The sequence below is a fragment of the Bidens hawaiensis genome, unplaced genomic scaffold (genome assembly GCF_021521415.1).
Source record: "Bidens hawaiensis isolate Kalapana, Puna unplaced genomic scaffold, B.hawaiensis_p1.1 tig00000780_1, whole genome shotgun sequence".
In the NCBI taxonomy this organism is placed as follows: domain Eukaryota; kingdom Viridiplantae; phylum Streptophyta; class Magnoliopsida; order Asterales; family Asteraceae; genus Bidens; species Bidens hawaiensis.
In genome coordinates, this window is record NW_027491045.1 from 179,594 (window position 1) to 323,772 (window position 144,179).

The window sequence follows — 144,179 nt, forward strand, 5'->3', positions numbered from 1 at the left end:
TGTGTCGAAAATCAGGGCAGCTGGAGGTCAAACGTCTACTGAAGTTGAAGAAGACAGGTTATTTTTCTATAAGTTCAATTATATCCATATTTCTTTTGATAGCTCGTCGTTTCTTTACTTTTTTATGTGAAAGCAGTATGAAGACCTTCTACAAAAATCCCTGGAGTCCTATGGTAAACCGATAAGTCAGACTCCAGCAAGTCGCATGAAGACTTTGACCGTATCTCTTGATATGTAGCTCTCCCAAAAGTAAAGGATGCTGGCAAAACACACAAGAGGTCCGGTAAACTTAATCAAAGTCTGCATGCGACTTGCTGGAGTCTGACTTATCAGTTTACCATAGGACTCTAGGGATTCTTTGTAGAAGGTCTTCATACTGGACCTTCACATAAAAAAGTAAAGAAACGACGAGCTATTAAAAGAAATTTGGATATAATTGAACTTTTAGAAAAATAACCTGGTTATTGCAACTTCAGTAGACGTTTGACCTCCGGCTGCCCGGATTTTCGACACACACCATCGTATCAGTTTCAATGTCATTAGCACCAGCCTATACAACCAAACGATCAATATTCTGAAGAATCTCCCAACAATCGTATCATGTTCCATATCCATGGCATCGTTCTACACCACCAAAGGACCCATGTTTCCGACAAAACGATGCAGGTCCTCATCAACCACCTTAGATAATGGTCCCCAAGAATCATATCAGATTCCATAAAACTCGCAAGTTCCTACAGAAGCAAACACATCCGGAATTATTTTTCAACGGGTTCACCTTTTTTAAGGGGTCGTATTTCTCACAAGTAAACTTTAAAACTTTCGGGTCCTTTGGTTGATCAAGTTGCTCCGCCAAGATATTATTTTATTAAGACCGATATCTTGGAATTTATTGTTTTGTAAAATCTCGTTAAAATATTTCCTTTACGTACATATATACATATATATTTATACGTATATATATATATGTATTATAAGTGTACTTTAAATATTAGTAAATCATTGTTATTTTATTTTAACCAGAGGCCATTATTGGAGTTCCTTGTCGTTGAACATCTTTATAATTCCGCTTATATTAATTTTATATATAAAAGTATATCTATATTATATATATGTATTATCCTTTAAGCAACAATTATAGCAAGCGTATTTTAAACGTGTTAACTATATTTATAAAACTAGATGTTCGTTAAAGATTCTATGCTATATATTGTATTGTATTCAATTATTTAATATATTACAAGTTATGTTTAATTATCTACACATTATTATAATTATTTATCATTTATTTAGATATTATTATTATATCCTATATCCTAATTGTTTAAATTACTTAATTATTTAATTACTTATATATATTTTAATTAGAGTAATTAATGGTGTTTTTATAATTAACAGATCTAATGATCCTAACAATAACCACAAAGATCAATCGTTCAATCTATAATATTCTAATCACAATCATAACTCAAACTCCATCGAAATCTTAATTTATTAAATCATGTTATATCTCTTATAGTAAATCTAATATTATATTATTTAATTAGGAATCCTTGACGGTATATCCCGAAAGGTTCATCTCTCTCTCATCGTCACTTATTTCGTTCATCCGATTAGTTGAGTAATCACACCCCTATTTTACTTGTTTTCAAATGTTTTGGGGACACTTGCGTACCATTTATCAAACTATTTACCTTATTATTTCTTAAACGCAAACTGTGATCTTTGTGTTGTGTATTAGTTGAATGACTGTCTGTTACTTGCTATTTGCTTATTTGCGTACTTGAATCGCATTCGAAGAGGTCCAACATAATCCCATTATAGTATGATCATACGACCGTCGCAGTGGCCGGAGCCCGATCGCATTGGCAATGGTTTTACCGACACTCATTACTTGCTTAACTATTTCATTGTTTATACTCACAGATAACAATTTTGCCTATTTTTATTTATTCATTTATATCATTATATATTACAATTTTTGTTTGTGTCAAAACTGGTGAATCTACTCACTCAACATTTGTCGTTGACAAATACTTCCTCCGTCCCATTTTAAGTGTCTTAGTTTTATTTTTCAAGTCTTTCTTGATTAACTTTGACCGACAATATTTTTGTTTGTATTATATAATACTTGATGTAAAATATATGAATGGATTAAGTTTTAAATGTATTATACATTGATATAATTTTCATCAAGTATTATATGACACGGACAAATATATTTAAGGTCAAGTTTGCAAAAGAAAGACTTGAAAAGTCAAACCATGACACTTAAAATGGGACGGAGGGAGTATATATTTTGTACGCATTTGCAGGTTATAGATTAGATTGCTTATCGAACTGAAGCTCACGTAGAGATGACTTTAGGATAATAAACATATACAAGAATAGTTGGTTTTGTATTTGTAATTTTCTTTATTTTTGTTGTATTTAAATGTTGTTTGATAATAAATAAATTAATTAGATATTGTCGCTTTATAATTTCATGATAGTACCTTGAGAGCTGTGGCATTCAGCTCACTCCCCGGCATTTTTGTCGTAGGTTTGGGTGTGACAACTAGAAGGTGAAACATTCTCCAATCCATTCAAAATCTCTTCACCGCAAAACAACAATATATTTATTTATTTATTTAGTTATTTTTATTTTTAAATAATTGTAATTGAAATTGTGCAACTTACATAGATAAATCCTCTTAGTATAATGGAGACTGTCTAACAGCAGGTATCGGTTTTGCGGTTTTCCATAGTTCTAGCCATAAATTACCCAAAATCATGAAATTCCACGTCAGCAATCAACGTTATTTTCTGAAAAAAATCGTAGTAAAAAAATTTACCATCCTTCTGCATACGTGTACTCAGGTGTGTAACACTCGTTATTTTTCAATTTTTGTTGTACCCGACCCGCACTATAATTCGGGTCTTGGATGATTTAATAAAAGTTTATTTACTTATTGTTTGTTAGTATCGTTACGATTCGTTATGTACGTTAAAAATCAAGTTATAGCAATTATAAACAAATATATAAATTGCAGCAGGTCCAGTTGGAGTTGGTTCTGGTTCAGCTTGTTTAACCCGGATTGCAGCAGCTGGTTCGTTTCACAGCTGGTTCAGCTCGTTTATGCACTCGTTTAGCCAGTTTGGGTCATTTTATCTTCAAATCTCTATCCAATTCGAACTAGGATTCAAATATAATAATTCTGGACATTCTTTCATCTTTATCTATTTAAAACACGTTTAAAAACATCGTTTATCTTAAGATATATCAGCAAATTGATTTGAATATACGACCTTATCAATCCTCGTTTAACTCGTCATGGTTAGGCTATATATACACTTCAAAAACGCAATTAAAGAGAGAAAATGTGTTGACTATAGACCCATTTGTTCACACACGTTGAAGCATAATTACATACCAATTAAGTTAAAACACTCATATATATATATATATATATATACATATATATAGGGAGATGATCATGAGAGAACTCCATTTTATGGAGAGAACTAGAGAATTAATAATGAAATATTTTTAATTTAATTAAAAAAAATATTTTTAAAATTTTTTTCTTTCATCCTTCTTATTTGTTGTTATTTTTCACCACAAAAAAAATATAAAAATGAAAAAAAATAAAAATAAAATAAAAAAAATTAACGTTGTAATGTATATATGCAATACATCGACTTTTTTATAATGCATATGTGCAATAGTGTGTATTTTGGTATTTGAAATAGTGTTGAATAGCATATATATAGTTGTTTGTATTGTATATTTGCAATAGTGTTATATTATATACAAAAATTAAAAAAAAATCGATATAGTGCATATGTGCATTAGTGTTGTATTACATATATGCAGTAATGTGTTTTGCATACAATTATTACTGTAGTGTTTGCATATATTCGATAGTGTGTATTAAATAATGTATTTGTGTTGTATTATATGCAACAAAACACTATTTTATATAAAAAAATACACATTAATGCACATACGCATTACATCGACGATTTTTATTATTTTTTATTTTTTTTATTCTTTTTAGGAACAATATCATCTTATTAGAAGAGGAAAGAAAAACAATTATAAAATATTTTTTTAAAAATAGTTAAAAATAAATTTTTACTAGTTCTCTAGTTCTCTCTTTAAAAGGAGTTCTCTCCAGATCTCACCCATATATATATATATATGTATATATATATATATATATATAGGTATTGGATCATTTCAGAAGTTTTTTTACAGCGAGAAGTGAATGTGTAACTCCATTAATCCCTAATTTCACTCCATTTCTTATGTGTAGGTGCGTTGTGTATGTGCATATGTATGTGTGTAGGTACGTATGTTTGTATATGTGTACGTATGTTTGTATATGTGTAATGTTTGTATATGTGTATATATGCTTGTATGTGTGTAGGTACATATGTTTGAATGTGGCTCGGTACATTTATATGTTTGTAGGTAAGTTTGAATGTGTAATTAAGACATAAATACAATCAACCTACATATATGTGTGTAACATCATATAAAAGGGAGTGAAATTAGAGATTAATGGAGTTATACCTTCACTTCTCGTTGTAATATCACTTCTCGCAAAATCCATCCCGTATATATATATATACATATATATATATATGGGATGGATCATGCGAGAAATAATATTATAGCGAGAAGTGCGAGAAATAGATCTTAACCATTGATATGGAGTAATCAACGGTGGAAAACAGAAAATGGCACTTTTGTAATTTTCCTATATTCTAATCTCCTCATTTATTAGAGGTGTTCAAAAAAACCGGTTATAGAACCGGTTTGGTCGGTTTAACCGAAAACCGGTTAATAGAAAAACCGGTTATTAAAAAACCGGTTAGACCGGTTATTGAACCGCCGGTTAGTACTTCGGTTACTCATTCGTGGACAAAAACCGGTTATTGAACCGGTTAGTAAAAAAACCGGTTAAATTTAAAAACCGGTTATTAAAAAACCGGTTAACCTAAAAACCGGTTAACCGGTTAACGGTCAAAAACCGGTCGGTTAACCGGTTTTTAGGTTAACCGGTTTTTGACCGTTATAAAACGGCCATATGACCGTTTGGGTCCTTTTTTGCCCGTTTTTTCTTGATTTCTAGCCGTTTTTTTTAACATTTTACCCCCACAAACAACTATATATAGTTTAGGTTGGGTAGGTTAGCAAACACTCGAGTATACAACTCTACTAGCTTTAAACGTTTATTTCATACGCGATTATTTTGTTATCTCACACTCAATTATACCACATTACCACTCCATACGCTCTTATTTCGTAGTCGTTTATTTCATACTCGTACTGTAACATCCCGAAATTTCCAAGTAATATTAATTATATTACTTAATAATAGAGAGAAAGTTTACCCGGGTTATCAGGAAATAAATAATAGAATAGGAGTTGGTATGGGTCGGGCTAGTGTTGGGTAATGGATGTGGGTTGTGGACTTGGATTAATTAAGATGGGTTAAATGAGAATGGGCCTTAGGTCCATGGGATCTCAGGGATATAAATACCCTAACACCCCAAAATATCTTCATTCTATCTTTATCCAAGCACACTCCACACACACATACACTAACTTCGCCGGAACCGGGCCGAGCCAAGGGAAGAATCGGACTGATCCGAGAGTGAGAGAGGGCGATTAGTTGCGTTAACAAGTTAAAGGAGATCCAAACAAGCCCAAAAAGGTATGATTCTTGATCTTTGAAGTTTAAAGATCCAAGCTTTTTAGTGTTTAAGTGACCGAAAATGGTCGGAAAGCGTAGTGGGTGATATTGAACCATAGCGGGGGTGTTAAAATCGCTCGAAATGTTGATCAGAAACCGAAACAGCGGACATCTGGGCAACTTCGCCTTCAAGCGATGAACTTCGCCTGCAAGCTAAGTTCGCCTGATGACAAGTTCGCCTGAGGTTTAAGTTCGCCTGATGACAAGTTCGCCTGAGGTTTAAGTTCGCCTGATGACAAGTTCGCCTGAGGTTTAACTTCGCCTAAAGCTAAGTTCGCCTAAGGTTTAACTTCGCCTAAAGCTAAGTTCGCCTGAGGTTTAACTTCGCCTAAAGCTAAGTTCGCCTGAGGTTTAACTTCGCCTGATGACAAGTTCGCCTGAGGTTTAACTTCGCCTAAAGCCAAGTTCGTTTAGAAAATAAATTAAAAACCTAATGAAAAATGTGTTAAGACAGTTAATGGAAATTAAAAACCTAACTTCGACCCCAGCCAGGGGCTCTGCCCCTTGGACCCTGCTAGGGGCTGCCGCCCCTAGACCCCGCTGCCAGGGGCGCTGCCCCCGGACCCCCGTTCGTTGTGGGTCATATAAAGATAGAAATACATTATGAGAAGTGATAGTTAATTGATACGTGTAACTTGTTCAGTCAGCCGAGCTCAGTTAAAGAAGGGATTTACAGCTATCGGAAAAAGAAGCAGAGTTCAGGTGAGTTTCTAGCCCCATTTATGTGTTACGTTTCGGGGCTGTGTGCATACTCAATATGTTTGTTAATACACTTATCCTAAGAGATAAGTGTATGCCTTATATGGATAATGTGAAATATATGAATGATTGCTTGATGGTACGTGAACGATCTTCGGATATTGCACGTACTGTCTGGTTGTAGAGCTAAGAATAAGGTAAGTATGTTATGTATGTTTATGTGTATGAACATGATAGAGGTAATAGAAGAAAGAAATGATAACGTATGGTTGTATGGTTGCGAAAAGGGAACCGAGCCCTAATAATACTCGAGGAAAGAGGGTACCGAGCCCTAATAATACTCGAGGAAAGAGGGTACCGAGCCCTAATAATACTCGAGGAATGTAGAGCGTAATGCTCTTTATAACGTAAGATATGAAAGTAAGTTAATACAAAAGAAAGTAAGAAAGTATGGAAGTAAGAAAGTATGAATGAAAGGACATAATTTTATGTGTATGTCGTGTATGGTATATGTGATAGATACGATGGATTGCTTGACGGTACGTGAACGATCTTCGGATATTGCACGTATCGTCGAGGGAAGTGATTAGCTCCTTACATGGATAATAAATAACAACTTATAGATAGTGTTCCTTCAATGGAAGGTATAGTGTTCCTTCAATGGAAAGTATAGTGTTCCTTCAATGGAAAGTATAGGGTTCCTTCTATGGAAAGTATAGTGTTCCTTCAATGGATAGTAAAGTGTTCCTTCTATGGAAAGTATACAGAGTGTTCTTCCTATGGAAATTATATATAGTATGGTAATGGTAAGGTTCTTTTAATAGATATTACGTGATGATCCTCCCATGGATATTTATACGAGGTTAAGGTAGAAATGTGTGTCTTCGGATACGTTAAGAAATATATGAGAATAAAATTGTATGTTGCCTGATTAACTAGAACTCACTCAGCGTAGCTGACTTTTAGTATGCACGCAGGTGAGCTGATTATAGAGTTAGCATGAGGATGACACACGGCATGGATTGAACGGCTGGCATCTGAAGAAAGAAGTAAAGATGTTTTAAATATAAAGTTTTGTGTTATGGTATCAAAGAAAAGATTTAATGTTTTGTAACAAATGATTGATGTTTTATATTCCGCGAAAAGTTTTAATAAACTCTGATTTGAAGAACTGTGTTTATGAGTAAATCCGACGCTAAAGTAGGGTCACCGGGTTCGGGGCCTTACACGTACTCGTTTATTTCATACTCGATTATACGCTCTTATTATCATGGCCTCCCAAAGTGCTGCTTCATCCGTCAACATGGGTGCCTCGAACACAGACATAACGGTCGTTCGGATCATCCCCACGAAACGAAACCAAGATGTGTGGCAACATTTCGACCTATGCGAACTGTCTAACGGTCGCCAAAAAGCTCGATGGAAGCACTGTTTGAAGTTCTATGCCAAAGATGCAAACTCCACTTTAAAAGCGCATATACAACAGCGCTTTTGCAAGGCCTTGAAGGACGAAGCGGGAAGTAGTTCGCAGCCGGAGATGACGAATCAAGGAGGGGTGTTTACGTACGACGTTGAAGCGGTACGTCAACAGTTTTCAAATTTTGTGATTCAACAAACACTTCCTTTCAACCACTTCGACAACCCTCAATTCACGGAGATGATGCAAAACTATGTTCAACCACGCTACCAACACGTAAGTCGTTCGACCCTTAGAAGAGATTGTCTTAAAGCATGGAAAAACGCTAAATCCGAACTAATTTCATACTTTTCAAACTTACAAACTGGTGTAAACTTAACAACGGATGTTTGGTCGGTACCTCATGGTTCGCCCGACTCATACATTTGTGTGACGGCTCATTGGGTTGACCCCGAGTCGTGGCAAATGATGAAACGAACCGTTGCGTTTCAATTGTTTGATTACCCGCACACGGGTAGAAATATTTTTCAAATCTTGGATAAAGTCATTCGACAATACAAAATTGAAGATAAAATCTTTTCAATTTCGTTTGATAACGCGTCCAACAATACGGCCGTGGTTGGCCATTTAAAATTAAAGTATAAACCTATTTGTGATGGAGCGTTAAGAGCTCCATCAAACATGTATGATGTCTACCTTACAAAATACGGGTCGTCTTCCCAAATTCATGACTCGTTAAGAGCTGTTGCCCAATCCCAATCCCAAACCGACCTTGAAATGGGGATATACTACATGATTTGGGAAGACGCCGGTAAACGTCAAAGGGTAAACACCCCAAGCAGTGAACTTGGAAGGTATGGTGGTACCAACTTTGTGAAACACATGACTCCGGATGAATTTAGAAGTCTTGATTTGCTGGCTTGGTGGAGAGGTAAGGAGGATGAGTTTCCGATCCTCGCCGCCATGGCCAAAGATTTACTAACGGTCCAAGCTTCCACGGTAGCTTCGGAGTCTGCTTTTTCTGTTTCTGGCAGGGTTATATCGATTAGGAGGACTCGACTCACTGCACCAGCTATAGAGATGTCGATTTGCTACAAGGATTACTTGGACTCTTTAGATAGGGCACAACATCAACGCTCACTCGAGGGGGAAATGGAGTATGAAGCGGGCTTGTATGAAGACGAGGTCAATGAAGGACACACTCAACCAATGACCGATGAAGAAGCCGCGTACGACGATTACCTAAGAAATAGCTCGGGATCGGGTAGCGAAGAAAATTAGTTAAAGAAACAGCAAACATGGAGGCAAATCATGAGTAAGAAACAGCAAGTTGTTCATGTAATCGTGTCTAAGCATTCTTTTTCCTAATATGTGCTCTTATTTACTTGTTGATTTGGATTTTTCTAATTTAGTTAAAGAAACAGCAAACATGGAGGCAAATCATGGGAACAACAGGAGCATCTGCTAGTTCACGATTTAATGTTTGTATTTTTGAGTTAAATCATGAACAACAGTTCTTGGCAGAGATTTCTTCAGTGTTAATGATTTAATGTTTGTATTTTTGAGTTACGAATATGCGATAACGATTTAATGTTTGTATTTTTAATGTAAAAACTATAAATGAAAGTTATGTGTTTTTAATCTTTGGTTTGTTGAAAACACATTCACCAACACACACTCATACTCATCTTCCAAGCAAAGAACCCTAACAACGAAAGCAAAGAATGGCTTCGGTCAGTCCATTTTGCCTTGTAGTTACCGGTTTGCCTTGTAGTTACCGGTTTGTTTATACTGTGAAAAAATAATGGTCTTCATTAAGTACAAAATATAAAAAACAAATATTCGTATTTGAAACCGCGAAATTTAAAAAAAAAAAAAAAAAAAAACCCGGTTAATAAAAAAAACCGGTTTATTAACCGGTTCTAACCGGTTTCTAAACCGGTCCTAACCGGTTAGACCGGTTATTTGACAGAAAATAACCGGTTATTAACCGGTCCGGTTATTAACGAACCGGTTTTTTTCCGGGCAAAAAAAAACCGGTCTGGTTAATAACCGAACCGGTTTTTTTAAAAAAACCGGTTTGTTCACCTCTATCATTTATAATAAAAGGGGTAGAAAAGTCATCTCTATGTAGGACTAAATAAGAAACGTACAGAGATTCCCCATTTTATTCCTTATGAGATTCCTCATTTATGTCATAACCAGCAATCATACAACCCGTGGAATTTAACTTGCTTTCCTTTTATTTTCTTTTTCTTCAAGTGTAGCTGTGTAGGTGTTGAAAATATGCCTATATTTCTTTTTTAATGTATAAGTTATTATAATATAAAAGTGTATGCAAGAGTTTTTTTAATTGATTTCTTTTGTTGTATGATGTGTTGGATTTTTACAACGTAAGTTATGTTTTGTGTTGAACGAATTCTCTTTTTGTTAATTGTGTAAGCTATGTTCATTAGGAATACATTACCTAAATAATCCTACACACAATAAAATTTATACATACACAATTTATAATACTACCTACACAATATATATATCCTACACATGCTAAAATTTACATATACATGATCGAAGTACCATCTACAAAGTATATATATATATATATATATATATATATATATATATATGAACCTACACATGCTAAAATTTACACATACATAATTCGAAATACCACCTACACAATACATATATGAATCTACACATGATAAAATTTATACATACAAAATTTGAAATATCACCTTCAGTACATAAATGATCCTAGATACAATAAAATGTACCTATACACAATTCGAAATACTACATACACAATACATATATGAACCTACACATGATAAAATTTACACATACACAATTCGAAATATCCCTACTCAACCAACATACATGAATCTAAATTTGTATTTGGTAATTTGTGTGTGATGTATTTAATTAACATGCACCAAATTTCTTTCCTTGGTTGGCGAAACAATTTTTTTATAATTAAAGTATCTAGTATGATTGAACTTACAACCCATGTACATATTGCGTATGGTTATAATGTGCATTGTTAGTATTTAACATGTTGTGAATTTTAATGGAGAACCGAATGGAATGACCTACACTAAATTTTATTATATGTGAAAGTTCTAGTCGAATTTGGCAAATAGAAAGATAGGAAAGATAGAAATTAATAATATGCTGCACATTTGGTTAACGAGTGTTAGTCGGTGTAGCTATTTTAACCCGAAATGACCATAATATTGTTTCATGTATTAGGAACGGTGTAGCTATTTTAACCCGAAATGACCATAATATTGTTTCATGTATTAGGAAGTAACATGTCAAAATTAATGAATAAAAATAAATAAATATAAGTAAATAAATAAATAAAGGTTAAACAAGAGAGCAAGTAAAAAGAAGTATATAAATCAAACGCTCATCTTATTTTAATATGTTTGTAAAATGTCATATTATGCTAGTGTAATATCATTAAATTATTAAGAATACTTTTGAAATAAAACCCCCGTTGAATGGTTTAAATACCAAAAATAAAACGTTGTCATTTTAGAAACACTTTAGATGAATAAAAAGTTGAAATTAAAAAGTTGTCAATTCACGTTGAAATCGTCACAAATGAAATTGAACTTAATATATCAAACAAAATCAAGTGAATATAATTTGTAACATTAAAAGTTATATTTACTGAAATTGATCTTAATTTAAACCTAATTGTTGTAACTTGATTTAGGGAAAATGAATCAAATACTTGAACTTGAGATATTCGACCATCTATTTTTCAAAGTAGAACTTAATTAAACTGGGAAATCAACTACAATCAATTGAAGAAAGACATAGTATATACAAAAGAATTAAAAAATATTTGAAACTCCCAAAAATTAATAGTTACCTAATAAAAGATTAAGCTAGATTACCAATATGTTCTTATACATAAATTAAAGTTAAATAAAAAAGAAAAATTATGATTGGTTATAATGACTTCTCGCACTAAAAACACTTCTGAAATGAACCTAATCCTATATATATATATATATATATATATATATATATATATATATATATATATAGCCATATAGGCTAAAGTACTTCGTCCTTTAAAACACAAGAAGCCAAGGAAAACAATGATTTGTTTTTCACAGCCAATTAATCAAACTTTAATAAATCCAAATAATACATAAATCACTAATTTAAATATTATATAATTTATATAATCAAACTTATACAAATAATAAATCAACTGTAACATCCTAATTTCGGTTTAATAATAATATAAATTTCATCTATTTTATAATGGGTCGTTATCGGTTTAGAGAAATAGAATACGAGTTGGGCTAGTGTTGGGTAAGTGGGTTTAGGTTATGGACTTGGGTTATGGAAGAAAGAAGGGAAAGACCATGGGCTTAAGCCCATGATCCCTAAATATATAAACCATTAATCACCATTAATCCTCATTCTACACATATCCCTTACACCACCCAAAACACACACTTAAGAACTCTCTAGTTTTCTCTTCTCTCTAGCCGAAATCAAGAAGGAAACCGAACACCGACCCGAGGTAATACTAGTATGATGATTTATTAGCTTAAACCGATATATATAATCACGAAATGACGAGCCGACACCGTTAAACCGTTTAAGTCACGAGATCCGGGTGGAATCGGGTGTAAACCGAACCTATGATGAGCTTAGGGGTCACCCTAGCTCAGATCTGGATCGAACAGGACGACAAACGGTGAAAAACGAGCTAAAATACGTTTTTCCGGTGAGTTCGCGTTTTTCCGGCAATGACGGCGCCGGAAAGGTGGCGCCGAAAAAGTGGTACGAGGTTAAGGAATGTCAGGGAATGTTCTGACATTCCCTAACCTAACCCTAGTTCGCTAGGGGGGGGGGGATTAACGAATCAAAGGTGATTCGTTAAGTTGGTTCGCTGAGGAAAGAATAACGAACTAGAGATGATTCGCTAAGCATGAGATAATGAACAAGCTTCTGATTCGTGAAAGTCAGTTCGCTAAAAGAGATAACGAATTAGAAGGTCCAATTCGCTACCTGGACTGGTTCGCCTTATGAACTGATTCGTTATAAGGTCCAGTCTGCTGAATAACCAGTTCGTTAAAGGGTTCAATTCGCTACATGGACCAGTTCGTTATGATAATCCAATTCGCTAAGATAAGTCAATTCGCTAAAGACTGAATAGCGAACTAGAAAGTTTAATAAAATGCTAGAATGGTCCTTGGACTTAGAATGAATTAATTACAAATCAGCCCTTGAACTTTGAGTTATCAAAATAAATAATAATTCAAAATCGTAATGGAAAATGTGTTACAATCCTAATGAAAAATGTGTTAAAACAGTTAATGAAAATAAAATTTTTCCAAGCTGCCCTGGCAGCTCGACCCCAGCCAGGGGCTCTGCCCCTTGGACCCTGCTAGGGGCGACCCCGCTGCCAGGGGCGCTGACCCCGGACCCCCGTTCGTTAAGGGTAATAAGTAAGACTAGAAAGACGATATAAGTAGTGATAGTTAATTGATACGTGTAATTATTATACAGTTAGCCGTGCCCAACTGAAGAAAGGAATTACGATAAACGGTGAACATAACCGCATTCAGGTGAGTTTCTAGCCCCATTCATTGTTATGTTTTCGGGGCTATGTGCATACTCGATGTGATTGTTAATACATCTATCCTAAGTGATAAATGTATGCTTTATGTGATTATGTGAACGGTAGGAAATGATTGCTTGTCGGTACGTGAACGATCTTCGGATATTGCACGTACTGTCAAGCCATAATGTTATGTATCAGATATGAAAAATATGTATAATGTTATGTATGAGACATGAAAGATATGTATGTATGTTATGAATGAAGGTAAGAGATAGAAGGGTGGGAAAAGGGACTGAGCCCTAATAATACTCAAGGCAGAAAAGGGACTGAGCCCTAATAATACTCAAGGCAGAAAAGAGACTGAGCCCTAATAATACTCAAGGCAGACAAGGGACTGAGCCCTAACAATACTCAAGGCAGAAAAAGGGACAGGACCCTAATAATATTCGAGGCAGAATAGAACAATGTAAAGTAGAAATTAAGATAAAGTATGAAGACAAGAATATACATCCTATGTATGAAGTAATGAATGTATGGTATGTGGTATGATTAACTAGAACTCACTCAGCGTAGCTGACTTTTAGTATGCACGCAGGCTAATAGGCTGAGGCAACTCACTTGATGAGGACACATGGCAGAAGAATAAGAGTCTGGCATCTGAAGACCTAAAGACGTTTTAGTTTTTATATTTGAATGGAAAGAATATGTTTTATTATGACAAGTTATGGATTTATATGTAATGTTTTATGAATGTTTTAATGTTCCGCGAATGTTTTAATTAACTCTGATATTTAGAACTGCGTTTATGAGTAAATCCAACACCAAAGTAGGGCTACTGTTAACGGGGCCTTACATCAACCAACCGTTTGTTAAACTGTAACATCTCAGATTTTTCGTATTTGTATTCGTTTAAGTTTAAACCGATTCGGGAACGCAATTCGGATCTTTCGAACTATTTAAAACTTGTATTTATTGGCATTTAATTTGGTTTAAATTATTTTATAATTTCATAATTTTCATTTTTGCCAAATAGTTCTTAAAAACCCTTAAAATCAGTTAAAACGGCTAAAAATCGCATTTATAAAAGTACAGAGACTATTTTTACCCAAATCTCAAAACTTATGCCCCAAAATAAGTTATATAATATTATAACATGTCCATTTTCTTACCTTAAATGTTAAAAACAAATTTTTATTATTAATTGGTTTGGTTTTGTTATTAATTGATCATTTTGTTTCCTAATTCGTTTTTAGCATGCAAATCACTTATTTTAGGCATAAATCGGGTGAATTAAGCTCTAAGAAAACTAATACAACTAAAATACATGTCCATGTACATAAACCCTTGATCAAGAACGAAATTACAGCTTATAACATTGATTTAATCATTAAAGACCCATTCGGTTCTTAAACGAGTAAGTTACCATATTTATATCGATTTAGTGTATCCTATATAAACATATAATTATTTCTCTACCGCAAATCATCCCTAAACCCTAAAAAACTACTCTCAGCCGTCACCCTCCTCTGACCCTCTTCAAGCTCTTCGATTTTTGCTTATTGGTTGAAGATACGTTCATAACCGGTTGACTTTGCATACGTATGGACCTTTGACTCCTCGTTTCCGTTGAGTATTTCACTCCCCTCTTTTACTTATTTTAAACCGTTTTGGGGACATATGCGTTCGTATATATTTTTATATTATATAGTACTCAACCACAACTCTTTATCCTTGTGTGTTTATCAGTTTGCCTAACTTGCTATTTGCTTACTTGCGTTGTTTGAATGCTACTTGCTTATTTCGGCAACCGATGTCCATTTTTATGACACGGTTTAGTCCTTGCTTGGTAACCAATGTCCATTTATATGGATTGGTTGAGCCCTTTCTTTATTGTTGATTTCTTTATGGTTTGCTTTCTTTATAGTTGTTTGATTGTTATGTGCTATGGCTTATCTGTATATCTCACAGGAACAGTTTGCACTTTTACTTATTATTATATAGTGTCTCAAATCTGGTGTTATACTCACTCATGTAACAGCCCAGCTACCACCACATCATAATATTGTCCGCTTTGGCCGGGACGTACCACCAAAGCCTCACGGATTTGTTTTTGGTTGCCCAGGTGGTCACCCATCCTCATACTTCTCCCACCTGAGCACGCTTAACTGTGGAATTCTCCTCTAATCCACTACCATTAAGCGCCCAAAATGCGTTATGATGGGGAAAGGTATCCACCTCATTATAAAGAAGGCTTAGTTCTCCTTCCCAACCGATGTGGGATGTCACAATCCACCCCCCTTAGGGTCCAGCGTCCTCGCTGGCACCACCGGTCCGGCCCTGGCTCTGATACCATCTGTAAGGCCCCGTTACCGGTAGCCCTACTTTGGTGTTGGATTTACTCATAAACGCAGTTCAAATATCAGAGTTAATTAAAACTTTACGCGGAATATAAAACTTTCATAAAACATTTCATCACAATCCAAAACTTGTCTTAACAAACGAGTTGTCTTTCAAAAACTAAGTAATTAAAACATAACACGTCTTGATCCTTCTGATGTCGGTCTCTTATTCAACGCCACATATCCCCTCAAGCGAGCTGCCTCATCCTACTCACCTGCGTGCATACTAAAAGTCAGCTACGCTGAGTGAGTTCTAGTTAATCACATAACATACAATACGTACACTCACCTTCCATTATGCATCCGAAGACACATAATAATTACATCACTATTCTACTTTCATTACATAACTTTATACATACATACATACATACTTTATTACTTTCATACTATATATTTACTGTCCATTCTATCTTAGATATTATTAGGGTCTGATCCCTTCCTTTTCTATCTCAGATATTATTAGGGTCTGATCCCTCTTTCTTTTGTCTATCTCAGATATTATTTAGGGTCTGATCCCTTTCTTGTCTATCTCAGATATTATTAGGGTCTGATCCCTTTTTACTTCTCTATCTCAGATATTATAAGGGTCTGATCCCGTCTTCTCTATCTCAGATATTATTAGGGTCTGATCCCTCTTTCTTCTTCTTTGTTCATACTATCTTTACATACTCATAAGTATACTTTCTTTAATCATTCATACATACTCATATATATACTTTCTTTAATCATTCATACATACTCATATATTGTACATATATCTATCATACACATTCATCTATCATAAACATACCTCCCTTGTTAGCATGTGCAATATCCGAAGATCGTTCACATACCGACAAGCTTTATCTCACATTTAAGATATACATACATAACATATAAACCATATAAAGCATACACTTATCACTTAGGATAAGTGTATTAACGTTCACATCGAGTATGCACACAGCCCCGAAAACATAACAAGGAAATGGGGCTAGAAACTCACCTGAATCCTGTTACGTTCTCCGTTAATTGTAATCCCCTTCTTTAGTTGAGCACGGCTAACTGTTAAATATATACTTGTTAATTAACCGTCTAGCTAATTAATGTGGGCTTCCTAAGTTGGGCTTGTTATTTATTTTAAATAGCCACAGGGGCTTAAGTTGGTGGGCTGAGTTAAGTCAGGCCCAACAACCCTTTACAGTTTATAGGTTCAGCTAGTTCAGTCCCAAGCCCAAAATGGGTGGCCGAAAACTCCAAAGCAAAAAACCATGGTGGCCGAGATCCTTGGTTTGACTGAAAACACATCCCTTTGACCGAAAACACTTTTTAACCAAAACACATTCTGACCGAGAACACATTCTGGCCGAAAACTCCACTTGGCTAAAAACCATCTTGACCGAAAACCTCATAGTTGGCCATGGATTCTCAAACTTTGGCCGAGAACCCTCGGGTTCAATGTTTTCAGTTCATATCTATATCCTAATCATTTTCACACTCACTGTTAATCGTTTATGATTTATACGATGAACCTAACCACCTTTCATTATCATTTCAGCCGTTAGTCCCTCATTTCTTTACCATGACTACAAGGTCTAACCCGTTTTAGACATAAAGCTCGAACCTTTGGGCATAAAACATGCATTAAGCTAAATCTAGGTTTTTGTTGATGAACCGTATATAACTTGAATTCTTACGTCCATTTTAGTCATCAAGTTGCCAACTTTATGTTCTACCTAGACCCACTCTAGCCTATGTTCAAGTTTCATGGCTATCCGTTCATAAAAACATAAGCTTTAGGATCAAGAACATACCTTTAATCGATTTTTAGGGTACGGCTAGCTTAGATATGAGATTTGATCTTCTATTTAGCTTGATATACGATCTCGGTCTTGTTATCTTGCTTGTATGATTGAAGATCCTAGGTTATGAGGCTTGTTTGTGTATGATGATGGTGGCCGGCGGCTAAGGTAGGGTGTTTAGGCTTAAGTGTGTGTTTTTAAGGTGTAGGGAGAATAAGATGGAAACATGGATGGAAATGGAAAGGATTAGGGTTTAAGGGGTATTTATACTCCCTTAAGCCCATGGACCTAAGGCCCATCTTTCCTTTTTAGTCCATGGTTAATCCATCTAATTAACCCACTTATCTTACCATCCTTTATTATTTTATTTACTATCCAAGTAAACTTTTCCATTAAATGAAATAATATAAAATATTATTATTTGAAACGGGATGTTATAACTCAACATTGTGTTGACAAAACCTACTGTATTTTTAACGCGTATGCAGGTTATCGTGTGATGTGATTCTCAAGCTTGTATTTGAAGAAAACTTAGGTTGCATGCTAGAGAAGAAGATACAAGAATTATAATATTTGATTTTGTTTCATTTGATTAAATTTAATTTATGTACTTTGGTTAATTTTGATGTAAATGATTATTTAATTAAATATAATAGATATTGCCACATTTAATATTGCATGATAGTACCTTGAGAGCTGTGACAATCAGTTCACGCTCCGGCATTTCCGCCGTAGGTTGGGGTGTGACAGATTGGTATCAGAGCCGAAGACTTAAGATAGGTCGTTAGTGGTGCCATAGTAACATGCTTAGGAGCCCCATACGTGCTTATCTGTTTACCTTTATGTGTTCAAATTTGATTGTTTACAGCTTTCTTAGATAATTATTTAGTTACTGTCTATTGTATTATTATGAGCACACACACACAAACTCCGAGACTATGTTTCAACATTCAAATAAAACTTTCCAAAAGTTAGATTGCTTTTATTTATGGGAAATTTCTTAAGAATTCCCACCTGTTGATTTTGCTCGTTCACCTTAGGGCTAGGTTATGTGGCATGTCCCTTTCACAAATGAAAAGGGGAGAGAAACTGTGAGTTGGGCACTGACAAAACGGTTCCAAAAACCAAAGGTAAAACGCTATTCCTTACATGGGTGATAACCTGACCACAGTCTTCGACCCTATGGACCCGAGCGAGACCCATAAATGCCATATGACCGACACCCTAAGCTGTCAACCGTAACCATGATAGTGGTTGCATTGCTTATAATAATTTTAAATCGGATTCACGGTGGTTCGTGGCTTAAAATCGGTAACCTTCCGATTATGGTTTTACGATATTTTAAGTGGTTAGTCAATAATCCCGCCTATCCATTTCTTGACTTTTTTTTGTATTTTTGTTGGAGTAATCAACGTGGTGATTCACAAGATGCTCCGACTACCCATATTTAATTCGATAATTCGTTGATTAGTTGGGTCAGTTAAATGTCATGTACACGCTCATGGACTGAACAACTCAGTTGTTTATTACACGTTATTCGAATTGGGCCATCAAAATGCCATGGAATGCTCATGGGAGGCCAGTTCACAAACTTTATGTTGTTTTGTTTAGTTGGGCCATTCAAATTGCCATGAAAAGCTCATGGGAGGTCAACTAGTTTGATATGCTTTGTTATTTTATTTTTAGAAAATCTTATAAAAACATTATTACTCAAATGCTTTAAACTCATACATATTATTTTAATTCTTGACTCGTCCTCGAGTCTTCACTAGTAATAATTCATAAACATACATATACATATACATACGCATCCCCGTAATTTCATATCAACTCATTCCTACAACTCACATGTCATCTTACACATTTCCATTATTGGACCTCATAGAATGCCTTTCTTTTGGTGCATTTTGTGACCGTCGCTATGCAATTCTGACCAGCGGAGACGAAGTGGTGAAGTTAGGACAACTTCGCCTACAGGCCCAAGCCCGCGAAGTTGGTTTATCTATATATATGTGTGTCATGTTTAGGGTTGTTAATCTAGAAAAAGATAGAGTATTATTTTTGTGTTCAGTTATATCGTTTAGAGAGAGTAAGAGAGAGGGCGAGTCTAGTGGGCAGACCCGAGGTAGAGCTCACCTCGGGTCGGTCGTCATTTGTTTTCCGTGTTCGGGTAATGTGTAATGATTATTATATAAAGGATCTGCAGATTCGTTTTGTCCCATTCGTGTATTAGTTTGTGTTTAATCGTGTTCCCAAAACCATAAACGAGTCTATGAGGATTCCACACTCCTAGACCTCGTGCGAATCTCGTATCGATCAGCGACGCCCCGGGGGGACCTACAAGTGGTATCAAAGCCTTAGGCTCTTATGCTATGGTTCGAGATCTGCGTTTTGGTGTTTTTGGCACGTTTCAGATCGATTTTTGGTCAGAATAGCCGTCAACGGCGAAATTGTCGCTAAAATTTTAGGGTTTTGGCGAAGTTGACTTTTTGGCGTAGTTGACGTTTTGGCGAAGTTGACTTTTTGGCGAGTTGACCTTTTGGCGTAGTTGACTTTTTGGCGAATTTGACTTTTTGGTGAAGTTGAATTTTTGGCAAAGTTGAAAAAAAAATAATAAAATCAAAAAAAAATTTGTTTGGAGTTTTCGTCCAAATGGTCAGGTTTACACGATTATTGTGAGACCGAAAATGTTGTTCCAACAAAGAGAGACAATTGGTATCTCTTGGTCTTACGTGTGAAAAAATACGGGTCAACTATGGATATGTAGTTGAAGTAGCGAATGGGATATTGATTGAAACTGAATATTGACACATATTTGGTTATTTGGGTGTTTTTGGGCAAAGAAATAATTGTTGTTCGAGGTTGACCAACTGAAGAAAGTCAAATTTTGTTCGGGTTTTTGTCATTACTGGATCACGGTAAAAGCATATTATTTATGTTAAGGCGTTCGAGAATTGGATCCTGAAAACGTGGGATACGAGCATCCGGGATGCTTATTTATTAAGGTGAAAATTTTTGAACAAGTTGGATTTAATCGGGAATTAAATTGTTTAAGCTCTCAACCTGAAAATGTTGGATATGAGTATCTGGGATACTTATTTATTAGGGGTGAGCTACGTAAATGAATTCATTCTCGGAAATAATAAGAAAGTCATTTGATCGTTATCCCTTGTAATTGAAGATGTTTCGGTTTTATCGGGAAATCCGTTATATATTTATGGTCATGTGTGTTAGATTCTGTCAAGGTGGTTTTGTGATGAAACTGATCACTTGTTGTTGAGTAGTTGAAGATTGAACCTTATTTTACTAGCCAAATGTTTGAGATGATCGATTAGGCACCGGGATGTAGGTCAAAGATCTCGATCATATAGTTCGGAGGAGCTTACACCAAAGGGGAGATCTTATGGAAGGTAGATTTGTGAAGCTACAACACAGTTTCAGACACTGCTGGTTGAAGACAGTATTGATGTTGCATGTATATGTGAAGTTAAGTTTGAAGATCACAGTGCAATCGAGTCCTACCAGAAGAAGAACACAGAAGATCATCAGTTTAGGGGGAGTCTGTTGGTGCATGTATTGTAATAGATGATCTTTAGTGTTTGATAGAATTGAGAGCAACGGTCGAGGGGGAGTCTGTTGGTGCATTTTGTGACCGTCGCTATGCAATTCTGACCAGCGGAGACGAAGTGGTGAAGTTAGAACAACTTCACCATAGGCGAAGTTAGAACAACTTCGTCATTGGCGAAGTTAGGACAACTTCGCCTACAGGCCCAAGCCCAAGCCCGCGAAGTTGGTTTATCTATATATATGTGTGTAATGTTTAGGGTTGTTAATATAGAAAAAGAGAGAGTATTTTTGAATTCAGTTAAATCGTTTAGAGAGAGTAAGAGAGAGGGCGAATCTAGTGGGCAGACCCGAGGTAGAGCTCACCTCGGGTCGGCCGTCATTTGTTTTTCGTGTTCGGTATGTAATGTGTAATGATTATTATATAAAGGATCTGCAGATTCGTTTTATCCCATTCGTGTATTTTTTTGTGTTTAATCGTGTTCTTCGTCTCCAACACCATAAACGAGTCTAGGAGGATTCCGCACTCATAGACCTCGTGCGGATCTCGTATCGATCAGCGACGCCCCGGGGGACCTACACTTTCTTAAGAATCATCGTCGTAATCAACGTCGTTCATTTGTTTTTCGTGATTTCCATTCAACTACTAGAATCACCAAGGAGTGCTGCTGTAAGCTATTAACTGACCAACCGCCAACCTCGACAAAACTAAAATACACCGAACAAGAAAACTTATACTAACTCTTATCCGTTAAAATACTATTTAAATTATATTATCTTAATTATATTCATATCCTCGAACTATAAATTTCTAAGTACATTTAAATCCTTATACTCAACGTTAAACTAAAAATATTTTATTATCTCTTGTTTTCCTTAATATCATGATGGTTTTCACAATTTAATTTCCACTTTATAAATCTTTATTATTAAAATTATTGTATATTTTATTATTATTTAAAATTTTAAAAAAATTATTGTATATTTATAAATCTTTATTATCAAATACCAATTCTTTATTATTAAAATATTTTAAAATTGAATTATTGTATATTTTATTATTATTAAACTAAATTATGAATTCTCTAAATTTAATTTCCATTTTTAAATTAAAAATTTTCATTAACTAATTTAACTTTATGTATTAAAATGACTTTTTGATTGAACCTTCATCGTAAACATTTCAAGTCCCTACTTTGATTTTTTTTGAAAACTTTGAACGTTTTAAATGATAAATTCGTAGTTGTTAGAATAGTCATGGTGATTCATGCATTTCTAGCCTTGCATTTATCTTATTTTATTATATGCTTCACTTTAATTTAGAATTTGTTACTTACTTAAATTTCCATTATTGATAATTCAAATTATTTACTTCTTAACATTTATAATGATTTTTATGAAAAAGGAAAAAAAACCCACGAATTCCCAATCTAATCTAATTTAATTACCTACCTTATATTTTATATAATTTTAAAGGTTTAATTAGAATAGGACTATCTCGGTGATTTGGGAGTATCCGCTTCTCAATTTAATCTAATAAGGATTTATTCAAATACGTATATTTTCGCATTTTCATTAATAATTAAATTATTAAACTACTAATTCTTATAATATTTTAGAATATCTTAATCGAATTAATCTCATCCCAAATTCACAATTTGAAAACATATAAACTTTACATTAACTTCCCTTTAATCTCATAAGTTCTTCAACTAACTAAACTCGACCCACCAAAATCCTTGTTTAAATTTATACCCTCGAACTTAAGAATTGTTATGAATTAAAATTTTGCGCATATCAACTCATGAATCAAGTTCCTTTATCCAACACGGTTAACTTCATATTACTCTTAGCTTATTCTCGATCATCATAATTAATTTCAAACGTCTGCTTTAAGATCTCCACTTCACTCTCCAAAATTTGTAACTTTCCTAACCAAAAGATATAAAAGAAATCTCATGGTTTTATTAATCAAATTCGAACGTTAAATAAGTATCTCTAGAATTTGTATTTAAAGTTGTACTTTTAAAAGCAAAAGAAATTTTAAAAATTACACGGTTTTATCAATTCAACTTGAACATGTATTAATTAACTTTTAAAGTATATTTAACAATTATTATCAAAACAATTGTTTTCTCTTAAAATTTTATTTTCAATGTTTATAACCCACATGATGCATGGAATGGATTATGCGGACCATCTGGCGATAAGAGTAATTATGGATGCATACATAATTATCCAAGTCTTCGCATGAAAATCATAATACGTACAATTATGAGTCATGATTTAGAACCTAAGATGGCTTGGGTAACGGTACAAATGATGAGATGATAAGGACATGGTGGATACGCCACTAGTACATCCTATATATAAGTGCCCTTATCGGATTGTTATTTGAAGCGTTGCTTCGGTTATTGGAAGTTCTATGTTATGATATTTTCCTTAAAAGTTTAATTTATTTCAAAACGATGATGTTTAAGTTTTCCTTAATTTCGGGACGAAATTCCCTAAAGTAGGGGAGACTGTAACATCTCGGATTTTTCGTATTTGTATTCGTTTAAGTTTAAACCGATTCGGGAACGTAATTCGGGAACGTATTTGTTGGAATTTAACTTGGTTTAAATTATTTTATAATTTCATAATTTTCATTTATGCCAAATAGTTCTTAAAAACCCTTAAAATCAGTTAAAACGGCTAAAAATCGCATTTATAAAAGTACAGGGACGATTTTTGACCCAAATCTCAAAACTTGTGCCCCAAGATAAGTTATATAATATTATAACATGTCCATTTTCTTACCTTAAATATTAAAAACGAATTTTTATTATTAATTGGTTCGATTTTGTTATTAATTGATCATTTTGTTTCCTAATTCGTTTTTTAGCATGCAAATCACTTATTTTAGGCATAAATTGGGTGAATTAAGCTCTAAGAAAACTAATACAATTAAAATACATGTCCATGTACATAAACCCTTGATCAAGAACGAAATTTGAAGCTTATAACATTGATTTAATCATTAAAGACCCATTCGGTTCTTAAACGAGTAAGTTACCATATTTAGATCGATTTATTGTATCATATATAAACATATCATTATTTCTCTACCACAAATCATCCCTAAACCCTAAAACACTACTCTCAGCCGTCACCCTCCTCTGACCCTCTTCAAACTCTTTGGTTTTTGCTTATTGGTTGAAGATACGTTCATAACCGGTTGACTTTGCATACGTATGGACCTTTGACTCATCGTTTTTGTTGATTATTTCACTTTCCGGGTAAGTTGTAAACATAGAAATCATTCATATATATTCCCTAGTCAATAACCTTCAATAAATTTTGGTGGTTGAAGGGTTTTGACTGGTCAAATCGTTTAAAACTCGTTAAAGAACAAAATAATCAACTAGTTTGACTTAACGTTTTCTCATACTTCTGGTTGGATTCAACGTTCGGTCCAGAAGACTTTTATTCTCATAACTAACTTTTAAGGCTACTAACCAATACCCGACTTCCGACTTGCTGTTCGGATTCTGGTCAGTACTAGCTCGCTTAAACGTTTATTTCGACATAACTAGAGTTCTACTCATCCGTTTGGATTGATTCCAGTGGCATTAAGTTTGTTTTTATTTATAGTTGCATATCACAAAGTTTCAGGTTCTGATAAGTTATCTCGTTTGACGCGTATTGGACGACTCGCTTATCCGTTTACTCGTTTATTCTTAATTATACTCGCTTGCCTTTAATCTAAGGTGAGTATTTCACTCCCCTCTTTTACTTATTTTAAACCGTTTTGGGGACATATGCGTTCGTATATATTTTTATATTATATAGTACTCAACCGCAACTGTTTATCCTTGTGTGTTTATCAGTTTGCCTAACTTCCTATTTGCTTACTTGCGTTGTTTGAATGCTACTTGCTTATTTCGGCAACCGATGTCCATTTTTATGGCACGGTTTAGTCCTTGCTTGGTAACCAATGTCCATTTATATGGATTGGTTGAGCCTTTTCTTTATAGTTGATTTCTTTATGGTTTCTTTCTTTATGGTTTGCTTTCTTTATAGTTGTTGATTGTTATGTGCGCTTATCTGTATATCTCACAGGAATAGTTTGCACTTTTACTTATTATTATATAGTGTCTCAAATCTGGTGTTATACTCACCCAACATTGTGTTGACAAAACCTATTGTATTTTTAACGTGTATGCAGGTTATCGTGTGATGTGATTCTCAAGCTTGTATTTGAAGAAAACTTAGGTTGCATGCTAGAAAAGAAGATACAAAAATTAGAATATTTGATTTTGTTTCATTTGATTAAATTTAATTTATGTACTTTGGTTAATTTTGATGTAAATGATTATTTAATTAAATCTAATAGATATTGCCACCTTTAATATTGCATGATAGTACCTTGAGAGCTGTGACAATCAGTTCACGCCCCGACATTTCCGCCATAGGTTGGGGTGTGACTAAACAAATCAATGTATATTCTAAATAACGTTTCTTTGCTGAATTTATCATTATTAATAATTTTTGAATCAAGAATAATCAATTGTTATTCTAGGAGTAAAACTCCTACACGTGATTCGCTTGGACGTTTTAACTCTTTTAAACTATTTGTAAATGATGAAAAATCTAAGGGATCAAAGTTGAAAGTGAGAAAAATGTTTTGCTGGTTTCGAACGTGAGAAAAACTCCACCTGTTAAATTTGTTAAAGATAAAAAGCGTAGGGGTTAATAGTAACAATGATGATACATATTTGGTTAATGTGTAAACAATAAAATGTATATATGGATAAATACATGATCCGTGTTTTTGAATAATTCAGTCCCATGGGCGTTAAAGGGTAAAAAAAATATTGGAAAAGACTTACCAGATATGAAATTTAGTAAAAAAAAAGAAGAAGGTAAAAAAGAAAAAAAAGTATATTTTACTTTGTTGTATTTTTGGCATTAGATTATAGATAGAGTCAAAAATAATTTAAATTGCCATGTTGGAGAGTGGGGGGACACATGTGTTGACTTGCTTCAACTTTTTAAACAGTGGCGAAGTTTGGACTGAGGCACGGGGGTGGGGGCGAGCTCAAAATGTATGCAAAACGAGGGGGGCGGGGGCTTAAATTTTCGGCCCCAAAAAATACTAAACTTACACTACATATAAAAATTTCGGCCGAAAACAAATAAATTTACACTACTACGCACAAAAACAGGGGGCAGGGGCCACCGGGCCTCTATGAAGCTTCGTCAATGTTTATAAAAGGAATGAGAGAGAGAAAGTGTACTATATAAAAGGAATGAAAGAGAGAAAATGTAAATTGAGTACAAACAATTTTGACTAGGCCCATGCAGTTTTGACTAGGCCTAAAATGACATGTTTTGACTTGAACATGTTTTATCTCTAAAGGGTCAAACTAGAACTATTATCTTAAAGTGAAACAAGTTAAATGGGTCGAAAGTTGCCGAAATTTTATTGAAACGTATATTATTAGATATATCGATATGTTTCGAGAAATTGTGGAGGTAGTTGCTAAGGTGGTAAGTTGTTTGGTGGTGCAACAACCGAAGGGTTCTTTTGTGGTGGGCCTATACTTATATCACACATCAAATAATCTACTAACACATGGCACCATATATCAATAAGAGTTCTCAAAATCAAAGAATGTCATCTTGTGGGTCTTAATTGGAAAGACATTTAAGCTAGAGAAGTAAAGATGAAACATATGTATAAAAACCATAGACAAAGATAAATAGTATTTCTTACTCACAAACAAAATCCTCTATTTAATATATTATTATTTACAAAAGTTTTAAAAGTATGAGTAAAGTTTGAAACGTTGTGAATTAGAATGACGAAAAGGGTAAATAGCGTAATTTTATAAACAAAAGGTAAACGATGACGCGGTTTGGATGATGTGTATGCTTGTGCATTACCAAAAAATAAGCACGTGTAATGGCATAAACAGAATATTATAAAACAATGTACGTTAAAAGTTATAAAAGAGAAACAAGAAATAGGTAAGTGTTAGTGGTCCAAATGGCATAACATGATTGTGTAAAAAAGAAAAGGATAAAAATTTGAAACATGGGAGTGTAAGTTGTAAATTTAAAAGGGGTTTTATTGTAATTTAGAAATGCATGATTTAGGGATTAGTATAAAGTCTTTTTAACCGGATAGCGGTCACCATAAAACGTCTCTTTGTATATATAGATAGAATTGAGAAAAATTCAGTCAAGAAATGCCAATACGACAACTCGAATCAGAACCAGGCTGGTTTCCAGACAGGCATAAGTGTATATTGTGAGATTCCTTCAAATAAAAAGGCAAGAATTCAATTACGTAACATGTTTGAGCCTTGAGGGATATTCTAAGAAGATTTTAGCAACATTAGTTCAACAAAGAAGGTTTATAAACTTGCCTCGAAGAACACTGGAGGACTAAAAAAACTCATGAAAACTAGAGCAACGCAGTGATTCGCCACACAGCCCGTAAATCTAGGTTTTTTTTATTCACACAATCCATTTTAGATAATAACGAGTCAAAACTCAATAATCACTAGCCATGCCATATTTTTAACCAATGCAATGCACTTACATTTATTTCTCATATTTGTAATCAATGCAATTTTATAACATATCATATCCTTCCATTATTAACATCACATATCAAATTTATGCCAAGATGATCACACTATTATTATAACTAGGGGGGTTCATCGGGTCAACCCGATCGAGTTACGGGTTAATCGGTTCGGGTTGGTTGGGTTTTCCTTAAAAAAATATCTAACCCGCAACCCGACCCTATTAAGGTTTGGGTTAGTCGGGTTCGGGTTATTCGGGTCAGGTTAGTCGGGTTAATCAGGTTAACCATGTTATTTTATAATTTTAAGTTTTTTTTGTGTTTATAACTTGTAGGTTGCAAAATTTCTCATTCCACACAATTTTTAATTTCTTTTACAAGTAACTATCTTATAAATACATTTATAGGCATGTAAATGAAACGAACGGACATGAACACATGCATGTCTGTGTTTTTTTCATTTAACGTTTAACGAGCACGGACACTTAATCGAACATATATTTGTGTTTATGTTCGTTAGTTAAAAATTTCCAATTAATATGTAAATGAACATGAACGAACGTAAACAAACTTAAATGAATGATTGATGTATATAAAAATATACATCTTTTTAGCATCAAATAATCTCTAAAAACTGCAACTTTTATCATATGATATAGTTAAAATAACTAATTATCATGTTAAAATGTATTTTCAGGTGAATCTAAGCCTCAAACGAAGAAACGAATGAAAAAACAAAGAAAAATCAAAGAAAACGGCAAAACATGGGGCTGTGCTTCAGGAAACATGGGGCTGTGCTTTCAAAAAACATGGGGCTGTGCTTTTGGAAACACGGGGCTGTGCTTTTGGAAAACACGGGGCTGTGCTTTTGGAAGCACGGGGTTGTGCTTCTGGTCACTTTTCAGAAAAGACAAAAAAATCCACAAGAAAAGACAAAATAGTGAACAGCTGGACACAGGGCTGTGCTTACCTCTCAGAAACGACAAAAAGAATTAGCACATGTCACTAAAAAGCACGTGGGCGTGTCTCAGGAAGCACGGGGGCGTGCTTACCTCTCAGAAACGACAAAAAGAATTAGCACATGTCACTAAAAAGCACGGGGCGTGCCTCAGGAAGCACGGGGTCGTGCCTACCTTCCAGAAACGACAAAAAGAATCTGGCACATGTCATAAAAATGCACGGGGGCGTGCCCATCAAGCATGCGGCCGTGCCTCACCATCCAGATTGCCTATAAATAGTGGCTCATGTTGCACTCATTTGGTGTGCCTTGAAAAGAATTCTATATGGTTCCCTCTTATAAAAACATACACTAACACTCATATTGAAGATCTAGTGAAGAGTTTGAAGGCTTGGAGGTCATCACCATCAACCATCATCATCAACCATCATCACCATCATTAAGAAGGAAGATTCATCTACATTTGGTTAGATTGTTCTAAGTTTAATCATGTATTTGTTACCATCATTCATCTTAATGTTATCATCATGAGCTAAACTCCTTTTACCATCTAAAATCTATGAAGAAGCTTTGTTTTACTTGATAATTAATCAAGACATGTGGTGTAGTCTAGTAAAGTACATGGTTATATTACAATTATCTTTTGATGAGAAATGTTTCACCATCTTAAATCACTAATTCAAAGTTGGTGGTTGTCAATTCTATTGGCAATCGTTCATGATCAATTCATGTTCTTGAAAGATAGAAATACTTTGATATATTAACGAAACATGGATCCTTATGATGTATTTTTCTAAGTCTTGGTAATCCGAAAATAGCTTTGCTTAGGATATCATTTTAGTTAAAGAAATCATATGTTAACGGAATGTGTAATTATAACCTACATAAATCAACCAAGGGGAGGTTGTGTGACTAAACTACAACCACCCGAAGTTGTTAGAATTGGTATTTGAGAAATCAGATTCAATCCTAATCTTTCTACTTTACGAAACTACTTGCCAACTTAAATTGACATCATTGAGGTGGTGTGATATTAGGAAAGGGTGGACTTTAAAATGCGCATGTTACCTCCTTAGTGCCAAAGATGCTCACTTAAGGTTTAAGGAGCTATCTATCATATATTGCTACGACAAGTTTATCACATGTCTACATATTAATTATCATTGCTAAAATGGAGTGGATTCTTTATCTTAGATGGTAACCTTCGCATAATTGAACAACTCGTTTAGAATTTCTTATCTTGGTCACCTATATATTATATATAAGTATTTACATTTTATAAAAAGTTCAAAACTTAACCCCAAAATGACTAAAACCTCCGATTAAAGTAAAACAACGATTTATTATTAGAAACATTTGTGTCCACGGATCGATACTTGGTTCTTATCAATACTATTCTACATATACGATAGGTACACTTACCTATTTTGTGTGTGTTTAGGCTTTGTAGAAATCACTTTTATAAATTTAAAACACGATCTTGTGCAAAAGCTAAATATCCAATCTATCATATTTATACAAGCCACGCACGCACGCATCAATGATCATAAACGAAAGTTCACGAACATAGATTAACGAGTGAAACATGTGTTCATGTTCGTTTGTTTAATTAAATGAACGCAACATATATGAACTTTCCGCCGATCGGTTTATGAACAAACAAAATAATTAACTCCTCTATAAAACTTACATATTGCCTTTAGAGTGCTTATTTCGCCTTTTAATCAATGAATTTAAAGTTAAGTGTCACCACTAATCGGGTTATTCGGATTAACCCGAAACCCGACTTTTTTCCAAAAATGAACCTGAAACCCGACCCTATTAACAATTCGGGTTATTTGGATTAACCCGAATAACCTGATTAATACTTTTTGACCCTATTAAGCCGACCTGAATTTGCTTATTTGGGTTGGGGTTCGGGTTCGAGTCGGGTTTATCAGGTTCGGGTATTTTGGACACCCCTAATTATAACAGCAAACTTTAACGCAGTTTTGATGATGTGTACATTTATGATATGATCGCTTGTGAATTATCAATTAACAACTCGTTTTAGAACAAATAGTTAAAAATAAGCATGTGTAATGGAATAATCGGAATTTTATAAAACAATGTATTTTAAAAGTTATAAATGAAAAACAAAAAATAAATAAATGTTAGTGGTAGTGGTATAAAATGATTGGTTAAAAAGAAAAAAAAAGATAAAAATTTAAACCCTAGTGTGTATTTTGTAAGTTTGGAGGGAGTTTTATTGTTATTTAGAAATGTTCACTTTGAACACATTGTGAATTAGAATAACGAAAGGGTAAACGACGATGTTTCAAAAAGTAAAGGTAAACGATGACGCGGTTTTGATGACGTGTATGCTTGTGTGTTACCTATAAATAAGCACGTGTAATGGCATAATGGGATTTTTATAAAACAATGTATGTTAAAAGTTATAAAAGAGAAACAAGGAATAAGTAAGTGTTAGTGGTCCAAATGGCATTACATTATTGGGTAAAAAAGAAACGGATACAAATTTGAAACCTAGGTTTGTAAGTTGTGAGTTTAAAAGAGGTTTTGTTGTAATTTAGTAAAGACATGCTTTAGGGATTACTATATAACGTCTTTTAACAGGGCAATGGTCACCACAAAACGCCCCTACGTATATAGATATAATTGAGAATAATACAGTCAATAAACGCCAATACCACAACTCGAATCAAGACCGGACTGAAACCAGGCGAGCATAAGTGTAAGAAGAATTTAGCGACATTAGTTCAACAAAGAACATTTATAAACTTTCCTCGAAGAACACTACTGAACCTAAAATAACTCATGAAAACTAGAGCAACGTAGTGATTTGCCACACCGCCCGTAAATCTAGTTTTTTGTTCACACAATCCATTTGTAAATAATAACGAGTGAAAACTTAGCCATCGCCTGCAATGCCATATTTTTAACTAATGCAATGCACATACATTTATTTCTCATATTTGTAATCAATGCAAGTTTACAACATATCATATCCATCCATTATTAATAGCACATATCAAACCTATGCCAAGACGATCACACTATATTATACTAGTAAACTATGACACAGTTTTGATAATGTGTACGTTTGTGATCTGATCGTTTGTGCGTTACCAATTAACAACTTGTAAGGCCCCGTTACCGGTGCCCTACATTTGGTGTTGGATTTACTCATAAACACAGTTCTAAATATCAGAGTTAATTAAAATTTTCGCGGAATATAAAACTTCAACCAAATATATATTACACAACCTTCAAATTTTGTCTTAAAAAACATTCATCATTATTTAAACATAAAACATAGTCTTTAAAAACATCATAACATTTCTTTGAGATGCCAGTATCTTCAATTCCATGCCATGTGTCCTCATCAAGCGAGCTGCCCCATTCTACTCACCTCCGTGCATACTAAAATTCAGCTACACTGAGTGAGTTCTAGTTAATCATGCGCCATTCAATACATACACTTACCTTCAATCATGCATCTGAAGATACATAATGATTACTTTACTAATTTACTTTCATTTCGTACTTTCATACATACGTACATACTTTATTACTTTCATACGATATATTTACTGTCATTTCTATCTCAAATATTATTAGGGTCTGATCCATCTTTCCTTTATCTATCTCATATATTATTAGGGTCTGATCTCTCTTTACTTCTATATCTCAGATACTATTAGGGTCTAATCCGTTTCTTCTCTATCTCAGATATTATTAGGGTCTGATCCCCTTACTTCTTCATCTTCGTACATTCTGTCTTTACACACCCGTAATATACATATACATTCTTTACTCATTCATACATATTCATATGTTGTACATATATCTATCGTACACATACATCTATTATATACATAACTCCCTTGTCAATACGTGCAATATCCGAAGATCGTTCACGTACCGACAAGCTTTCGATCACATTCAAGATATACATAATCAACATATATATCATACATAGCATACACTTACCATTTAAGGTAAGTGTATTAACTATCACATCGAGTATGCACACAGCCGCGAAAACATAACAAGGAAGTGGGGCTAGAAACTCACAAAAATGCGGTTACGTTCACCATTAATGATAATCCCTTTCCTTAGCTGTGCACGACTAACTGTATAAAAATTACACGTATCAATTTTTATCACTACCATATCGTCTTTCTAGTTTAATTATTACCCTTAACGAATAGGGGTCCGGGGGCAGCGCCCCTTGCAGCAGAGTTCTATGGGCGGCAGCCCCTAGCGGGGTCCAAGGGGCAGAGCCCCTGGCTGTGGTTAACTCATTTTTCATTAGGATTTTGAATTATTTTCTAATTCGTTAACTCATTCGCTATAACAAATTAAGCCTGATTCGCTAACTAATTCGTTACTTTCATAATCGGTTCGTCATCTGATCATCATCTGATTCGTCATTCCAATTGGGTGAACTGATTCGTTGTTTGGACATAACGAATTGGTGAACTGATTCATTATCTTGCCTTAACGAATTGGTTAGTTGATTCGTACCTTACACCAATCTTATCCAGACTTTGACTCAGGGTCAAAGTCAAAATCGCCAAGAACGCCAATTGGTCAATGTTTCTTAGATCTGCAATTAAACCTTCGTTTCTTAACGAAACATCACAATTTTGGTATCAATGGATTCAGAATTACAACGCCTACAAACCCTAATCGTCCATTCATCCAAATATTCACGTTTATGAGGTACAATTTATGCATCTTTTCTACAGGTTCTTTTAGGTTAACAATTAACCTATCAAATGGTAATCAATTTCAGTAGCTTTGTTTCGTTAGATTCGTTTTCACAAGACTCAACATATCTATGATTTGTAAGCGATTCCGAACCTATATGAACAAGTTCTCGATATAAATATACCTTAAACGAGCCGAACTATGAACACGGTTAAGCCTTGATGTTGTTTTGGCCCGTCACGACGTTCCAGCACCAACAAGCTCGGGTTTTCGCCTTCGGATCTTGGTCAGGTTTGTGTGTGTTTTCCAAGGTGTAGGCTATGGTGTAGAGATTGATAAAAATGGAAAGGTTTAGGGTTTAAGGGGTATTTGTACTCCCTTAAGCCCATGGACCAAAGGCCCATTCCATTTCTTATTTCATATTCTAAAGTCCAAGCCCACCTTCTTTTAGTTTATTTATTTAAACCGATACACGACACATTATAAAATAAATGAAATTTATTTTATTAATTCTTATCAAAAGTAGGATGTTACAAGTCTTCCCTCCTTAAAGAGGTTTCGTCCCCGAAAGCTGACTATTACATAAACAAATTTGGGTAAAACTTGCGCATCTCATCCTCAACTTCCCAAGTAGCATCTGAACCCTTGCGATGCTTCCATATCACCTTCACTATAGGTATAATGTCACACCCCGCCAAAACAGAAGCACGGGCGAGTGACGTCATGTATACCGTAAGCATATGATTATCGCCAACATTTATGTATTAGGATACCAATAGTATTAAAAATCGTTTACAAATCATAATATATTTTCAAACAAAGTTCGTTGAAAACAATTAGGAGATTTCTCGTATACGACCCTAAAAATCGATAGGGTTATACAAGCAAAATCTTCCAAAATGGTATCCTAATTATGCATTGAGGTCCCGTATTCATGATTCCTTATATGCGTTGTTAATTCCCTGAAAAACATACGTTTAAAAAGTCAACACAATGGTTGGTGAGTTCCACAAGTTTTGAGTCTCTATATGAAATCATGTTATTCATAAATCATTGAATCAGTTCGCAAACTAGTATACGATAACATATTGAAACAAATACGATTATCCTCCGTAGACTAGCTAAATCTACGAATTAATATGACGAACCCTGAGCCTATAACCAAACCACGACTTATATCCTTTTGCCCTGTTCAAATCTCACTGATGGAATATACGCACCCTGTTTCGATGCAATATCGGAGGTTAGCGCGACTAACCTAACAGTAGGGGGAAATGTCAACGTCAATAGTTCTATTCGTATATTCATGTGGCTAACTCCATTAGCTAATGGTTTTAGTATACAAGCGAGGGACTTATAGCATTACATAGTTCAACTCATGTTCGCATAAGGATTGTGTGTCTTGTTTCTAATTATCGTATATAAAAGCAGTTGTGTATGTTTTCCACCCCCGAATAAATAAAGCAGTAAAACAGTAAAAAGGAGGTAGTGAAACTCACCTCGTGAGTTCATTGGTTGTTTCGCTAGCAATTTCATATTAATCACAGTTCCGCTGCCTTCACACGTCCTAAACGTGTAAGGTCAATTAGTTCGTTATCGACTCGCAAGTCGGTTTATGCTAGTCGCTTTCACCCAACTAGTAGTTTAGTTAACTCTTATGTCAGTTGCTTTCGCAAACCAGACGTTTCGTTTGTTTATGTCGGTTGCTTTCACCAACCGAACGTTTCACATGTTTGTGTCGGTTGCTTTCACCAACAGAACGTTTCGTTTATTTGTGTCGGTTGCTTTCAGCAACCGAACGTTTTGCTTATTTCGTAAGTAGCTTTTCATATTAAAGTTTTTGGGACGACCCGTTGGGTGATAAGATTTATACTCAAAATAAGTATTTATACGTCTATATAAATATTAAGATTATACATTATTTTAGCATATGTCTAGTATCATTCATGAAGGTTCGTATAATCGCCATAAAGAAACAACATGACCGATTTGGTCACTTATATATATATATATACACATATATATTTATTGAAATTAGATATTTATTTTAGTAGAACATATTCCTTTAAAACGGCCTAAATTTTCATAAAAATTTACTTTTAACTATACTTTCATTTATAGTCCTCCAAACAGGCATTTATGATCGTCGTAACATGGAATACTTTTCCTAATATATATACACACACAACATTTGTTATTTCACCATCAAAAGTTATATTTTTCAAATAATCAAAGTTCTTAAACCACTAAATGTCTTTTAACCCACTCTCTTAGCAATGTTTGAATCACATTTAACACCTATTTAAAAGATTTATTTATAACCCTTTTAAATCTTTAACGGAATCTCACATTTGTTAAGTTTAAGCATATACTTTAGTATCATTAAATATGTTAATGTGTATCTAGATCTTTTTGGGTGTTAGAGCTAGTATAAACATAACTTTATAAAAAAATTAAAGATGGTTTAGAGATGAGTTCTGGCTCACTTAGTTCTAGGATTTTGAGTAGGGATGAATGATACAAAAAGGCTTGTGCTAGCTCCACTTCACGATGCAAGTTCCAAATCCCTGCTTTAGCTTTAGCTTGGAGACCAGTAACGAGCTCGGTGTGTTCCGTCCATGGAAGAGCTAGCATACTAATATTACTTGAAAGACATGTATAAAATATATTTTAGTGTCATGCTCAAAGAAAATAACTCGTGACATGCTTCCCTTGTATTTTGATTATTTATCAATGTTTCGTGTATTCTACGTCTGTAGTATTTCATGAAATATGTTGCTAAAATAATAATAAACACTCGAATAATCCATTCATTATTTTGTTGTTGTTTATATTATAAAAAAATATATATTCTTACGTATAATATAGAATTTGAACCTTATAGGTTCGTTAAATACGGTGGACTCTTTTAAACAAGTTATCACCAACACTCACACTTATTGGATAAAATCCAAAAGTTCGAGTAATTTAAAAAATTACTTAGGTACAATTTATCGTGCACGTGAGCTTATGTTAGACTCGTTGCGATTAAACTTATATTAATCTAATCGTGCGTGAATTAACCTTAAGAAATTATAATTAAGCATTGTACGGAAAAAGAGCTGTTTAACGGAGTGTCACATATAACCTTGTGACGAAGTTGCTTCTCCTTGCGGTCAACTATCTCTATCGGTTGCTCAATGTAGTTTAGTCGTTCATCAACCTCGATGCCCATCAATGGCACATGAGACGTGTCATCAGCTAGACACTTCCTCAGATGAGAAACATGGATGGTTGAATGAATCCCTTCTAACTCATCGGGTAAATCCAGCTTATAAGCTACTTCACCCACACGATCTATAATCTTAAACGGTCCAATGTACCTCTGACTCAACTTTCCCCTCTTTCTAAAACGGATTATCCCTTTCCAAGGCGAGACCTTGAGCATCACATTGTCACCATCGCTAAACTCAATCGGTCGTCGCCACTTATCAGCATAAGACTTTTGTCTGTCTTGAGCAGCTTTCATTCTTCCTTTAATCTGATCGAACTTTGAAGATGTTTCTTGAACCACTTCTAAAATTCCCATCTCTTTCTGACCAATCTCTCCCCAACATACCGGGGTTCTACATCGTCTACCATAAATCATCTCAAAAGGTGACATACCAATACTCGAATGGTAGCTGTTGTTATAGGAGAACTCTGCTAGATGCAGATGATCATCCCAACTTCCTCCAAAGTCTAAGACACAAGCACGTAGCATATCCTCAAGGGTTTGGATCGTCCTATCAGACTGTCCATCGGTTTGAGGATGATACGTCGTACTGATGTTCAATCACGTTCCCATAGCTTCATGGAACTTCTTCCAGAACCTCGAAGTAAACCAAGTATCTCTATCGAACACGATCGATAATGGTACTCCATGCTTAGATACAACCTCTTTTATGAACAGGCTTGCTAACATTTCTGACGAGATAGCCTCTCGTATAGGCAGAAAGTGAGCACTTTTGGTTAAACAGTCCACAATCACCCAGATGGTATCATGATGCTTAGCTGTACGAGGTAGCTTAGTTATGAAATCCATAGTGATGTGTTTCCATTTCCATTCAGGTATCTCAACCGGTTGAATCTTCCCATAAGGCTTCTGGTGCTCTGCTTTAACTTGTAAACAAGTGAAGCACTTACTGGCATAACCTACTACATCATTCTTCATTCCCGGCCACCAATAGTCTCTTTTCAAATCTTGATACATCTTAGTAGCTCCTGGATGAATCGAATGGTAGTTGTTGTTATAGGAGAACTCTGCTAGATGCAGATGATCATCCCAACTTCCTCCAAAGTCTAAAACACAAGCACGTAGCATATCCTCAAGGGTTTGGATCGTCCTTTCAGACTGTCCATCGGTTTGAGGATGATACGTCGTACTGATGTTCAATCTCGTTCCCATAGCTTCATGGAACTTCTTCCAGAACCTCGAAGTAAACCAAGTATCTCTATCGGACACGATCGATAATGGTACTCCATGCTTAGATACAGCCTCTTTTATGAACAGGCTTGCTAACGTTTCTGACGAGATAGCCTCTCGTATAGGAAAAAAGTGAGCACTTTTGGTTAAACGGTCCACAATCACGCAGATGGTATCATGATGCTTAGCTGTACGAGGTAGCTTAGTTATGAAATCCATAGTGATTCTCAAGCGGTTGCATCTTCCCATAAGGCTTCTGGTGCTCTACTTTGACTTGTAAACAAGTGAAGCACTTACTAACATAACCTACTACATCATTCTTCATTCCCGGCCACCAATAGTCTCTTTTCAAATCTTGATACATCTTAGTAGCTCCTGGATGAATCGAATATCTTGACTTATGAGCTTCATCTAAGATTCGACCTCTGAGATCTCCATGGCATGGAATCCACATACGGTCAAACCTAGTCTTAACACCATGAGTGTTTTCCATCAACTCGTCTTACTGATCGAAAATCCTTTATTTCTTCACTAGCCCTTCATCTACCAGCACCTCTGACTGTACTTTTATGATTTCTTCGAAAAGACTTGAGTTCATAATCAACTGGTATGACTTCATTGTTTCAATGAGTTCATCATTCTTACGACTTAGCACGTCGACGACCACATTAGCTTTTCCAGGATAGTACTTAATGTCGTAATCGTAATCCTTAATCAACTCCAACCATCTCCTCTGTCTCATGTTCAATTCCTTCTGCTCGAAGAAGTACTTTAAACTGTTATGATCTGTGTAAATGGTACACTTAGTACCATACAGATAATGTCTCCATATCTTGAGAGCATGCACTAAACCTGCTAGCTCTAAATCATACGTCGGATAAGTACTCTCATGGACTTTCAACTGTCTAGACGCGTAAGTTATCACATTTCCTCGTTGCATCAACACGCAACCTAACCCGCGATGCGAAGCATCAGTACAAAACAACCAAATCCTCGTCACCATCTGGTAAAGCAAGGATTGGAGCTTGCGTGAGTTTCTTCTTTAACTCCTGAAAAGCCTCTTCTTGAAACTTACCCCAACTGAATACTATCGACTTTCAGGTCATGCCGGTCAACGGTGCGGCTATCTTGGAGAAACCTTCGATGAATCTCCTATAGTAGCCAGCTAACCCTAGGAATCTTCGTATATCAGTCCGATTCTGTGGAGTCTACCAATTCGTTATTGCCTCAATCTTAGCTGGGTCCACGTTAATCCCTTCAGGATTGATCACGTAACCTAGAAATTGCACTTCTCGCAACCAGAACGCGCATTTCAAAAACTTAGCGTACAACTTCTCTTTCTTCAGAACTTCCAATACTTCCCTCAGATGCCCGGCATGATCAGACTCACTCTTTGAATAAATCAATATATCGTCGATGAAAACAATAACTGACTTATCAACATTGGACGACACACCCTATTCATCATGTCCATAAATGCTGCAAGAGCATTTGTTAGACCAAATGACATCACGAGGAACTTGTGGTGTTCGTACCGCGTCCGAAACGTTGTCTTAGGGATGTCTGTCTCTTTCACATTCAGCTGATGATAGTGTGATTTGAGATCTATTCGTGAGAAACAACTTGAACCTTGCAGTTGGTCAAACAGATCATCAATCCTTGGCAAATGATATCTATTCTTTACCGTAAGCTTGTTCAACTCGCGATAGTCTATGCACATTCTCATACTTCCATCCTTCTTCACGAATAACACTGGTGCGCCCCACGGGGAAATACTTGGTCTAATAAAATCTTTGTCGAGGAGTTCTTGCAGTTGGGACATCAATTCTTTCATATTAAATGGCGCTAGACGGTAAGGCGCTTTCGCAACGGGCTGGGCTCCTGGTACTAAATATATCTGGAATTCTATCTCTCGCTCTGGTGGCAACCCCGAAAGATCCTCAGGGGATACTTCTGGGTAGTTGCGCACAATAGGAACATCCTTCATTTCTTTCGTCTCGGCCGTAGCGTTAACAACATACGCCAGGTAGGCACCACACCCTCGCCTTAACAAACCCTCGGCTTTTATCATCAAAATGACATTAAGCCCAGAATTTTCCTTATCACCATAAACCGTCACCTCACTGCCATCCAAGGACTTTAACCTTATTATCCTACTCTTACACACTATCTGAGCTTCGTACTCAGACAGCGAATCCATCCCCAAAACCACATCGAACCCTCCTACGGTCATAACATACAAGTTAACAGGGAACTCATGTCCCTCTAATTCCATCTTACAGTCCTTAACCATTCTCATTATTTTAACCGAGGTGTCACTAGAGGTTTCTACTATGAAAGTTTCAGACACTCAGCAACATTTCATTTTAGCCACTTTACTAAATGGCATAGCTACGAAACTTTTGTTCGCGCCTGAATCGAATAATACTGAAACAGAAATACCATTCACTAAAAACGTACATGTCACGACATCCGGAATCTGTTTAGCCTGTTCCTGAGTCAGCATGCAGGCTCTAGTCCTTGGCCTAGCTTGATCAGCATCTTTTTCCACTACCTCCAGCTCCCCCATCAGTACACTCCTTGACAAAATGGTCCGGCTTACCGCACTTGTAACATGCTGGTTTTGCAGTACAGCCGGGAGCATAATGCTCCACCTTTTCATACATATAACAGGCATTCGATCCCAGCCTGCATTCCCCACCATGAGCCTTACCACACTTATAACAAACATCCGATCCTTTACTCCACTTACACTCACCCCCATGCATCTTTTCACACGTCTTGCACGATCTCTTCTCCCACACTTTCTGCTTTTTATCTTTGGAGTTCCATAACTGAGTACTGGGTCGCTTAGCATGATTGACCCGCTTCTTATCCTTCTTCTCTTCTTCTACCACCACATCATCCACAACCAGGTCTTCATAAACCATCTCTGCGAGTTCGACAGCAAAGTCAAAAGTAGCAGGTTTATTCGCCCTGAATAACGTGCGGACCTTCTGTGGAAATCCCTGTATGTAGCACTTGATTCTCTTAGCCTCAGTGCTAACCATATCGGGTACCAACCTATACATTCGATTGAACTCTGTGGTGTACTCACGATGTGTCATCGTCCCAGCTTTCAAGTTCAGGAACTTCATCTCCGCCCCCTCAACCTCGGCGTCAGCACAGAATTTCTTCATAACCAGTTCTTTCAGATCCTCCCACCTCATAGCCTTGATTTACTCTTGACTCTTCCTCTGCTCAATCGATTCCCACCAACACATCTCCTCATCACCAAACGATTGGATGGCATAACCAACAGCTTGATCGGGACAGCACTCGCTAATGCGGATAATCTTGTCCATAGTGGTTATCCATTTGAGAGTACCTATTGCGTTTCCCAAACCAGTCAGCTTCGGCGGTCGCATCCCTTGAAGGACTTATATTTGCACCCACCTCGGCCTCTTTTCCTGTCATTGACTTTCACAGACTTAACCCGACTCGAGGTCTCCCTCTCTCCTTCCTCATCTCTCCTACCCTCACCACCCGCCCCTTCAGCAGTTCTTTCACGGCTTCCAACAGACCCTCCAGGAGTGATGTTTTTCACAGCAGTGGCTACAGCTTGAACAATAGCTACTTGAATTGCGGGATCCAGTTGAACCCCTTCGTTGTTGTTCGGGTTTCTTCCAGCAGAGCTTCCTTCATCTCCGGTGTTGGAATCTGTTCCTACCGAGGGTCGTTGGACAGTACGCGGCCTGCCACGACGTCCGGTGCGACCTCCAGCTCCAGAAATTTAGCCAGCTCCAGCCATCGTATTCTAAAAAGGAAAACACAAACGTCATCACTCAAGGAACTATTTAGTACAAGGATGGTAAGGCTAACAGGTTATAACATTTGCCAGTTGTGATTAGCTTATCACATTACTTTCCGTGTCCTATACACTTCCCCTTATGAGTCTATTTGTGTTGGTTCTACTTTAAACAGACAATCAACCAAACAATCAATTAATCATATCCCTAACGTTCACATATCTTTTCTTTAGCAATTAAGCTAACATTAACATACATATTTAACAATACACTTTACCGTTACTGAGCTTGCTCGAGTGACACATAGCTATCTTGAACTAGCACTTTCTTTCTTTTCTTACTTAAACCCCATTCTCTGTCCGAGTCTAAACATGTAGGATGTCTAAATCTCTCGAACTTTCTCTGATACCAACTTGTAAGGCCCCGTTACCGGTGCCCTACATTTGGTGTTGGATTTACTAATAAACACAGTTTTAATTCACACCATTCTACCCAGCTCTTTAACCACCTACCCCCGCCATCAAAAATGTCCTTTTTAGTCATTTTACATTAATTAGTTAAACCAAGCACTTTTTTGGAAACTCCTTATTGAAAACCCATAATACATTTTTACCTTATCACAAAAAGACCTTTTTCCCTTAAATAAGAAATCCCAAACACACCTTAAATATAAACATGAGTTGTTAATAACAAAATTGATAATATAAACCCTAGAAATTGATTTGATCCTATCTGTTGAAATCGATCAAATTAATCATATGGTTTATGTAGAATAAGGCATCTCGATTAAAATCAAGTGATTAATAACCTGTAACCCAATCAAAACGATGCTCAATTGCGTCAAAAAGCCATCGGCCATGAGAGGAATCAATAACACGATCAAACGGCGAAGATATTATAATTAAGTTGTAAGGTTATGACGGCGAGATCTTAGAGAGGGTGTCAACCAGTTTAATTGAATTGTAAAGGCTGCTATATAGGGTTTTAATGATTAGGGTTTATCCGCTCGTTTATATAGTAAATTGATATCGTTTTTTGATCTTGTTTCTTAATTATAATAGTCGGTATGTCCGAAAATAGAAGGATGAATCATAAGCACGATCTAATTCCAAGTTTACATCGAAGATTATGGTGCAAGATACGTAAACGGGTATACGGGTTACGGGTTTGGATCATGATTATGGATTTGGGTTTGGTTAAATGGGTTAAAAGATTATATAATATAATAATATAGCAGATTTTACAAATAATCCCCTGGACTATTTAAGTGGAAACAAAATAGGGTTAAAATTTAGTTTTAAGTCAAAAATATACATTTTTCAAAGTTGTTTTAGTAATTAACTAAATAATGATATTAAAATAATAATGACTCAATAAACGTGTTATTTTACGGATAAAATTTCCCGAACGTAAAAGCGGGTCGGTTTATGATTAACAAATATTAATTTAGAAAAGTCCGAGTTGTTACAGTCTCACCTACTTTAGGGGATTTCGTCCCGAAATTAAAGAATTCTATAACAAACCATTAAATTTTGAGGAAAGGAAGATTTTAAAATAAAACTTAAAATTTATCATGACACAAAACTTTGAATTGTTAAAACAACGCTTCAAATGAAAATCCAATAAGGACACTTATATATAGAATGTACCAATGGTGTATCTACCATGTCCTTATCATCTTTACATTTGTACCGTTATCCCTACTACTTTCAATTCTATTTATGACACGCAATTTTACGCATCATGATTTCCATGCGAGGACTTCGATAATTATGTTTCGGACAATAATTATTTTCATCGTCGGATGGCCCACATGATTCGTCCTATCGTGTGGATTTACAGGACATTTAAAGAATGTGATTTTGAGAAAACAAAAGTTTTAATGAGTTTTAATCATAACACTAGAAAATCATCAATGTATAAAGCAACTTCAAAAGTCGTAGTGGTTTTTAAATAAGTAAAAAAAAATTCTAAGACAACTTTTAAACGTATAAGTATATAGGTATTTAAGGTTGAAAAGAGATAACTTATTATTAGTTGAGGTGAAAGAGTAGTGATAAATGAAGGTAAGGAGATAAGATAAAAATAGGCTTCAAAAGAACTTTTATTCATAAGGTTATATACGTGAAATATAAACAATTCATTGAAATAATTCAATGTCATAAAAGGCGTTACAATCATAATTAAGAAAAGACAAGATAAAATTAAGATAAGCAAGGAAACGGAAAAAGCCTTTGGGGTCCTAGAGTAGCTTAAATGACGTGACTTGAAGCACCATGAGGAGTTGCATACATTGGAGTTGGAGTAGTTGAGGTAGATTGGTTTGGGCTTGCTTGGAAAACTGGAGCTTGAACGGTTTGCAAGAGAGTTGTTTGGTGGAAATATGTCTGATAAACTCGAGCTTGTGGTGGCGAGGTTTGGTAGTGTTGGGTTAAGTAAGGTTGACCTTGATTGATGGGAGGAGCTTGAGGGACATGAGGTTGGTGGGTTTGAGCCTGGTAAGCATGGGTCATGTAGTATGGTGTAGTCATAGATTGGGCTTGATGAGCTTGGGTAAGTTGAAGGCACGCATTACGGAGATGACTTGGGTCCTTACAATAGTAGTAACCTTGAGAGTTGTGACAATCAGTCCACGCCCCGACATTTCCGCCGTAAGTTGAGGTGTGACAACATGTTTAAGGGATCTTCTAGGAAGATTTTATCAACATCAGTTCAACAAAGAACATTTCTAAAATTGCCTATAAGAACACCCGGTGAGCCTAAAATAACTCGTTAAAACTAGACATTCGCATCGATTCCCAATGTTGGAGCAACACAGTGATTTGCCACTCGTAAATCTAGTTTTTTTATTCAAACAATCCATTTGTAAATTATGAGTCGGAATTATTGTCATACCATATTTGTAACCGATGCGATGCACATATAGTATTTCCCATATTTGTAATCAATGCTAGTTTACAACATATATATCCATTCTTAACAACACATATCAAACCTATGCCAAAGTCTATTATTATACTATACTAGTAAAAATGACCCATTGTATTAGGTTCCATTATCATCAACTTGTAAACATCATTCGTCTTGAAATAGATCCTCCACCCTTAGGGGCGAGGTCGTATACAATGATTTCATCACTGGATCAGACAATGAACATGACAGGCAACCGGTTCGACCGGACGAACAACTTTTGTCTCATAAATGGCGGCCAAGGTTGGAAAAAAATGTTAAAATAAATAAAAAATATTTTTTCACCTAGCTTCAAACCAACCGGATCTTTTACGAAAGAGCGAGCTATATGAACCGGACCGACCTATTAAAAAACATAGGTCGTATACGAATCCGTTAGTCCGTTAGGGGAACACGGGGTAGGCGGGTAGGGCAGTGCGGGTTTAAAATAGCTGTTGTATTTAAGTAAAAAAGAGTTGTATTTAAGTAAAAAGATTACGCAGAAGCCACTCAAGATTATTATCAGAGCCAGGTTTCGATCCTGGGACCTGTGGGTTATGGGCCCACCACGCTTCCGCTGCGCCACTCTGATTTGTTGATACCATCTCTTCTATATTTTATTAATACTTTGATTCTACAGATTACAAAGATCTACCTGCATAAACCAACCCACTTGGAATCATTATTATCATTGAATCAATCAGAAGATGAGAAGACGACCAGGAATCGGTGGTTTACAGACTGCTGCGGCTGCTAGGGTTGGGTTCAATTTCAATTATTTATGCACTATTATTATTATATTATATTATATTATATTAGATGAATGAATGATTGTTATGTATATGTATATGTCTTGTGGTTCAGGATCAATATCGGTTACTGGGAGAAAATGTAGCCAAATTACGAACCGATCTTATGAAAGAACAACTCTCCACCTTTCGGTCCCAATTAGAAGACTTTGCTCGAAAACACAAGGTATTGTTTATTAATTCATTCATTCTATTGAATTCATGAACATGAGCTATAATAATATTGTTAAATTTTGGTTTTTTAAATGATTCAGCTGTGAAAAACATTGGCCTTAATTAGGTTAGTTTTATACAAGTAGGCCTGTAAACGAATCAAACTAGCAAGTTCGTTTATGTTTGTTCATTTATGTTTAATCGTTTTTGTTCATTTAAATTTAAGCGCTTATATTTATATAAATATAAACATAAATATTGAAAATAATAAAATTCATTGTGATAATCCACTAGTGTTTGTATTTGTCAAGGAATATGGCCTGTCACGTTTATGTTTGTTTAGTCTTTTATGTTCGTTTACGTTTTCGTGAACTGTTGGTTTAGGTTTTAAACGGACGCGCTATGAACGAACAAAATCAAACACAAGGTGTTCATTCTGTTGTCTAGTTAATTAATTTCCCCTGATTTGATGAACATGAGCTGTAATTTTCTTAAAATTTGGTTGAATTATACGAGCAGGGCTGTAAACGAACGTTTATGCTCGTTTTATTTAATAATAACTTGGTTTTGAAAAGCTAAAATGTGCAAAAATGACGGGTCCAAAACCAAAGCACACTGATTTCTGTAAGGTTTTTAGCATCCCCTACTCAACATTTAGCTATACATTAATAAGCTTTATATAGGATTTAGTACATAAATTTCCATTTTTATATATATAAAACCTAAAAGGCATTTGGTACAACATTTTGAAGCATAAAAATGACCCACCCGTGCACAAAAGGCACGCGCCTCAGAGCGCTTTTTTTGTCTAAACATTACGCTTCACCTGCGCTTTTGGGACGTTAGTCGCCTTGTGTAAGCAAAAGAGATAAGGCAATCATCTTGTGTCGCTTCGCTAGGCTTAAAGCACGCGCACGCTTTTTAAAACCAAGTTTAATAAACAAACAAACATGAACTTTGTTCATTTAATTAAATGAATGAACATGAGCACACATTTTGTTCGTTCATTTTTGTTTGTTTAAATGTTAATAAATACTTAAGTAGTTATATTTGTTGAAAAAAAAAAAACCATGATCATCCACTAGAGTTTGTATTCGTCAAGGAATATGGTCCATCAAGTTAAAAATTTTTTCATTTATCTGCGGTCAATTATGTTCATTTGTGTCCGTTTATGTTCGTGAACTGTTCGTTTAGGTTTTAAAAGAACAAACATGAACGAACAATAACAAAGCGGTTTTCTTAATGAACGAACATGAACAAAAGAAATTGCTTGATTATGTGTTCATGTTCATGTTCATATTCATGACTTCATGCCTGGTTGAAGTTAAATGAACAAACACGAAACCCCCCCCCCTCCCCGGTTCTGTGTACAGGTCTAAATACTAGCAGATTGTTCATAGTGGAAAGAAAACTTAACAACAATTGTGAATTTTCTAATTGTTAACAGTCAATTATCTTAACTGCAGAATGACATCCGCAAGAATCCTGCTTTTAGATCACAGTTTCACGAGATGTGTGCAAAAGTAGGAGTAGATCCACTAGCATCAAATAAAGGGTTCTGGGCCGAGCTTTTAGGGATTGGCGATTTCTATTATGAACTCGGTACGTAATTGTTTCTGCCTCTGATGATCTGCTTTAACATGTGATCATTAACATTTAGGGTTTGGAGATTTATGTTATGGACTTTGGATTTTCAGGGGTGCAAATTGTTGACATATGCTTGGCTACTAGACCGATTAATGGTGGTTTGATTAATTTAGAGGAACTTTGTAAGATGCTAAGTCAGAGAAGAAAAGGTGCTCGTGAAGCAGTATCTGAAGACGATTGCTTGCGTGCAATTAGTAAATTAAAGGTGCTGTCTTTGTGCTCTAAACAAATCATTAGAATGGTGTTGATCAACCTTGTCTTTTCTCAAATGTTGTAATAAAATGAGCATGATTGTTCAGGTTTTAGGTAGTGGTTTTGAAGTGATTACTGTTGGAAAAAGAAAGCTTGTTCGGTCTGTCCCGACTGAACTGAAGAAAGATCACAATGAAATTCTAGAGCTTGCCCAGGTTAACTTTATTCATTGATCAATGCTAAAAACTTATATTAAGAAAAATCTTTGCTGACAAAGTATGTAACTTTATGTTTTTTAGGCTCAAGGTTTTGTGACAGTTGAAGAAGTAGAAAGACGACTATCGTGGTCCACTGGTCGTGCAACTGATGCTCTTGAAACTTTATTAGATGTGAGAACTTATTTTCATTTTTTATCTTTTTATTTTTATTTCACGGCCTAACCAATGGTTTGTTTATGTGTACAGGAGGGTCTTGCAATGATAGACGATGGTCACAGAGATGGCAAAAGGCGTTATTGGTTCCCTTGTGTGTCGTCTGTCTCTTCCTTTGTGGCATCTGAGACTCTTTGACTTTCTTCTGGTCAACTGTGTAATTTACGAATATTCAGTGTACACTAAACAATTGATGAACTTTATGTTGTACGTTTGCTATTCCTTTGAGAAAAGAAAAACCATAAGATATACGGATCACTGACAGTTGAGCATGACGAGTCTAGGGTCACAAACTGTTGCTTATCAACACACATCGCTCATAACACGTTGATATGTATGCTGTTAGAATGCCTTTATCCTCTTGGTGTCTTGTTGTCTCGTATTGATCTATTGCAGTTCATTTTTTCAGCCATAATCAGATTTTACAACATGGGTACAAAACGAAAACAATCAGGTTTTGGGGTTGTCTTACCCAACTTGTTTAATAAATAGGCCATGCTTGAGTAAACATGTTTAACTCGTTTAATTAAGGCTGACCTGCCATATTAAACCTATCTATTCCACCCACCAAACCATTAACATGTTTCCAACCTGATTACAACGTATTTACATCCCATGAACCCGTTTAATCCGCTAATAACTTGTCTACAAAAGCGGCACTAGTGTTGTGTAACACTTGATAAAAAAGTGTTTTATGTGTTACGTAGTATCTATAGTACGGAGTATCTGATACTTGTTTATTGTGTTATAGTATTCAATACTCAAGTTAATACTAATTCATTGATAAAATTTATAGTGACACTAGTAAAAGAAATATTTCTGGGAACGAACTCTGGCCGAATATGAAGTGCATAGATACAGGTTAGGCATTGGAAGACAATTTTGAATCCACTTTGTCTACGAATAAGAAAGCTATAGGTAATGCAACTATGAACCTCATGAAATGTTCGACCCTGGCTCAGGATTAACGTTGGCGGCATGTTTAATACATGCAACATCTGCAACTAACGTGGACGAGAAGTGTTGTTTTCAGTGGACTCCCACTGCAAGAGAAATTGGTGTTATACATCAAGCAACTAACAACTTTTTAACTACCTTACCACCCAAGATTGCTGACTTTTTAAGAGGATTAGTTGGAGGCCAAAAGTTATTTGTTTGTGACCATGTTGATTTGTACATCATATATGCTATATTATTGGACGCATACCAAGTATATAGGGTGTGAGTTCAACTGACCTAATAGTCTTTTATTTTCTACATGTAGAGTATTGTATGATTTTTCAATTGACTTTCGAGATTTTAGTGCGTTGACCTCCGGAAGATCAATCTATACATACGACCTTTGAAAAACAAAGTGAAAGGCAAAAAGTGAGCGTGTCGAATTCGATTAAGCACTTCAGTTATTTGTTTTAAATGATTACTGAATCGTTACATTTCATTATCACCTCAACAACCTTACTATATATCATGGTTTTACTGGTTGCAACAAGTTATTATTTATATGATCCGAACCAAACTTAAAATACATCAAGTAAAGAGGCATCCAATCACTCGAAAAAATACCAACATGTTCAAAAAAAAAATCTTTGGTCGACTATTTATTGGTAGCACATGGTACAACATTAATGGTATATTCTTGGGTAGTAAAACGTTTGTTTCATAAGTAGGCCATTCATTTGTGTTTGTTAACAATGTGACAGTGACATTTATATTGATATCCGTGCACACTTCCGTTACCAAGTAATTTGAGTCATCGTTCTTTTTTTGTCTTTCTCGTATTTTGGTTACAAATTTACAAAAACCACCCAAACGTATAGATGATATTATGCCTTTGCCCCTAGCTCAATAAAACAGTAGTTTTGTTACTAGGTTGCCCTTCGTTTAATGGACACTAATACACTATTAAGTTTGGTTACAAGTTTACCAAATGACACAAATCTTTGGATGAAGTAAAACATTAACTTTGTACAAGATTATTTTTATAACTAATTTTGAGAAACCAGATTCGCTGGTAGATAAGATCTAGATTCTGTTCAAACCATCTAAAATGAACGTTTTACATTGTAGATGACTTAAAATGTATAGCCTTTGTTTAAGACCCTTTGTAAGTTTAAGGGGCAGTTTGGCCTAGCTTTTGCTTTTTGACTTACGCTTATACTCTTACACAAATAAGCTTCTTTATATAAGACCTTAAACTTATATAAGCTAAGACGTTGTATTGAGAAACCGAATTTATAAAATCATACAAAAATAACATAATATATAAATAAACTACTATTTAATTATGCTTTTAAAAAGTACTCAAGTAATCCTTTTAACTTATATAACAAATCATGTATTACATTATAAATTAAACGATGGTGTCTCTACCTAACAACATTTGATATAGTACCTTCAACTTAAGATAGCTTTAGTATTTTGATTTACACAATGTAACTTAGAAAAGGTTATGAAAGTAACTAAAACAATCCAATTATTATAATTATATAATGTGTTTTAGACCTTGAAAAATGAATCCTTTGATTGGAATCTCAATGCATTAATGACTAAACTCACACACCTAACTCCTCGTGTCACCAAATCTTTGCCATGTGATAGAGATGACAATATATTTAAGGAAAAATCCCTAATATGTCCGATTTATCACAAGAAAGCAAGAAGGTGTCCATTTGATAAAAAAAAAAAAAAAAAAAAAAAAAAAAAAAAAATCTTTGAATGTCCATCTCGAATATGTTAGTTTTGACTGTTAAAAAGATCTAAGTGGTGCTATTCTCAACCTATTGTAAGAAGTTATGTGTCAATCTTGTCAGATATCACAAAAGTTTTATCGAACCTCACTAGTTTTGTTGTCAAAAATCACCACATTTCGATGAAACTCACAAAAATTTCACCCCACCTCAAGAAATATTTTGTTGGACCTCACAAAATTTTTGTCGAACCTATCAAAAAAAATTCAGACCTCACAAATTCTTGCCAGTCTTACAGTTTTTTTACAGGCTTGTTTATAAATGGTTAGTAATATCGTTGACATCCCGACATCATTTGATATATATAAAAGACCTAAATACCCTTATTTTATACCATTCCTTGAGAAACAACACAAATTAATTAAACAATACTACTATGTAAGATAATTTGCCTTTTTGTTCTTGATCGATATTTTGATTGCGGTAAGCCATTAGACCTACCAATCACCGACCCCTGAAATGGATTTCAACTCATTATTAGTTTGACGCTCTGGATATTCACATCCATGATTTTTCTAGGAAAAAACCCTAGGAATATCTCATGACCACCGTACCAGAATCCTAATGATAATTCACACCCTTTAATTTAGACAAAAACAAACAATCATGAAATTTATTAAACAATCCAATTATCAATTTTATAATGTATTTTAGACCTTGGAAAAACCAAAACCTTGAATCAAAATCTAAACGCATTAAAGACTATAAAGGTCCACACCTAACCCCTTATGCACCTAACTAGAGGGTAGATATATAAACCGGTTAACTGAACTGATCTGAAAATTGAATCGAAATTGGTTTAAAACTAATTATGTAAAAACCCATTTGGAACTGAATGAACCCGTAGATTCACAACCAGTTTGTAATTTACTCTACCAATATCGATCGAAACCCGAACCAAAACTGATTGTAACCTGGTCAAAAAAACGGTTTAAACTCAAAATAAAAGTGTCCATTTGATCAAAAATAAAATCCTTGAATGTCCATCTCAAAATTTGTTAGTTTTGACTGTTAAAAAAGTCAAGTGGCGCTATTCTCAACCTATTATAAGAAGTTATGTGTCAATCTTGTCAGCCATCACAAAGTTTCATCGAACCTCACTAATTTTTCGGTCACAAGTCACCAAAATTTCGTTGGAACTCACAAAAATTTCACCACACCTCAAAAAATATTTCGTTGGACCTCACAAAAATTTTGTTAGACTTCACAAAATTTTTGTTGAACTTGCCAAAATTTTCTTCAGACCTCACAAATTTTTGTCAGGTTTTACAGTTTTTTTACATGAGACTTGTTTATAATAGGCTAATAATATCGTCGCCATCATTTGATATATATGAAAAACCTAAATACCCTTATTTTGTATCATTCCTTGAGAAACAACACACATTAATTAAACAATACTTCTATGTAAGATAATTTTGTTATTTTGTTCTTTGTCGACATTTTGACTATGTGGTAAGCCATTAGACCTACCAATCACCGACCCCTGAAAAGGGAATTTCAACCAATTATTTGTTTGACGCTCTAGATATTCAAATCCATGACTTTTCTAAGAAGAAATCCTAGGAAAACCTCATAACCATCGTACCAAAGCCCTAATGATAATTAACACCCTTTAATTTAGAAAAAAACAAACAATCATGAAACTTATTAAACAATCCAATTATTATTAATTTTATATTTTTATAATGTGTGTTAGACCTTGAATCAAAATCTAAACGCATTAAAGACTATAAAGATCCACACCTAACCCCTTGTGCACCTAACTACTCTAGATAGATTAACCGGTTAACCAAACTGATATGAAAATTGAATCGAAACCGAACTGGTTTGAAACCAATTATGTAAAAACCTGTTTGGAACTGAATAAACCCGTAGATTCACAACCGGTTTGTAATTTTCTCCACCAAAATCGGTTAACCGAACCGAAACTGATCGTAACATGGTCAAGAAACCGGTTTTAACTCGAAACAGAACCGATCTAAACCGGTTTCAACCCAAACCGGTTTTGAGTTTTAAATCGGCTTTACACCTAAATTCAACCATGTAACAAAATAACAATACATTGAAACCTCAGGGGTTTTCCAGTAATAACCCAAAACATAGAACTAACAAACACAGAAGCCTCCTGATACAAACAAAGACCAAACCAAAGTACCAAACCAATCCTTAATCACTTCGACAACACACAAACTGCATCTACAAATCACGTCAATGGCTTCTTCAATCTCAATCTTTACCTTCAAACCCCTAATCATCATAACCATCATATTAATTTATACTTACAGTCCAAAAGCACTTGCTTTTAAGCCACTAATTCGACCAACTGATATCCTCCCACTTTTGCCACGCCAAGTCTCTTGGCCGATCCTCAACTCGCTCCGTGGCGCCGCTGATCTCCTCCCGAGCTTTGTCGGCGCCGCGGCGGTTGCGAATAATTCAGGTTTGCATTGGAAAGGGTCTTGTTTTTATGAGAATAGCGCGTGGTTGGAGTTGCATAATAAAAGTGGGACTCAATTTGGTGGTGGTACTCTTCATATTAAGGTTTGGATAAATTAGTGTTTACCTTAATTGTATTTGATCAAGTTCGGTAACCAGAATCGATGAACGCATAAACGAATTTAGATCATAAGCTCGATTGCTAGACTAGAATACAAAAACCATATCGTATTCGAATACCAATTAGTAAAAACAAATTTAAATAATAATTAATAGATATATTTCTTGTTGTTCAAGTCATTGGCTTGACTTGTTCACCGGCAAGTAAATTTATTCCATGTAAACCAAGCTATGGGCTCAACTTGATAAACGAGACACCAACACATCATAGGTTTGATGAGTCGACGGCCCAACGGAAATCACGTCCAATGTTTGACATGTTGGATAAATAGTTTCTGATATTGGTGTATATATGTTCTTTCAAACTAGGTTCTAGATGGAGGGTATTTTGAGAAAAAATAAATACTTTGATAGAAGTTATTAGAGGGTGATTTAGAGATTTGACATAGATACTTAATTTAGTGGTTTAGAAGGGTGAATAAATAGACATTTTTGTTTAATTTATTGGCTAGGAAAACATCTAAGATTGGGTTTAACTTGGTACTTAGGCGTGTGACCAGTGGCGAAGCTTGGACATAAACGTCGAGGGGGCCGGACTTAATATGTATAAAAAAATTCATAAATTAGAGTGGGGTGGGCTTAAAATTTTGGTCGGAAACGGGTAAATTTACACTATGTATAAAATTTTCGGTCGAAAAAGGATAAATTTACACTACCGAGTGAAAAAACGGAGGGGTCGTGCTCAAAATTTCGGTCGGAAACGGGTAAATTTGCACTATGTATACAAATTTTCGGCCGGAAAAAGATAAATTTACACTACCGAGCAATAAAACGGAGGGGGCCGGTCTCAAAATTTCGGTCAGAAACGGGTAAATTTGCACTTAATATAAAAATTTTCGACCGTAAAATGATAAATTTACACTGTCGAGCGAAAAACGGAGGGGGCCGGGGCCACCCCTGGCCCTAACCATGCTACGCCCCTGCGTGTGACTGAAGGTAATTAAGATAGGGATAGCGGCGCAGCTTGTTGCTCGCTCGCCTTTTGTTTCGCTGTAATCACTACTTTTTAGTTTAATAGCTTTAAAAAAGACTGGGAAATAAAGGTTAAAACAAAGGTTTTCTTAAAAATAAATAATAAAAAATTATACTACATATTTGCATTTATCATATGCTTGAGGGAGAAGAATACCTAGGAGATACATAGATGTAATTAGGGATATGTATGTCAGGGCTAAAACAAGCCTCCGAATGCTGGTTGGGGATACATACTTTTTTCATGTAGAGGTGGGTCTTCACCAAGGATCCACGCTGAGCCCGTTTCTTTTTGTGGTAGTCTTGGATGAGTTGCCCAAATCGATGTGATGGCTATTCTGTAGTGCATGCTTTTCGCTGATGATATTGTGTTTGGAATGAAGAGCAAACAAGGCTGAATGATAGACTAGAGGAGTAGCGAGCAACATTTGATTGCAAAGGTTTATAGAAAAGTTACTCTAGACCGAGTACCTTTACGGTAACGTCAGTGGTGCAAACGACGAGGCCTGGGGGTGACATGTATCTTGGTGATAAGAGTTCCTGCAACCTTGTATTAGTGTTGTCTTGGGGCTTTATCTTTTCCTCAACTTGCGTTTTCCTTAGTCGTAGAGTTGTCTGGGCCCATAGACATTTATTAAGAGATTGTATGATATGTTTAGGGGATTGTATAGGTATAAGCATACGGGTTACTTCTTTTTCGTGTCTCTTTGCTCTTTATCTGTAGCTACTAAAGACCCGAGTAAAACCTGCACTTTAAACAAGTCATATTTTAGGTAGTTAAGCGGACATTGTTCCTAATATTTATAATTTTCCTAACTAGCACTTAATCTTATTGAACCATTAAAAAAAAGGAACTCAATCTTGTTTAAGTATTAATCCTAATATTTATAATTACTAATACATATATCTAAAGGTTACTATTTGTCCATCTTGTGCCATGGTGTGTGCTTAACTACACATATTCTTATTTATAAATTTGAATTTCGCGTTATTATAATTTTTAGCTTTCTGTATGTGGTCCTAAATTTCTTGCAAATTCTGCTATCCCGTTTAATAAATCGATGTTTTTTCTTTTATTATTTAGGTAAGCAATGCACACAGTTGGACATGTATGGATATTTATGTCTTCGCGACTCCATATCGTGTGACATGGGATTATTATTTTCTATCTCGTGAACATACACTCGAGTTCGATGAATGGAGCGGGAAAGCCGAGTACGAATATGTAAGTTAACAAATACAGTTTTCATTAATAAATGTATATACAGCAACATTTGGTACTAACAAAAGTTACCTGTTTTTCGTGAAAGGTAAAACACAAAGGCATTTCAATTTTTCTAATGGAAGCTGGAATGATAGGAACTTTAGAAGCATTATGGGAGGTATTCCCACTATTCACAAATACGGGTTGGGGCGAAAGTTCTAATCTTGCGTTTCTCAAGAAACATATGGGAGCTACTTTTGAGGCCCGGCCCGAACCATGGGTAACAAACATAACCGAAGACGATATTCATTCGGGGGACTTTCTTGCATTATCAAAGATTCGTGGCAGATGGGGCGGGTTTGAAACCCTAGAAAAATGGGTATCCGGGGCTTACGCGGGTCATTCGGCTGTTTGCTTGAGGGACCTGGAAGGTAAACTATGGGTCGGTGAATCGGGACATGAAGATGAAGATGTAAGAGCTTAAAATTTTAATATTTTTAATATGTTTGACTTTGACTTTTGACTTTGACTTTTGACTGTAGGGTCAAGATGTTATTGCTTTGTTGCCATGGGACGAGTGGTGGGATTTTGAGTTGAACGAAGATGATTCGAATCCACATATAGCTTTGCTACCTTTGCATCCTGATCTACGGGCCAAATTTAACGAAACGGCTGCTTGGGAGTATGCGCAAAGTATGGTCGGGTTACCGTACGGTTATCATAATTTGATATTTAGTTGGATAGATACTATCAGTGATAATTATCCACCGCCTTTGGATGCTAATCTGGTACCACATTACCTTAAAGCATTTAAATTTTATTTTTAAATTTTAAGCCATCGTAATTCTCGTTTTTTGAGTGTTGAATGATTGTTTGTGTTGCAGGTTGCATCTGTGATGACTGTGTGGGATCAAATGCAGCCTGCATACGCGGCTAATATGTGGAATGAAGCCTTGAATAAGCGGCTTGGTACCCAGGTTTGCTATGATATTTTAAAAATTTTTATGACCTGCTCTTTGTGATGATAATAAGTTAATTAATTGTGGCTACAAAATATAGAGTTAAATATGGTTTTAATGACCAAAATAACCCTTTTAGCCGAGTAGGTTAAATTTGACTTTTTAAGTCCGATAATTTCATTTTCGAATCCAAATCCCATACAAATTTTCTGTTAGTTTCTATTAAAAGACTTGGATTATATGTGTTACTTAATCATGTTTTATTATTTTGACTAAGTAACACAACAGCCCAAGGGTATTTTGGTCCTTCAATAAAAAGTTAACAGAACTTTTAGACGGGGTTAGTGGCCTGGACTTTAGTTCATATGAAAATGAAACTATTGGACTAAAAAAGTCAAATTTTTATTAATACACTAAAAGGTTTTTTGGGTTAAACCACAGGGACTAAAACCGTATTTAACTCAAATATATATTGTTTACCCATTTTAACTTTTATTTTTTCATTTACCCGTTAGAAAAAAACTTAAACTTGAATTCATCCATATATAACCAAATGGGTCAAAAGTGTCTTGATTTGACTTTTTGCAGGGGCTCGAACTTGCTGATATTTTAGTGGAAGTTGAAAGGCGTGGTTCGTCGTTTGCTGAATTATTAACTATACCCGAACAAGATGATTGGGTATACGCGGACGGAAAGTCAACTTCTTGTGTTGCATTCGTTCTTGAAATGTACAAAGAAGCAGGACTCTTTGGAGATCTTGCAGATCAAATTCAAGTTACCGAGTTCACCGTGAGTCAACTACTATTCATACACAACTTATATATTTATAGCTATACCATTTTTATGTAAATGTATATGTATGTTAACCACGTCAAATTATGCAGATAAAGGATGCTTACATGCTTAACTTTTATGAAAACAATTCAAGCCGACTTCCAAAGTGGTGTAATGAAGATGACACGGTTGAGTTACCATTTTGTCAAATTAAAGGAAAATATCGGATGGAGTTACCTGGGTACAATACCATTGACCCGTACCCACATATGACTGAAAGTTGCCCGTCACTGCCCCCGGATTATGAAAGACCTCAATACTGTTGAATCCATACAGTTATAGGTGTAATGATTCTAGGGTCTAAACCATTTCTTCTCATTTAATAGTGAAGGATATGTTTAGATGAAAGTAACACTGAACATTGTTTTGTATATACTGAATGTTGTCAAGAAATGTAGCAGTAGATTGGTGGATCGTGTATTGTAATATTACCACTCGAAAGAGGGGTGTATGCTTGTATATTGTAATGACTAAGTTAAAAATGTTCGAGACATCATTTTAATGAAGTGTGTATATTGACAATTTTAAAGAAATAAGTTGTAACGCTTTGAAGCGACCAAATTCTGACATGACACGAAAGTAATCATGTTTAGGGTTGTCATACCGAACTATTTTTGTCAAGAATAAATATATGGGGTACGTTCGGATTCAATGATTCAACCTGACACGTTTAATTCCTCTGGTTTTGTCTTGTATAAGTACAACACAATTCTCTTTTCACAAAACACAAACTGCTGTAACCAGTATACATGATAATCAGTTCAGAATACATGAAAATTACAGATGCTAGATTTAGAAACAAAATGTAGATCTCAGGTCATTCGGTTTTGGCTGGAAAATGGTTGCCACCGGTGGCTATCTTGTACAGATAAAATGCTGTCATCAATCCACTGGAACAAAAACAAAACATACGAGACACAGTTCATCATAAATTTCATTTATAGGATGGAAACTGATGCAGTTTCGGAAGCGATCAATGGCTCGAGAGACTCATGATTGACAAAGACGATAAAATCGAACCAAAGGTTCAAGAACAAAGTTCTTATAATTCAAATTCAATATCAAAACTTAATCAAAAACTAAAGATTACATAACCCTCAACCATAACTTATACTAGAATAAAAGTAGATAAAATTGGTAACAAAATAAACTTAAACTAACAAAAGATATTAAAATCAGAATTTTAAATAACGAGATATTCTGCATCAGAAACTAAAACAATAATTTCATATAATAATATTAACCAAATAGTGTATTACCTGATGGCGGCAACAAGACCAGCAGGCATTATTTTGCCAGTTTCAGAGTATCGCTGTCCCATAACTCATGTGAGCGCAGCCGCAATAACTGAAATCAAGAAGTGACCAAACAAGATGGTAAGTAATAGATAGAGCATGTTAATATGATATCTTTTACAACAAACAGACAAAATTCAATATCATAATATGAACATGTGATGAAGACATTATGTAATTACTTGTATAGTTGTATGTTCAGATAGAATGCACAATTACAAAAGATAATAGTACAGAAAAAAAATTCAAGATGGAGACTTTAATAGGCAATTGTATGTAGTGCTATCAGATGGAGTGGGAGAAAGAAAATGGATAGTTACTTACACATAACTAGATACCATTAATTATATCACGCATAATAGATTTATAGTTTTCTACACATCATACTATATAGTACTTTTAATTTAAAAGCACACTAAGTAACCAATAATGTGCTTTAATCAATTTCTAAATTTCACCTATATAATCCTTTGTATTCATTCAAAAAAAAAAAATACAATCGAGTCACTTTCAAACCTAACATAATGTCGGTGGTACCATTTGAAATGGAATTTACAGAAGGTGAACCATCACGATTCAACCATAAAAAATGCGGGGTTGGTCATTGTGGGCATGATTCTTATCATCGGGTTGGTGTTCTTGTTTACAGCGAGCATCGTATTCAAAACAAATAACGCCGACGCAATAGGCAATTTAAAAAGTATATCGCTAGTGAACTCATCTAATCGTGATAAAAGATTTATGGTTTGAGTCGGGCTACAAGTTGCATTCCTTGTGCACCGCAAACTGAAGCTTGTGCCTAAAGGAGCAACCTTTAACCTTGTGGCACACAATCACAACAAAGCTCACACGGTCGTTTCAAGAGTAAAATATATAATTGCAAACAATATCAAGATTTTCAGTTGGAGTTCCAACTGAATGGTTTGGATAAGATGTTGAAACACGATATACTTTGGTTTGGGCTTATCGAGGAATACAACATGATGGAAAGACGCGCCATCTTTCCAGCATTTTCCTACACACATGCCAATCCGAAGTTCAAATGCGAATTGGCTATTTTGATGACCGAGACGGATAAGATCCACTCCGAGACGTGTTATATGATCACTGAAGATGACCCAACAACTTCAGAAGGGATCATATAACAAGCTAGTCTGAAGTTGTTGGGTCGTCTTCAGTGATCATATAACACGTCTCATAGTGGATCTTATCCGGCTCGGTCATCAAAACTGCAAACTCGCATTAGAACTTTGGATTAGCATGTGTGTAGGGAAATGCCGGGAAAACGGTGAGGTTTTCCAGCATATTATACTCCCCGATAAGCACAAACCAAAGTATATCATCTTTAAACGTCTAATCCAAACCGTTCAGTTGGAACTCCAACTGAAAATCTTGATCATTGTTTGCAATTGTATATTTTACTCTTGAAAGGACTGTGAGTTTCGTCATGATTGTGTGGTACAAGATTAAAGGTGGCTCCTCTAGGCAAGAGCTTAAGTTTGCAGGGCACAAAGAATGCAACTTGTAGCCCCGCTCGAACCGTATCTCCTTAATCAAGGTTAGATAAGTTTAGTACCGAGATACTCTCTTGAATTGCCTCTTACAGCGGGCTTAATTCGTTTTTGAATACGATGACCGCTGTAAAAAAGAACCCCAACCCAACGATAAGAATCACGCCCACAGTGACCAACCACGCGACAATCAACCATTTTTTATGGTTGAAGCGCGACTGTTCACCTCCAACATATTCCATTTCAAATGGTACCTTCGACATTATGTTAGGTTAGGTCTGAAAGTGAAAAGATTGTATGCAATTTTATTTTATAATGCATACAAAGACACAAAGGATTATACATGTGAAATTTAGAAATTGATTGAAGCACGCTATTGGCTACTTAGTGTGCTTTTAAATTAAGTGTACATATTTATATAGTATGATGCGTAAAAAGCTATAAATCTATTATGCTTGATATAATTGTATCTGGTTACGTGTAACTATCCATTTTCTTTCTCCCACTCCAATTTTTTCTAACACGGTTGACTATCTGGGAGATAACTAACTTATAAACCCAACTTAATCAAAGAATTCTTCTAACAACCGAACATTTAATGCATATATATAATTTCATTAACAAACCTTACTTTAATATCAATGATCACCCTTATAACTAGTGGTGATGCTTGGACTAGAAAGTCGGGGGGCCAGACTAAAAATGTGCCCTCCCCAAATAAAAATCATAAACGAGGGGTGCCAGGCTCATATTTTCGGTCGAAAGTGGTAAATTTACACCGCTACGAAAAAAACAGGGGTTCGCCTATGCTTATAACACAAGTTTTCTAACATTTACTCAAAACACCAGGATAACGAGGGGTATTTTGGTCATTTTTGAAAATTTTTAGCAAAAAGTGGTAAAAATTCACCAAATCACAAAACAATCATCACCAAAACACCCACAAAACAAGATCAAACACAACCCAATACTAATATCATCCAAACCCACCCAAAAACCCATTGAGGCATTTCATCAAACACCTTGCGTGCACGAACAAAACACGTACCAGTTTCAAGAATCAACCCGACCCACGAGTTCTTTCGCTTGTGGAACGCATTAAGCGTCAGATACGAAGCCAAAAACAGCAGTAATCCAGTGCCCACACCACCAGCCAACGACGTCGTACTACCTTTTCTTGCAAACCCAATAAGCCCACCACAGAATATTATTATTCCGTACGGAATTGTAAAGCAAAAATCATGCATTTTTTAACAAGGTTTGGGTTTTTTAGTGATCTAAGATTCAAGATTTTGATGGGTTTTGTAGGGGTATGGTACTAAACCCGGTTTTACGACCCTAAATTTATTATGTTTGGCTTATTTTATTATATGGACTAATACAATGTTATTGGGCTGAGGGGGTTTTGTGGAGGTAACCCTAACTGGGCTAGGCCCATTAGGGTACCATGATGGTGGCCATGAGACTCTCTATATAAGGAGGTCTAGCCACCACCACTTTTTTGTGTCTGTAAACAAGAGATCCTCAGGATTCCTTAGCAGTCACCTCCACACCCCCGAAAAACCATTGCAGGTCTCAAGCAACCGGAGAAGAAGATCAAGACGTGGTTCGTTCATCTCGAAAATCCGTGGAAACATCGTCATGGATCAGGTCAGATTCATCTCATGCTTCGACATTGGCGCCATCCGTGGGACGGCAACGAACTACCCTTCGATCTTCATCTCGGCTGTCAGATCTCTCCCAGGAAAAACCCAGATCTGGAAGTTTACAGAAAAAGGCTTCAAGGCTTGTTCTATTAAAGCTCAAAAAGATCCATAGATCTAAAAGAGGCTTCCAGATCTGTGCGAAAAGAAACTGCCGGACTCGAATGATCAAGTCTCCGGATCTGTGATGGTTTTAAATCTGCTCCGAGCTTCAGATCTATCCAGATCTGATTTACCGATCTAAATCTAGATTACAGACCTGGATTGTAGGTTTAAAATTGCAGGTCTAACTCTTAAATTGCAGATCCAAAAATTACCAGACTTCCGCCGCCATGTACCGCCGCGGGAACCACCACGTGGGTTTCGCGCAAAAGACCTCCACCATGTGGGTGTTGCGCAGAAGACTGCCATCACGCATGCTCGCCAGCGGGTCATCATTCCGCCGACATGCGTGAGCGCCCGTGGAAACCACCGCGGAAACCACCACGTGGGTTTTGCGCAAGAGACCTCCGCCATGCACGCGCACTCGCGAGTCACCACTCCATCGCCGTGCATGCGCGCATCAGGCCTCACGCCAAACTTATAGGTTGGGAGTCCTCATAATATCCCATATGGCTACGCGCCAAACTTCAAGGTTGGGAATGGGAATCCTCATAATATCCCATATGGCTACGCGCCAAACTTCAAGGTTGGGAATCCTCATAATATCCCATATGGCTACGCGCCAAACTTCAAGGTTGGGAATCCTCGTAATATCCCATATGGCTACGCGCCAAACTTCAAGGTTAGGAATCCTCATAATATCCCATATGGCTACGCGCCAAACTTAAGGGTTGGGAATCCTCATAATATCCCATATGGCTACGCGCCAAACTTAAAGGTTGGGAATCCTCATAATATCCCATATGGCTACGCGCCAAACTTAAGGGTTGGGAATCCTCATAATATCCCATATGGACACACGCCATACTTAAAGGTTGGGAATCCTCATACCACATGCTCATGCACCACATATGCTCACGCATCACATATGCTCACGCATATTACATATGCTTACGAATCACATGCTCTCACATATCACAGTCTACGCGCACGCGCATGCAACATCTGCGCGTGGCGCGGGACACAGTCTACGCGCACGCGCATGCAACATCTGCGCGCGTCGCATGACGCACAGTCTACGCGCACGCGCAAGCTCTATTATTCTCATAGCTCGTAAGCCGCAACTCGCGCAAGCTTCATTATTATTATAGCTCGTAAGCCGCAACTCGCGCAAGCTCTATTATTATAGCTCGTAAGCCGCCTCACGCGCAAGCTTTGTTATTATTATAGCTCGTAAGTCGCCTCACGCGCAAGCTTTATGTTTCTTACAGCTCATAAGTCGCCTCGCGCGCAAGCTTCATTATTATTATAGCTCGTAAGCCGCAACTCGCGCAAGCTTCATTATTCTTATAGCTCGTAAGTCGCCTCACGCGCAAGCTTTGTGTTTCTTACAGCTCATAAGTCGCCTCGCGCGCAAGCTTCATTATTATTAGAGCTCGTAAGCCGCAACTCGCGCAAGCTTCATTATTATTACAGCTCGTAAGCCGTAACTCGCGCAAGCTTCATTATTATTACAGCTCGTAAGCCGCAACTCGCGCAAGCTTTATTATTCTTATAGCTCGTAAGTCGCCTCACGCGCAAGCTTTATTACTCTCACAGCTCGTAAGCCGCAACTCGCGCAAGCTTCATTATTATTATAGCTCGTAAGTCGCCTCACGCGCAAGCTTCATTATTCTTATAGCTCGTAAGTCGCCTCACGCGCAAGCTTTATGTTTCTTACAGCTCATAAATCGCCTCGCGCGCAAGCTTCATTATTATTATAGCTCGTAAGCCGCAACTCGCGCAAGCTTCATTATTCTTATAGCTCGTAAGTCGCCTCACGCGCAAGCTTTGTGTTTCTTACAGCTCATAAGTCGCCTCGCGCGCAAGATTCATTATTATTATAGCTCGTAAGCCGCAACTCGCGCCAGCTTCATTATTATTACAGCTCATAAGTCGCCTCTCGCGCAAGCTTTATTATTCTTATAACTCGTAAGTCGCCTTACGCGCAGGCTTTATTATTCTCATAACTCGTAAGCTGCCTCGCGCGCAAGTTATGTTACATTATTATCGAGATGCGCGCTCTATCTTTTATCAGGCCTCGCGCCACTATGATGCGTGCTATATCTTATTTATGACAGGGCACCATCATTATCATAAGGACCGCAACATGTCACCATCATGAGGAAAACCTCCCAAAACTCAAAGACAATAAAGACAAGGCCAAAGAAAAGGGAAAAAACCGCCTCATGACCTAACACACCTCGTAAAGTCCAGTGCTCCACCTAGACGCTTGCGCGCCCAGAAGCAACGCTGGACTTGGGGGGCTTGTAGGGGTATGGTACTAAACCCGGTTTTACGACCCTAAATTTATTATGTTTGGCTTATTTTATTATATGGACTAATACAATGTTATTGGGCTGAGGGGGTTTTGTGGAGGTAACCCTAACTGGGCTAGGCCCATTAGGGTACCATGATGGTGGCCATGAGACTCTCTATATAAGGAGGTCTCCACCTCCTTATTAAGGGGTCATGCTCAATAAGAGCCACCACCACTTTTTTGTGTCTGTAAACAAGAGATCCTCAGGATTCCTTAGCAGTCACCTCCACACCCCCGAAAAACCATTGCAGGTCTCAAGCAACCGGAGAAGAAGATCAAGACGTGGTTCGTTCATCTCGAAAATCCGTGGAAACATCGTCATGGATCAGGTCAGATTCATCTCATGCTTCGACAGGTTTGATTTGGAGTTTGAATAGATGATCAAATGATGTGTTGGTCAATGAAAGTGGTTAGTATTTGGTGGCTAAATAGTACATTTGGACGAATTTGCCCTTTGGTGGGGTTTGAATAGGTTATGATTTGGTGACTTTTGAGGGGTAATGCGGTAATTTTGAGAAATGATAGTGGGCACCAACAGTGTAATGAGATTGGGTCTGTTCATAATAGAAACTTCTTAATTAGGTTGAGCTTTTTTTACTTTTTAGTTAAATAATTTACATACTATCATCATCATCATCATCATCATCATCATCATCATCATCATCATCATCGTATCGTACTCAGTATATCCCATCAATAGCAAAGCTATGGTAGGGTCTGAGGAGGGTAAGATGTAGGCAGCCTTACCTCTACCCCATAGGGATAGAGAGGCTGCTTCCGGTGAGACCCCCGGCTCGATAGTAGTTTTGCATCAAGCCTTGGACATAAGGCACATAGCACTCAATCATCGGGACACCGGCTGATCGGTGCATGTACCCTTATCTTTCAGCTATCAACGCCACTACATGATGCCTGATTAACCATCCGTCACTTTTAACGTTATTTTCACGAGATTAGTAAAATAATGTCAAAATTAGTGCAATTTCACTTTTGCTCACCCGAGGGTTCACACATATATACATCATATGTGCGCACCGCAAGCAGGGCTAAAATAATTTACATACTGCTAACATGATATATAAAACAAATAGTAAATTAAGAAATACCTACTTTTTTTTAAAAAAAAACTTATTTATGTAGATGTTATGCACTAATTAAAAATTATATTTTTAAAACTTAAATATTTAATTATTTATAACTAAGATGGCAAGTAAGATTGTCTTCAAAAAAAAATTAGTGGAAATGCTATTAAAGTTCATTATTTATATTTTGAAGTTGAACAAACAATGTCTAAGTAATTTAAAATTTTTGAATTTGAAAATAATTTCAAGAAAACTGATTATTTTTTTATTAAGAATCAATGTGAAAAAAAGTGACAACACTTCAGAGTTCGGGTTATGTAATGAACTGACTGAATACAAGTTCTATCAAAATAAATAACCACGTAGAAATTGTTCGTTAATTATTATTGATAAACACATAAAAGACTATGTGATTTGGTTATGTTGATTAACATAACTTAATCTGACTAATTGACACAACTAAATACAGCCTAGTTAAATACCGGTAAAGTATATAAGAGTTAAGCACAATCAATGGCTAATGGGAACAAATCAATGACATTAAGAACAGTCATAATTGTTGATGATTTTAACCAAAAGTTGATGACACATATAAATCCGAGTAAACAATTGTTCAAACAATCATAATAAACGTAATAGTTCAGTTAATCGAATGATAATCAAAACATAAATCCAAGCTTTGATAGAAGTCGTAAAACAATCAGCTCTACACGAAACCCTACATCTGAAGCGGTCACGAATGGTTTAGTCTTGCCTCTGCGTCATAATCGTTTCGATTATTTGTTGGAATCTTAAAATCATGGAAGAATTAATGATTGGAAAGTGTTAGAATTGTGATGAATTGCCCCAAAATCGGCCAAACTGTCAGGGTATGAAGAAAAAACTAAACATGTCGGTTTTGAATATATTTTACGTCAGTACGTAAATAAAAATAAGCACGTCTCAACGAATTTTATAAAAACTTTGTATTTTGAAATTAACTTTACTAATAAAATATTCTAAATAAAAAGCAAATAAGTTGCGTATCCAATGCTTTCAGCCATCCGCTTACAGACTTCAGCTTCTAGCCACCCGCTAGTTTTCGCAGGCGGTTCGCTACCAACATAACCACCATCTTCGATGCATTTTGCTCTTTTTTCCGGTTGTTTATCAACTTCATCTTTGTTTGTGGCCACCACCTTACTCCCCTCATCAGACACAACATCAGCTATTGGAATTTGGTCAACATTGACACCATCTTCTGGTTTGGCTCCATCACTGTAGCAACTTCTTTCCAAGTAGAGTAACGAAGATACAACAACCAGTAAATGTATAAAAATATTAAAAAACAGGTGACAGTATTAATGATACTAAAATCAGTTAATGTATAAAAATATATGTGCCCTTATAATAGAAAACAGGCGACATTATTTTCATTTATAGGTGCCACAAGTGGAGTAACGAAGATACAGCAACCAAGCCCGCCGTTTTGTTTTAGTATCGGACTTTATTGTCCAAATGCGGAAGTTTTGTTGTAGCAAAACAAGTGACAAATGTTTTCAAAGCTTGGATGAATGTAATGCAAAGTGCAAATGAGATTTGAATGATAAATCTCATTTTAACAGGTACTGCCATTGCACTTGCAAAATATTTTTATGTTTTGATTTTTTTTAAACATTTCAATACTCATATTCTGAACTGCAACCAAACTACAAACCAGCTAACTAACTCGATTTTTGTTCAACCCTGAATCTAAAAATAGATTTGGAATAAGCTGAGTTTAACGACTCCAGCTCTGTTAAGTTTTTTGTCAAACTAGTTTGAAACCAAATGACTCTTAAAATATCTATATCTTTATCTGTATCTGTATTACATATTAAGCATATTAGATGGACAAAATAGTCATTTCCCGGAGAGACGCAAATAAAATTCAATGTAGGTCACCGTCGGTGACGTTACAGTTCGTCTTCAGGGAATATTAACCTTCAATTGCAATCAACTGTTAAAAACTTAATTCAACTTTGATTTTTTCAATTAGTATTTTTTTATAACTGACCAAAAACGAACAGAGCATATTCATGTTCGCACATGTAACTCAGCCGACGAACAAACAATCGAATACGAATAACTAAATGAACAAGAGTTTCTTGTTCGTGTTCGTCTGTTAAGAAAATGAACATATTTGCGCTCATTCGTTAACTTAGACGGAAAAAATTGAGATAAATTCAGTCAAAAGACATGTCATGAACAGTGTGTTAGGCCTAAAAAGTTTGAAAAACTAGACTAAGGACTAAGTTATAACGGGCAAAAAATAATTATATTAGTACTTTGACGAGTGTAAACGAACAAACTTGAACAAGTATAGAGTACAAAAATAGATGAATGTAAACGAATGTAAATGAACGAACAAGACATACGTTCATGTTTGTTCATTTATTAAAAGCCGGTTATCCTTCCATGCTATCTGCCTGTTATTTGGTTAGTTAATCTTAATATTTCTAATTTTCTATGGCTGAAAAGGTAAAACAAGAAATCAGTCATTGTTGATTAGTTTTGTTTCAATATAATTATACAAAACCTTTTCAACTCAAATAACTTTTATATACTTTATTTCTTAAATTGTTTCATAAAATCAATCTTTTTGTTATCTATGATTTTTATATAGTATTGCTATATTTAAATAAAACCTTCTTTTGAATGGTTTGCGCTATTGATTATAGTATTGCTATGCGCTCCGTCCGTCCGGATTAGTGGCCGGCTCGGGTTGCCTTTAGCCAATGGGGGCCGCGTACGGAGTACCCGGCGTTACTTAGTTGGTCGTTTTAAAAAAAAAGATTATAGCAAGACATCTAAACTAATTACAAAGACGCCCCTAAGCATGGTTGTAAAAATACCGTCTATACGCGATTAATTCCTGAGTATTTGCTAGTTAACACTCTACCAACTAGTCGCCACTTAATCGCTCAATGGTAAAAATCCGTCGAAATTGAAAAGTTTGTGTATAAAATTTGGTATGCATATATATACAAACATCGGAATTGTCAACTCAAACAACATTATTAACAGTGACAAAATCGAGTAAAATTTTACACTGTGTATTAAAATTGTTCAAAATCATCGGGACTGTCAACTCAAAAAAAATATTATTAACAGTGGCAAAGCTTGGACATAGGGGCGGGACTTAATATGTATAAAAAAATCATAAACGAGAGGGGCCAGGCTCAAAATCTCGGTCATAAACGGGTAAATTTACACTATATGTAAAAAATTTTGGCCGAAAACTAGGGGTGTCAAATGTGTCGGGTTGGCGGGTTTGCGTGTTAAGATTCTTCAATCCTAACCCAACCCATATTTTATTCATGTCGTGTTCACCTATTTAAATTTGTGTCGTGTTCGGGTTGTGTTTCAGGTCAACCCATTTTACATTCATATACGTATATGAGTAATTCCTATTGACTTCGTAATAAATTAAACAATTAATTACCTCTTATTCATATAAAACTTGTTAATAAATTGTGATAAACCTAATTGTTTTTGTGTATTCGTCTCTCATTCACAATTAAAAAACTTAGGTTCACATATTTAACTTAGAGTTAAGTGCTATTTTGGTACCTGTGGTTTGTTTAATTACGCAACTTTAGTACCATTTTTGAATTTATTGCAAATGGCTACCTCAGTTTTCTAAAACTTGCCGTTTTAGTACATTTTTTAACCTCGTCTATTTTATCCGTTAAGTCAGTTTTGTAAATTTTTTACTTTTGTTTGTTTTTAAATGCCCCACATACCAGAATTCATAAAATTCCTCTACAATGGAAGATAATCTGAAACAAAGATCGAAGAACTCTAGAACTGCAAAGTAGTTATTATGTTTCATAAACAGAGCAAAAACAAATCAGAGCTCCAACAAACTTGCAGATGTAAAATCCGAAACTGAAGAAGTTAGACGTTTAACTCAATGAATTCTAGGCAAAATCATACAAATATTGAAACAAATTTGAAAATGTTAAAATGATGAAGTTACATATAGCAATATAGCAGGTATCTGAAATGACAACCGACGACATACAACCCCATCGGAAGTCCACCGCCGTTAACTACTTCATCTCGCCGGCGAACGCAACAGGCTGCCGGAAAACGTTCGCCTGAACCATATCGTCATCGTCGCTTCGTCTTGAACCATTAATATGTCGCTGCTTGTTCTTCTCCACCATTGTCGAATACGGTGGCGGAACCCTAGCCGCTAGAGCCATCGTCGCCAATTGAACTTGATTGTCGCCGCCGCTACTGCCGGAGATATGGCAGCAGCCATCGACCTTCCTCACCGCCATCATTGGTACCTTGGAACTCGTCGGAAAACCGTTTTTGCAGTTGCTTGACAACAATCGTCGGTACCATAACTTCTTTTATCGCTGCCGTATGTCTTTGTTGCAATTGTTTTAAGTTGCCGTAGTTTTAGGGTTGTGAAAGTTTAAAAGGGGGAGGCTTTTAAAACAAATGAAAAATTAAAAAAATTACTAAATTACCAAAGTACCCCTGACTTAACAGATAAAATAGACGAGGTTAAAAAAAGTACTAAAACGGCAAGTTTTAGTAAAAACCAGAGGTTGCCATTTGCAATAAATTCAAAAATGGTACTAAAGTTGCGTAATTGAACAAACCACAGGTACCAAAATGACACTTAACTCTTTAATTTAAGATAAAAACAAACTAATGAAATAACCAGAGAATAAACAGTTAGAACTAATATAATAAGAACATTGAAAGTAAAAAATAGATAAAAGTAGTGTAAAAAGAAATTAGTTTTACTTTTAAAAGTTAACTGATATATGAAAATTTAAAAATCTAAGTATTTAACTTTAAAGTTTAAAACTCTTTATCTCTAAAATCAAAATATTAGCTTCACTAAAATTGTTAAACGGGTTAACATGTCAACCCACTTTTTAACAGATTGGGTTCGGGTTGACTTGTTTAAGAAAACGTGCGGTGTCAGCCGACCAAATACCTATATTTTTTCGTGTCAGGTTCGTGTCGGATTTCGGATCATGTTAGGAATTGACAGCCCTACCAAAAATGAATAAATTTATAATGCCTAGGAAAAATCAACAAAGCTACGCCCATGATTAGACTACTCGCTATGGGGCGTGGAGGGCTGAGGTGGCATTGGGCGACGGGCGGGGAACACCGCCGTGGGGCGCGGTGGATTTCACCGTTCAAACGGCCGGCGCGGATGGTGTGGATGGTGGGGCCCTCTCTCTCTCTCTCAAACACACATACATACATATGTATATATGTATTAAAGGGGCTTTGAAGCCCCCCGCACCATAGTGGGGCGACTTTCGGGTGGGGTTTCGAAGCCCCCAGTGCCCACGTGGCGTTGACGTGGCATTGGGAGGGGCTTCGAAGCCCCTCACCATAGCGAACAGTCTTATTATCAAATGTCTCATAAACAAAAAGTGAAGAAACCAAAGTTGATTAAACTGAAAATAAAACACACTGGTCATTAGATTTCCCCATTTCATATTACAATTACGGACATTAAACACAAAATAACATCACTTCTACATCAATAGGTGTCGAACAAAAGACTGGGTCATGCAACAATCACTCTAAAAACGGCTTTGGAATTGTCAACTCAAACAAACACTATTAACAGTGAAAAAATCGGGTAAATTACACTATGTATAAAAATTGGTCAAAATCATCGGAATTGTCAACTCAAAACAAATATTAAAAGTGGCGAAACTTGGACATGTATGCCTATGGGGCGGGACTTAATACGTATAAAAAAATTATAAACGAGAGGGGGTTGGGCTCAAAATCTCGGTCATAAACGGGTAAATTTACACAATGTGTAAAAGTTTTTGGCCGAAAACGAATAAATTTACAATACCAAGAAAAAACGAAGGGTCGGGCCATCTCGGCCCTACAAAGCTACGCCCAAGATTATTAATCAAATGTCTCACAAACAAAAAGTGAATAAAACAAAGTTGATTGAAGTGAAAATAAACCACATTGGTAATTAGATTTCCCCTAATCATATTACAATTACGGTCACTAATTAAACACAAGTAACATCACTTCTACATCAATACGTTTCGAACAGAAGACTGGGTCATGCAACAATCAATCTAAAAACGGCTTCTCTTGCGGCTACAAACTTCATCCACGTCACCACCACAATCCACGCAACAAATATTCACCCTTATGTCATTGCACTCACCATGACATATGTTACACGTTCAAACGAAGGTCTGGATCGTGTAACAAATAATCAGACTTATTTTGTGGCACTGATCATGACATATGCTACGCCGCCCTTTCTTGGTTGGTCTATTTTTAGGTGAGGGGGTGGACTATCTGGTCTTTTCATACTATGGTGGGTGTTTCCTACTAGATTAGCCTCTCTCAAAACGGTTGGATTGTTTACATGTCAGGTTTTTATCGTTCAATACCACAAAATATTATCCATAGAAAAATACTTATGAAAGTGATCTAGTCCACTGTTACTATCAACCCACCATTCGCCTGGCTTTAATCCCTACAACTGAAAGAAAAGACATAAATGACATTGTGCATCGTAACCCTCTAACAACACTTTTGAGTACAAGGATGTCACGTTTAAAATACAAATTTGGCTTGGGTTTAACATTGTGTTTGATTCGGTTTTTTTGCTTTAATAATAAAGATACTTTAAATATGAAGCATAAAAGGAAAAAAAAATGACATATTACTTGAGACAACTGCTTGCTTGAGCAACCGGCGGCTGAACGGTTTTTGTGTCCAATTTTATGAATTTTCGGGTGGGTTAAATCCAGATTCGTTAGAAACCGAGACCAGCTAGAAGCTGACCCTAGCCGATCTTCGTCCTCGGTTACTAAGATGAATGTGGAGTTATGAGATCATGTGTGATAAATATGGGAGGGAAGTATGGGTTTTTCGGTTTGTATAGTTAATAGTTTGGTTGGGGAACAAGTGAATTAAATAAAGATTCGGATCTCAAATGATATTTTATAAATTAGAACTGAAAGAATGAAAAAAGCATGGCTTTATCATAATATTTCGGCCATTGGTTGGTGGGTTTGGTTGTAATTAATTACCTCTGGCTGTGAGTGAATATGGGTATATAGGGTCGTTATTAGCCGCGTGTTTTACAAGTTAGTTGTTAAAAAAAAATAGCATTCACTTGTCATTTTTTATTGGACTTGTTTCTATTTTTAAATATAAGACTATTAGCTATTAGGGCGTGTTTTACACGTTAGTTGTTAAAAAGAAATAGTATTCACTTGTCATTTTTTATTGGACTTGTTTTTATTTTTAACTGTAAGACCATGCGTAGTTACAATGCTATACTTATGGGCATTTTGTGACATTTGTAAAAAATGCATAGATTATAAATTTAAAAATACATAAATACTTGAAACAACACTTTATTAAATAAATAAAATAGATAAACATATTATTCCCAATTCCATCGGTGTTTGGCTTTTGTTGTGACTTCAAATGTGTCGTTATCGAGAGCGTTAATTTGTCTGGACATATTTTGTCATTTCGAACATACTTGATGCTCTGTTCGATCGCTTGACCCTCCCTTTGAAACAAAATGGTGACAAACTCATGGCCAAATCCCAATATTCGTTGTTTCACCAAGTCTTCGAAAACATAGACCAAAACCATTGCTAACATTTCGTCTTCTTCGTGGCCCCATCTTCTTGTCACTACCCAAATTATTGATTTGGGATTTGGTTGCTCAAGTGATGGGTATTTGTTGAGTAATTTGAAGACAAAAATGAAGAAAGTGTTAAGAGGATGAGAAGGTTTTCGTGTTGTGGTTTAAAAAAATGAAATGAGGGTTAAGTATGAAAATGCGAGCCATCACAAAGTTGTGTAAACATTGTTAGTTATTTCAATGAAATCTTTTGCTGTTTAAAAAACTCTAAATTCATTAGAACATGGAAGTGGAAGTGTCCCCCCCCCCCCCCCTTAAAGATCGGAGATAGGGGTTAACAAGACGAGTCACCAGTGAGCTATCTAAGATCAGCTAACTAAAAACTCGAATCGAGCTTAAACAAACTCAAGCTTATATTTGAGCTCATTTAATATTGAGGCACTGAAGGCTGAACCAAAGTGTCACTATATAAGCTCAACTATAGCACTAGCCTTGCAAGTCTAAACAAACTTGGTACCTGTATAACTTTCATCTAATACATCACATATTTATTTACACAATTAATAATATAACAATCCCAAAATAGCTATGTGTGTGTTACCCTGTCTTTCAAAACCAGATAGTCATAACATAAGTATATAAGAAACAAAATGAAAAAAAAAAATTCACTCAACTTTAAAGAAAAAAAAAAAGATGGATGTTTATGAATTCAAGAGATCAAATTACCAACCAGAGTACATAGATAATTATCAAAATCTAAAACCAACACATAATATCCAAAACCATGATCTAGTTTTCAAACTACAAAAGCACAAGCCCAAGTTCTGATGATTTTAAGATGTTCTTAATCCTATAATTATAAAGATAATAGTGAAGCTTACCGTCACCCGGCCCGTACTTCAACTCCTTCAAGAATGTCTCATTATGCATCACATCCAACGCGTTAAAAACATCAAAATCCTTCTGTTTTGCTGCAATAAGAGCATCATTCATCAGCTGAACTAACGGAGTCTTGGTTGCAACATTATAATAAGAGTATGCCGCTTTCAGAATCGAGTGAGTCGGGTGCCCGAGAATCGACGATGGCAGCGTGTAAAAACTGCAGAAATCGGTTATTTCGTGAGTCTCGGGGCTTTCAACCACGTAGCTGTCAACAACTTCCTCTTTTGGAAGAATCCAATGTTCCACGTCAAGTTCATCAAAATCAGGCGCAACCACAAACTGCAGTAAATAAGCTCGAAGTAAACGGGTCACTGCAGGTACATCACGAAGTTCCATTTTCCTAAACCCGGGTGTGACGGGCGAGTCAGGTAGTTTATACAGCTTCAAGGTCCTGCTCATTGTCATCCTCGGGCCGAGCCTTGAAAACCCGACATCAATAAGCTTTTTAGGGTTCAACGATCGGTGCCAGTATTGGCAAGAGGTTATTGGCGTCGGTAAAACGACCCCTGCCGTATAAGCAGCTTGCCATATGTTTTCCAAATGAACCCTTCTCGTGACCTCTTTGATCATCACCGGGGCCAAACGTTTGGACCTTAGTTTCTTATGAACACACAAGAAATTAACCTCTGCCATGCTTACAATTTCATCACGAACCCGCATTCTCGCAGGGATTCCCGTTATGAAGGCCACAAGCTTTTTTGAAGTCTTGACACGAACACCAATGTGCCAGGTTTTATAATAGCCCGGTGGATGCAGGGCCCACCTGAGAAACTCTTTTGAGTAATTAAACCTGAACATGTTTTCGTCATCTTCCACATAATTGTTTGAAAGAAGGTTATAGACCTCTGCACACGTGTCTGCAGAGCTCATATCACAAGTGACCCATTCGTAAGGATTCGGGAGATTATAAGGCTCTTGTTTAACTTCAGAGATAGGTGTCGGAGGTTCAATCGGGCCTTCAGGCAGGTTCGTGTTGGATAGATCCTTGAACTGCCCAACGGGCTGCGTTTCCCAAAACTTGTGCCTTTGTGAGAGTGAAAGTGTTTCTTGAACCTCTCTTGACAACTCATCAACTGACGCTTCGTTGTTAACAATCTCCAAATTAGTATCGTCGTTCCCTGATCCATTCTCTGCCATTGTCAATCTAACCCTAGATACAATTTTAAGATGTCAATATTATAATTAGACCAAAATCATACACTGCACTTATCAATGTCAAATTCAAATCTAATAAGGATGTGCACAGTTCAGTTTGGGTCGGTTTTGGGCTAAACCGAACCAATAACCAAAATTTGGTTTTTAAAAACCGTTTAATTTCAGTTTTTAGATTTTCGGCTTGGTTTCGGTTTCTTCGGTTTTGCCTCTTGAGCTAGAAATATTGAGTCGGAAAAAAAAATTGTCCCAAAATAATGAATTTGGTCCTACAACATTTTAAGAATATATATCTAACTGATTGTTATATAATATTTGAGTAACATATTTATTAAACTTTTACAAATTATTTAAAATAAAAAATATATAAATTCAGATCAGTTTATTCGGTTTTTATGACATGCAAAAGCAAAACCGAACTGTATGTTCGGTTTTCACAAAAACATAAAACCAAACCGTCGGTTTTTGTTTCAGATCAATTTTTCCGATATTTTTTTTCAATTTCATGCACGCCCCAATCCTGCTCTCTTTCAATCCTTCATTTAGTCTAATTTTTTATAAATTACTTAAAATAAAAATATAACATTTGGTTCAGGTTTAACCAAACCTTAAATTAGGTTTTTACCTAAGCTGCTAATGCGGAAAATATCGGATATCGGTCAAGGACGGATATATGAGATATCAGTTATCACGGTGAGATATCGGTAATTTTAATATCATGCAAAATTCATGCATATAGCAATTTAACACTAATAATTCAGTATACCCTCCTACCATTAACAAATTATTCTTTTGCAACTTGCAAAACACTAACAATCGTAGCAAGTAGGAACTGATTAAGACTTAAAGCACTGATATCGGAAATATTGGTGATATATCGATCAAATATCGCTGATATTATCGGTACAGATATTCTGACAGATATTTTACCAAGGGACCGATGTTATATTGGCAATATCAACTGCATAGGTTTTTACAAAAACATAAAACCAGATCAGTTAAACACTTCAATTATACAACATATATATAATAATAAATTAAACGAGATCATAACTGTTGGCACAAAATTCAACAATTAATAAAGTCATCATACAATCAATCGATGATCGAAACAATTTAATAACATAGAGCACAATCAAATCATAAAACAAGGTAAGCTAATTAATTAATCTATTGAAACCGTTAGTAATAACAAATTAACGAAATAGAAATAAACTTACTGTGTGTAGACCTGAAGTCGACGGCCACCAGCTGAAACTAGCCCTAGCTTGCGTCAAATCTGAGAGCATATATACACAACATAACATTATTATGATACATCAAGGGTAGTTTTGTACTTTCAATATCTTCCTCGGCCCAACCAACCACTTTGGGCCGCTTTTATGTTATTATGACACTTTTGATTCAAATTTTTATGAGAGAATGATATAGATAGATAGATAGATAGATAGATAAGAGTCATAGAGGTGGAAAAAAAAACCGGAACCGGTTTTACTTATACCGGGTTTTTAATATCCGACCCTGCCCGTACCCTACGGATAAAGTATGCATTTCGGTATTAAAACTCAAACTCGAACCGGACCCGATTTGTACACGGTAATACCTGAAAACCCGAACCGGTTCCATACCTGGAACCGGGTGTTTTCAATACCCGAAATTGGGTATTTCAAATACCCGATGTGTACCCGAACAGTACCTTAAAATTACCCCAAAAAGGGCACCCTCTTAAAACAATTCAATCTATTCCCGGAAAAAAGCCCGAAAACCCCGATAATAGTGTTTTTTCAACACCCGAAAATAGGGTATTCAAATACCCGGTTCTATACCCGACCTGAACCCGATGCATAGGGTATGGTTTTCAGAGACAATACCCGGATGAACCCGATCCGGGTATTACCAATACTCGATTTTCCAGTACCCGGTCATACCCGAACCCGGTTCCATGCCCGGAACCGGGTATTTGAAAACCTGATTTGTGCACCTCTAGATATAGATAGGTTGTAAATTTGAATCGAGTTTGTTTACGTCTAGTGTCTGGTACTTTTGTTCGACGAGTGTGTTTTGTTGGTGTTTGTGGTGTATCGATTTGGGTTCACGATGAGTTGTTTCGGGCATTGTTTTTGAGACCGGGATTGGTTCACTCACCGGTTTGGTTCTACATAGTTCTCTCGGTTCTTAAAAAATCGGTCGGTTCAAAACGGTTCACCAATCCGACTAGAAAACATGACCGGTTCACTATGGGGGTGGGGAATCTTTTCTTCAATCAAATTTTTATTCAACCTTCACTGTCATTTTTTTAGACAAAATTGTTCAGCCAGTTCGACCAGTGAACCGGTAGCATGTATGGTTTGCTATCTGATTCGGTTATGAAAACATTGGTTTCGGGTAATAAGTTTTAAACAACACTGATTGGTTTGGTTTACAATTCAGATTGAAAACAAACATGGAAATATATGAGGGAACCATTATCTTAATCACACTATACGCCACTTGGATTATTGTCATGTGTTGTAGCATGTTTTTAAATAACCCATTTAATTGTTTTACAAGTAATAAAACAAATAGTTTTTATGAATATGTAAATTTGTACAAATTAGTAGCCAAACGTCGATAATCATGTAATAAAACTAAATTTAAAATTCTATTAATGTCACATATGTGTTTGTATTTTTTAGATGTTGAAGTGTCACAAATCAAGCAACCAAAAGTATACACAAGATAAACAGCAGTGAAAATGGCTATAAGCAACGATAAATAAGATATCGAGAATAGAGGCTGTCAAGTAACATGTACTCTTAATAGTCGCGTATGTACACAAGCATAACGAAATCGAGTGTGATTTATACTACCAGCATTTACTACATTAAGGATACCAAAGTATTTCTCTACCTTCTTTTTGTCCCTTGGCACCACAACCAGTAGTTGTAAGCGACGTTATCCACGCCTCATCAGACCTCACGGACTCATCATCGTCGTTCCTGTGCCAGCTCCAAAAGGCATGACTCGAGTTCACTATCTTCAGCTCGCCATGACCAAAACTTGCTTCACGAAACACAGACCATTCTGGCAACGGATCCTTGTACCTATTCACGGTCAACCAAAGTCAAACCCCGTGTGTCAGTGGCCATAACATTAACATCTCCAGAATGTATGTTTAATGCAGTTAATGTGAAGAAAGTTTTAGTAATGAATTACACAAATAGCCCTTAGACTAAGTTAACTGTGTCGTCACTTTTTCTTTGTGCAAGGGCAAAATAGTAAAAACCCAAGTTTCATGAAACAGAACTTACTTGTGTGCCAAACCTTCTTTGTTTCCTCCATCTCCGATCGTGATGTGAACAGCACCACACGGGTCAGATTTGCCATTGTACACGCGTTTCTGAAAAACAAGAATATTATATTAATAACCAATGAAAGTTATGTCCTAATTTTAATAAAAAATAAAACTAGCACGAGGTTAGAAGTATACCGATCGTTCATAAGCATGCACGTGACCAGCAAAAACAATATCAACACCAGCAGCATAAAGCAACGGCTCCATTGCTTCCATCATCTTGTCGCCTGCACCTTGATGTGCATAATTACTATTATACCATGGCACGTGGAATAATGCAAGTAACCATGGTGTTTTTTTACGGTCTACGGTTGAAAGATCCGCCTGTTAAACAAAAAAAACAGAAAAATTAGAACGTAAACGTTACTGTTGACATAACTTATATTCCTAAGTTAAAAATAACAAACTTACCTTTAACCAGTTATATTGGTCAGAATTCTCATCATAATCCGTATACGAACCGAGCATTACAACATGAGCACCTGCAACTTCAAACGAATAATAAAGATTCGAACTTGATCCACTTTCTTCATAAGGCATTTTCCACCTGGCATTATACGATTCAAACCCGTCTATAAAAAACGGTATATTCTCCTTCTCATGATTCCCTTGCGTAACCATCCACGGTCTTGCACTCGCAAGCGGCTGCACCAGTTCACCAAACGTGTCCCACCGTCTCTGTACGTAATCAGCATAAGAAAGATCACCGGGCAGCAGGTGCACGTCATACTCACATAAATCAATGTGGTCCAAAGTTGACATTGTCCAGCCCGTTTGACCTAAATCACCAGCTACAGCGAATGTAACCGGGAAGCTTGACGGTGGGGTTTTGAAGTGGAACTCGGATCCTTCGCCTCCGCATCTGTAATAGTAAACGGTGTTGGGTTTTAGTGGCCCGATAACAGTGTGGTGTATGGTCCCTGAGTTGTATAATATGTAGCTGTAAGAGGTTGTCTCTCCATTACCCCTGCAAGTGTATCTGCCTGGTGATGTACCGTATTCAACAAGTGAAGGAGATGACGGGTTACTTGTAATCCAAGTTACCCGAATGTGGTTTTCCCCTGCCAAGGAAATATGCACCTGCATAAACAGAAACTTTAAGTATATTTCAAAACGCCCTAGAAATCGGAATATTTAACTTTCATTAATATTTATTCAATAAAATCTACCATATAAAACAGCAACAAGTTCCTAAATGGCAACATGATCTGTCATTGCAGTGAGATAAACGGTTGGGCTCGTGGGCCGGATTGTGGAGATCACGGGAAAGGAGAAGGGTGCAAGGCAGTTTTATTGTGCAAGGTTCAGTTTGGGTCTGTTTTGGCCTAAACCAAAACTTTGGTTTTTGGATTTTTGAAGACTGAAACTTATTTTAGTTTTTGGTTTCGGTTCAGTTTTGAACTTTTCGGTTTTGCCATTTGAACTTAAAATTTTTGGGTTGCAAAAATTCTTTTTGCCATTTAGGCGTAAATGATTTTGTTACTTAATAACTAACTAATAGTTATACAGTAGTGCTAAAAGCCTAATAGATATGAGTTACATGTTTGTATTTATTACAGTCTTATAAATTACTTTAAATTAAAAAAATCTACAAATTCAGTTCGGTTTTTTCAGTTTTTAGTACATGCAAAATCAAAAAACAAACCGTAAGTTCGGTTTTCACAAAAAGATAAAACCAAACCGCTGGTTTTTGTTTAGGTTCGGTTTTTGGGTCTATGCAGTTAATGCGGTAAAACATCGTATACCGGTCAACGACCAATATTTGACCGCGGTGGGATGACTGATCACCGATATTCAGAAAGCGTCAATATCGCCACTAATATTGACCGATAACTGATACATCGCCGATATTAACTGCACAGTTTTCAGTTCATGCACACCTCGAGGCAGCCGGCCCTAAATCCGGACCGTTTAGTGTTTTCTTAATCATGAAGTTATTAGCCGTAGAATTAGCTTCTATATAAACATGTTAATGCACTTGTAACTGTTTATCACCGAAATAAAAGAATACCATTGTGTGTAATATCAACAACTTAAATCAGGAACTGAGAAATTTAACAAAACCCTAGGATTAAATACATGTATTTGATATATTAACAATCTATTCAACCAATAGATATATAAATTACACTTCGATCTACAATAATTATAAATTCACGAGCATAATGTTAAACAAAAGTAGAAGACAAATTAAATTAAACCTGTTGAGGTTGAGATGAAGGTTTTGGATCCCATGGAAAGTGTAAGGTTTTCCGAGCCGGTGGCCGGACGTAATCGGCGGTGGCGGTTACGACGGTGATCAGCAGAACCACCACCAACGCCGCCGGCAGCGGTAACAGTATTTTGAGGTTGTTTGGCAGCATTTATTAGCTATTGTTTTCGTGTAGACTGTGAATTTAATGATATCGTCTGATTCAGGTATCGTCTGGTCCGAATTAGGCAGCATATATATATTTTATACAATTATTATTTGATTTCATTCTTTTTATTGTTTTTGTTTATTTATAGATAGACCTTATTTAGTTATTATTGTCTTAACAAAGAGACAATTCTTTAGTCTACTTTTCCTTTCTTTAAAAGTTGTTTTTGTCTTTTTAAACTTTTTATAACTAATTTGAATTTTCTCATTTACAATGATGAGAAATGACCCGGATTTAATACGAACTTGTATCGACCCGACTCATGAAAAAAATATTCGGATCCTCGATAGCTTTTAATGCCACGATCTATTGTGAACAAATGGGTAGAGTGAATATTTTCTCTCAACCAATAAGATATCAAACCACGTGTGTCTTTGTTGCAAACTTGTATCAACATACATGATAAGTGATATTAACCTACAATCCATCACTACAAACATTAAATACCACACAATAGAGAAGACTTGTATATGCTCTTTCACTCAATAACACTTTACTTCCATACTTATTCTCTTATAAAGAAACTAGTATTGATTTTCACGTCGGCTGAAAAACACATCTTTCTTATAACGAGGCTAATGGAGGTTTATGTATTGCAGGATTAACCGCTAGAAATCGCTAACCAAAAAAGTTTTATTGTTGAATGGGTATGAATATTAGTTGTGTAAATATTTCTTGAATCTTTTGTTATTGTAAGTTGCTTGAAGTGTCTTTTTTAATCAAATGATTTACAAGTTTTATATAAATTTAGTTTTCCTTTGATTCTAATTTATGTGACAAATTATAAAGTGGCAATACCGTGATAACCTTTTATAGCAATTTCGTCCAAGAAACATAAAGCTAAAAAGACATGATATTGAACAAGGAGTGTGACTAACTACTTTTTAAAAGACAAACGATGTCGTTTACGTTGGAAGAAATTTCCCTCTTTCTTTTATTGAAAAATACATATGCTTCATAAATAGTAAGATTATAAATGAACCGAATGAACAAGAATGAAACGAGACGTGTTATAGGGTGCTTGATGGGTTGAAGCATGATGAACTAGCTAGCGTTGCTATTAAATAACAAATAAATTCAAATAAGTATGCTAATAAACATGAACACATGAAGTTAGGTTAAATGATTATAAATAAACAAAAACAAACCAAAGTAAATGAACAAACGGGTCAAGTTTTCATGTCTGTTCGCTTAAGGAAATAAAAAACAAGAAGTGGAGTTCTTTTAGCTGTTTTTGGGTCGTGATATTGGGTTTTCAATATGTCATTATGTAAATCTTTTCCAATGAAAGCTTAACATGTTAGTTTTAAAGCTTATAAAACGAAAAACCATCGAGATCCAAATATAAGTACACTTGAAACTAAAACAATCCATATGTGTTAACACAACAACATTTGGTAAGTGGTAGAACAAGATAGAAAACGATGAACAATATACCCAAGTGTCTCCTTCTTCGAAAGTAACCCACACCAATCAATTATAGAACCCCAAGACAATTAGGGGTGAGTTCGGTTTGGTGTGGTTATTGGGTGAAACTCAAACCGAAACCAAAGCTATCGATTATTTTAGAATACCAAACGATTGGTTTTCGGTTATTTTCGGTTTTTTTATTATGAGTAGACATTACAAAAAAAATAATAAAAAGAATTCAAAAAATAGAGTACCTCATATATATTGAATTCAAAATACAAAAATAGACATGTGTTACGTGGAACCAAGTAAATTCAAAACTATTTGAGTAGTAGAGTTTAAAATTTAACAAAATTTTTAATCAAAAAAACACTAAAAGTTTGGCCCGAATATTCATTTATTATCTTCAAATTATAGACCTAATCTTCATCATCTTCATAATTTTCATCACTGTCAATGGTAGATTCTTTTGGTGTTTTGTTTCCGGTCATAATATCTTAAAAAACACGTAGAAAACGTAGGCTCGATTTGGTTTTTTTGGTTTTTTTAAATGGATAACTGAATCTAAACCCAAAAATCGGTTTTTCGAAAAACTAAAAAATTAACCGTTGGTTAATGCTTACGTTCGGTTTCTTCCATTTCGGTTTTTTCGATTATTTGCACCTAAACGTCAAGAACACAACACATGGATAACACACTCTTTGATCGTGATTTAGCAAGTACTCGAAGAAATAGCCGATTTACAACCGACCCAAACAATTTATGTGATTAAAGTGTTAAAATGTTTTTTGTTGTGTTTTGGCTCTCCAAAACCGTAACACTTAATCTCTCTCTCTCTCTCTCTCTCTCTCTCTCTTTCTTGTTCTTTCTCCCTCTAGAATTCTAACTTCATGGTTGAGAAAATAATGAGAATACCAATTTAAATTTGTTCAAACCCCATATTCATGTGTTTCGCCCTCGCCGGGGACAAGAGATACAAACATAATCCTCATAAAAGGAACAACATCATGCGAGTTCAAACAAAATGACGTCTTTACCATTATGATAAATGTGTATCAGTGTTTCATGTGACTCGTTGATATAAGCATAAGCATGATAAAATAAATGGGACGCCACACATAAATCCAGTTATAAAAATATTTAAAACATGTCGCACAAATAACATTACCCGTGTCAAATCATCTATATAAGAATAAAGATCTATATAACCACATTATTTGTGTGTATATCATGCAACTCCATAAAATATATCAACCATATAAAATGATTCATTTGATATTATTATTTTACTCAATAACAATAGTCTTGAAATTGACCAATGCGTAAGTCAAAACAACAATTTAAACCAACATGACATCTTTACCATTATGATAATGTGTTTCACGTAACTCAATGATATAAGAATAAACATAATCAAAAAGTAGGACGCCACATATTAATCCAGTTGCAAAAATACATAAAACATGTCACACGAACAACAATACTTGTATCAAATCATCTATATAAGAATAAACATTTTTATAACCACATTACGTGCATGTATATCATGCAACTCAGTAAAATATATCAACCATATAAAATGTTCGTTTTATATTATTATTTTACTCAACAAAAACAGTCTTGAAGTTGACCGATGCGTAAGTCAAAACAACAATTAAACCCCATATTTCGATCAATTGCTTAGCTTATGACCTTTTGAGTTCATACATCAACGGTAAATTGTCATATATTTTGTGCTAGACTTATAAATCCAACACACGAGAGGACAAAATCATGGCAAACGTGACATGAAAGCATTTTTGAGAGTTTCCGTTGTGAATATTAAACCAACGTTCTTAAAACTGAAATGAAGCAATTGCTTTAACTACAAATCAAGCAAGTCACTAGTTCAGTGAACATCCACACGGTCACTCATCCGGTCAACATCCAAAGGACTGCTCATAGTTGAACACTAATCATACATAACCCACGACTGAACCGACGAACCATAAACCTATGTAAGAAACTATCTTGACCCTCCTCGAATATTGACCCATCACTGTTACAGAAGAAATGATAATAGAGACTAAAGGTGCCCAAATAACCCGAACCCTTAACCGAACCCTCCCCCCCACAAGAAAAAAAAAACTTAGGACTAGTTTTTTTTATACCCGGGTTTTTACTACCCAAACATGTACCCGACCCTATTCATAAGGTACAAATAGGGTATTCATTTCAGTACCAAAAACTAAAAAAACATATTCTTATAATATTATAAACAAAAATATAAAACGACACCCGTACTACGGAGAATAATATCTATTACCAATATTATAAAACCCGATTTGTGCACATGAAGACTATTATAAAAAAGGATATAACTTATGGGCTTTGAGTTTCTTGTCATCAGCCCATAATAACCAGCCCAATGACTTTAATTTCACATATAAAACCTACACAACTCGGACAAAAATATCCTCTGGCACTAATCAACCCTATCTTTAATTAGGGTCTATACTATCCATCCTAGGGTTCTTATCCCTAACTTTAACCTCTACCTTAGGGTTTCTATCCATGATGCAACCAGGCAACGGCATGGCCCCACCACAACTAGCTCAGATGCAGCCGCCACCGCAGCAACAGCAGCAGCAGTACCAGCAACCGCCGCAGTGGATGATGCAGCCACCGCCACAACAGCAGCAGCAGCCGCTGCCGCCGCATATGTGGGGCCAGCAGCACCAGGCGCCGTCGGCGGCGGCTCAGCAGCAGCAAGCCGCGCTGCAGATGATGCAAGCTGCTGCGGCTCAGCAGCAGCAGCAGTATGGAGGTGGTCAGGCGAGTGATGAGATCCGGTCGTTGTGGATTGGGGATTTGCAATATTGGATGGATGAGACTTATGTTACTAATTGTTTTTATAATACTGGAGAGGTATTGTAATTATTATTATTATTATTATTATTATTATTATTATTATTATGTTATTTGTAACCCTAGCTTAATGTTTTGTTTATTGTAACCCTGACTTATTATGACACTTAGGGGTTGTCTATGAAATTGAAACAATCTATTTGAGACCGAGAAAACCGAATTGAATTAACCGAACTCGAATAAAAACTGACTGGTTGGTTTTATGTTTGATTGTTTTCATAAAAATTGAGCTTTTGGTTGGTTTTGGTTTTGCATGTAATTAAAGTTAAAAATTTAAAGCTTTTTATTAGGGGTTGTGCATGAAATTGAAACAGTTGATTTGAGGCAGAGAAAACCGAACTGAAATAACCGAACCCGGATAAAAACGGACTGTTTGGTTTTATCATTTTATAAAAAATGAGCTTTCGGTTGGTTTTGGTTTTGGTTTACATGCAAAGTGTTTGGTTTTATGTTTTTGTAAAAACTTAAAATTTGTTTTGTTTAGGTTTTGAATGTAATTAAAACCATTTAAGGATTTTTTTATTATTTTAATTTTGATTAAAGTGTTAATAATTTGTAAGAATTTGTTAATAACACATATATATTTTAGCCCAATTGTTTAATAATCAATTAAGTTTTTATTTAGGAAAAATATTTTTGGTAGGAATTTAATTTTGTGCCAATTTTACTGAACTGAAACTGACTGATGTTTAAAATTTAAAAACCTAAATTTTGGTTTTTGGTTTGGTTTGGGCTCGGAACTGACTCAAACTGACCTATCCACACTTATTGTCATGTTTATTGTAACGATAACTTGACTTCATGTTTTATTTAGATCTTTAAAGATTTGAATTTTAGTCTAATATTGTTTTCAGGTAGCTTCCGTGAAAATTATCAGAAACAAGCAAAGTGGACAGCCTGAGGGATATGGTTTTATTGAGTTCAGGAGTCGTGCTGGTGCAGAAAATGCGTTGCAGACCTTTAATGGAACTACAATGCCATCAACTGAGCAGAATTTCAGGCTCAACTGGGCTACATTTGGGGCAGGGGAGAAGCGCAATGGTGATACTCCTGATTACACAATCTTTGTTGGTGATCTTGCTGCAGATGTTACGGACTACTTACTGCAAGAAACATTCAAAAATGTGTATCCATCTGTGAAAGGAGCAAAAGTTGTTACTGATAGAGCAACTGGACGAACTAAGGGATATGGCTTTGTTAGATTTGGAGATGAGAGTGAACAAATTCGTGCCATGACTGAAATGAATGGTGTTCTTTGTTCTTCCAGGCCAATGAGAATTGGCCCTGCTGCTACTAAGGCTGGTTCAGGTGGCGGTGGCATGCAAAAAGGTATGTTTTTGAACTTTGTAAATGTTGTCACCCTTCGTGAAACTACTCTCAGATGATTGCTTTTGTTTGATTAAATACTTTTATGTTAGATTTTATCTTTTTTAGATAGACTTGTTTTGTTTTTGGTTCTTTCTGTTATGCACTCAGATGTTATATCGTTTGTTTCTTGGGGATACTATAAATTTTAGTCATTGGTTCATTTCATTCCCGCAGTTAGTTACAAGGCAGTATTTTTAACAATGTAAAAGTATGCATAAAAACTTATAAAAGCTCATGTTGTCTCAAAAGCAGGACCCAGAGAGGCTCTCATTTTTGGGTGCCTGGAACCGATTTCAGCTGAAATGATTCTACTTAATCGCAGTGGTCTGGTTTAGGTCAGTGGTTATGTTTATGTAATGAGCTTCTTTCCTTATTACAGTTCCTTTTCCGCTTCGTTTTCTACATTCAGCTTAGCTTTCCCTTTCAATTCCTTTTATTTTCTACTTCTATATTTGGTTACCAGTATTAAAGTACACAGTTTTTTACTTTTCTGTAGTTGCGTTTCTTTCTTTTCTATTTGGTGTTTTTACAGTTCTTAGAACCAAGTGTTTTCTTTCTCACATTATGTCATATTCTTTATGTGGTAATGACATTTTTTTTTCATCTTATATTTGGGCGTATCAAGTCTAAAAGCTTCTATAGAATATAGGTCATCTTTCAGTACCAAGTTAACCTTTTTTTTAGTTCTTTGTTTGTGGTGGCTTGATGGAAATGTGCTATGTTATCTATCAGTGAGCTTGGATGCGAAGTTGTACTTTCACGGTGATATATCGGTTATATACATATACATACATATATATATATATCACATTAAAACATTCATAATATTAATACTTAATAGTAACATCAAAACTTCAAAAGTGAATATACATGTATCAATACTGAATACTAATAAATAATATACGTACACAATGTTTTAGATTAAAAGGTGTGGTGAGTAAGCTTATTGTGCACGAGAATCATACATACACCATATTTAGGATTTTAGGTGAGCTGGGTTGGGTCTTCATATTTAAGATTTTAGGGGTTAATAACTTAATATAATATATACGGGCTTTAAAAGCACTCATAACAGGCCCAACCGATATATCGGTGATATGACCGATACACACAAAGTAAAATATCGCCGATATATCGGTACTTATCGGCGATAATAACGACTCCGATATTAAAACCGATATTTTGGACCGATACGCTGCTGGGGGGCCGAGAACCGATATATCGGTGATATAGCACCGATATATCACCGATATTGATAGCTTAGGTCTTAGATAATCAACTCTAGACTACAAAAATTGATATTAACAAGTTGGTTTTGTGCACATGTTTTGTCTGTGTGACTACTTTTCTGTCAAATGGTGTGTTGAATTACTAGTGTATGTCTTGTCTTGAAAGTAACTTTTAACAGATTTAGAGGGTGGTTAGGAATAAAATCTATCATGGAAAGAATTACAGGCTCCTTGAAGATTATGGAAGTAATTTACTAGTGTATGTTTATCTGTTATCATGTTTTATTATGGAAGTAATTTTTGTTATAATATCAGTGTGTCAGACGTGTTCATGAGTTCTTTCAAACCGTGTGTGTGTAGATTACTAATGTATGATAGTTAAGCTTATCCTCTAACTTTTGTTGTATTGGAGTGTATGTCTTTAGTACTTTTACCTTGACTATCTTAATATCTTAAAGCTAACTCGTACATGCTTCTAGTTAATGAGGTTGCTTTCTAAGATATGTTTTTATTACAATTTGGTTGGTATTTGTATATGTTTGTGTTATAGTTTCTATAGTATTTACATTTTGTAGTTCTGTAAGAACCTAGAGTGTGTATTCTACTCAAGATAGTGCTATAAAGTTTATATGGTTGCATTTGTGTTAAAAAAGTCTAGGGTTTTTAGGCGCTTCTGAGAATTTTTTTTTGACATTTTTAACATGTGCAGCTTCCTACCCGAGTGCTGAAGTCAATCAAGGAGAGAGTGATCCTAACAATACAACTGTGGGTATTGTTGTGTTTATTCTTTTGACAGATCTTGTTGGGTTATATCCCACATCTTTAACAAACAAATTATGATCGCAGATTTTTGTTGGTGGGTTGGATCCAAGTGTTTCTGATGCAGCCTTGAGGCAGGTGTTTGGCCAATTTGGTGAACTTGTTCATGTTAAGATACCTATGGGTAAACGTTGTGGGTTTGTTCAGTTTGCTACCAGGTAACAACAAATCAATATTCTCACATATATATAATTTTTTTTGTTATACTTAATATTTTGTCAGTCTTGTGTTATAGGCAATCTGCAGAGCAAGCTTTGTCGCATTTGAATGGGACAGAGTTAGGAGGTCAGAGTGTACGCCTTTCATGGGGCCGTAGTCCTTCCAGCAAACAGGTTTGACTTTTGAGTGTAATTATTACTTTTAAAAAATTTAACCTATAGTTGGCGGTGCTTGTATTTGACTCGTGTATTTGTTTGCAGGGACAGCCCGAACAAGGCCAGTATGGTGGTGGTAGCGGTGGCGGTGGTTATTATGGTTATGGACAGGGATATGATGCTGCAGCGGCGGCTTATGGGTATGCTCCACCAGCTCAGGATCCAAATGCTTATTATGGGGTCTATGGAGGAGCAGGCGGGTACGCTGGTTATCAGCAGCAACCACAGCAGCAGCAGGTAAACCTGTCTTGATGTTTGCTTGTTTTTTTTTTTAAATTATCTTTATTGGATTTGTTATGAAAATTGATTTGGTTTTGTGTTGCAGTGATGTGGAGTGTTGACAAAGTGGGTCTGTAGTATAGAGTTTGATGATATGCTAAACAGGGGAACCTGCTGACATTTTTATTATTATTGTTCTTGGTGTTTTGTTTGTTTGTTTGAAGATACTTTGTTGAGAATGTTGGAAAGCCTAGTGTGCTTTGTAAGTGATTGTGTTTTTTACTATTTTTTTATGGTAGTTGGCTTTGTCACGGTTAGGGTAGGTATGCATATTTGCTTTCTTTCATCATATTCATATATGTGCCTATGCGGTTCATATATGCCCTAAAAAGTATACATAGTCACAGACTCACTCTTTTTAGCTGTTGATCATAACGTACCACACCTTATATTCATCATAAGCTTTAAATTCATTTTGGTAGATTACAAACTTAGCCTCTTAAAAAAGAAATTCGTGAACCAAACGCACTTTTGTGTTTTGTGTGACGTTTGAGGTGGTAGCCTGTAGAGGTGCACAATATAGGGTATTGTTAAAACTCGAAACTGGTTTCTTTCACACCGGGTAGAAAACGAGACCGGTTCCAGTCGGGAAGGGTCGGTTTAGTGGAACCGGTTAGGGTAGGAACCGGGACCGGGTTTTATGTAAAAACCGGTTCAACCTGTTTTTTTTGAAATTTAGATAATATAGCTTTTAGAAACCCGGTTTCAATGGCTATATAGGCGTTTGTGACCGTTGGAATCGGTTTTTTACTATATAAAGCTTACCAACATACTATAAATAGCAAGGTGTTGTGTGTTCTTAATTAAACCACTTTCAAAACTATAAAACTCACTCTAAATCACAATTAAGGTTAAATCGACAAAAAATGGCAACTAACAACGACGTTATGGTGATCGAAACAACACGATGCCCCGATGTTTGGGTTCATTACGATTTGTGTGTCATGACCGACTCACAAGAGATGGCTTGGTGCAAGTACTGCTCGAAGTTTCCGAAAGCGGGGTCGAACTCCACCTTATGCAAGCATACGAATAATGTTTGTAATAATTATTGTTTAAATAAATAAATGTTCGTCGTTATTAAAAAAGTAACAAAAAATTAATCATGACTAATAAGAAATAAACCTTTACTAGTAATAAACAAAACAAAAGTAGTTATTAAACAAATCAAAACTAAATATTAGTTGAACTTTGATCGTGTTACAAATGATTTTACTAAAACAAATAAAAATTACAACTCTTCTTCGTCTTCACCATCGTCTTCTTCACCACCCGAATTATCGGAAGAAAGCCCGTCCTCCGCCTCCTCATCATGAATATGACGCTCTATTGGTATTTCGTATTCAAAGTTTGCCTTGTGTTGTACACGATCCACCGCATCCAAATGGTTCTTTAGGCACATGCAAATCTCTAGAGACTTGGGAGTTTAATTTGTTCTTCGCATTGATAATACCCTCCCACTAAGAGAAAACACCGATTCGGAAGCAACCGTTGAGGCTTGTATGGCAAGCAAATCACGAGCCATGGCGGATAGAATAGGAAATTCGTTTTGTTTTCCTTTCCACCAAGCCAACAAATCAATATTGCGAATTTCGTCGACCGTTGCGCCCTCAACATAGTTTGCTCCACTATATCGACCAAGTTCACTAGTTGGTGTGTTTCCTCTTTGCCTCTTAGATGCCGATTCACGAACCACATTCATCAAGTTTATAAGTCGGTCCTTGCACGTCCTACTAGTCGTTTTTTTTTTCACAAAAGATGATCTCATGCTTGGACCATAAATTTGAAAATAATGGTCATAAAGGTCTTGAAGGTTTTTGTTAAACTTTTCCTTCGCTTCCGTCGACAACTTCGGATTGATCTCTGTAACATCCCGAAATTTGAAAGGTAATATTAATTATATTACTTATTAATAGATGGGAAGTTTACTCGGGTTATCAGGAAATAAATAAAAGAAAGTTATGTTTAGTTATTTAATGTCGAGTAAGGAACGGGTCTTGGGCTTAGTTATTTTATGAACTCGGCCTGTCTCGACCCGTAGGAAGCCAACCCGAGCCTAACCAAACCCGTAGTATATAAACGAAAGTTCTTGACACTTCCACCATTTTCACCATCTTCCTTCACTTACACCCACCCAAACACTCTCATTTCTAGAGAGAGAAGCTAGAGAGAGAAAGTTCTCAAATCACAAATCCGAGTCCACAATCTTGTTCCTAATCGTTTTTGGTAAGTCCCTCTTGAAAATCATCCGTTTTCATAACCATTTTCGACCTCAAATCGAGCAAAAACTCCCATTTTCGTAACTTGAGTTTTCGGGTCAAAAACCGCCTTGTTTTGGTGTCAAAATGCAAGCTTGTGTGTTTAAAAGTACAAGGAATCGATAGCCCTTTCAATCCCGAGCATTTCCATGTCAAAAACGTCGATTTTGGGTCAAAAATCTGGAAAATCTGGAAAACCCGTGGGTTTCTCCGTCGCCAGCTTGAAGGAGTCGAACCAGACTCATTCGATCGAACCAGTCGATCGAATCAGTCCATTCGATCGAATGCGTAGATCGAACAAGTCCAGTCGACCGAATAGGGAAGCAACCGAATGGTCTCCAACTCATTCGATCGAATGAGTTTTGTATTCGATCGAATGAGTGTTGTATTCGATCGAACGTGTTCCTATTCGATCGAACGTGTTCCTGTTTGATCGAACGTGTTGTATTCGATCGAACGTGTTGTATTCGATCGAACGTGTTCCTATTCGATCGAACGTGTTCCTATTCGATCGAATCAAGCCAGAACCAAGTTGTTTCCAAGTTCGCCTAAGGTTTAACTTCGCCTGAAGCGAAGTTCGTTTTTTTAAAATGAATTAAAAACCTAATGGGAAATGTGTTAAGGCAGTTATTGAAAACGGGTAGTAGTAGTTAATTGATATGTGTAAATATTATACAGTTAGCCGAGCCCAGTTAAAGAAAGGAATTACAATCAACGGAGAACGTAACCGTATTCAGGTGAGTTTCTAGCCCCCTTATGTGTTATGTTTTCGGGGCTGTGTGCATACTCAATATGTTGTTAATACGCTTATCCTAAGAGATAAGTGTATGCCTTATGTGAATGATATGATATGTATGAATGATTGCTTGATGTTACGTGAACGATCTTCGGATATTGCACGTACTGTCAGGTTGTAACGCTATGTGTAAGGTAAGTATGATATGTATGTTTACGTGTATGAACGTGATAAAGATAATAAAAGAAAGAAATGATAATGTATGGTTGTATGGTAACGAAGAGGGAATCGAACCCTACTAATATTCGAGAACTAGGGAACCGAACCCTACTAATGTTCGAGGAAAGAGGGTACCGAGCCCTAATAATACTCGAGGAAAGAGGGTACCGAGCCCTAATAATACTCGAGGAAGGAGGGTACCGAGCCCTAATAATACTCGAGGAAGGAGGGTACCGAGCCCTAATAATACTCGAGGAAAGAGGGTACCGAGCCCTAATAATACTCGAGGAAGGAGGGTACCGAGCCCTAATAATACTCGAGGAATGTAGGGCGTAATGCTCTTTATAACATAAGATATGAAAGTAAGTTAATACAAAAGAAAGTAAGAAAGTATGAAAGTAAGAAAGTATGAAAGTATAAAAGTATGAATGAAAGGATGAATATATTGTTATGTGAATGGTATGATTATGTGATTATCTAGAACTCACTCAGCGTAGCTGACTTTTAGTATGCACGCAGGTGAGTAGAATGAGGCAGCTCGCTTGAGGGGACACATGGCACTGAACGAGAGTCTGGCATCTGAAGACTTGTGATGTGTTAACTTTAATGCTTTAATGTGAAAGACAATGAATGTTTTGAGACCAATTATGAATTATGTAATGTTTTATGAAAGTTTTACATTCCGCGTAAATGTTTTAAATAACTCTGATATTTAGAACTGTGTTTATGAGTAAATCCAACACGAAAGTAGGGTTACCGGTAACGGGGCCTTACAATCTCGTGCATACCCATGTTGTCGAATATTTCCTCGATCGTTGTCTCAACCCAATGAACATTCCAATAGGGGTTTAAAGCGACGACACAAGTAAAGACCGGCAACATGTTTTCAAAATATTTTAAGAACTTTTCCTTTATTACCGCCATAATATTCTTGAAGAGTTTGTTCTTCTACTCAAACTCTTTAAAGTACAAGACATGTAGTACAATTCTTGCAAAAGCCAACAACTAGTAGGATTTAAAGTACAAGACATGTAGTACAATTCTTGCAAAACCCAACAACTAGTAGGATAATAGACTCCCGATAACTTTGTTGTTGAGGTTTTGAACACGTCAAGATACTCCAACAAAAACCGACATTAACCCAATCACTTTTGGGAACCATATCGGCCTCGCGTACATCAACAAGATTGTTATGAATACTTTGTAGAGTTTGGTGTTGGGAAAAAGCATACTTGAGCATATGACAAGTTGAGTTCCAACGGGTTGGAACGTCCCAATTCGCCCCCCAATACTTTCTTTTAACCGACTTGCAATAGTTCTTATATTCAAGATTCTTTTACCACTTTTGAAAACATCTTGTAACATAAGTTTAAAGAATTTTAAATCTTGACAAATGTTTTCATTGTCGAGACTTTTTTGAACAACCAAGTTGATGATATGTGCAACACATCGAACATGAAAAAAATCCCTGTAACAAGGTGGTGAATATTTAATGATAAATTTTTTCGGCCGCCTTAGTATTGTTTGATGCGTTGTCAAACGAAATCGAAAATATTTTATTTTTCAAGTTGTAAGTCGTTATAACTTCATCAACCAATTCAAACAATTTTTCGGCGGTATGTGGGAACATGAAGTTTTCAAAAGCGACGGTGCGTTTCATCAATTGCCATGTCACCGGATCAACCCAATGAGCGGTGACACATATGTATGATTCGGGTAACCCGTGTGGTGCCGACCAAACATATGTAGTTAAACTAACCATCTCTTGTAAAGAATCAAAAAACTCGATTAACTCTTTTTTAGCACACTCCCACAACTTGATACAATGACGTCTTAAGGTAGTACGACTTACATATGTGTATCGCGGTTGTAGAGTTTCTCGAATCAACGACGTCAAATCTGGGTCGTCAAAGTGGTTAAACGACAAACCTCGTTGAATAACGAACTTTGCCATTCTATCTTGAACTTGATTCGTGTTGTAACGAAATAGTGTACCATCTTTACCCAAGTCAACTTGGTCGGTTGCACCAATGCCTTTCAAGGCCTTGCAATATGGCTTCTCGATGTGCTTTATCAAAGTCGAGTTGGAATCGTGCTTTAATTGTGTTCCACATAGTTTGCAACGAGCCTTTTGATCACTTTCGATATTGACAACCAAATCCCAATTCTTCCATACGTCTTGGTTGCGGTTATGGTCGACCACCGCAAGAACTTGTGGGTCATCTATAGCACGAACCTGTTCAATAAAAACGTTCTTCTTAGCCTTGTTGTTAGTTTTTTTGGTGGGTGCCATAATATTATTGAGTCGGATGGTCGGGTTGCTAAACGAGAAGTATTTTAGTTTGTTTTTGAGTTTAGTGGTGAAACAAGGGGTGGAAAACAATTTATATAGAGGTTTCGGGCATAAAAAACCGGTTCCAACGGCTATAATTTTCTCGAAAACCGGTTCCAACGGCTATATTAACGTTGGAACCGGTTCCAACGGCTAGTTTGACCTGCAGCTGACTTATTAAAAAAAACGCCGGAATTTCGGTTATTTCGGGTAGAAACCGGAACCCGGGTACAATTTGGAACCGGGTAGGAACCGATTGGGAATATAATATGTGGAACCGGGTACGGATTTCGGGTATAAAAATACCCAAACCGGGTATTAGGTCAGCTGGGTACGAACTGGAGCCGGTTCTGAAGGATATTAACTTCTCCAAAACCTATAAATTAACAAGTTTTTTAAATCATGAAACATGATATTAACTTGTGTCTAAAGGATTGAAATTACAAATAGATATTACATGGGTATATGATCCAGGGGTGTGCATAAAACCGAAAAAATTATCCGAAACTGAAGAAACCAAACCTATTAAACCGAGCCGAAACAAAAACGGCAATTTGGTTTTGGTTTTGCATGTAATTAGAACTGAAAAAATCAAACCGATACAACCAAACAGAAACAAAAACCGACGGTTTGGTTTATCTTTTTGCAAAAAACAAACTTAAAAATTTTCGCTTTTATTTTAAATTTTAAGTAATTTATTATAATTTAGTATATACTTTAGCCCAAATGTATAATAATCAAATAAACTACTAACCAATAATAACATTTCGACCAAAATTAATTATCTGTGACCAACTCGTTTTTTTGACCCAAGACTTTCAAACCCAAATGGCAATACTGAACACTGAACCCAACCGAAAACCAAAACAGAACCGGTTTTAAAAAAATCAAAAACCAAAATTTCAGTTTTTGGTTTTGTTTTAGCCTAGAACCATACCGAACAAACCCGTGCACACCCCTATTATGATTTTAGTGTACAAAGTTAATATTATGTCCATTATGAAAACAATAAAGTAGCCTAAGTTTCTAAATAAGTGCAGTGATAACACAAACAGTTTCAACTAACAATCATTAAGCAGCTAATAGAGCACAAAGTGTTGTTAGTGAACCGATCTGAAAATACTTCATTTCCTTAATAAACGAACACCGACACAAAATTTCGAAACATAAACAAGGCTCTCTTCGGTTCGGTTTGTTTACAGCCCTAACTACAATAAAAACAGCATAAATTTCTTAAAAAATGCAGCAACAACAAATACCATACTATCATCATCAACACAACACTCCAATCAACTCACCGGAATAATAAAGCAAGTGTCTTTCCACACAAAACCATACTATCATCAACACAACTATCATCAACAAAGCTCTTTGAATACTAGTCATATCTTAATACTAAAATATTAAGTTCCGTTCAGTTCGGTTTTAGTTACACAAAAAACCGAAAACGAACCAAAAGCTCGGTTTTTACAAAAACATCAAACCGAACAGTCGGTTTTTAGCTACAAGCAGTTCATTTTACGAAAACATAAAACCAAACAGTTCGTAAGTTTCGGTTTTGGATAAGTTTTTAGCAGTTAACAGCTAACAATTAAGAAGCTAACAGGGCACAAATATCATACTATCATCAACACAACACTCCAATTAACTCACCGGGATAATAAAAGCAAGTGTCTTTCCCGACCCGGTTTTCGCCGCACCGAGAATATCCCTTCCGCAAAGCGAATGCGGCAACGAGGCTCTTTGAATATTAGTCATATCTTTATACCCAGATTGCCTCAACCCATCTTTCAAATTCTTCGATATCGGCAGCTGCTGAAACTTGGTACACCCAGCGTACTCAGAATAAGTATTATCATCAATTCGGCCCACTGGAGACTTGGCGGGCAACGGCGGCAGTGATAATGGGTTCGAACCCGATTCGGGTTTGCCGAATTGGATCCATTTGTTAAGTAATTCGATTTCTTGAAGCTCAGATTGACGGCCTTGGATGCGTACTTGCTTGGATTTGGGTTTCTTCATTGGTGGTGTGTTAGGGTTTTGGATAGAAGCTAGGGTTTATGGTTTGTAGTTTGTAGTGTTTCTTCCTGCTAAATAAATAGCTCATAACAATAACCAGTGTTGTCGGTCCGGAGCGATCATTTGACTAAAATTGGATCGGTTTTGATTACATGGACTATGATACCAAAACTAAAACCAAAATGTATATGTAAATGGAGGTGGACCAATATGTTGACGTTGGTCAGTAAAAATCGGGGGTTGGTTAGACCCGGACGTTGAGGAAGTGAGTTTACGCAAATTCGATCGGTTTCCGTTACGTTCGTTATTGTACAAGAACTAAAAAAAATACAACTGGCATTCGGTTGGTTTTCGTTACATTCGTTACGGGTACCAGAATTAAAACAAAACATGGTGAGTCTACGCAAATTCGGACGATTTTCGTCACGTTCAACTATAAAAAAATTGTCATTTGGTCGGTTTATCGTTACGATACCCCAGAAGTAAAACGATTACACAAAAAACAAAATGCCTTGACCAATATGGTATTGCCAAGTGGCCTGACACCAAAGTTCTCAATTGTTTTATATAAATATAATAGCTAGTGTATTTGCTTCACGGGTCGCGCAAAGAACTTGGTAACAGACTTAAGTTTTTGAACGCAAATATACAAACACATCATAACTGACTATCACGTCGATAAAAAAAATGTTTATCTAAATATAAAAAAACTTGGTTGGTGTCACACCCCCATCCTAGGCCTAGAAGGCGTGACCATACAGTTGGTACCACTTTTGTAAATAAATCAGAGTTACGGGTTTTAAGCGGAAGTCTTATAAAAACAAGGATCGTTAATATAAATATTTACATTACAAAAGATCGAGACAAAAGTCTCGATATATGTTTACTTGTTTATTTATTACAAAACCAACATATTTTAATATTTACATAAAAAGTAATCCGAGCCACCGGATACTTGTGCTCACTTCGCTTTGCAAGCTCTACTCCTGATTACCTGCACAATGTTAAATAAAATACGTCAGCAACGTATGCTGGTGAATATGCTGACGCTAAAATATTTTCTTTACTTAATTACCCCTCGTGACTACATAAGTCCCGGCCCATCGTGGCTTAGGAATAATTAAGTTATAAACAATCATTATAAACTTGAGCCTCTGCTTGAGATCACCTCAGCGAAACACCGCAGCGTTTATGACATAACTTAGGTACTATAAATATACACATGACCATTTCCCCGCTCGAACATAACTTGGGTCCGGCCCGTCATGGCTGGGGGTCATGGCCAGGCGTGGTGCGATGTGCCCACCGCATTCCACATATGTAAGGATCCAGATACACGTATACTATAGCCTGAGGGCTGGCTTATACTCTTATTTATAATGTTTTTAGAGACACGTAGCCTCATGTAAAGTTTGACACATAACACGTTTGTTTGTTTGAAAACAAGTTTGTAAAAGTGGGGCGTATTCACCTTTCAATAGGATCGGCTTCCAACACCGTCCGATAATTCTCCTTCGCTATCTCGCACCTATAGTACGAGTATAACATTCATTAGTCGGATACACGATCCGGATTTAAGACCTCTAGTCTTATTTTCTCGATGAACCTTTAGTTCATTGTTTTTACTTTAAAACCTTTAGTTGAAAAGTAAACTTTATAAACCTTTAGTTTATTTAGAAAACCCGACGTTTATTCTTCTTTAAGAAACGTATTCTTTCTTTATCATTATTTAAGCATACTCATTATACTTAAATAATATATCTCTATAACAAAGAATAATCTTATATACTTATATATTCTGTCTTTCTTTTCTTTACTTTCTTTGTTATATCTTTCTTTCGTTTGTTTGTCATCGAGCATAATAACGACTCGGGGTATTAAGCCGTTATAATATTTTATTATTATTATGGTCGGGCATTATGCCTACCTTGTTAGGCTTAGAAATACTCTCTTCACTTGGGCAGCACTTCGACGCTGCTCGTTTGTCCACACCTTCTTGAATTCACACCTTCACTTGGGCATGCACTTCGAGACAACTTCGGCACGCACTTCGAGGTAACTTTGGCACGCGCTTCGAGGTAGTCTCCGGGTCATCGGGCAGCACTTCGGTATGGCACGGTTTTCGAGGTAATGGGCACGGATTACAGGGTTCGGGGCACGTTTTACGAGGCGGGATATTGCACGTACTTCGAGGTAGTGAGAGAAAGTCTAGAGAGAGAGTATATGTGTGTTTTTGGTGTGAGATGGACTGAATTCGCAGCCCTCCTATTTATACCCATTTTCGGACCCCATCGCGGTACGCGATGGGTCACCTCTTCAACCCATCGCGTACCGCGATAGGGTTGGTGAGTCACTGACATTATTGCCACGTGTCGACACGTGGCAGACGCTCGTGACACGTGTCACCACGTGGCGACACGTGGCACACGTCGTGCCGCCGCTTGACACGTGGCACACGTGTCAATAATTGTCAGGCTACGTCATCGCGTACCGCGATGATTGGGGTTGTCCATTGTCCCGTCGCGTACCACGATAGGACAAGAAAGCAGAATTTCCATTTTGGTCCTTAGAGTTTGAAAGTTGGCAAATTGATCCCTAAACTTTGGAAACTTGACATTTTTGGCCCGAAATTTACGTGATGTTACAGTTGGTATCAGTTCGGCTCATTACGGTATCGACGTGGTGTTGCACTCACTAACTTACAGTAAAAAAATATATTCTATTGCGAATACAATTTCTTTTTCAACGAAACTTATATACTTTATTGTGAATACACATTCGTTTTAACGACGCTACATAGATGAAATAAACATGTCATAAAGACATACTAAAAAATCTAAAAAAAAATTCGTATGGTGATCATTAAAAAAGTTCAGTAACTTAAATATACATATATAATAACAAATTATGGAACATATTAAAGCCATGAATACTTCAGGGTCGCAAAATTAAACAAAGTTTAGCAAAAGAGAATGTTTGGGATCAAATTACATCAATTTAGAACTTTAAGAGGGCTAATTTGAAAGAACTTAAAAATTGAGGGACTAAAATAACAAAAGTTTGAACTTGCAAAAGATGAAATTCCGAAAGTACCCCATTGTCACCACTACCAACTAGGGTTGTAATCAAGTCGAGTGGAGCCGAGCTGAGCCAGGGCGAGCTTGAGCTCGAACTTAAACAAGCTAGCTTGAGCTCGACTCGTTAACTTTATCGAGCTAAAAAAAAAGTTCAAGCTCGGCTCGTTTAAAGCCGAGCTTAGCTCATTAGTTTTTTTTTTATATATATTGATATATAAATCAATCAATCAATCAATCAATCAAGCCCTGTATATCCCACCGCATAACACGGTATCGGTAGGGTCAGGGGATGGTGGGATGTAAGGAAGTCTTTCCTCTATCCGTGAGAATAGAGAGGCTGCTTCTAGAGAGACCCCCGGCTCATAAAGCTACATACAGAGTAAACATACACCCTACAAGCAAAAACACTTAGCAATATATAGATAGCAAACTATCAAATAACAAAGATTCTGTAACCTACTAAGAATAGGGCATAAGAAGCAAAAAACATCATCAAACAAAAAATACACATAAACAACAAGGAGTCGGGCTAGCCAAATAGACCCTAAATACAAATCTAAGCTAACTAGGTACCTTCCCCTAGAAGTCGCTAACCTTAATATTACGTCTCCACGAATCTCTATCCTGGACCATGTCCTCAGAGAGGTGCAACTCTGTCAAGTCATGAAAAAAATATATTTTTTAATAACAATTTGTACAAAATTAATAATTAGAAAAATTATAACATTATATGTTTTATTTTTGTTCTTTTTTATGTTTAAAACAGAGTGGCATAACATATATATTATATTTTTTTCCTTATTTTGCTAGGCTATTATTAATAATATATATTAAAATTAGGGTTTGTTCTAAACCATCCATCGAATCTAGCCAAGACCGAGCCACGAGGCTGTCTTCTTTAGATTCAAGCTTTTTCGAGTCGATCATTCACAAGCTTTTTTTAGCGAGTCACCGCGATGAACTCTTACCATCGTTGTCGCCACGACCACCATCAGCACCATCGCTAGCATAACCAATGCCATCGCCATCATTTCCGCCACCATGATCATTTTCTCATTTTTCATAAATTTTCTTTATTTTAGGCATGACTATTCTTGTCATTTGTATTTCATTCATGTGTCTTTTCATGCCTAACAAACAACATAAATTAATGATTCAATTCATTCTCATGGATTAACCAAAATCAATAATAAATGGCAGCGATCCAATTTATTCCCTCTGTCATTCCATTCCATTCCTTCGACCATTCTGTTTAATCATCCATTATATTACCACATACCACACAACTGTTAATCATGCGACTTTGTGAGCATTTTGATACATGTATTTCATACTAGATATTAGGGATGGCAATGGGTCGTGTCTGGGACGGGTCTAGGTATTCCCAGACCCGAACCCGATTATACAAACCCGTCCCAGACCCGCCGGGTTTTTATCGGGTAATTACCCATCAGGTATCGTGTAAACCCGCGGGTTTTGGGCAAACTCGTCGGGCACACCCAAATTAAACCCATCGGATTTTGACAATATATATATATATATATATACACACGCGCGCGCACACATTAATAAATTACTAAATATTAAACTATTCAATATTACGATGACTTATATATGAGTTTAGATATATGTGCGTGTAGCATTCGATATATATAAACATATATATAATAAATTTGTAAAAGCATATATAACAAAAGCAAACAAATATCTAAACATTCGATGACTTATCGGAACTAACAAAAGCAAACAAATATATTATTTTTTAATACTATTATATACTAAACATATATATATATATATATATATATATATATATAGGATTAGGTTCATTTCAGAAGTATTCTTACAGCGAGAAGTGCGAGAAGTGAAGGTATAACTCCATTAATCCATAATTTCTCTCAATTTCCTATGTGTAGGTGCGTTGTGTAGGTGCATATGTATGTGTGTAGGTACGTATGCTTGTATATGTGTACGTATGTTTGTATATGTGTATATATGTTTGAATGTGTGTAGGTACATAGGTTTGAATGTGGCTCGGTACATTTATATGTTTGTAGATAGGTTTGAATGTGTAATTAAGACATAAATACAACCAACCAACATATATGTATGTAACATCATATAAAAGGGAGTGAAATGAGGGATTAATGGAGTTATACCTTCACTTCTCGCACTTCTCGCTGTAAAAAAACTTCTGAAATGATCCATCCCCTATATATATATAACAAATATATAAAAAGTTATTCCGGGTATATAATCGGGTAAATGGGTCAATGTTATCGGGTAATCGGGTCGGGTAACCGGGTATTTTATAAATCCCAAACCAGTCCCAGACCCGCGAAAAATTTCGAAATTAATCCCAAACCTTTCCCAAACCCTAATGGGATGGGTAATACCCGTCCCAATTATGTCGGGTTTCGGGTATTCCCATCGGGTTCAGGTTTAACTGCCTCCCTACTAGATATGCCATACCACATAAGCCTGATCATGTTAGCATCAAACTACGTAAGCCTATGATAAGTCGTTAGGCCCAACTGTGATTTTAACATTGGAGTTTCTCTACTCATACTTCACATACTTCACTGTAAACTATGAAATTCAATTTCAAGTCTTTTATGGTTTCTCTGCGCATATTTCACTAGTGTCATAACATAACCACACCAATAAGCATTAATATTGGTTTAGGATTTCTCTGCTTAAGGGTTATTGTAATGCAACACCACAAAACCACTTAAGCTAAATTTAGCTTTTTTTAGATGACTTTCATTAATAATAGAACAACACCACATTCCACTTCCACTTAAGGGTCATTGTAGCACAACACCACATTCCACTTAAGCCGCCACCTCCTTTTGAATGACAAAACTGATCCTGCTGAAAACAAAGTTATAGTTCATTGGCGTCAATAAGTTACTATGCACGACCCGCTTAACTTTGGGTTTCTACGTGTCAAGTTCAAATTATGGATGATCAAGATAACTAATAACTAATGAAGGTAGCCCACACCTCTCTTAAACGGCGTAGTTTCATTTCCATCCTTTTCTAAGTGTAATTACGGAACCACCTAAATGGAATTTAATTAATATCATAATGTTAGTAACTGATGCTTGAAAAATAACGTGACATTTAATGAATGATTACAAATTAATTTATTAGTTGTTCTACATCCATATAACTAAATGAAAGAATATTGATACATACCTTGGATGATCATTAATGTTCGTGAACATTTGTTAACGTTTATTCATTTCTATTTGATTGTGTTCATTATGTTTTTTTTTAATATTTTATTTAAAAAATCTTCCAAAATTATTGTTACTAAACCAATGTTAACCCTCCCCCTCCCCCTCGAAAGCCCAGGCATTTGAATTTGGGGCATAGAAGGATGCCATGGACATCAAATTGAATTTCGAAGTTCGAAATACAAGATCACATAAGCCTATTCGTGTTAACAACAAACTACACAAGCCCTATAAGCCGTTGAAGCTCATTTTCGAATGTCTTAGGCATATGATATCGAGTTCCAACTCCTATTTCTTGATAAGAAACTTTCAATGACTGTAGAGGTAGGGTACCAAAAAGACCCAAAAACCCTTAAGTACCACCCGCGGGCCATAAAGGGCTACCCGCGGGAGATATGGGTCACCCGCACATCATAAATGAGGAGGAACGTCCTCATAATGCACGCATAAGCACCATGGCATCCTCAAAAGTCGTCCGTAGGACAGAGCATCTGTCCGCCTAAGACGTCCGGAAGACAATGCCAGTGGACAGCTGTCATCACTCAAGTACCATCCAGAAGAAGGTTCATGACCTTTACTTGGAGAATACGTGACATACTAACCAATGAACGAAGGACACCTGTCCAGGTTGTTATAACCGTGCACATAGATAGGGTATGATTCGTCCTATCATTGGGTGACACGTGTCCAGGTTGTTATACCCATGCACATGGGACGTATAGCTCAACCTATCAAAAGCGGACACTTGTCCAGGCAGTTACCAAAGATCTTCTAGAAGAGGACAGCTGCCCCAATCATCTTCCATCATCCTTCAGCTATAAATACCTTGTCAAACGGTATGAGGTATCCATTCACTCTCACATATTCTTACTACATTTAGTCTTTGTACTTCAGTACTTTCTTCATTACGAACGATACTGATTCTCACGCCGGAGGGTGGTTACAGGAAGACCCCCCTCTTGTCCTTCCTGTAACGAGACTCACGGTTTCTGTTTTGCAGGTTCTAGTCACTGGACTTTGGGAAGTTATACTCATATCGTGGTTGTAGTTATCATATAGTACCCTATGGACTCATTGGATCCAGGACCCATACTCGGGGAGTGGATCCGTGTTTCTTCATTGGCGCCATCCGTGTTTATTGTTAGAACAGCAATTGTTTTCGTTGGGCTTTTGGTTCGTTAGAAATGAGTAAACTTCCTGAAGGGCCGACGGGAACCCCTGCACCTGATTCTCGTGTAACTAACGCTGACCAACCCCAGGGTCTTCACGTTTTTGCACGAATCACGACTCCAAATAGTCGTACTCTTGAACGTATCACAGCCCCAGGGTCACGATTTACTGATGTGACACATGGAGGTTTTACTCTTGAAAATGTTACGCCACTAACCGGTGTCCCGCCCACTGACATTGCTCGTGGATCGGCACCGAACGGTTAAATTTGGGCAATCTTAAACGAAGCTCAGAAGAAATTCGTCGACGCCAGTCAGCACCAGATCTGGAAACTGATTCCGGTGACTCTGACATGGCGAGGTCTCACCGACATAACTCTAGATCCAGAGGAATATTGACTCCCGAGGAATGGCTCCAAGCACAACAACAAAGTTTGGCGGCTGAGTATGAACGCATAAAACGTAATGAAAGATTCCGGGCTCGTACTCTGGATTACGAGGAATCTTCTAAGAGATCTCCTTCTCCTCCGCCAATAGCGAGAGGGAGCCACACTCACTATAGCCAACAGGCAGAACCAGAGTTTGGTGAGCTTCCGAGGTTACGTCCTCGTCCCGGCATCGATATGCGAATACCATCGTACTTGGAGGAATTTGACAGTTTCGATCCTACTTATCACTTGGGTGACAGCAGCTTTTACACTGGTGATAGTCGGATGAGCTCACGGGCGAGAAGCAGTCATCCGCAAGAGGTAGTCCGCCATACCGAATATCACAGTAACGCCGAGCGAGACTTCACTAAACCATATCGCCAGGCGGCTTTTGCCGAAAAGTCAAAATTCATTGCAAAAATTGCTACAGCACCATTCCCTGTGAACGCCAAAATACCTACATCAGTGGGAAAGTACAATGGTATGACTGATCCAAGTGATCATCTCCAGAACTTCATTGCAGTAGGAGGTGTTAGCGGGTGGACGCTCCCCTATTGGTGTCACATGTTCGCATTGACATTAACAGGGGCAGCAAGAGAATGGTTCGAGAAACTACCCGATGGAGAAATTTCCAGTTGGGATGATTTGGTAAAGAAATTTTCTCAACATTTTAGCCAACAGAAAAAGCATACACGAGATCAGTCAGAAATTTTGGACGTTGTCCGCCGTGACAATGAATCCATACAAGATTTCATCACCAGGTTCAATGATGAAAGTCAGAACATTGGTGTAATAAGCAAAGATATGCTCCGCGGTGCCTTCCGCAAGAATGTCAAATGTGACGATTTGGTTCGAACACTCACTGGCAGAGATGGTATGCCTAAAAAATGGGACGATCTGATGACCGCAACAAAGGTGTATGCCAATACTGAAAAAACACTCCGAAAAGGCAATCCGAAGCAAAAGTTTAAAGTTGAGTTCCAAAACCCGAGACCTAATAGACAGGCAAAAGGCCCTATTTGGTCGAGACTTCAGCCAAGTGCAGAAGTGTCAAATCCGTTTGATGCAAGATCTCTCATAGGCAACAAAAACAAAGCAAGACCAACAAGCCGAGGTCCTAGCAGCTGGACTCCTTTGTCAAAAACTCCTTCCGAGATTCTCACCACAGAAAATATAAGTTTCAGAAAACCACAACCATTAACAAGGAGATCATTCTTAGATGCCACAAAGCACTGTTCGTATCACGATGACATTGGTCATAATAGGAATGAGTGTAGATCACTAAAAAGTGAAATCGAGGCAGCTGTGAAATTCGGAAAATTGAAACACCTAGTGAAAGGTGGGAAACATGACAATGGTAAAGCTCCTGTGCGGGACATTCAAGGCCCGAGTAAGAAACAAATTAAAGACCTAAACGTTCACATGATACAAGGTGAATTCCCCACACGAAGGAAAAGGAAAGAATCCGACGATGAAGAGTGGAAAAATGAACCAGTCATTTTCCCGAGAATCAAAGGTGGTCCGAGCAATAAAAATCCCCTGATTATCACTGCTCTCTTCGGACACTACCATTCCCACTATGTTTTCTTTGATACCGGAAGCACGTCGGACATCATGTACGAACAGTGTTTTGACCAGTTAGATGAGGAAGACAAAGAAAGATTGAAACCTATTCATGCTCCAGTGTCCGGGTTTGGGGGAGAAGTAATGCATCCTCGAGGTGTAATTTTGTTTCCGGTCACCCTCAGTGACAGGATCCATTCAAGAACCGAGGAGGTTGAATTCTTGGTTTTACCAGCAACATCAAAGCATGACATTATCCTTGGACGTGAAGCAATTGGTGACTTCAACGCCCATCCGTCCACAGCACATGGTGCAGTGGGAGTCCCAACTTGTACTGGCGTCGCAATAATTCACGTTAATCGACATTGCTTCGCAACCGAGAATTCAAAACCTAGCAAGATCCTGAAACAGTCCCCGAGGACTGAACCGGAAAAATGGATTTTGAACAAAAAGTTTCCCGATCAAACTGTAACAATAGGGCCCACTATTTCTGAGATAGTCCGGACGTTCTTGAAACAGTTATTATCAAAGAATATTGATGTGTTCGCATGGCAACCCGCGGACATGACTGGTGTTCCGCGGAACATTGCGGAACACAAGTTGAGGGTGAACCCGTTGTTTACACCTATCGTCCAGAAGCAGCGCAAGATGGGTCCAGAACAAACTAAGGCAATGAACGAACAAGTCCAAGATCTCTTGCAAGCAGGAATCATCCGTCCAATCCGTTACCAAACCTAGGTTTCTAACCCAGTTATCGTTCCTAAAAGTAACGGGACTTGGCGGATGTGCATAGACTTCAAAGATCTAAATAAAGCATGTCCTAAAGATTGTTATCCCCTTACAGAAATAGATCTCAAGGTTGATGTCGTGGCACCATTCAAGTTCAAATGTTTTCTGGACGCCTACAATGGTTACCATCAGATCCGCATGGCAGCGGGTGATGAGGACAAAACAGCATTTCGTACCGATCAAGGCACTTATTATTACAAAATGATGCCTTTCGGATTGAAGAATGCGGGAGCCACGTATCAACGATTGATGGACATCGCGTTCAAAGGTCAAATTGGTCGAAACTTAGAAGTATACATGGATGATTTGGTAATCAAAAGTGTTGAACAAGACCAAATGTTAAGAGATATTGAAGAGATGTTTGAAACTTTAAAAAGTATCAACATGAAGTTGAACCCAGCCAAGTGTTCATTTGGAATGGAAGAAGAAAAATTCTTGGGAGTGATTGTCACGGATGCAGGCTTTAAAGCTAATCCAGACAAAGTACAAGCGATAGCCCGCATGCCTTCTCCATCTTCCCTCAAAGGATGCCATGGACATCAAATTGAACTTCGAAGTTCGATATACAAGATCACATAAGCCTATTCGTGTTAACAACTACACAAGCCCTATAATTTGTTGAAGCTCATTTTCGAATGTCTTAGGCATATGATATCGAGTTCCAACTCCAATTTCTTGATAACAAAATTTCGATGACCAGACTCGTTAGTATTTATCATGAAAATCAATTCGTTTGAATATTGTCCCATTCAAAATAAGCAATCCTCTGAATACGCATAGCCAATATAGTCAGGTTTCAATTATAAATTGTCCCCTTCAAACAAAAGTAACCGGACAGACACTCAAAGCCCACATAATCATGTTCGAATCTCGGACGACCCAAAATTTATGCTAGAAATTTACCATAGTTTAATTTTGAACCGGTCAAACATAGATTTGTAATAACGTATTACAACATGGGATTGTAGTAATTTATCGAAGAACTATTGTACAAGTAGGAAGAAATCAACCAACAATCAAGTCGTTGAAGTTTTTATCTCTCCCTTTTATTGATAAATTCGGCAAGGTCTTGTAATGTCCTAAAAAACTAATAAACTTCTCTCTTCAATTAACAACGTCCTCCCACTCGGGCAATAGATAATCGTGAATAGTCGGCCTGAAAATAATGTCACCAAAATTTTTAAGAAGAATGTCTCTCATATTTAGATTATTCTAGAAACATTTCGTTAAAAAAAAGCATATGCAAATGTAGTTGGTGACATTCATAGTATATAATTTATTAGATTGGGCCGTCCACCTTTTCTTTCGTAGGCCCAGCAAATCTATTTTTTTTGTTGGTCCAATAATATAAATCCAAGAATATTACACCCTACTTCACACACACAATATAAACCTTAATTCTCTTATAGTTATCTAATGAGGGACATCTATTGGTGAGTAGCGCCGCATGCCGCCATTGATAACACTAACCGATAAACTCTTGCTTGCCGTTGTTAGAGGAAAAAATTGTCATATATGAGGGTAGGAATTTTATATTTACACACACACACACATCCGTTACTTATATTTTATTCTCTCTTATTTTGAGTTATTTCATTAGTGCAAATTCCGCTTTCATTTTATCATTAACTTCCAATTTTGTTATGAATGAGCATGCTTACTTCTAATCGGTTTCAACATGTAGGGAAATGGAGATCGGATATATCAATCAATTATAACATGTTGATTGTTCATAGCGGTATAAAAAGTGCGTGGTGAATTCACATGGTAATGTTAACTTTTACAATTATGAAACATATATTTCTTTACATGTTAGACATTTTGAATTACGTCACCACTTGGGATTAGTTGTTATGGATATTGGATACTCAAATTTGGAAATCTTTTGCTTATGAGTTTATTTATTTATATGCAGATAAAAGGGCCCGATTTTTAACGTCATAACTGCTGAAAATGGTGAATAACCCAAGTGAGAAACGGGCCCAATGAGCCCTTTCACTAGCGACTGTACACCCGCCACTAGGTTTTGCACCACTAACCAGCAACACTCCTCATGTTGACCCGAACAATGACCCAACTCAAGACATGGTTGGACAAGTTGTAACTAGGGTTGTTCAGGCAACTTTTGATGCGGGTTTCTTGCTCGCTGTAAGGATTGGGAACTCAGACACAACACTAACGGTGCAGTTTTCAAACTGGGCCACGCTGCACCTATCACACCTGACAACGACGTGACACCTCATGCTGAAATGATTAAACGGGCAGAAATCCCGTTTCCAGCATAGATCCAACCGAAACATAAGCGAAAACAAATTTCAAAAGAGAAAAATATGCAACTTGTTACCTATGTTGGGAACGGGTCTGACTCGATGGATACAGTTGCAAACCTGACACACGGTTCAACATTTCCAACCGCCACCTGTGCTTGGAGGCGTGATGCATGTTGAGAATGGGAGAATGACGGCTCTTTTGAATGTATGAATCTTTATTACTACTTAGTGATTTAGTTTCTTATATATATATATATATATATATATATTAATAACAAGTTAGTTACTTTTGAATGTTGAAAATATTGATTGTAGGCTGTTCAGCGTGGTGCGGACCAGGTTACCCGATATGAGCAAGCGTTACAGAGAAAGTCGTCTGTTAGGAAAGATGTAAGTTAGTGATGGTGAACGGTGTATGATCAAAGTTTTTGGGTCTGGTCGTGCGATCCCCACATCTCACTCTCCCCAGACCCTACTTATAACTTTGCTATTGGCGGGATTCCACTTGGTATGATTGATTGATTGATTTTTTGATGTTTCTTCCATAGTGTTACATTATTTTATAGAAAAAAAGGTCTTTTGTTTATGTTTCTTAAATAGGAAAGATGGTAGTTGTTTTAATGTATGCAATGGAAGATGATTTTATTGGGTCTTGTTTTATGTTATTTCATGTTTAAATATCTTGCAAATTTTCATAAAAAAAACCTATATTCATTTGTTGGTTGCTTGTACAGTAGACTATGTGTGGTGAATTAATTAAAAAAACATAATAAATTGCATTTAGATGATGAACGAACACAAGTAATTTGACCGTTTGAAACTTTTGTAAAGTATAAAATTATATTTTTGCAATTTTTTGAAGAAGGCTTTTCTACTCAAGGGTCATTGTTGCGCGCCACCACAAAACCATAAGCATTAATATTGGTGTAGATTTCTCTAGCTCAAGGGTCATTTTAGCGCAACACCACAAAAATACTTAAGCTAAATTTAACTTTGGGGGTCTACGTGTCATGTTCAAATTATTGATGATCAAGATAACTAATATATAACTAATGAAGGTAACCCACACCTCTCCTTAAACAACACTGTTTTATTTCCATCCTTTGTAAGTGTAATTACGGAAATACCTAAAGGGAGTTCAATTAATATCATAATGTTAGTAACCGAGGCATGTAAAGTAACGCGACAGTTAATGAATGTTTATAAATTAATTTATTAGTTGTTCTACACTCGTATAACTAAATGAAAGAATGTTGATACATACCTCGTATGATCATTAATGTTCGTGAACATTTGTTTATGTTTATTCATTTACATTTAGTTACGTTCATGTAGTTCCCTAAACCAGATTTGAAAAACGAATGGATTTTGTGTGCGGTTGGAAATATTAGCTTATGCAAGAAGTTATGTGTGTGGAGAGGTTATTTAACTCTTAGCGGTGAAATATTTGCAATGCTTCGGTCTATTTAGTATATATAACTTTTATGTAATAGTTTCGAAAGTTAATTCCCTCCCCTTCTGAAATAGGTCCAATGTAACATTTCGGAAAATCCCATATTTATTTTGGATTAAAAATGTCAATTTAGGAAGTTGAGGGACCGGTTAGTCATTTAGTAAAGAAATATGGGAGTGACACGTATCCTATGACTCATCGCCATAAAACGGCACATGTCACGTGGTGGCAACACGGAAGGACACATGTCAACATCTAAAGCCACATATCCTCTTGAAGTGACATGTGGCTAGTGACTAATTGGTGACCGTCGTTTTAGTCATTCAAAAACCCAATTAAACTAAATAGTTAGAGTAAGTAGGGTATCGTATCCACAAGGAGCATGTGGTCAGTATTACAAAGTTTGTTTGATTCTCAATATAAAATTAACTAAATAAGATGGACAAACAATGTCAAGCAAAATTAGAAGATTGATTTAAAAAAAACAATATAAAGAGAATGCAACCTCCTCCAGGTTTCAGGTTCTAGGTTTCACACAAAACTCGTTTCATTAATTTGGACACCACATAGACATGGTGTTGGAAAGTCGGTTAATTTAGTTGGTAATCAAAAATAGATATTTGTCATCGGATCTTTTATAATTCAATTACCCTATTTGTTTGTGTGGATCGACCTACTCTATGTCACCCAACAAGTTAGTGGGTTTTGTCATCAACTAAACAAGTTGTAAAGCAAGAATTACTAACACATGCAAATAGTTTAAATAAACCAACACATCAAATTGTTTATACAACGTTGTCAGTGTCAAAAACAATCCAAACATAAATAAACAAAGTTTAATGTTTAACCTAAACGAACCATTCACCCGGAGAAAGTTACAAGTGTGTCTAGGCGCTCATTGGCATGTTGATTGATTTATTATCTTGGGATGCAGAAACAAGCTTCTTCGTCTCGATTAGCGTGCACATCCAAAACAGCCAAAGGCTGCTCGTTTCCTGCGTCCTCACTTGCTGTTGCCCCCAAGCACTCCCCCTCGAACTCTCTCCCCTTGCATAAAACTCTCACTGCCCTATTTAGGGCTCCACCTTGTAGTTTTTTTTCCAGCCCATGCACGGCCCACAATTCATCACCAAACCCAACTGAATGTATACTTTTAAATTTTTGTTGAAGTCCAAACACTAATAATTAAATGATGCATAATATTCTCTCTTTTTCTTGATTTGCACGTGCACAAACACAACACCACATGCACACACAAAACACACTTCAAAGTTCATTATTATTATTATTATTATTATTATTACTCCTGAATAATGCGCGCATCAAACTCAATCTTCTTGAGACTATAAAGCAAGCTCATTAATGTCACCAATTTATATATTTAACGCTCAATGACCTGAAATACAAAAACGCGCTTGAAGTACCAAAGTTCACACAATATTTAAACTAAAAGTAAACAAATAACATCATATTATACATGACTTTTACCCGACCATCACTAATCAAGTTAGCATGCCACATGTTAACACCTAATAACATGACTCATCACAAGAGTGACATGTAGCGAATGGTAGTGATTGACTGTCCGACTGGGATGGCTATAAATAGTGAGCATGTGTTCTTCATTTTTGGCATCCCGAACACAAAATCACTTCCACTTTCTCGAAGAACGTACAAGTGTTTGAAGCTTTGTTCGTTTATTTCTTTCGTTACCCACCGACAAGTAGAAGTATTGCTCACATCAAACCTAGGCATTTCATATAAACTAGACATACAAGATAGGGGTTCTGCCCGATTATATTATTATATATGGCTTAGACCCTAGTCGGGGGTATAGTCTATATCTTGATGAACTAATGAGTGAAATATAGTTTTCATAAGACAAGAGTATAGATAAAATAATATTTCTTTATATTTATAATTTCCTTATATTTATAAAGATTTTATAATGTTTTTTAAGAAAGAAGAAACATATTATATATGTTCTTTATGAAGAAGAAACGTAGTTTCTAAATGATGAAACCTCTTGGACTAAAGGTCCAAGTATTTTATAAAAGAGAAATGATTATCAAGGTAATGATTATGCAAATAGACTAAATGTCTAAAGCTAGATCATTGATCTAGTAGTTATAAGTGGTTATTTTGTACTATAGGTCCGAGGTAACAAGAAGAACACATTAGTGAGACACACTGATTATAACAAAAGTGAATACGCCCAAACTTTTTACAAATTTATAAATAATGTCTTTAACTGTTTACATGGGATTTCGTTTCCCTAAAACTTTATAAACAAAGGTAATCACTGACCCTCAAGCTATCGTATACGTTTGTCTGGATCCTTACATATGTGGTTAGACTGTGGGCACACCACACCACGCTTGATAATACATACGCCACGTTGGGCCGGACCTATATAATGTTTGAGTGGGGATTCTCCTGTTTATATTAGTAGCAGCTAAGTAATCTCGAGCGCTGCAGTGTTTGCTAAGCGGTTTCGAATTGAGCTGAAGTTTGTAATTGTTATTCAGATTTCGAAACTTGATTATTTCCTAAGCCACGTTGGGCCGAGACCTAAGTTATGTCTTGAGGGGATAATTAAGTAATAAAATATTTGTGTCAACGTGGTGTTGCTAATGTATTTTATAACTGTTTTACAGGTAATTTAAATTAGATGTTTGGAGATGATGGATAGCCATTAGACGATCTGCGCAGTTTTATTATTAAAATAATGTAAATTATGGTTTTCCTTCTTCAAACACTTTCGTAACAACTAACGGGTGTTTAACTCCCGTCTTTTGGAATATATTAATATTTTAATCATAACTTTCGTTTTACAACCATAAACTCTGATATATTTACAATACATGTACCAACTATTGGTTACACTTCTAATTCCTAAGTTGGGATGCGACATCCAAGCTTCACCAATGTTACTGTTCATATGATTAGTTGATTATTAAATATACACTTCACATTGGTAGTATATGCATAATTTCTATTCATTTTTAATATAAATAATTTATAATGAAACTATAATGTACGCAAAATAAAGATTTATAAAAGTATTTTTTTAATGGTAAAGAGATTGTGATCTAATTTGTTGTTTATATAACTCGTGTAATACACAGGTTCCTAACCTGTTATTAATAGTAAATGGGTATGTGGATTTTCGTTGTAACATCCGACTTTCATTAATAATAAATAAATGGATTTAATATAATATGGTGTATTGTTATTTGTTTACATTAAATAATAATATGTGGTGGGTCATGGAGGGAGTATGTCTCTAAGGTTCATGAGCTTAGCCTATAAAATCTCCTTAAGTCTCTCTTAAAACCCTAGATCTCACACTTTCATAAATGCCACACACACTAAAAAACACACACTTCTCCCTAATTTCAGATTCGAGATTTAAAGCTACGATCCAACTCATTTTGAGTTATTTACCATCCAAGTAACAAGAAACAAGTAGCAAGGAATGTAACATCCTACTTTTGATTATAATAAATAAATGAAATTTAGTTTATTCAACAAAGTGTCGTGTGTCGGTTTAGATAAATAAACTATAAGATGATGGGCTTGGACTTTAAAAGATGGAATGGGCCTTAGGTCCATGGGCTTAAGGGAGTATAAATACCCCTTAAACCCTAAACCTTTCCATTTTTATCCATCTCTACACCATAGCTTACACCATAAAAAAACACAAAAACACTATCCTGTAACCCGAATCTAGAGCCGAAGGCGAAAACCCAAGCTTGTTGGTGCTGGAACGTCGTGACAAGCCAAACCAACATCAAGACTTGACCGTGTTCGTAGTTTGACTCATTTAAGGTACGTTTATGACTAGGAATCGTTCATTTAGGTTTGAATTAGTTGGGAAATCATAGATCTATATGAGAATAATAAAAACGAACCCAACACAACAAATCTTACTGAAACTGGTTAACATTCGATGGGTTAATTGTCAATTAATAATTGATTTATAAACGAGCCATAGGGTATATGTTTAAATCGCACCTATAAACATGAATGTTCGAATGATTGAATGGTTAGGGTTTATAGGCGCTGGGTAGACGAATCCATTGATACCTAAATCGTGTTATTCATCGCGAAATGAGGGTTTAATTGCAGATTTGATGAAGGTTGACTGCATATGTTCTTAATGATTTTGAATTTGACCCTATAGTCAAAGATCTGGATAAGAACTGTTGGTAGTTCGTTATCGATGATCAATTCGTTATGCGTGCATAACGAATGGGACTCATTCGTTGTGACATTCGTGACAAAACGGGGTATACTTTATTCACTACGTAGCGAGTAAATGATAAATCGGTTAATTCGTAGTGCTTAAACGAGTAACCGACCGATACTGATTATGACCCGTATATATACTGAGGGGTCAAATACGAGTTATATATATAATATAGAGGCTAACATATTGATATTTAGGCCCCAGTACGTTTAAACCTCTTTAAACGAAAAAGGTTTCGTTTATCGATACGCTATAAGTTTAAACGCAATCGTTAACATCAAAACGAGCATTGTAGCATCCGTTAAGCCGAAAAAGATTTATAAAACACTTATATGACATGTTCTAAGCAATCTATGAAAATATTTTGGATTTTCACAACGAGTCAGTACGTTTTTCTAATTTAACAAAAATGGACTGAAAAACACTCGTTTTCGCGCTATTTTTCGCACTCGAACTAGTTTTTTTGCGAAAAATCGAACCCGAATTAAATTTTGGACCGAGACCGAACTTTGACACGCAACACAAGGCACAAATGGGCCAAAGAGAGGCCCAAAAGTGCCCTCCTTATTTCCGGCCGCCATAGTGGAAATATCACCACAAGATATTTTTGATTGAAATATCTACTTTCATTAATTCTTTTTCACATATCAACGAGTTCCAAGTGACTAACCAGCAAATTTCTTCAATTATCCAGCCATAACCCTTGAGGTATGATTTAAAATAACATGGTTTAATCATGCTTTTAAACTAGTTTTGATCATAAAAATAAGTTTTGATTAGTAGTAAACATGTTTTACCATATAAAAACCCTAAAAATCACCTAAAATCATGTTTTGATGTTAAAAATGTTTACAAGGTAGAAACATATGGATTTTTGGCCAAAAACACGGATTAGAACATGGATATGTCGTTTTTACGGTTCAAAAGTTCGGTTTGAAACCAAAACCGAAACCCTAGTTAAAAAGGCTGTTGAATGGATGATTTATGCTTGGTTTGATGTTATATGATATGTAGATACTCTGAGTTTGCAACCCAAGACCCGGAGAGTCGTTTAAACTGTTGGGTCCATATTTGGTGGTTTGTACTTAGTTCTAAGTGTACTTGGGCTTATCTTGTAATATGTTTCTGGGCTACGGGTTTTCTATGTAAACCGAGAACTCACTAGAGTTCTCGGTGGGCTTTGGGCTCTACTTTGGGCCAACATGTTGGCTTCCCTATAAATAGTTTACATAATGTATAGGGAAAAGGGCTGCCAGTTGCCAGTTCACATTAGCAGAGAGAGAGAGAGAGAGAGCAGTATAGAGGTTGTTCATCCCTCATAATTATTCAAGTATTGTAAGGCTTAAGCACTAGACGTAATCAATATACGTGTGTTTCGAAGCATAATTGTGTTCGTGTGTTTTGTTCTTTCTCGTGTTCTTGAATCACCGAGTGTTAGCTTTCCACACTAATACTCGTTAGGTTGATATCATATTGTAGTGATCCAGATTCGGGACTTACATAAACTAGCAAAAATCACCGAAAACCGACAAGGTAATACCGTATTACTCGTTTAGGGGCTGCTTGTGCTTCATTGTGACGTGCTTGTTTTTAGCTTATAAAAATTTGCAGGGACATTAGGGATCATCTAAATGAGTCCCTGTTTAAATTTGGTAATTTTTCGATAAACGTAGAATATTTGGCGAATTTATTACCGTTTATTAGCGTTTATTCGGGAAAAATAAGTAAACTTCATGAAAAATTATGAAACTTGGTTTGGGAACATTAAATGTGATGGTAAGATCACTGGTAAATTTTGGGGACAATTGGACATGTGTAGGTATTTTATGTGCATTTGTGTTTTAATCGAGTTTTAAGAGCCGAAAAACGTGCAAAAAGGCATTTTGGCCAAAGAGTTAGATTCTGGAGATTTTTCAGGAGCTATGTGATGATATTGAGACAACTTGGAAAAATTATCGGATTTTTCGGATGTCATTTGGTTTAAACACTGTACTAATATTAACAGTACGATACCGATTATAGGATACGAGTTATAATCGAGGCATAACACTTATTGACGTATATTACCTGCTCAAACTACGATAGTGAGTTTCATGACCCCACTTTCTAAACTGTTTTACGAGCTTTTGGGGTGGAAAGCATGTTTACATATACGTTTATACTTGAAAACTTGTGATGTTGTGAATTATCTAAGTACTAACACTTGAAAGTCCCCACAAACACAAGTGATTAACTTCGTGCCAGTGACATGTGGATAGTACTATCGGTTTGACAAACCCAACTGAAGGCGCTGGTGGGGTATGCCGGATATACTTGTTTACGCAGTTGCACATTGTCATTTATACTTATTACATTCTGCTATGTGGTGTTAGACATAGTACATACTTGGGGGCAAAGTGGTTGTTAAATGCCAACGGGAGTACATGGGCAAGGGTGGCCATGCAGTGCGAGCTGTCTCGATTTCACTTGTGGCTTAGCATAATACATCATACACATACATATATACATACGTACTATGAACTTTACGAACTCGTATACTGATTTTGTTCGTACTCGTGAAACTTGAAACTCACCAACTAGACGTAGTTGACCCGTTTTAACATGTTTTTCAGGTAAGTCGAAGTTGGAATGATTTGCTTACATGCTTGGTGTTAGAAGGAAAGTTGAATAGCTGTGAGTAGATACAAATACGTACTAATGAATAAGGAACCGAGAACTAGTTATGTGTTTTTCATCTAGTTTGTAAACATAGTACCTACCAATGTAATATGATGTAAATTAGTTTGTTGAATTTCTTTATAAACAATGTGGTTGATACCAGTGTCATCTGTTACATTCCCGAATTACGCTTCCGCAACTACCTAGTCGGGGTGTGACAGAAGTTGGTATCAGAGCCATTGGTTATAAAGAATTAGGATGTCCCTTAGGATACCCTAAGATAACCTTAGGCTCGATTAGCTCTGGGAATAAAATAATATTAAATAATATATACTGATGATTCTCCGGATGAATTCAAATGGACAAGTGGGTTATTATGGTCCGGAACGTAATAACGGACTTGTTTGTACGAGGAGATTCGTAAAGAAATCGATAAACAATCTGATAGGTAAAAACATCAACATATGTGTGTAAAATATATTATTATATAAATATATATAAAGGATTATCTGTGCTAATGTGTACGAATACATGTATGTACTAAATCGTAATTAATATTATATATTATTATAACTAATATTATTAAGAATCGTTTATTACTAACCTTTGTGCAGAAATATGTCAAGAATTACAATATCGCCTGTCCAACAAAATACCAGTACTGCATGATGACTAAGAGGACCCAGAAGTGGACCCCGAAGAGAAATCAGAGTAGGAAACGAGTGAAGGCTTAGGGGATGTTGTGGTCCTGGTCGAGGTACCTACTGACCAGGTTGATTTATCGGGCTATCGTTGTGACACCAATTCCCCGAGGGAATCCCCTAGAAATAACTTAGGAGCAAGAGCCACCAATACTTACCAGTCTCTTTCTAGAGCTCCAAGATCTACCACACCATTTTCACACCATACCCTGGTGACTACACCCACCCATAGAGCTAGTCAGACTGACCGTACGTGTGTACCATCACCTAATAGTATGCCTTCCTCACCCATATTAACTTATCATTGGGGAAGAACCTTCAGTATCTATGTTACCATGATACCTTTCCTTACATGGAGTATACTTGTACTTAATCCAGAACCTCCCCATTTAGCCGACCCAGCCTGGTTAGCTGTATTGACTAATCAGATACTAAAGCACTTAATAGCTATAATCACCAACATATAGAGAAGATGTGAGCTATATGATTACATGCTGGATATACAACAGGTAATGATGAACTTACATTGACCTGATACTCATTATTGACGGCTCTTGGACAGAGTGACAACCTAGTTATGGGGTTGTCAAGCAGTTATTGCAGCCTAAAAGGTTGTTTGTGTGTGGTTATTGTATTATATACATATGAATAAACAGAAATAAAGGTAGTATGGTTTGTTATACGTAGTCTTTTGATACCCCACGCAGCACTAGTAGTAGCATGTTGCACTGACATGGAGGATGTTTTTAATCTACTATTGTTACAAGCACTGACCCTTACCAGGTTAAGCCTCTATATAGTGACAAATATATCTATTTAAGCGCTGGCCTATACCAGGTTAAGTCCATGCGCTGGGTTTGGATTACATACGTATAGTAACAGTTATGTGTAATACAAATGTGTTCTTTGGCATAGTTGTGTGTTTATAATTATTGTTATAGAATAGCCCCGAGAAAACTAATACTATATTTGAGGCGGAGGTGGGCGAAATGATTGCTCGCCACCTACAAGCAGTGATACTGACTATTGTAGCGCAAGTCACTGCTGGCATACGTGCAAATACAACAGTTAACCAACCGTCGAGCACTGATACAACCGCTAATACTACACCTCCGCCGAACACTAATGCAGCTACGAATTCTACTTCCCCGTTGAATACTAATAATGTCACGAATATAACTCCCCCACTGTATACTAATATGTCTGGTAACACGCAACCCCCATGTTGAGAATGTTCGTATGAATAGTTTATGGCATGTAGACCTATAAATTTCAGTGGTACTGAGGAACAAAACGGATTGATATGATGTCTTGAAAAGGCTGAATCCGTAATTAACATCAGCAACTGTCCACCATATTAAATAGTTAAGTATACTACTAGCATGTTTATTAATCATGCCTTAATGTGGTGGACTATGATTGTACAAACTCGAGAACGAGAAGCGATTAACAGTATGACATGGACTGTACTTAAAACCCTTATATTTAAACATTTCTACCCAAGAAATGAGATCCATAAGTGGAACACGAACTTTAGAATTTGGAGATGAGAGGCGCTGATCATTTAAGTTACACAAATCGTTTCAATGAATTGACTCGTTTAGTACCATGGTCAATTATTCCGGAATCCAAGCGCATTGAGCGTTATATTTGGGGACTGACCCCAGCCGTGAGAAGTATACTCAATTCCGCAGTCCACCCAACTTTAGAGAGTGGCGTGTCACAAGTCGGCGTCATTAATTTTGACCTGACAGGAAACAGTGTATTAAGAGTAACATGGGAATTGTCTGGTCTGAAACGAACTGATTGTACCTCTAGAGCACAAATGAAATCTCGGAATCAAAGAATCCGCCCTGCAACTCAGAATTATACTATGACCAGTTTCAACACGAAACATGTAGAAACCCGTCACGAATCTAGCCGCTATGATACATCGATTATACACAACGAATCCGAGTACGTTAAATACATAGTTTATTGATAAATATAGAGAGAATACATTATTGGTGGATAAATACATAACTTAGAGAGAATATAACTTAGATCTAGAATCTCACACCTCTCCATATGTGATCTCTCCTAAATATGAGCATGGATTAGCCTATTTATAGCCAATATGCCCCATTCGTTAAGTTAGACCCAATTCGCTAAGTTACGGCTAATAACTTAGCGAACCGTCCTCATTCGCTATGCATCCATAACAAATGGACATATAACTTAACGAACTAGCCTAGTCTATGACGGATGGACCTCATTCGTTATACAATCGATAGCGAATGGGCCATTTACATTAAATATACATTAAATCAAAGACTAGACAACCTATAACTTATTCGAATGCTACGGACAACCATTTCGTGCACTAACAAAACAAGATACATACAAAGGGTCGTTGCCGAAATGTGAAATATGTAATTTACATCATACTGGCGAGTGTCAAACAATTATGTGTCAAATATGTGGAAAATTGGGCATTGTGCCCCAAATTGTAGAACAAATTGAATACTCCGAACCGACAATCTCAAACAACCCAACACCATTGTTCTCAACGCTCACCTCGACCTCAACCAACCCGACCACAACTCAATCAACAAACCTCACCTACCATGACCATCCGTACCTGCTATGAATGTGGTAGTATGTACCTGCTATGAATGTGGTAGTATGGAACATTTTCGGAGATACTACGCCAAGCTGAACCAGGGAGCAGTGAGAAGGCAGAACCAAGCACAAGCATCAACTTCCAATGCAGCTAAGGGAAGCGCGTTTGTAATAGGATCGAGTGAAGAGCTTCATGATCCGAACGTAGTAACGAGTACATTCTTAGTTTCCGGTCAGTATTCTTCAGTTTTGTTTGATACGGGCGCTGATAGAATTTCGTATCTGTTAACTTTTTACCCTTAGAAAATATGCCGGTTAGTGAGCTAACAAAACCATATACTACAGAACTCGCTAACGGTAAGTCTATACTTGTTAACCGAATAGTCTGAAACTGTTCCCTTATCCTAAACGACCACCCGTTCCTTATTGATTTACATCCAGTGGAATTAGGAAGTTTTGATGTTATAGTCGGTATGGACTGGCTGTCTAAGTATAAAGCGGAAATTATTTGCAAAGATAAGACTGTTAGGATACCTCTTTCGAATGATGAGGCGATGATTGTTCAAGGTGAGAAATCTGGTACTGTACTGCCTCTCATATCCCAACTTAAGGCATTAAAATATTTGCGCCAAGGTTGTACATTATACTTGGTGAGCGTAGCAGTTAGGGAACCAATAAAAAGCAAATAGAAGACTGCCCAGTTGTACACGAGTATTCAGATGTATTTTCCGATGAGTTGCCTGGTTTACCACCGACCCGACAAGTTGAATTCTGTATTGATTTGATACCGGGAGCAGCTCCCATTGCTAAGGCACCTTACCGACTTGCACTTTCTGAAATGCAAGAACTGTCTAACCAATTGCAAGAGTTACTAGACAGAGGTTTTATCCGACCCAGTTATTCCCCGTGGGGAGCACCGGTGTTATTTGTGGAAAAGAGGGATGGATGTTTTCGGATGTGTATTGACTACTGGGAATTGAATAAATTGGCTATAAAGAATAGATACCCCTTACCTCGAATTGATGACTTGTTTGAGCAGCTTCACGGTGCGAAATATTTTTCGAGAATTGACCTCAGATCTGGTTATCATCAAGTAAGAATTTAGGAAGAAGATGTACCAAAAATAGCTTTCCGAACTCAGTATGGTCACTATGAATTTTTGGTTATGCCGTTTGGGTTGACAAATGCACCTGCAGTGTTTATGGATCTTATGAACCGAGTTCGCAAACCCTACCTTGACAAATTCATGATAGTGTTTATCGATGACATTTTGATATATCGAGAAGTAAGGAAGAACACGAACAACATCTGCGGGTAATCTTAGAATTGTTGAGGCAAGAAAAGCTATATGCTAAGTTGTCCAAGTGTGAATTCTGGCTACAAGAAGTCCAATTTTTAGGACACATTGTGAATCAACAAGGAATCCAAGTAGACCGATGAAGTATTTTATTACAAAAATGGGGTCTGAATTCTTACAATTCATAATCTTCGTGAGCTAATTCTTGATGAAGTACACAAATCCAAGTATTATATTCACCCAGGTACTGATAAGATATATAAAAAATGATAAGGAATTTTATCGGTGGCCTGGTATAAAGAAGGATATAGCCTTGTATGTAAGTAAATGCACGAATTGTGCACGAGTTAAGACTGAATACCAAAGGCCTTCGAGAATGTTGTAACAACCCAAAATCCCACAATGGAAATGGAAATAAATTACCATGGACTTCGTATCACACCTTCACAAAACCTCCCGAAGACATAATACAATTTGGGTAATTGTAGACCGACTAACTAAATCCGCACACTTTATTCCGATCTGTAACAACTACACCAATGAAAAACTCACCCAAATTTACATCGATGAAATTGTATCTCGACACAGAGTACCTCTTTTGATTATTTCAGATCGAGACAGTCACTTTACTTCACATTTCTGGCAAGCAGTTCAAGAAGCTCTGAGAACCCGATTAGACTTGAGTACCGCTTACTATCCCCAAACAGATGGTCAATCCGAACGAACCATCCAAACCTTAGAAAAATTACTTCGTGCTTGTGTACTGGACTTCAAAGGGAATTGGAATCAACACTTCCCGCTCATTGAATTCTCTGACAATAACAATTATCACAGTAGTATACAAGCAGAACCTTATGAAGCCTTATACGGGCGAAAATGTAGATCGCCACTTTGTTGGACAGAGGTGGGTGATATTCAAGAAAAAACTGACAAGATTCACAAGATTAAACGAAAATTGAAAGCCACCCGAGGCCGACAGAAGAGTTATGCCGATATTCGTAGAAAACCGTTATCTTTTGAAATAGGTGACAAGGTGTTTTTGAAAGTATCGCCGTGGAAATGTGTTATAAGATTTGGAAATACCGGTAAATTTGCCCCGAGATACATTGGACCTTTCGAGATTATTGCAAAAATTGTTTCCGTAGCCTACCGATTAAAACTACCCTTAGAACTGAGCACTATTCATGATGTGTTTCATGTATCGAATCTGAAAAAGTAATTGACAGATGAAACGACAATAGTACCACTGGAAGATGTTCAGATTAATGAAAAGCTCAACTTCGTAGAGGAACCAGTAGAAATTGTGGACGGGAAAACCAAACAGTTTAACATAACAAAATCTCATTGGTAAAATTTCAGTGGAATTCAAAACAAGGTCCCGAATATACTTGGGAACCAAAGAACAAATTCCGAAAGAAATACCCACACCTGTTCCCTATAACGAAAAACGATGGCACAATAAATTTTAAGGACGAAATTTCTTAACGGGGGGAGAATGTGACATTCGTGACAAAACGGGGTATACTTTATTCACTACGTAGCGAGTAAACGATAAATCGGTTAATTCGTAGTGCTTAAATGAGTAACCGACCGATACTGATTATGACCCGTATATATACTGAGGGGTCAAATACGAGTTATATATATAATATAGAGGCTAACATATTGATATTTAGGCCCTAGTACGTTTAAACCTCTTTAAACGAAAAAGGTTTCGTTTATCGATACGCTATAAGTTTAAACGCAATCGTTAACATCAAAACGACAATTGTAGCATCCGCTAAGCCAAAAAAGATTTATAAAACACTTATATGACATGTTCTAAGCAATCCATGAAAATATTTTGGATTTTTACAACGAGTCAGTACGTTTTTCTTATTTAACAAAAATGGGCTGAAAAACACTCGTTTTCGCGCTATTTTTCGCACTCGAACTAGTTTTTTTGTGAAAAACCGAACCCGAATTAAATTTTGGACTAGACCGAACTTTGGCACGCAACACGAGGCACCAATGGGCCAAAGAGAGGCCCAAAAGTGCCCCCCTTATTTCCGGCCGCCATAGTGGAAATATCACCACAAGATATTTTTGATTGAAATATCTGCTTTCATTAATTCTTTTTCACATATCAAGTTCCAAGTGACTAACCAGCAGATTTCTTCAATTATCCAGCCATAACCCTTGAGGTATGATTTAAAATAACATGGTTTAATCATGCTTTTAAACTAATTTTGATCATAAAAATAAGTTTTGATTAGTATTAAACATGTTTAACCATACAAAAACCCTAAAAATCACCTAAAATCATGTTTTGATGTTAAAAATGTTTACAAGGCAGAAACATATGGATTTTTGGCCAAAAACACGGATTATAACATGGATATGTCGTTTTTACCGTTCAAAAGTTCGGTTTGAAACCAAAATCGAAACCCTAGTTAACAAGGCTGTTGAATGGATAATTTATGCTTGGTTTGATGTTATATGATATGTAGATACTCTGAGTTTGCAACCCAAGACCCGGAGAGTCGTTTAAACTAGCAAAAATCACCGAAAACCGACAAGGTAATACCGTACTACTCGTTTAGGGGCTGCTTGTGTTTCGATTGTGACGTGATTGTTGTTAGTGTATAAAACTTTGCAGGGACATTAGGGATCATCTAAATGAGTCCCTTTTAAATTTTGTAATGTTTCGATAAACTTAGAATATTTGGCGAATTTATTACCGTTTATTAGTGTTTATTCGGGAGAAATAAGTATACTTCATGAAACATTATGAAACTTGGTTTGGGAACATTAAATTTGATGGTAAGATCACTGGTAAATTTTGGGGACAATTGGACATGTGTAGGTATTTTATGTGCATTTGTGTTTTAATCGAGTTTTAACCGCCGAAAAACGTGCAAAAAGGCATTTTGACCAAAGAGTTAGATTCTGGAGATTTTTTAGGAGCTATGTGATGATAATGACACAACTTGGAAAAATTATCGGATCTTTCGGATGTCATTTGGTATAAACGGGCTATTTATTACATAATTATAACACATTAAATGAATTTTTATAAATAGATAATTAATCATAAAATTTCTGAAAATATTTTTATAAAATTCTCTATATTTTGATTTATTTTTACAAAAATTTCCATAATTTATATATGAGTACATAATTAGTTATGATTAATCAAAGATTTAAACTATATTTGTTTCAACGAAACCGACAGTTTCGTGTTTAACAAACTGACTGGCATGTCAAAATGTCAAAAGTGGTCAAATATCATAGTTTTAGATGAATTTGATAAAAACGAACTTTTTACGAGAATTTCGAACAATTCGGATGGATTGTACGCGTTTTGTATAATCAAATCCGTGTGAAAACGGAAACGAACCCTGCGATCAAACCAAATATCGAAACTTCAAAATTCTTTCATAAATCAAATCATTTATTCAATCAATATATTTACTTAAGTTTGTGTGAACTTACCTAATCCCGAAACGCATAAACGATCAACTTGGCTAGGCTCGGAAAACGGTGAAACTGACCCAAATCCAGTTTTAAACATTTCATAGTATACAACGTCACAATCTAAGACTATGGTCATGTTTTGGGCCTACCAGCTATAACCAGACTAGTTATACAGCCCAATTTGGTTTAAACACTGTACTAGTATTAACAGTACGATACCGATTATAGGATACGAGTTAAAATGGAGGCATAACACTTATTAACGTATATTACCTGCTCAAACTATGATAAGGTGAGTTTCACGACCCCACTTTCTAAACTGTTTTACGAGCTTTTGGGGTGGAAAGCTTGTTTACATATACGTTTATATTTGAAAACTTGTGATGATGTGAATTATCTAAGTACTAACACTTGAAAGTCCCCACAAACACAAGTGATTAACTTCGTGCCAGTGACGTGTGGATAGTACGATCGGTTTGACAAACCCAACTGAAGGCGCTGGTGGGGTATGCCGGATATACTTGTTTACGCAGTTGCACATTGTCATTTATACTTATTACATTATGCTATGTGATGTTAGACATAGTACATACTTGGGGCAAAGTGGTTGTTAAATGCCAACGGGAGTACATGGGCAAGGGTGGCCATGCGGTGCGAGCTGTCTCGGTTTCACTTGTGGCTTAGTATAATACATCATACACATACATATATACATACGTACTATGAACTTTACGAACTCGTATACTGATTTTGTTCGTACTTGTGAAACTTGAAACTCACCAACTAGACGTAGTTGACCCGTTTTAACATGCTTTTCAGGTAAGTCGAAGTTGGAATGATTTGCTTACATGCTTGGTGTTATAAGGAAAGTTGAATAGCTGTGAGTAGATACAAATACGTACTAATGAATAAGGAACCGAGAACTGGTTATGTGTTTTTCATCTAGTTTGTAAACATGGTACCTACCAATGTAATATGATGTAAATTAGTTTGTTGAATTTCTTTATAAACAATGTGGTTGATACCAGTGTTATCTGTTACATTCCCGTATTACGCTTCTGCAACTACCTAGTCGGGGTGTGACATTCGTGTAAATGGATAACGAATCTATCCATTCGTTATACTAAGATAACGAACTAGAAAACGAACCACAATCACAAATCAGCTTACGAACCAAATAATGAATCTGGTGATTCGTTACTCGCCAATTCGTTAAGAATAAGGTAACGAATCAGGGCATGTTCAGATAACGAATTAGTCTCACAACTTGATTTACATAACCGAGTCATCTTAATCTCTTTATTTACATATGCATTTTCAGTATTGTTAAAGTAGTGTGTAATTTGTTTTGCAGACAAATGATACTTAAAAAAAAGGAAAATATATAGTGCAGCCAAGATTCGAATCAATTAGGAAGCGGGTTACTCCATAAAGAACCTTTTTACTTTCAGATTATGGGTTACCTTTGAAATGAGTCAAAACTTTGGTTAGTTTTCTAAACCACTTCGAGTTGATTTAAGTGTATATTATGCCAACACAAGTTTTCTGTATTTTAATGTAGGTGCTTTATGTATTTAGAGAGCCAACACCCCAAGAAAGCAAATGTCTAACCACTACAGCATAACGGGGCCAATCACTCTTTTTGAACAATCACAGGCCCGAGACCAAAATGCACAAAAGACTTCACGACGACTCTTTGATTACAGAGTTAGGCACACTTTGTCAAACAACTACGGGAAGCAATATTCGGTCACAAACCACTCAAGACCGTCCAAGTAAAAACATGCACCAACGAAAACGTTTTGAAACAAAGCCATACACACTTTAATTGCAATGTATGCAAGTTATAAGATGAAAAAAAAAACTTGAAATGAAAACTTATAAATATTCTTAATACTCTCTTCAAACGACAACTCGTAACTACATGCCCTAGCAGCGAAGCGCGGGTACACATCCTAGTTGCATACGATGAAAGGTTGGGACCACATTATTCAAAAAATCCATTAGGAACTTTCAACTTGGAAGGCGAATGTTTATCTATTGGTAGAAGAGCCACATTGCTTACTTCAGTCCTCCGTTCGGTCTCTAATTATTTTTTGTACACCTAAGAAGGTCAATAATTTACTTGAATGGTTAAGTGCAAAATTCTTTTTTTTTTGTGTGTTGGGGGGGGGGGGGGGGGACAAAGAGAAGTCGTGGGTTAAATGGGACTTAGCTTTAAGTGATAAAATCTAAAGGTGGATTGAGTATTGAGAGCTTATATTCCCTTAATTTGGCATTATTACGTAAATGGAAATGGAGATACTACAATAGTCAAAATTCGATGTGGATAAAAGACTATTGATTCAATTTATGGAAATGAGGGAAACAACTTTAACTTTGGCCAAACGAAGTGGTCTTTGGGATAGAAAAGTGACATGTATTCATGTTTTAAATGATGAAAACTTAGTTCCTTTATCAGCTTTTCTATCATTTAAAGCATGAATACTTATCACTTTTCTATCATTTAAAACATGGAAGATCAGAGTTTAAAAGATATGGGGTTTAGAAAAGTGATATGTATTCATGTGGGCGAGAGGGTTACAACTCGATTTTGCATGACCAATGGATTGGAAATGATACGTTGGCTTCAAGTTATCCAAGACTGTTTAACATTGAGAAATAGAAATAATGTTTAATAAACGATAAAAGACAAGATCAAAGTTGTGTTTGGGGATTGGTATTTCCCTATTAGGGGAGGAGTAGAGGAGTCACAATATTTAGCGTTTCAAAATCTTATCAGAAAATACCAGTTATCATCAAATAAGAAGAAGTGGAAATGGGATTTTGAAAATCAAAAGGATTATATTGTTAAAACATATTAGAAAGTCGATAGAAAGGAAAATGCTCTCGGAAGTAGCATGGCAAACTAGATGGAGTTCAAGTATTCCTAAAAAATTTACATCTATATCGGATACTTTTTTTTGATTACCTACCAGGATCAATCTTTAAAATAAAGGGTTAGATGTCCCATTTATAAGGTGTCCGTTTTGTTCGAGAGAGATAGAATCAAATCATCATCATCATCATCATCATCATCATCATCATCATCATCATCGTACTCAGTATATCCCACCAATAGCAATGCTATGGTAGGGTCTGAGGAGGGTAAGATGTAGACAGCCTTACCTCTATCCCATAGGGATAGAGAGGCTGCTTCCGGTGAGACCCCTGGCTCGATAGTAGTTTTGCATCAAGCCTTGGACATAAGGCACATAGCACTCAATCATCAGGGACACCGGCTGATTGGTGCATGTGCCCTTGTCTTTCGGCTATCAACGCCACCACATGATGCCTGATTAACCTTCCGCCACTTTTAACGTTATTTTCACGAGATTAGTAAAATAACGTCAAAATTAGTGCACTTTTACTTTTGCCCACCCGAGGGTTCACACATATATACATTATATGCGCGCACCGCAAGCAGGGCGTAGAATCAAATCATCATATCTTTACTTATTGTGAAGTGGCATTGGCGGCTTGGAAATCGATCGTCGATTGGTTGAATAAAAATGGGCCGAACACAATTTAACCGAAAGACTTATATACTTCGCTCTAAAACACACATCTACCAAAGAAGAAGAAACAACCCATGGAAGGAATTATGTTTATTACGTGGAGGGTCATTTGAAATACTAGGAACAAAACTATAATTAAAGCTAACTGTAACATCCTACTTTCGATGATAATAATAAAAGAAGTTTCGTTTATTTAATAGTGCATTATTATCTAGTTTAGATAAATGAAATATTTGAATGTGGACTTAAACATTAAAAGATGGAATAAGAGATGGTGATGGGCCTTAGGTCGATGAGCTTAAGGGTATAGAAACCCCTTAAACCACCCTTAACCCCTAAGACTCTCATTCTTATCTCTTAGCCTCCACACACTCTAAAAAAACACACATAAACACCTTCCCTTTATCATGAACCAAGATCTGAAGGAAAGACCCGAGCTTGTTGATGTTAGAGAATCTTAATGAGCAAGACATACACCAAGTTTAGATCGTGTTCGTGAAACCAATTCGTTTAAATTACGTTTTATAACGAAAACTTGTTAGTTTATGCCCGGCTCATTTAGTACCCCTAGATCAGTATAAATGATAAACACTAATCAAACGGGATGATTCTCGTTGAAATTCGTTAACGTATGATGGGTTAACTGTTAGTATAAAGAACCGTAATATATATTAATCAAACGCACCATTTAAAACGCGATGTTTAGATGTTTGGATGATTGCGGTTTGTAGGCGACATGATTACGAGTATTTTGATGCCAAATTGGTGTTGTTTCAACGCGATTTGAGGGTTAATTGCAGATCTGGTGCCTGTTGACCATCACTGTTCTTATTAATTTTGACTTGAAGATTTGGGTCAAAGATTGGATAATACTGATGTTCATTCGTTATGATAAATGAATGGCTGATCATTCGTTAAGCAGTCATAGCGAATAAGATACATTCGTATGTTTCGGTTCCGGTAACGAATGAGCCTCCCATTCGTCATATATAAGTCACGAATGACCTTATTCATTCGTTATCCATTCATTCGCCATGAGGAGACAACGACTCAAACCATTCGTTATAGATACACTCGTGTGATTCTGTAACGTATGAGCCTTTCATTCCTATCAAAGAAATCACGAATGGCCTAATTCATTCGTTACTCACTCATACATCTCAGATCAAACCATTCGTTCTAACGAATGGAACCATTCGTCATAACGAATGAGATAGCGAATAGAATAACCAGCTCGACCCCAGCCAGGGGCTCTGCCCCTTGGACCCTACTAGGGGTTGCCGCCCCTAGATCCCGCTGCAAGGGGCAGCGCCCCTGGACCCTGTTCGTTGAGGATTATATTAAACTAGAAATACGATATGGGTAGTGATATTTAATTAACACGTGTAGTAGTTATATAGTTAGCTGCGCCCCATTAAAGAGAGGAGTTACCGTTAACTCGGAAAGGAATCGAGCTCAGAGTTTCTAGCCCCACTTCCTTTTTTTGTTTCGGGGTTATGTGCATATTCGATGTGATTAGTTAATACACTTACCTTAACCGGTAAGTGTATGATATGTGATTTATTTATAATTGATGTATGAATGATATTCGAATGCTATAGACAAGATTAAGAATATGTATGAAAGTTTGTATATATATATATATAAAGAAAAGTATGTATGGTTGAATGGTACGAGGGTGGAAGACCCTAATAATATCTGTGAAGGAGGGTGCCTGACCCTAATAATATTTGTGAAGGAGGGTGGCAGATCATAATAATATATGTGAAGGAGGGTGGCATACCCTAATAATATATGTGAAGGAGAGTGGCAGACCCTAATAATATATGTGAGGTTATAGGGCGAAAGACTCTTTAAAATGTATAAGTATGTATGTAAAGCAAGATAAAATATGAAAGTATGAAAGAAAGAAAGAATAAAATAAAGAATGTATATGCTTATGTATGTACGAAAGAAAGATTTAGCATGTTAAGTAAGTAATATGTACCTACGGATACGTATGAGTAAGTATGCGAATGCATTTTATGTTACCTTCTTTAACTAGAACACACTCAGAGTAGCTGATTTTTAGTATGCACGCAGGTTAATAGACTAAAGCAGTTAGCTTGAGGGAGACACATGGCATGATATGAAGAAGCTGGCATTTGCTGAATGATTTGTCATGATGAATAAATAAGATGTTTTATGTTATGTTTTATGAAGACAAGTTTGAATATTTGTAACGAATGACTGAAGTTTTATTTATTCCGCGAAAGTTTTAATTAAATATGATATTTAGAACTGTGTTTATGAGTAAATCCAACGCCAAAATAGAGCACCGAGATCGAAGCCTTAAAAATTGGTATCAGGGCATAAGTTCGAGAGAAATAAGCATCCTACATGATTAGACTTGAACAGAGAATGCCACTTATATAAGAAAAGAAAGAAGATTTCAGTTCATGAAAGTCATGTGTCACTCAAGCAAGCTAAGTAAGGGTAAGGTAGATGATTAATTTCTTGTGTAATGTAAGAAAGTTAGCTTATTGCTAGAGATAGGATTTATTGATTGTTCGCGAATTTTTTGAATGATTGATTAATTGTTAAAAGTAGAATTAGCATAAGTGGACTCATAAAGTGAAGTGTATAGGACACGGAAAGTAACGTGATCAACTATTCACAGTTTGCCACTGTTATTACCTGTTAGCCTTTGATCCTTGTACTAAAAAATTCCTTGAGCGACGACGCTTGTGTTTCCTTATAGAATTCGAATGGTTGGAGAAAGAAAGGTTGTTGATCAAAGAGATCGTATGGGACGTCGTGGTAGGCCACGCATTTTCCGGGAACCTTCTGTAGAACTAACCAGTTACTATCACAAGAGAGGAGAGAAGTGAAACTCTGCGAGGACCAAGCAACGAAGGGTTTCAACTGGATCCGGCAGTTCAAGCCGCCATTGCTCAAGTTGTAGCTGCCGTAGTGAAGAATCTGCATCCTAGCAAGTCTGCTGAAAGCTATGCAAGGACCGCTAAGAGGAAATGGGTGAATGGTAAGAAGGATGATGAGAGAGAGAAAGGCGACTCTGGTGAGGTTAGGTCTGTGAAGGTTAATAAAAGAAAGAGAAGCCAAGGTGGGTGTAACTACAAGTCGTTCAAAGGTCGCGACCTGCCAAAGCTGACTGGTTTAGGGGATGCAATCGCTACTCTCTAGTGGATAACCAACACAGACAAGGCTATCCGAATTAGTGAGTGCCGTCCCGACCAAGCAGTGGGTTATGCTACTCAGTCGTTTGGTGATGAGGCTATGTACTGGTGGGAAACTACGGAACAAAGAAAGACCCGAGAATATATTAAAGCTATCAGGTGGGATGACATGAAGGAGTTGGTGATGAAGCAATTTTGTGCTGATGCTTAGGTTGAGAGCTTTGAGATGAAGCTTTTGAATCTGAAAGAGGGTAAGATGACACACAGCGAGTACACTACTAATTTCAACCACATGTCGAGGTTAGTGCCTAACATGGTGAACACTGAGTCCAAGCGAATCAAGTGTTACATAAGAGGACTACCACAGAATGTCCGTACCTTAGTCAAGACTAGTAAACCTGCTACCTTTGACTATGCTGTTGAACTCGTAGAGATGGTTCATAACAATCTGGTTGTGGATGATGTGGTGGTAGAAGAGAAGAAAGAGAAGAAATGGGTTGCTCATGTCAAACGACTCGGTACTCAGTTGTGGAACCCCATGGATAAGAAGCATAGGGTGTGGGAAAAAAGTCATGTAAGACTTGTGGTAAGATGCACGTTGGTGAATGCAAGTGGGGTACTAGTTCTGATGTGTGCCATAAGTGTGGGAAATCTCATGGTGGAGAGTGCAGGCTAGGGTCAAATGCTTGTTACAATTGTGGGAATGCAGGGCATTACGCTCATGAATGCAACACCGAGCGCACGTGTTACAAGTGCGGTAAGAAGGGTCATATGGCAAGGGAATGTGCCAAAGTCGGGGGAATTGGAAAGAAGGATGTTGAACAGTCTATGCCAAGAAATAGGGCCTCATGCTAACTCAGGAACAGGCCAAGCAAATCCCAGATGTCGTGACTTGTACGTTTTTAGTAAATGGTATTTCCGCTTCTGTGTTGTTTGACTCAGGTGCAAATAGAAGTTTTGTAACTACGACATTTAGTAAGTTAGCAAAAATGAAATGTTGCCATGTGCCTGAAACTTTTATAGTAGAAACTGCTAGTGAGACCTCGGTTAGGATAATAAGAATGGTTTTGTAAGATAGATTTAGAGGGACGTGAGTTCCCTGTTACCCTGTATGTTAAGACCTTAGGAGGGTTCGATGTGGTTTTGTGAATGGATTGGCTATCTGAGTTTGAGGCTCAGATAGTGTGTAAGAGTAGTTGATAAAGTTTAAGTCCTTGGATGGTGGGACGAAGACGGTTTATGGTGATAAAGAAAGTTCAGGGCTAAATGTCATTTCCATGATAAAAAGCCAAAGGTTTATTAAGGCAAGGGTGCGGTGCCTACCTTGTGTATGTTGCCAAAGCTAGGGCCGAGACGAAAGAAGTAAAAGATGTTCCTATTGTGCGCGACTACCCAGAAGTATTCCCTGAGGACCTTCCGAAGTTACCACCGGAGCGAGAGATAGAATTTCAGATAGACTTAATACAAGGAGAACAACCTGTTGCGAAAGCACCTTACCTCATGGCGCCATCTTAGATGAAAAAAATGATGTACCAACTACAAGAACTCATCGATAAAGGTTTAATAAGACTGAATATTTCCCCGTGGGGCGCACCGGTGTTGTTTGTTAATTAGAAGGATGGAAGTATACGAATGTGTATTGACTATCGTGAGCTGAACAAGCTTACAGTGAAGAACAGATATCTGTTGCCACAGATTGATGATTTGTTTGATTAACTACAAGGTTCAAGTTGGTTCTCACGAATAGACCTTAGATCAGGATATCATCAGCTGAAGGTGAAGGAGGCAGACATCCCTAAGACAGCATTTCGGATGCGGTATGGAAACTACGAATTCCTCGTGATGTCGTTCGGTCAAACAAATGCTCCCGTAGCATTCATGGATATGATGAATAGGGTATGTCGACCGATTTTAGATAAGTCAATCATCATTTTAATTGACGATATATTGATTTATTCTAAGAGTGAGTCTAACCATGCTGAGTATCTAAGAGAAGTATTGGAGATTTTGAAGGAAGAGAAACTGTATGCTAAATTTTCGAAGTGTGCGTTCTATTTGCGTGAGGTACAGTTTCTAGGTCACATAATCAACCATGAAGGGATTACTGTGGACCCAGCTAAGATTGAGGCAATAATGAATTGGAAGACTCTGCAGAACCTGACTGATATACGCAACTTCTTAGGGTTGGCTGGCTATTATAGGAGATTCATTGAGAGCTTCTCCAAGATAGCCGCACCGTTGACCAGAGTCTGTTGTATTCAATTGGGGTAACTTTCAGAAGAAGGTTTTGAGGAATTGAAGAAAAGACTCACACAAGCTCCAATCCTTGCTCTACCCGATGGTGACGAGGATTTGGTTGTTTGCACTTATGCCTCGCATCATGGGTTAGGTTGCGTGTTAATGCAACGAGGAAAAGTGATATCTTATGCGTCCAGACATTTAAAGGTTCATGAGAGAACTTAACCGACGCATGACTTGGAGCTAGCAGCAGTAGTGCATGCTCTCAAGATATGGAGACATTACCTATATGGTACTAAGTGTACTATTTACACCGATAATAAGAGATTGAAGTACTTCTTCAAGCAGAAAGAGTTGAACATGAGATAGAGGAGGTGGTTGGAGTTGATAAAAGACTACAACTGTGATATCAAATACTATCCTGTTAAGGCTAATGTGGTTGCGACGCACTAAGTCGTAAGAATGAAGAAGTCATTGCAACAGTGAAGTCGTATAAGTTGATCATTAACTCAGATCTCTTTGAAGAGATCAATATAATCCGAGGTGCTTATAAATAAGGGTTAGTGATGTAGGAAAAAATCTTTGGAAAGCAAGACGAGCTAATGGAAAACAGTCGTAGTTTGAAGACTAGGTTTGACCATATGTGGATTTCGCGCCATGGAGATATTAGAGGCCAAATCCTAGATGAGGCTCATAATTCAAGATAATCGATCCATCCAGGATCCACCATGATGTAATAAGACCTAAAGAGAGACTATTGGTGGCCGGGTATGAAGAATGATGTAGTATATTATGTTAGTAAGTTCTTAACTTGTTTGCAAGTCAAAGTTGAATACCAGAAACCTTATGGGAAGATGCAGCCATTAGAGATACAAGAATGGAAATGGGAACACATCACCATGGATTTCATAACTAAGCTACTGCGTACAGCTAAACACCATGATTCCATTTGGTTGATAGTGGACCGTTTGACAAAAAGTGCTCACTTTCTGCCTATACGAGAGGCTATCTCGTTAGAAATGTTAGAAAATGTGTTCATGAAAGAGGTTGTGGCTAAACAAGGAGTGCCGTTATCAAATGTCTCTCATAGAGATACTCAATTTACATCGAGAATCTGGAAGAAGTTCCATGATGCTATGTGTGAACAAGACTGAACATCAGTACGACGTATTATCCTTAAACAGATGGGTAGTCTGAAAGGACTATCCAAACCCTTGAGGATATGCTACGTGCTTGTGTTTTGGATTTTAGAGGAAGTTGGGATGATCATATGCATCTTGCAAAATTCTCTTATAACAACAGCTACCATTAGAGTATTGGTATGCCGTCGTTTGAGGTGTTGTATGGTAAACGTTGTAGAACTCCTGTATTTTGGGGAGAGATTGGCTATATAGAGATTGGAAGCTTGGAAGTTGTTCAAGAAACCTCTTCGAGGTTCGATCAAATCAAGGCAAGAATGAAAGCTTCCTAAGATCGTCAGAAGTCCTATGCCGATAAGCGGCGATGACCAATTGAGTTTGACGTTGGCGATAATGTGATGTCAAGGTCTCGCACGGGAAGGTATTCATTCGTTTCAGAAGGAGAGAAAAGTTAAGTCCAAGGTCTATTGGACCATTTAGAATCATAGATCGGGTGGGCGAAGTGGCATACAAGCTATATATACTCGAGGAGTTAGTAAGAATCCACTCTACCTTTCATGTTTCTTATCAGAGAAAATGTCTAGCAGATGACACGTCACATGTGCCATTAGTAGACATTGAGGTTGATGACAGCCTGTCGAGATCGTTGACCGCAAGGAAAAAACAACTCCGTCATAAAGTTATCCCTTTGGTGAAAGTGATATGGAAGCATCGTAAAGGATCGCACGCTACTTGGGAGGTTGAAGGATAGATGCACAAGTTTTACCCAAATTTGTTTAAGCAATAGTTAGGTTTTGGGGACGAAACCTCTTAAAGGAGGGAAGACTTGTAACATCCTACTTTCGATGATAATAATAAAAGAAGTTTTGTTTATTTAACAATGAGTTATTATCTAGTTTAGATAAATGAAATATCTGAGTGTGGGCTTGGACATTAAAATATGGAATAAGAGATGGTGATGGGCCTTAGGTCCATGGGCTTAACGGTATATAAACCCCTAAAACTCTCATTCTTATCTCTTAGCCTCCATACACTCTAAAAAAAACACACATAAACACCTTCCCTTTATCACGAACCAATAAGATCTGAAGGAAAAGACCCAAGCTAGAGCATCTTGACGAGCAAGACATACACCAAGATAAGATCGTGTTCGTGAAACCGATGGATTTAAGGTACGTTTTATAATGAAACTTGTTCGTTTAAGGTCGGCTCATTTAGTAACCCTAGATCTGTATAAATGATAAACACTAATCAAACGGGATGATTCTTGTTGAAATTCGTTAACGTATGATGGGTTAATTGTTAGTATAAAGAACCGTAAAATATATTAATCAAACGCACCATTTAAAACGTGATGTTTGGATGTTTGGATGATTGGGGTTTGTAGGCGACGTGATTACGAGTAGATTGATGCCAATTTGGTGTTGTTTCATCGCGATTTGAGGGTTAATTGCAGATTCGGTGCCTGTTGACCATCACTGTTCTTATTAATTTTGACTTTAACGATTTTGGTCAAAGATTGGATTATACTAATGTTCATTCGTTATGATAAACGAATGGCTGATCATTCGTTAAGCAGTCATAGCGAATAAGATACATTCATATGTTCCGGTAACGAATGCGCCTCCATTTTTCCTATAGAAGTCACGAACGACCTTATTCATTCGTTATCCATTCATTCGCCATGAGGAGACAGCGAATCAAACCATTCATTATAGATACATTCGTGTGCTCTTGTAACGAATGAGCCTTTAATTCATCTTAAAGAAATCACGAATGGCCTAATTCATTAGTTACTCATTAATTCATTCGTCACAGATCAAACCATTCATTATAATTAATGAGATAGCGAATAGAATAACCAGCCTGGCCCCAGCCAGGGGCTCTGCCCCTTGGACCCTGCTAGGGGCTGCCGCCCCTAGACCCCTCTATCAGGGGCGCTGCCCCTTGACCCTGTTCGTTGAGGGTTATATTAAAATAGAAATACGATATGGGTAGTGATAGTGATGGAGGCCCAAGTATTGAAGAACGTGCCATGTTATATTTGGAGGCCCATAATCGTGCTTCCAAAGGTGGCCCACGAAAATGGGCATAACTGGGCCCACGAAGCTCCGTTTCAAGCCCATTACCAGTCAAATCGAAACTTGAGACGAGGTGTACATTAAGGAAAATGGCCTATGGCGGTTTGGCTCTTTTCTTAAGACCAAAAACGCCTTCTAAATAAAGTTATGCGCCTTTTTATGTTTTTTCGTCAGCTTTTTCGTTTTTCTTTTTGGTTTTGTGTTTGATCCATGGCCTTTTTTCCCCTTTACGTATTAGAAAGTCTATTTATATGTTTATTAGAGGTCACTAAAAACAACATTATAAAGTTTTTTTTAAAATATCTAAACAGCTATAAATAAATAATGAAATTTTTTTAAATTTATAATTAAAAAACCCTATAAAAACGCACTCCAACGTACTTAAAATTCACATGTAATTCATTACAAAAATCACAATACATCTCTCTAAAATAACAATGAGTTCTAATGACAATAAAGTATCACTTAATCCCCGTCTCCACCCTTGTTATTTATACTATCATCGAATCCCAAGTTATTAATGTCGGAATAGATGTTCAATGTATTTTATTGTAATGTTAGAACGCCAATATTTTTATTTGCGGACTTGTGGATATGTAATAATGAATTTTCAGGCGACACTTAACATTTGTTGTTGTTTTTGAGATCTTATAGGATTCATTAGTAATTACACGATTAAAATTTGAAAAATAATTTTATGTTGAAATTTAAGGGATCTATGTTATTACTATTAGTTTTTTTAAGTGAAAATCAGTTTTATAGCATTGAAAAATACAGATATATGATATTTTAAAACTACAACAACTGCATGTGTTAATGTTATTAGCAACGTCGTTTATCAAGAATGTCACACACATCTAGTATAATTGTATGTTGAATAATATTATTGTGCTTGCTTTATATAATTTCATAATCTTTAATAATATAACATGTGTCTTTAAAATCTTTGAGAGAAGGAATATTACCATTATATTTTTCGTAACTTAGTAATGCTCATTGAATTCATTTATTAATCTTTCTAATCTATTATATTTCATATTTGTTACACGAAAACATTTTAAAATCCTTGAGAAAGGGATTATTACCATTATATTTTTCATCACTTAATAATGCTGTTGAATTAACTTATTAATCTTTTTAATCTATTAATATAATTAATAGCATATTAAAATCAATGCTTTTTAATATCATTAATAGCTTTTTAATCTATTAGTAGCATTAATATCATTAATAGCATTTTTTTGGATTTGTTACACGAAAACATTTTAAAATCCTTGAGAAAGGGAATATTAGCATTATATTTTTTGTCACTTAGTAATGCTCATTGAATTCATTTATTAATCTTTTTAATTTTTCGTATTTGTTACATGAAAACTTTATTAATATCATTAGCTAGAATTTTACCCGGCGCGTTGCGCCGGGCAGGTTGGTAAAATTAAAGTGTCGTCGGTCCCAGCGCTGAGGCGATAAGTCGACTCGAATCCAATCAGTTTTGGCGTCGTGCATTAGGATATCGAAACTAAAACCTAAACATAAAACAAAAAAATATATAAACTTGAGGTGGACTAATGAATGGTATCGGTTAGTAAAACCCGGACATTGGGAAGACCCCAAATGTTGTTGATCTCGGGCGTTGTGAGGATGAGTGTACGCAAATTCGACCAGTTTCCGTCACGTTTATTACGATACCGGAGCTAAAAAACATTGACATTCGGTTGGTTTTCGTTACGTGTGTTACAATACTGGATTTAAAACAAAATGCAGTAAGTCTACTTGAATTCGGTCAATTTTCGTGAAGTTCGTTAAGCGACCGGAAAACAAATTGTCATTCAGTCAGTTTTCGTTATGGTACCAGAGAAAAAAAATGGATAATATATATATTGAAGTGCACGAATCAGTGGTGTCCATCGGTAAACTTGGACGTTGGTAAAACTCGAGTGTTGTCGATCCTAGACGTTGAGGCGATGAGTCCAGACAGACTCAGTCGGTTTCTATCATGTTTGTTACGGTACCGGAAGTCAATCAAACAAAAACCACAAGTTGGCGTTTGGTTGGCTTTCGTTATTTCGCTACAATATTAGAACTAAAAACAATAAAAAAAAGCAAAAAAAAAACTGAAAAAAAAATATTTGACAAGTAAGGTGCCCTCAGCGGCACCAAACTTGTCAATTATTATATATAATAGCATGCATTTATTGTTATTTTATATTATTAATATAATGTATATATTTATATTTAATATTCTTCATTTAGTGTATTTCTTGTTATTTAATGTTCATGTATTTACTGCTATTTAATATGAGAATATATTTTTAAATATAATCAAATTTTTTCAAGTATAATAGTAACACTTCACGACACAATCCTTCTATTTGAATACACTAGAATATCTTAAGCATGTCTTCAATAAAGTTTAGTTTTGTAGTCTTAATCATAGTCGCAATTGTCGGTAAGCTACATATTACTTATTGTTGTTCATGTTTATTATTTCTAGCCTTCGAACATATGAATAACATGCTTGTGCTAACATATTACTTATTTGTACTGCTATGTTTTTTGTCTAACTAATTCAGGGAGCACTCTGATGATGGGCGAAGCGTGTTTTGAAAGCTGGAAACTAAGTCCATGTCTATTTTTAAGTTGTAAAAATCAATGCTTTGAAAGAAGAATGGGGTCGGGAAGGTGCACGTTTGATAGTTATTGTTTATGTTATTTCGAATGTTAAGACTCATGGATTTAATACATAAGAATGATATCTATTATCTTAGTTATTTTCCATTTCTATTTAGTTAGCTAATACACACCATCTTGTGACCAAAAAAATAAAGAAAAAACAAAATACCATATCTATAATATATATAAACGAAAACATAAAAATCCTATGTGTTGCGATGTGGTCGCTCCCCTTTTTTTGGAGTCACCAGATTTGCTTTATTTTTAAATGGAGGCTTCTCATGCATTTGACCCGAATTCATGGGTATGGGTCTTATCAAACCCAGATATTTCTTAAACGGGTTATAACATCTCATTAAATAAAAAATTATTCTCACCAAATTATTGATTTAAAAATCCTATAAAATAGGATATACTAAATATTAATATCTTATTTATTTTAAAAAAAAGATATATATGTTATTTAAATTAAAAAAACCAATTTTACAGTGAAAACAAATAAACGGGTCTTGGGTCTCATCAAACCATAAGTATTTTATTAACTTTCATATATATTTTTAATTAAAAAACCAATTCTATAGTAAAAACTAAACGGGTCTTGGGTCTCATCAAAACCATATAGCTTTTAAATCTGGTTATAACACCTCATTTATTTGTGAAACAATTAATCATCAAACCATAAGTATATTATTAACTTTCATATAATAAAAATATATAAATTGAAAAAACAAATATATATTACTTAAAAACAATATAAAACACCCCCGTAATACGGGGGATAAAAACTAGTATAATATAAACTTATACAGTAAAACATAAACTCCCCATAGAACTTCAAATTAATATTACTATACCTTATATAGACAATATTTATACTACATTAAGTTTTATATCATTTTACCATTTTAATTTATATGGTAATTTATATATGGGGATAACAACTAGTATTTGTGTGATTTAGATTCAACTGCAAGCTTGAAACCACACTTTCTATCTTATCCACATATTTAATTGTAGTTCTAAAGCAATCGCCTAAATGTAAAACATTCATGTTTTTGAAAACACCCCCACACCCAGTGGGACCCATCATAGACTGTCAAAGGGAAAACCTAGCTTTGAAGACCCAAACAGTGAAATTAACATCCATCACTTTTCCACATTTATTTTTTCATTAACAAAATACCCAAGTTACCGAATAGCAAGATCCAATCTTTATTTGACAATTTCAATCAAATTTTTTAAATTCAAATGAACGTGTTTATGTACTTGACAATTTCAGTCATACTTGATAACTTTTTTGAATTTTTATACATTTAATTATTTTTGAATTTTTTACTCTTAGGTATTTTCATCCTAAAAGTATAAATAATTTCTAATGTTCTAAAGCTCGCATAAAAATGTGAACTTTGCTGGACACCACCAATTTTTATTTATTTTGTTAGTACACGGTTTTGCGTCTCGAGTCTTTGTAATTATCGTTTTGTATTTATCGTTTATTAATGTAAAAGTTATTTATATTAATTAAGTTAGTTCGTTAAGGATGTTTAACGAACTAGACCTTAAGTTATGTTTCCTTCTGATTCGTTAAAGATGTTTAACGAATTAGGAGGCGGTTCGTTAATGTTTCTTTCTAATGTAATGTAACGAAGCAGATGTCTAGTTCGTTATGGATTGTGTAACAAACTAGACATGTCTTCTATATATAGTGGGTTAGTCCACTGTTTAATTTAAGTTTTGAGTTAACCTTATTGGATTGTTGTCCAGATTCTCTCTCAATCAAAGCTTCACATAATTAATCTATTCCATATTATACATACATATATATACAACTAATACTAAAACATACATACATATAATATAACCAGTGAGAGAAACAATGAACTAGATCCGTTAATTGTTATTAGATCTTAGATCTGAGTTAGATCCGAGTGTTCTCAAGTGGTATCAGAGCTTTCGGCGTTCGATTGCTCTTGATTTGGTTGTTAATTCGTTAATTAAGGACTGTTAATTGTTAATTTGGTATTATTATGTGTTAATTTTGATTTTGATCAAATTTAGTATGATTTTGGTTGGATATGGAATGATTTGAGTTGGATTGTTGTTCGTTAAGGTATTGGGAAGGTGTGGTAAACTGGAATTGTGATTTGGATTGGTTTGGTATTGTTTTGGTTTGGATCTGAATTTGGCCGAAACAGGGGATCATTTTTTGTTCGATTGGATTCAAGTAAGGCTAATTTGTTTACGGGATGATTTGATTTAGACTCGTGTTAAGTTTCCGGGTAATTTGGTAGGTTATTTGGGCGATTTGGTAAGGTATTGGAAGAGTTTTACGGATTTGGGTTTGGTTGTTAGTGTTCTTTGTTTTCCAGAAAACTGGAAAATGGTGATGAAGATTTGAAGATCTTCATCACCTGTTGAAGATTCTTCTTCGTTAACATTAATTCGTTAACGTGATTAATTAACTTTAACCAGTTCGTCATCCGATTCGTTACTTAGTTCGTTGTCTTTCTGATTCGTGTTCTTTAATTCGTGAGACACGTGTCTGATTCGTTAATCTTTAATCTAACAAACTTTTGCCACGTGGAAAAGGTTGTCAGAGTTTGTTATAACCGTTTTAACAACCTGATTCGTTATAGTTGATTCGTAGTCAACCGTAGCAGATTCGTTACTTGATTTGCTAAGTTAGTTCTGTGATTCGTTCAACTTGGCTGAGTGATTCGTTACTTGATTCGTTACTTTGAGCCTGGATTCGTTAATCTAATTCGTCAAATTGATTCGTCAAGTTGACCTGAATCGTTGACTTAATTCGTAGAACACTATTCCTGATTCGTTATTGTCAAGTTGTTATCTTAATTCGTTAAAGTTCCTGTTCACAGTTTGTTAACTATATTTTCAAGATTAACCCTTGAAGTTTAAGTGTCTTGTTACTTAGCAAGACGGATGGTTTTTACGCGTTAGCTTCTCAAAACCTGCTAATTCAGCAAATTTTTTGGACACGAAGATTGGATCTCATTCCGAGTGTCCTAGATTGATGAAATTTAGTGACTTTGCTATATGGAAACCTTGTTTCCGTGCTTATTTGGGTTCTGTTCACCCTGATTGTTCTTATTAGAAATTTTAATTTACTTAAAGGTGAGACTGTTGAAGAGATGACAACACGATTTAACCATCTGATAGCCGAAATGGACAAGATGAAGTTGGAAACTTCTGAAATTGATAAGATTGATACCACCAAGAGTGCTTTACCGAGTTCTTACTCAAATTTCTTAATTGTATTGAAAGAAAATAATTATTTCAGTAATGAAGATTTGACTGCAACTGATTTCATGCAAAAGATTGAAGCTCGTGAATATGATCTTAAGTGTCAAAAGTCTTCTATAGAGAATCAAGATCCAGTTTTTTATGGTAGAAGTATGCCTTTGAGTTCAACAATTTCTCCAATCATCGCATTTCTGACACAAAATGCAAGTGACAATGCTACAACTATCTATAGTGATCCACGTGCTTGTTTCTACATTGCTGGAAGTTCTGGGTCACCTAGTGCTTCTGGTTCTTCTATAGGGTCTGGAAATGCAACTCCTGCAAATCAACTCACATCACAACCAAATGTGAACATGAGGGAGGCTGGACAAAACTTTGCTTTCTTATCTGCCTTTATGACATCT

General features: G+C 36.3%; 4 protein-coding genes, 1 non-coding gene and 2 pseudogenes across 8 annotated transcripts; 3 read left to right on the forward strand and 4 right to left on the reverse strand.

The window, feature by feature from the left end:
- Positions 1-45,152: 45,152 nt before the first annotated feature.
- On the reverse strand, positions 45,153-45,224 carry TRNAM-CAU (transfer RNA methionine (anticodon CAU)). Its single transcript has one exon. It is a non-coding gene; the product is annotated as a tRNA-Met (tRNA).
- A 74-nt stretch (positions 45,225-45,298) lies between these two features.
- LOC143536283 (vacuolar protein sorting-associated protein 22 homolog 1) lies at positions 45,299-48,113 on the forward strand. The gene is made up of 7 exons (XM_077030318.1): positions 45,299-45,390; positions 45,497-45,607; positions 47,061-47,196; positions 47,292-47,446; positions 47,541-47,648; positions 47,733-47,822; positions 47,898-48,113. Exons 1-7 carry the CDS (start codon positions 45,340-45,342, stop codon positions 48,000-48,002), a joined length of 756 nt encoding a protein of 251 aa, XP_076886433.1. The 5' UTR covers positions 45,299-45,339; the 3' UTR covers positions 48,003-48,113.
- A 4,671-nt stretch (positions 48,114-52,784) lies between these two features.
- Positions 52,785-57,690, forward strand: LOC143537553 (uncharacterized). Its single transcript, XM_077031305.1, has 7 exons — positions 52,785-53,155; positions 55,287-55,427; positions 55,513-55,878; positions 55,949-56,194; positions 56,291-56,383; positions 56,954-57,154; positions 57,250-57,690. Exons 1-7 carry the CDS (start codon positions 52,826-52,828, stop codon positions 57,463-57,465), a joined length of 1,593 nt encoding a protein of 530 aa, XP_076887420.1. The 5' UTR covers positions 52,785-52,825; the 3' UTR covers positions 57,466-57,690.
- A 64-nt stretch (positions 57,691-57,754) lies between these two features.
- On the reverse strand, positions 57,755-64,581 carry LOC143537564 (protein FATTY ACID EXPORT 6-like; annotated as a pseudogene). The gene is made up of 4 exons (XR_013136078.1): positions 64,525-64,581; positions 61,054-61,304; positions 58,459-58,546; positions 57,755-58,089 (listed from the first exon to the last, which is right to left on the reverse strand). The product of XR_013136078.1 is annotated as a protein FATTY ACID EXPORT 6-like (transcript).
- Positions 64,582-73,618: 9,037 nt separating this feature from the next.
- LOC143537572 (glycylpeptide N-tetradecanoyltransferase 1 pseudogene) lies at positions 73,619-76,330 on the reverse strand (annotated as a pseudogene). Of its 2 annotated transcripts, none has more exons than XR_013136085.1 (2): positions 76,222-76,330; positions 73,619-74,988 (listed from the first exon to the last, which is right to left on the reverse strand). The product of XR_013136085.1 is annotated as a glycylpeptide N-tetradecanoyltransferase 1 pseudogene, transcript variant X2 (transcript). The 2 variants fall into 2 exon arrangements; XR_013136081.1 differs by having other exon boundaries at positions 76,211-76,307.
- A 1,385-nt stretch (positions 76,331-77,715) lies between these two features.
- Positions 77,716-80,764, reverse strand: LOC143537586 (purple acid phosphatase 18-like). Its single transcript, XM_077031323.1, has 5 exons — positions 80,526-80,764; positions 78,736-79,404; positions 78,460-78,648; positions 78,281-78,369; positions 77,716-78,073 (listed from the first exon to the last, which is right to left on the reverse strand). Exons 1-5 carry the CDS (start codon positions 80,685-80,687, stop codon positions 77,854-77,856), a joined length of 1,329 nt encoding a protein of 442 aa, XP_076887438.1. The 5' UTR covers positions 80,688-80,764; the 3' UTR covers positions 77,716-77,853.
- Positions 80,765-84,653: 3,889 nt separating this feature from the next.
- On the forward strand, positions 84,654-89,103 carry LOC143537592 (polyadenylate-binding protein RBP45-like). The gene is made up of 6 exons (XM_077031331.1): positions 84,654-85,061; positions 85,916-86,390; positions 88,368-88,423; positions 88,505-88,635; positions 88,713-88,809; positions 88,897-89,103. The coding sequence occupies exons 1-6, from the start codon at positions 84,708-84,710 to the stop codon at positions 89,101-89,103; spliced, it is 1,320 nt and encodes a 439-aa protein (XP_076887446.1). The 5' UTR covers positions 84,654-84,707.
- The last annotated feature ends 55,076 nt before the right edge of the window (positions 89,104-144,179 follow it).

Coding starts and splice junctions, on each gene's coding strand:
- LOC143537586 (XM_077031323.1), bottom strand. CDS start 80,687: ATGCTGCCAAACAACCTCAAAATACTGTTACCGCTGCCGGCGGCGTTG. Junction 78,649..78,735: donor ACCAATATAACTGGTTAAAG/GTAAGTTTGTTA, acceptor TTTGTTTAACAG/GCGGATCTTTCAACCGTAGA. Junction 78,370..78,459: donor TGCATGCTTATGAACGATCG/GTATACTTCTAA, acceptor CTTGTTTTTCAG/AAACGCGTGTACAATGGCAA.
- LOC143536283 (XM_077030318.1), top strand. CDS start 45,340: ATGAGAAGACGACCAGGAATCGGTGGTTTACAGACTGCTGCGGCTGCT. Junction 45,391..45,496: donor AGACTGCTGCGGCTGCTAGG/GTTGGGTTCAAT, acceptor CTTGTGGTTCAG/GATCAATATCGGTTACTGGG. Junction 47,197..47,291: donor CGATTTCTATTATGAACTCG/GTACGTAATTGT, acceptor TTGGATTTTCAG/GGGTGCAAATTGTTGACATA.
- LOC143537592 (XM_077031331.1), top strand. CDS start 84,708: ATGATGCAACCAGGCAACGGCATGGCCCCACCACAACTAGCTCAGATG. Junction 85,062..85,915: donor GTTTTTATAATACTGGAGAG/GTATTGTAATTA, acceptor TATTGTTTTCAG/GTAGCTTCCGTGAAAATTAT. Junction 88,810..88,896: donor GTAGTCCTTCCAGCAAACAG/GTTTGACTTTTG, acceptor ATTTGTTTGCAG/GGACAGCCCGAACAAGGCCA.
- LOC143537553 (XM_077031305.1), top strand. CDS start 52,826: ATGGCTTCTTCAATCTCAATCTTTACCTTCAAACCCCTAATCATCATA. Junction 53,156..55,286: donor GTGGTACTCTTCATATTAAG/GTTTGGATAAAT, acceptor TTTATTATTTAG/GTAAGCAATGCACACAGTTG. Junction 55,428..55,512: donor GGAAAGCCGAGTACGAATAT/GTAAGTTAACAA, acceptor TTTTCGTGAAAG/GTAAAACACAAAGGCATTTC.